General features: G+C 43.9%; 2 protein-coding genes across 5 annotated transcripts; both read right to left on the bottom strand.

Moving 5' to 3' along the window:
- Positions 1–216: 216 nt before the first annotated feature.
- SPMIP4 (sperm microtubule inner protein 4) lies at positions 217–50,336 on the bottom strand. Of its 4 annotated transcripts, none has more exons than XM_019498110.2 (10): positions 50,299–50,336; positions 45,742–45,898; positions 29,397–29,549; positions 26,761–26,832; positions 17,281–17,310; positions 13,333–13,517; positions 8,621–8,709; positions 5,811–5,985; positions 5,482–5,573; positions 217–1,092 (listed from the first exon to the last, which is right to left on the bottom strand). In XM_019498110.2, the coding sequence occupies exons 2-10, from the start codon at positions 45,873–45,875 to the stop codon at positions 274–276; spliced, it is 1,749 nt and encodes a 582-aa protein (XP_019353655.1). In that variant the 5' UTR covers positions 45,876–45,898; positions 50,299–50,336; the 3' UTR covers positions 217–273. The 4 variants fall into 4 exon arrangements, with proteins under 4 accessions (XP_019353655.1, XP_006275183.1, XP_014458560.1 ...); XM_006275121.4 differs by lacking the exon at positions 50,299–50,336 and adding an exon at positions 48,719–48,774; XM_014603074.3 differs by lacking the exon at positions 50,299–50,336 and adding an exon at positions 47,216–48,676.
- Positions 50,337–81,771: 31,435 nt separating this feature from the next.
- NPVF (neuropeptide VF precursor) lies at positions 81,772–84,283 on the bottom strand. The gene is made up of 2 exons (XM_006275122.4): positions 84,128–84,283; positions 81,772–82,158 (listed from the first exon to the last, which is right to left on the bottom strand). Exons 1-2 carry the CDS (start codon positions 84,266–84,268, stop codon positions 81,772–81,774), a joined length of 528 nt encoding a protein of 175 aa, XP_006275184.2. The 5' UTR covers positions 84,269–84,283.
- Between the last annotated feature and the right edge of the window lie 37,613 nt (positions 84,284–121,896).

The raw sequence follows: 121,896 nt of genomic DNA, 5'->3' as shown, positions 1-121,896 counted from the left end.
GCTCTTTTTCCTCCTTGGTGTTCGCCTCCCTCACATATTTATAGATAGCAATCAAATCCCCTCTGCCTTCATTCTGCTAGGCTAAACAAGTTGGCTCTTTTAGTCTCCTCTCATATGACAGGCTTCTCCATTCCCTAGATCATCTTAGTAGCTCTTCTCTGCCCCGCTACCATTTGGATGAATACATCTTGAACATGACAAAGTACAATGAGAGAGTCTGACTGCGTCCTTTTTTTATTTGCTGTGATATTTTTAAAAGGACAAAGGAACACCTCAGTTATAGAAATAAAAAGAATTGAAGCCATAGAATGTGTGCCTTTTTCCTTCCCAGCTATTCTCTCTGAGGTTCTTTGCTTCTCCTTTAATCGAATCATGAAAACGTTTGTGTGCTGCTGTTTTACAAAAAAAATCTTGAAGCTCCAGCAATGCTGTCTGAGGCCGAGGCACCCCAGAATTGGGAATCCATTCAGGCAATGCCCTGTTGGGTGAGCTTCCCTCCACACTCAATGAAGACAGGATTTCCTCTGGAGCACTGTGCTTGTGTTTAACATGACAATCTTCTCTACTATTATTCAATAAGCCAGGCTTGCTTAGGCTAACTGGGTCATGCCATACTATATAGTTGTCCAAACGGCTGGGTTTCAAATCTTCATAATAACAGGAATTCACAGAATTGGAGGGAAGTTCAGATTCAGGTCCTACTGCAAGCTGCCTTCTGTATAAAGCCTCAGTTTGCCATGTATCAGTGATTTTCTGAAACTTATTAACTGGAAACTTTTTATTCTGACTCTCTTTTCTCTGGTACCATGCCTGAGGTAGGTGATATAGCTGCACTTCAGCCCTTCTCTTGGTCTCGGTTTCTGTGTGTTTACATTGTTGACCCATAGTTGCTGCGGCTTTTTGGTTACTCAGCATCACTTCTGAGGAACGGGGTAAGAAGGCATGAGCTGTACATGCACATGGAGGTGTGTGAATGTTGAAGTAATCTTGTTCTTGTAAAACTGATTCATGGTGATGTTGTCCTTGGAGTAAACGTGCAATGCGCCCTTCCAAGGGCCTCACTTGGGAGAGACTAGGCAGAAATGCTTCTTTCTGTGGGAATTAAGAACAGAATAAGAGCTAGCAGCTAAGCTTTTGAATTTAATAAAGGAATGAGATCTTGGTTACTTTGGTAAAACGGCTCAATTGTAAGTCTTTATACACAGCTCCAGAGTGGAAGCAGTTAGGGGGTGGCTCCCTCACTGGGAGCTCTGGCAGGTATCATGCCATATTTGGGCACAGATATGAGTGTAACACGGCCACTGCTTCATTCTTTGAATGTGTATAGTATATATTCTACCCTGGAAGGGCCAGTTCTGTTAGCCAGGGGAAAAGCCAGACCATGATCCTACCCTTGTCTAAAATGCATTGGGTGGGCTACCGTCACAAAGTCTTTATGCTGTGAAGACGATGATGAATATATTGTGCTCAACACCTCTGCGCAGCACACGGGTGTATGTTTGGGGGGAGGGGGGAGCAGGGTGAAGAGGGAAGATGAGTTTCTTATGCTGTTTTCTCTTAATTTCTGTTGTCATCATCTTTCCCATCAGTGATCCTGTAACGTGCAAGGAAACACCTACATTTGTATTTTTACCTGGTTTTGACGCATCACTGAGCTATCATCATTGTAATTTGTACTGTGATAGCACTTGAAGATCCATGGAGTCTGCATACTTTCTTGCATAGTGGAGTTTCTGACATACAGCACAAGACAGGCCTGGCTAACAGGCAGCTCATGAGGGGTTTACATGCAGCCCCTAGTCTTCCATCCAGGCATCACCACCACCAGGGCTCCTCCTTCCTCCCCTGGCTTCTGCTGCCTGATTCAGCCTAGGAGGCAGCATGGTACAACCTGTGGTACCAGGGGAGCAAGGCAGGTCAGAGTGTCTGTATGACATGGTGCCACAGGGAAGCCATGGGGAGCTGAAGGTGGGGTGCTGTGCTGTGCAGGGATGCCCACCCTGTGTGTGCAGAGCAGTGGGTTGGGGAGGTGCCTATCCCCATTATGGTGCAAAGGGGTGAGCGGGCACCTGTCCCCACCATGCACTGTGTAAAGTCACGAGGGACTGCCCCCCTGTGTGTGGGGTGTAACAGGGTGGGGGCACTTGCCCATGGATGCAGTGTACAGCCTGAGGGGCCCTGCTAGTGCAGCCCCCTGATGTGCAGCCCTTGCAGGTGCGGTCCCTGGTTGTTTAGAAGTTGGACAGCTCTGACAAAATATATCCAAATAACTTATTTTTTTAGACTGTATTTTGGGGTATAATCCAAAGATTTAATTAATTCTTTTCTGCATTTTTTTAGAAAGTGCTAGGGGGATAACACTGTTGGGAAAAACTGGTGTGACTTAAAATTAGCGTTTCTCCCAATGCCAGTTCTGAGTCTATAGGACAAGTAACACTAACATGTGAATGAATGGATGTGGTTGAAAATATGAGTTCAAGCTTTTTTTGTACACCTGGAAGCAGCAAATGATAAGAACTGCCCTTTATTGGGTCAGACCATCGGTCCACCTTGCCCAGTATCCTATTGCCAGTTTGTTTGTTTTTTTCCAGGTCACTTTTAAAAGTAGACTAGACAGCTTTCTGTTTGAAACAAACAAACAAACATCCCGATTATTTTGGCTTTTAAAACCAGATTTAGGCACTTGCGTATTCCAGTTCCAATGAGTTTCTTTAAGACTTTGATTTATGGTATGGGCATACAAACAACTCACACAGGGGCCTTGAACAGGCATTCATTTCTAGCACTAGAAATTTCCACCACTAGAAATCTTTCCAGGAGAAAGAGCAGTACAAGCATAGAGCTTGCAGTGGCCCGCCCCCTCTCCATGCCCACTGAATCCCTAGTCTGGGGTATGGGTGTGGGCACATTGCCTTGTTGCTTCACCCTCTTCCTGGACCAGAGCACAAGTGAAAGTGTTTCTCTTTCAGGGGAGACCTTCTGGGTTGATACCTGGAAGATCTTTCTCAGAGTGAGGATGTTACCTTCAGGAGAAAGTGAATGCTTTCACACTTGTAGTTTGCACTGGGAAAGTGGCATTTCTTCTAGTAGGAACAGAATGTCTGTACATAGCCAGGGTTAAAAAAAAAACGGGTGAGGAACTACTGCATGTCAGTTATCTATGGCACCTATCCAGGCATGCATTTTTACCCTACTGTAAGTGGAAACTAAACCATGGCAGTTCATCCCTTTTTAGGCAGTTACTAAACCATGGCAGTTCAGTAAGGTCCCTCTTTAATTGTTGTAAGTTGTTTGTGTGCTCATACCCTTAATACTTACATGCCTCAAGCAATTTTTAAGAATAGGATTTAAAAGCCTCAGGGTATTTCTACACTGTTCCCTGACCCTCCTGAGTACACTGCTAAGAAACACAGCCCTACTCACCCACTGGCACTCTCTCTCTGCCAAACCCTGAGGCAGTGAATCTCAGATAGCACCATGCTGGAGACAGAGAGCTTGAGAGCAGTGGTAGTGGATTCAGGGAGGATTCTCTGCTTCACTTTTGAGATTGGTGCTCTTAATATGTACAAAGAGGACAGCAGGACTGTACCCGAGAGGAGTTCATTCAAGAGCACTGGAAAAAGTGGTACAGATAGGCCCTAAATAACTCAGAATGTGCGTGTATGATGCAAAGCAGCACGATTCTAAGGATGTCTGCACTACTCAATTATGGTAACACGTAGTGCCTTACTGTGATACTTTGTCAAGCTGGCTGCTTACTTCTCAAGCTGGCAGTGTAGTCACTGTAGTATGGCACTGTGCACATGCCAATAAGCTCAGCAACACTGAGGCAGCTAAACTACTTCTGGTTTGGGAGACAGGGCATACAGAGTGGGATGTCTCAGTACGGTGGAGCCAGGTGCTGTAATGCAGCAGTACTGACAGACTGTAAAATGTGCTGATGCCACACTGAAATACACAGTGCCCTCTCCACATGCACTAACTCCCAAATTGGAAAGTGTATACCTGTATTAGTGCAAGGTTGAAGTGCAGAGCAGAACGAATTGGTGTGTGTGCAGTACCACGACTACACAGCTACATTACTTAGGGTCTAGAAGTTATTATATGTGGACAGGGCATAGCTTGTCTCATCCCCCTGCATCACACAAATGTACCCTGAAATACATTTGAAACATTTACCTGTAATTCTACTCTGCAAAGTTACTTTGAGTAAATGGCACCATTCTACTCAACAGCTCTGCCTGTTGGGTGCATCTGCAATCATATCTTTTACCTACAGTGACAAATGGAGTTTGTATTGCATTCATATTGCTGCTAGCACAGCAGAGCCAGGAGACAGTGAGCTGGAATCTATTCCTTTATCTGCATTATCAACAAAGCTGTTTGCTAAGTTACAATCAGTTAAACCTCTGCAAAGCCTGGGAACACAATGGGATTGCACCGGTATCACAGAGGACACAAACTGTCCTGAACAGCTTCCATTATAGATAATGCTGCTTGAAAAGAAAGTGGTCCACTGTGATTATCATATCCCATATTGAGTTTACACAGATGGCAGATAAGAAACAGCACTGTTTATAGTTGCTTGCATACTGAGTGCACTCAACGTTGAAATTACTGAAAGATAAACATAGAACTTTCATGCCGTTTTACACTTTTCATTGTTGACCTGCATTTTTATTCTATATTAAACTTCTGTGGAACTAGATATTCCTGATGCATCTTAAAATAGAAAGGCAAGTTACTCATATGAATACAAATGGATTGGTCATGAAACAGTAATGGAATCCTGCCTAATTTTAGCTGGTGCCACTTGGTAGATCAGTGGTTTTCAACCTGTGGTTTGCAGACCCCTGGGATCCACAGACTACGTCTAAGGGGTCTGTGAAAGATTACTATGATCGATCAAAAGTATGTGAATACCCACACTTACAATTCAAAGAGTTTCACACCTATATTAAAAAATTTTAGGGGTCTGCAAATGAAAAAAGGTTGAAAACTACTGCAGTAGATGGATGATAACCTGTGATACTATCTGTCTAATGAAAATATCTAGATTTCATAGGTTATTAAAAAAAGTGTGCAATAAAGGCAATAGGCCACATTTCCATCTGGTGGTTTTAATGGAGCCACACTGCTTTAGACCAGCTGAGGATCTGACTCATTTTGTTTTAATTTCTGTGCTACCATACAGTTCACAAGAGACTGGTTTCAAGGATGCTATTAGTCATTTCTACAGGCAAATGGTACTGTGAAGTATTATCGTGTTTTGGTGGCAGCTTCAAAAGACAAGAAAACAAAATAATAAAACAAACACATTGTCAATACACTGTGTGAATTCTGTCAACAAAATACACTAACCCTGATTCAGCTTTTGATCATTTGTCTCCATGTTAGAATGAGTGTGATCATGTAAGTGCACTATAGTAACAAATGTTACATCTGGTTGCAGAATCAAATACTGGTAACTGCAGTACTTACAAGTTCCACATCTTCCCCTAATTCTCCAGTTATTCTGCCAATTAGCTTCACGTCATAATCATCCAATACAAGGGGCTGCATAGGACCTCTACCTTAATGGAAACACATTATATTATTCTTCAGTGGTTAGAAATATGAGAAAAAAATATATATAGGAAAAAAAAGAATTTACATTGTGTGAGACACTTACGATGCATCTTCTTTATAAAAATACCCAAAGTATTTTGGTATAGAACTGAAAAATGGAAGTGTGAATTCACTAGATAAGCTTCTATACGGACATTATGTTACCTTTTTCTCTAGTCATTGATATTAAAAATACCGCATACCTGTGAAATCATGGTGATAAGATGTTATCCAATGGGACCTTTCTAAATTCCGTAGCATGTTGGTTGTTCTTGCAGAGAGATTAGGTTCTAAGGGTTTAAAAGTAGTATTGGGAGCCACAGTCTTTGGAGGCTTTGGATAATACCTCTGACCACTTCCGTCAACAAATTTAGGAAGCTAAAAAATAAAACAAGTATAGAGTATATTGCTTCATCTAAGTCAGGGGTGGGCAATTATTTGGGCCTGAGGGCCACATAGTGAGTTTTGATCACCTGTCATGGGCTGGGTTAGCACCCCTCCTCTCCCCATCAACAACTCACCAAAATTCCCTGTGGGGCTGTAGGCAGCTGGGAGTAGTGTTCAGGAGTGGAGTAGGAGGGGTGGGAGAGGCTGGGATCACATGCCCCTGCCTTTGGGGGTTGGGTGGTGTGTGTGGGGAAGAGGGCTGCTTGGGCGTTAGATCCCAGGGACCTACTGTGGGGGAAGAATGGGGAGGATGCAGAAGAGCTGCCCTGAGTGGTATTGTCTGTGCTGCAGCAGTCCACGTGGGGCTGAGGACCAGCTGCACACACAGCCCGATGAGGTGCTGCTCTGTACTCCCCACCTCCAGTTCTGGGATCTGGAGCCAGAGACCCACATGTCTGCTATGAGTGGCACGGTGTGATGCGGCAGGAGGAACTGCTGCTGGCGGTGGGGGGCATGGAGCAGGAGCAGCTTCTGGTGGGCTGATCCTGGTGTTGCTGCAGTTGTCCAGGTGCTGCTCTGCACCTTCCTACCCTCTGGCAGGTACATGGGGCTCTGCCTCCAGATCCCAGCTGCCTTCCACTAGAGGGCAGCCAGGAACTGAAGCCGGAGCCTTGCATGCTGGGGTAGGAGCCACCTGGCTGAAACTGCTTGCCTGGTGTGGCGCAGCACAGCTCAGCTCAGCAGGGGCAAGTTGAAAAGCAGGAGCCGTTGTTGCAGGCATGAGGTGCAGAGCAGCACCCAGCTGCAGCTGCACTAGGAACAGCCCCAGCAGAAGCTGTGCACTGGCCAGGGCCCAGGCCGGCAGGAGCCCAGCGCAGACTGCCCCAGGCAGGGCAGGTAGAGCACTGTGGGGCCAGCCACAGGCTGGATCCAGTCACCTGGTGGGCCAGATCCAGCCCGCAGGTGGTATTTTGCCCACCCCTGATCTAAGTATGTGACTCTATAGCACTGGATGGAAATATTATCCATTAAAGGAAACTACATACATCTCAAAACTACTTCCCCTATGCTCCTGGAGGCATCAGTCTTATGCATGCTCTACCCAGCCACTCCTGCTTCACAGCCACCAAACCTAGATATAACCTAGTGAAGCTGTGTGAGGGCACCCCCTGCTGTCTGTCTCAAGCACACTGAAGACGGAGCTTGAAAGTAGCAGCATGGCTTCACTGTCTCATTTCTAGGTTTTGCATGTGCTCCAGAGTAGTTCCCCCAGGAGCCTTGGGGAAGCAGAGCAGTCATACCCATTAAGTAGTGTTGGTAGGCTGAATGTATATTTCTAAATATAGGGATCCCTAGGCACCTTTCACACTTGTGACTAATCCTTGCTTGTGCAACTCAACGTTAACCATTCTCCCCTCTGTTCCTCCACATATCTTTCATTCAATGCATCTGATGGAATTATTCATGTGAGTTGGCCTTACTTTCAGTGTCCAACTGTAATTCAAACTTGTATTTCCATCTAATTAGAATATTAAACATGATTCAACTGCAACAAGAAACTCTTGAGTAATGTTTTCACACTAAGCTACTCCTGCTTCTTGCTGGCTCTTGTATTGCAGTACTCTTATATATGGTACATAGGGTCCTGCATTCTTCCACTCAACATTTATATGAAAAGGACAGTTAAGTCAACTGGCTTTTACTTTTCAGCAAGCACATGAAACTGCACCCCCAGTTTGGTTTGTTTACCATTGTACTTCCCAACACCCTGCACAGTTCTCATCTTTCATCTAACTCTATGTTGGAACCCTTTGAGCAGAGACTTTGTCTTTCTATCCATCTGTCTACCTATCTAAAAAAACCCCAACAACTCCTAAAGCCTGAGCACTTAGGGGCCAATCTGTCTGCCTCTCCTGTGGTCACACAAGTCCATGCGCAGTGGAACCAGAGTGTTTCAAATGTGTAAGGCAGAGCTGGATTCATAGATGTGTATGTGTGGGTGTGCTTGGGGGGCATGACAATGTGTGGGCAGGGTCAGAGTAAGGCCAGGGAAGAGGATCTGCTGCAAAAGCCACTCCAGGTGTTTGGATGAGGGAGCCTCCTCTGAATAGCTCAGCAGTCACTTTGTTAAAATAATGAGAAAAAACCCTTTTCCACATCTCTCAAAATACCTTGGCTAGGCATAAGAAATTGGGTTAGCTCTTATAACCAGGAATCTTTAATTGGCTGCCAGGCTGTATAAGCTTCTGTGTTTGTGTACATGTTTCTGAGGTGGATAAAAGAACTTCCTTTACATGACTGTTTTTCATGTATCATGTGTATATGCTGTTTTTCATGTGTATATGCTGTGCTTAATTCATGTCCATGGATTTGGCACAGTACAGAACAGGGCTCCTAAACTGTGGTCTGTGGGACATATGCAGCCAATGAGCCCCTCTGATGAGGCCTGCCACCCAGGACTGCTCCTCTGAAATGGCTGTTCAAGGGCAAACATTTGGGGACCCTTGCTACAGAACACCTGTTTACAGACTATTAGAAAGACAACTCATCATCTTGATCTCTCCTGGAAGGGTTTCCTTGGTAATAAAAATGTTAAAATTTTCCTGTCGCAGTGGTGGCTACTTACGTGAAAGTACGTGTGCTGTCCTGGCCACTGTAAGGCCTCCTTCTGGGAGTCATATGGAATCCTGATGATTTCATGTCTATATGGATTACCTAAAAGGTTACGGAAAACAGTATGATACGTATTGGTTAGCACCAGAATCAGAGCAAGAGAGAAGTTCAAGTGGAGAAATTAGGCCTGAACACAAATATTTTCTGGAGTGTGTTTTATTGTAGAGACTGTAGTTTAATATAAATTGACACTAGCTTGCAAGACACTCACTGCATTTTCTGTGTGCGGTTTACAAAGAGTAAATGATGACAACAAAACCCACAGAAATATCACTAAGGCTTGGTGAATCAGGGTTGGCTGTCTCCTTAATTCTATCTCCAGAGGTGGAACTAAGTGGCAGGGGAGATGTTATGCCAATGAAAGTACCACTAATGCTGGTTAATCACGTAGACTTAACTGGAGCAACTGGGTTCCACTTAGTTAGTGGCAGAGAAACTGGGCTCTGCCACTAACCTGCTACGTGGCCTCTTTCCCTCAGTTTCATTGTATGTGGAAATGGAGGCACTTACACTTCAGGGCAGTGTTGTCAGGAATAACTATTTAGTGATTACTCGGAGCTCTGTAGAGGTAAAAATGGTATATAGTAATCATAAAAGCATTCTTTATATAAACACATGTGATAAAAGCCACCTGAGTGAAGGATGGGCTAGTCACATTAGTAGGGCTGGAAGGGACCTCCAGAGCTCATCTAGTCTAACTCCCTGCCTGAGGCAGGATCATCCCTGTCCAAACCATCTCATACAACCATAATCTAAACCATGGGTGGGCAAAATATGGCCCATGGGCCAGATTTGGCCTGCCAGGCCATTCTATCTGGTCCGTGGGGCCCCTAAAAAAATTTAGAAAATATTTATCTACTCCCTGCTGCCTGTCAAAAATGACAGAAGTTAGGGGCAGTAGGACCGAGGGGGAGCCTCAGCAGGAACACAGCAGCCCAGCCCCACCCCACCCCCAGCCATTTCCCTGCTCCTGCCACATGCATCGCTGGACAAGGGAGCACGGGGCCCGCACTGGTACCCGTGTGTGTGTGTGTGTGTGTGTGTTCATAGGGTGAGTCAAACACATACACCCCACCATACACATACACCCCCACCTTTCACTGCCTTACATGCAGACCCCCACACCCACACCCCACATATCCACACACCCCCACATGCTCCTTCACCCCACACCCACACCAATCCACCCCCATACACACCATCCACTCCCTCCCCCACATCCCACATACCCACACACCCACAGCCTCTCACAAACCTATATCCCCCATAATGTACAAGAGTAAGATCTAATTTTAAGCTATTGTTTGTTTGTTGTTTTTTTATAAATCCATGCTGGCTGCTTGTGATCAGCAGGGAACAGGGTTTTCCATTTCTCATGGAAAAACAGAGTAAACCATGGATTTTACTTTTTTACCAGAGGCAAACATGGATTTCTCATATTACTGGAGAAGCCCATGGATTTTGCAGTTTTGCAATGAGCTCCCTACAGGATGGCACAGTTCCAGCCTGCAGGGAGCTCGGAAGGAGTGGGAGGAAGGTGGTCAGGCAGGGGGGCACCATGTGCATGTATATGCACATGGCCCCAAGCAGCCTGGAGACCAGCTCCTGTAGGTAAGTGTGTGTGTGGTGGTGGGGTGGGGGGGATGGGATATTGAGCCCCTGTATGGAGGGAGGGGACAACAGGGGGGGAATTGGACAGGGCTAGGACTGCTGCCCAGCTAGGCAGAGCATGGGGCATGGGCAATGTGCGGCAGCGGGGCCCCAGCAGGGAGCAGGACGGGGCCACGTGCAGCTTGTGCAGACGGCGGGGAGGCACGGCTCGCTCCGTGGCACTGCACATAATCCCGAAGGGCAGGGAGGACCTATGCCCCCCAGATATATGTATGGGATAGGGGTAAGGGCGGGTGCAGGCTGTGGGCTCAAGCTCCCACCCTGCTTCTCTAACCCAGGGCCTCCACCACCTGGTGGGTGCAACCTGCTGCGGCAGGGAACAGCGGGGCTGTGTGGAGAAGCTGCCTGCTGCTGCAAGCTCCATGCTGCCCTGGTGACGTGTTCACTGTGTGCGGGGCAGTTTTGATTGGTGCAGTCCTGCATCACTGCCCTCACTGCAGCCACGTGTAGAGGCGCTTCACCAGGGCAGCACAGAGTATGCAGCGGCAGGCAGCTTCTCCACATGGCCCCATTGTGGGGAGTGAGGGACACCAGCAGGGCTGTGGGGGGCCTTTTATTTTAATAATGGATTTGGGGGTTTTTAAGAGAGAATTTGTGATTTTTTTTAGCAGAGAATTTGCAAATTTTTAATCAGAAAAAACAAGGATCCCTGGTGATCAGCCTTTCCTTCTCCAGATACTTGCAAGTTCTTCCTTAGGATTTGCTCCAGTAACTTCCCAGGTACCCAGGTACCAAGGTGACACTAACTGGTCTGTAGTTCCCTGGGTACTCCTACTTGCCTTTTTTAAAGAAGGGCACTACATAGGCCAGGTAACAGAGGACTGGAAAAGGGCCAATCTCCCATGACTTTGTGAAGATCATTGCCAAGGGCTCCAATATCTCCTCTGTCAGTTCTTTAGGACCCTGGGATAAAACTCATCCTGCTCTGTTGACTTGAATTAATTCAGATCAGATTAATAAAAGTTCTCTGACGGTCTCTTCTTGTTATTTTCTCCCTCAGTTTGCCCCCTTTCTTATCTAGATAATCCCTATTAGGTGTCTGGCAGCTTAATTTTTTTGCGAAAGACTGAGGCAAAGTAGCTGTTGAATAGCTCTGCCTTCTTTGTATCTTCATTTAGGAGTGATCTCTGGCTTGTTAACAGAGGATCCATAGTTTCTTTGGTTCTTCTTTTCTGGCCAACACACTTATAGAACCTCTTTTTGTTGTCCTTAACCTCCTTTGCCAGGTGCAGCTCATTCTTTATTTCTGCCTTCCTGTTTTTGTCCCTGCAGATATGTGTTATTTTCTAGTACGTGTCCTTGGTGACCTGCCCATTCTTCCATTGCCTATATGCTTTTCTTTTCATTTGAAATCTAGCGTCCTAATTTTGCTGACCTCATGCTCTCCCTGTCTCAGGATCTAGAATTCTAGCATATTGTGATCGCGTCCACCCAAGTTACCCAGGGTTATCTGCACTCTCATGAGTACAGGTTTCCGTCTCCCCAAATGATCACAAGCTGTGATGGCCTATCCGCAGACAAGGTTTGACCACAGAAAAGGAGCAATTAATGAAGTCAAATAATTTTCTAAGAGCAGACATTTGCAACTCCTGAGGCAGTAATTTCTGAACCTGATAGGCTCTTCCAGGAATTGACCATGGCCTCTAATGAGGTCTTGTGGAGCAAATGAAGGCTTTGCAAATCTACCCCCATACATTTCATTATTTTGAATGAAGAGTAGCAATAACAGGTGGAGACAAGAAGTACTTCTCATGCCACACACTTTGTGGAAAGTTTTTAATTTTGGCTGGCTAAAGGGCTCTCTGATCACATAACTCACTTAACAGTACTGTTCAACACAGTGACAGGGAGGATGGCTGATTAATGCAAATTTGCATGCCACTTATCAGTCCTTATGGTCCTGAAAAGCTTCTCATCACTCCAGCATATGCTTCTGCTCTTTTAAACAGTTACTGTCAAATCTGTTCCTGGCTCGCACTGACAAGGGGAACAGAGATGTCGGCAGATGCACCTTCTGCAACAAAAATCCTGATATTCTGAAAATGAACAGCAAGTACCTCACAATGTCCAACTTGCCTGTGGTGCCAAGAATAGAGTGCTAATTAGCACCATAATGAAATATACAGGAGAACTGCAAAACACCAGCAAACTTCAAACAAGAAACTGGACTGGAGAAATGTGTGAGATACCAGGGCAAAATCATGCATTAGGTAACCTCTTTGGAAAAAAGCAGAATCAGAATCTGGCCTTTATTCCTTTACTCGTGTGAAGGACCATAGGAATGACAAAGGGGCATTCCACAGGAATAATGATACTGGAATTGATATAAAACCAACAGTAATGTAATATGTCTCTGAATAACATTAAAAACATCTCAACATGATGTGGTAAACAAGTAAGTATCTCAGTAACTGTTTAAGTCTGGAGTGGTCATCTGCAAATGGAGAGGACATGGGCTTCTTTTCAGACAGCAAAGAGACTGTAAAAGTTTGCTGGGTGGTTTTGCACATTATGCTGCTGCTGGTGTGGGAAAGTGTTCCAAATTATGTATCACTTGTCTCTGAGTAACTCCATCAACTTCACCAGAAGTAAACAAGGGGTTTGCAAATTTGTGATCTCTTCAAATGGCTTCTTCTAGCTGCTCCAATGCCAGCTACTAAAAAGAATTATTTGCATGACTTGAGGACATCATATTCACTAATTTATCCGCTTCACCTTGGCAGGGAATTGAGGGCCATCTTTGCTTGTAACCATGAGGCCACGATTTATTTGAAGAAAATAGAGATGAGTTCAGCATCCTTGGTGCCAAGGGTGACCAGTGGAAACTGCAAGCATCAGCATGCAATCCTCCAGCTTAGGCCAAACTACTTATCTCTGCCTCTGTTGTTCCCATGCAATTGCTCCGTCAAGGAACAATTTGACAAAACCACCATCCTCTGAGAATTTAAAAAAGTAAATGTTAATAAATGAAAAACCAACTGAAGGCTACTTTACCTTTGGTCTTTCTGAAAATAATCACATCATAAGGCTTTGTAGGGATATTAGGATGAAAAGGCTGGTGACTGCTTGCTTCAATGCCCACGTCTTTATCCTCAGGTGATTTAAAGTTTGGGAACATGGCATATCTGGAGATGTGTGTCTGGTAGGGGTGGGAGACTGGAAATGGCAGGCACAGTTGCCTAGAATTAGTTTTAGATGGAGTTAAGAGCAAAATGAAACAGTCACATAACCTTAAATATAGTCTTCTATTAATATTAAAACAAATATGCTCTGTATCTTACTAAACCAAATTTATCCCTGGAACAACTTGCTGGCAGAGTCACTGGAGTTACACCTGGGAGGAATCTGATGTATTGTGTTTAAAATAGATACTGGGTCATTACTGGATAAGTATTTTTAAGCAAATGCATTAATTACCTAACTGGGGGAGGAGTTAGATGCAGTAGAGCCCTTTGTTTCTTTAATTCTCTCCTGCCCTTATCCAGTAAATAATAAAGCAAATAATCAACCTTATCTCTAATCCCTCCTTTTCTTCCTTTGTAAAAATAAAGATACATTTTCTTTATAGTTTAAGCCTTTTACTCCAGCACCTGTGCCACTGAGGTGACACCCTAGGGGGCAATAAAACATTACAGTCAGCATATCTATTATCTTTGCCCATTCTAAGTCAAAGCTTGGAGGAGGTGTGTCAGTGTCTGAGCACAGATCCAGATTAGGATTTTGGCCCTCCCATTATAAAATTCACCCTACCTACAACTGCAGATGCTGCCTTTCTTGAGGGAAGATGATTCACAGCTTCAGACTAAAAAGGAACTTTAGCTTTCCAGGCTTGTGAACATGCAACACGATTTACATTTGTTTCTCCCCTTTAGAGAGTTTCTCTTAAATCTATTGTAGCTCAAGATTGGAGGCTCTGCCAAGAGAGGTACTCACTAAAGTGGTAGTAAAAGACTGAAGAACTCATAAAAAGCATTTGCAGTGACAGAGTCCTACAGACTCAAAAACTGCTATAGGAGAAACTAAAGTGGGTGAGGGTAATGAGAGAAAGACAAAACCTGACACAAATGGTAGTAAAAGACAAACATGAGGGTGACGAGAAACAGAAGCGCAAGCAAGGAACAATGAGAAAAAAACTGAGACAATAATTATAGAATCAGTATCACCTGCCTCATGCAGAAAATGCCATCTCCAGAAAAGCAAGTTCTGGTATTAACTGAATGTAGGCAGGTGGAATCTTATTCATCTAAGGTGGAAATAACACCACTACAAGTACTGTAGACAGCTGAAAGAACAAAGCAGAGGAAGAGAAAAGAAAACGGAGGCTCCTCAGTGAACTTGTACAGCAGTAAAGCACTGCTCTGGCATGTGAGGGACCCAGTTGTATTTCTATGCTTCCAGCTCAGTGGGATGGGAGGAAGGCAGGGGAAGAGCCCTCAAATTCTGCTGGCGATTGACTCTTTTTCAGAGAATGCTATCAATTCAGTCATCCCTGGATTTTTTTTTCCCAGCAAGTACAGGCTTCAGTCTAACAAAGCTCTTAAACAGGAAAACAAGTCATGGAAGTGGCTCCTGCCCATGCTGGTCCAGTTAAACTGCTGTCCCACATCTGCTGTGGATGCACAAATCTGGGGGATACATCCCCCATGCCCCACACCCCCGCACACACTCTGGGGTTGGGGCAGTAGGTTGGGAGTGAGGGACACTGGCAGGGCCAGGGGGCTGTTTTCTACCTAAACTATTTACTGGGTTGGGACTGGCCATCAATGTTTACCAGTGGGTCCTGGTACATAAGAGGTTGAGAACCACTGCTCTACTGCACTTTGGCAATAAAAGAATCACTTATGACTTCTAAACTGAAATGTCAAATCTTTCACATGCGTGGACTTTGTATACAATTAGTCACATTTACTAATATTTATTTTTATGGGATTAACTTGGGGCAGATACTAGTTTCAGGTTTGTACAAGTCCTACTGACATTAATATGGACGAGGCTTATGAATCTAAAAGAAGAATCTGACCCAAGAGAACATTTTCTCTCAGAGGAGGGGAGTGAAATAGAGATGCACTATTGCTGAGAACAGATTTCATGGCATGTATCCCTGGAGTCTGAATATGTAGGGGGCAATTGCTGTGAGATACTGTTTCCTTGGGATTGCCATGGTGCTCACTTATACCACAGCACATGCTCCTTCCCCTCCCCTATACTCATCTACCTACCTCTAGGAAAACTGTTGTATGTTGCTGCTCCCTGTTCCTACTGCTGTAGCCACTTATTTTTCCAGCTTTTGATCATATTTTGATGGAGAAATTAAAGCACTAAACAAAAATCCTGGAAAAACTGAAGTGACAGGGATCCAGGAGACCCACCCAGGTGAAAAACAAAGGGATTCTATTCGAGTAAGAGGGAACGGCATTATTTGATGAAAACTTTCCCATGAAGATTTGCAGCATATTATAGAGAGCAGACACTTTCACCCTCCTGCCCCACCCACTGCACCCCTGGGTCTACACACTATAGAGACCAAACTTACTCCTTAACTGAGGCTGGGTTTTGTAAACCAAATTATCAACATTAAGGTGAAAAGCTTTCTTCCCAAGTGTGGCTTTTCCTTTCATCCTGAAGTTTGCTCTTCTTATAACCTAGGTCAGGGGTAGGCAACGTTTTTTGCGGGGTGCCGAAAAACACCACAATGCCTACCTCGGAAGGTGCCGGAGTGCCGGCATGGCAGAAAAACAAAATGAGGGCAAGGGGTACATGGCAGGATGCCCTGCTTGTGCCCCTTGCCCCCCACCCAAAGCTCCTGCCCTCCAGCCTACTGCCCCTTGCCCCCCACCCAAAGCCCCTGCCCTCCAGCCCTATTGCCCCTTGCCCCCCACCCAAAGCCCCTGCCCCCCAGCCCAGGCTCTGTGGCTGCCAGCAGCTACCCCAGCTCTGGGTAGCTGCTGGAGCCCAGGCTGCTCCCAGCAGGGCTTGCAGCATCCCAGCTGCCTGCTGGGAGCAGACCAGGCTCCCGGCTGGCAGCAGCTCCCCAGAGCCAAGGACGGCTGCAGCCAGGAGGCTACAAACAGTTGTGCCGGGCTCCGGCATCAGCTCCGCACCAGCGCGTGGACCCATGTGTCAGAGCAGGTGGTGAGGGAGGGGCCTGAGGCAGCGCAGCCCTGGTCTCTCCCCCAGTCCCGGCACAGAGGTGATGAGCCCGGCTCAGCTGTTTGTAGCCAGCCCAGGCTCTGGGCAGCTGCAGCAAGCAGCGGGCAGGCTACAAACAGCTGTGCCGGGCTCATCACCTCCGTGCCAGGAGCGGGGCAGAGGGCTGTGCTGCCTCAGACCCCTCCTCTACTGCCCGCTCCAAGGCGTGCCTGCTTGCGCTGGTGTGGAGCTGATGCCAGAGTCCAGCACAGCTGTCTGAATCCTCCCGGCTGCAGCCGGCCCTGGCTCTGGGGAGCTGCTGCCAGCCAGGAGCCTAGGCTGCTCCCAGCAGGCAGCTGGGATGCTGCAAGCCCTGCTGGGAGCAGCCCGGGCTCTGGCGCTGGCAGCAGCTACCCAGAGCCAGGGTGTCTGTGGCATGCCAAGCAAAATGGCCTTGCGTGCCACACTTGGCATGCGTGCCAGGGGTTGCCGACCCCTGACCTAGGTCCTCTCTCCATTTGGCAAGCACTGCTAACCCTTCTTCTAGTTGAGGCAATGAGAGTGAGCCAGCAATTCATTTAAGCTGTTGGCATCTATCTGGTAAAAGGGCAGAGTTGCTTTGGACAAACATGGTCAGTCTATTAAACTTAACATCACATGATTCATTCTGCAATAAAGTACCCTTTTCTTTTTTCCCAGTCCTAACCTTTTTTTTGCTCTCTGCCCAGGTACTATGTAATTGTGGTTATAAAATAGGGGACCTGCCTTTTCATTTCAAAAAGGAAAGATATACTATAAGTGAGATATACTTACTCAATTGAACCATCTGGTGGTTTAGGGAGCCTACATTGGAGGAAAAAAAACCAACTTATTTTAAAAGATTCATATTCTTTGAGCCTTTCCCCATTTTATCTAAATGAGCATACAGCAAACATCAGAGACCAATCAATATACAGTATGCCTAGATTATACTCTAACTGATGTCACTTTGTGTGTTAAAGTTCTCTACGTAGCTATGTGCTAAAACATAAAAATCACCATGTACTAAATGAGGTATTTTAGAAGAAACTAAAAAAAAAATTAAAATCTAATCACTCTTTTACACTTCCACCTAACCAGCCCTACATTAATAAGCCTCACTACTTAGTATTTAAAACAGAATCTTTTTCTCAGTATTTTAAAAGAGAAAAGCAGAAAATGTATCATCCTGTTGACAGTAATGGTACATAAATTATACCATAGATCTAGAGATAAATTATTTACCTCCCATCACTGAGACTTGTTTTGTGTCTTAAAGACATTTTTAAAAAGTAAGAAGAAAAGACTAACTCTAGAGACCAATAATTGTATCACTAAGACTAGCTAAGAATCTCTTGGCAATGCTGTCAGGCCAGAAAATGTCATAGATATGCTTTTAGTTTGCTTTCATGGTTATTTTTTGCAAAAAGAAAAAAGACAGTACTCAGGATTATAAATCTTATATACATTTATTTCATTCTCCTTTTTTATCTTGCAATGAAATGGATAAAAGCATAACTATCTCCTGCATTATTTTTAAACTCTTGTTTATTATACTTAAAAGTATTTTTCTTGTATCTGAAAATATCTGAGTCAGATCTGGGTATATCAAGTTGTTTAAACTGCTGGAAAAAAGACTTTTCCCTGTCTCACTGGAGGTAAGACTCAATTTGGTTAAAATGTGGAAGAAAGGACAACCCTTGGAAGTAGACAGTACTACTAAAAGTATGATCTAATTTAGAGACAACATATGGATCATCCAGAGGCTTCAAAACCCAATGTGTGAGCGATACGTTGGGCAGAATCCTTTCCAATGCTAAGATCTTCCTTTATATACTGTTTATACTACAGAACTTCTAGAGCCCACACCAGGAGGAGATGCTAGGTGCTGTACAAACCTGCCTTAAACATATCTTACAATCAGGTTCTTTTTTTTTTTTTAATCTATTATGGTTTTGATGGCATCTTTCAAATCAATTTTGTTTACATTCTGATGCAATGTGCAGGGAAATGTAAGCCCAATGACCAAATGTTCTACAACAACATATATGGGGTGTTGCAAAGTAAAACCACCGGATGTGATGTGAACACCGTGCGATGCCACATCATACCACTTTTCATGACAAAGGAAATAATACTTCCACCAAAATGAATAAAGAGAACTGCTTTTCTTTTGCATGGGTGCATCTACACAAGACGCTTACTGAGTGTAGGCTAATCTAATCTAATGTACAGTAAAGCATCACAGTCTAGACGTGTGTGGCAATTACTGAGCAGTAGATCAGTCCCATTCATGTTTTGGGGTGGGACATTTCTATAGTGCTCATCATTAGAATATCTGAACTTCAGGTAGTAACAAAACAGGAGCAAACTTGCACTTGCCAGGTTGGAATATACTTTATAGACACATTTAGGTGTAAAAAAAGGCTAATAAAAATTCAAGAGCCATGTTTTCTGAAGTGTCCAATTTATTTCTGAATCTCAAGTTGAGTAACTAAATACTGCATACTCAAAGCTAGAAGAAACCTTAAAAATATGTAGTGATTAGCCTTTAAAAGGACAGGAAAAGAAATAATGCTTGGGTCAAATTTAGCTCTTGGGTATGTCGGTATTTTACTGGAGTTACTCCAGATTTATGTTGAAGTTCACCAGTATCACATCATATTTACACTGGTATAATTGAAGCATACTTTCACTCGATTACCATATGCTACACACTATAGTTTTTCAAGCTAACCAGTTCTATCATTTAATGGACTCTACAAAAAAATGAAGTGTAAATATGTATTCATGTTCACTTGATCAATATGGAACTATCAACATCTGAATATACTACATTCATTGGAGTTCATGAAGTTTATAATCAGCTTAAAATTTCTTTGAGATAGAATCTGGCTGTATTGAAAGGAGAGATTTATTTTAGTTAATGGTTAAATAAATTATTTCTCTTTTTTATGTCACAAAGATGTAGAAACAGATCTTGTGTTTCAGATCTTACTGAATTATGTGCATGCCTTGAGACTCTTATGTGTCTCATGTGTTTGCACTGCCTTGTAGCATGGCACAGAATGTGGGGATGACTTAGCTCATACTTAAAGCTAAAAGGTGGCTTTGCACGATGGTTCTCTCCAACTTTCCTGCATGCTTTGAGCATGTTGTAAAAAGCTCGCTCTCTCTGTCTCTCACACACACACACACACACAAATCCAGGATGGATGATATATACTGCCTGGTAGCCAGTTGCAGGATATCTGAAAGCTGGTTATACTATGCGGCTATAGAGGGAGGACCAGAGAGGACTGCAGTATGGAACACTTTCACCTAAGCTAGGGACAGAGGTTACAAATAAACCAGTTTAAGTGATCAGAAACCGGTTTAAACCTGTAACAGAACAGAAATTCCATGCACATAAACTACTCTCAAAATGGCTGAAACTGGTTTAAGCCAAACCTGGTTGAATGCAGTATCAGATTTAACTGATTTAGGTCAAACCAGTTTACAGAACTTCTGTCCCAGACCTCTTCCTGGTTTAAATTAACTCACAGTCCCCCAGCATCCCAAGATGCTTTGCAGCCCTAGGCTGTGCTGGGCTGGGGGAGCGGTGCTGGCTCCACCCCTCTCCTCCCTAGCCAGAGCAAACACTGCTACAGCTGGCTAAAAAGGGGGTAGTGGTGGGATGAGTGGCAGAGTGGGGTGTGTGGCCAGACACCAGCCCCAGGCCTGAGGCAAAGTGGGGTGGGGAGGGAGGGACCGGGCTGGTGTTGTCGTGGGCAGAAGCAGAGGGGAGGCGAGCAGGGGGACACATGCTTCTGGAGGGATCCTGGCCCTACCCCCTCTGTGATGCAACAATGGGGAGAACGCGGGGCATTCAGAAACGGGTGCCACACCCAGGGGCACCCGATGACCTGCTTCTCCTCCCACTGGGCCCAGGCCCAGTGCAGGGTGGGTGTCCCTGGGAGAGGCAAAGGTGGTGGCACTGATCAGGATACAAGTGGGGATTCCCCTCCCCCAACTCCCGCTGCTGACTCTGCCCGAGTCACTCTCATACACCTCCAGGGAGCCATGGCTACCGTTGGGGAAGTTGCCAGTGCTTGCAGAGTTACTGGGTGCTGCAGTTGCCTGACCACAGTCTCCTCTTTCAGACCACCTGGTCTGGGTGGTCTAGCAGCTGGGCTCAGCATGGCCAGGAGCAGCAGCAATTACATGTCCCCCGGGAGGAGCCAGCCAGCCAGCCACCATGGCACCTAAGCCAGTCTACACCTAGCCACCCGACAACTCTGCCACCGCTACAGGGCTGCCCCAGCCAGTGCTTGGAGCAGCCATGCAGGGCCCAGAGGCAGCAGCTAGGGCATTGCAATCAGGGAAGCGACCCTGGATGGGTCAGCCCCGCAATGGTGGTGGAATTGCTGGATGGCCAGGTGCAAGCTAGCTCAGGTGCTGTGAGGGCCAGCTGGTTCTTCCTGGGGGACCTGTCGCTGCTGCTGCTCCTCACTGCACTGAGCCCCGCTGCTGCTCACAGTGACTGGCCTGGCTTCCAGGCCACCCAGGTCAGGTGGTATGAAAGAGGAGGCTGTGATCAGGCAGCTGCAGTGCCTGGTAACTCTGTGGGCGAGTGCTGGCAATTTCCCAGTGGCGGCTGAGGCTCCCCAGAAGTGGGTGAGAGCGACTTAGGTGGAGCTGGTGGTGGGGGTTGGAGGAGGGAAGTCCTGACTTGTTACCTGATTGGTGCCACTGCCATCCCCACCCCCACGGACACCCGCCCTACACCAGGTCTGGGCCTGCGCATGGCCTTGGCAGGAGGAGAAGCTGTTCAGCAGGTGCCCCTGGGCCCAGCACCCGCTTCTAAACACTGTGTTCTCCCCATTGTTGCATCACAGAGATCAGGCAGCCACTGCCCCCATGCCAGCTACCCTCAAAGAGACAGCGGCTCGGTGGCAAGGAGTCCCTGCCTCCTCCCTGTGTGTCCAGGGTGTGGGTCTGGTTCCTCTCACTCCCTCCAGCCCCTTAAAATACACAAGGGGGACTTGAGGGGAAGGGCCCCAACCCCTGCTCATGGCTCTGGGAAGCCCATGGGGAAGGGAAGGCAGACAGCAGGGGCTGTGCAGCACTGGGCTCTGCTTCACTTCTTGGGGGGAGGAGGAGGGGGGGTTGTGTGTGTGATCCTCAGCTTCGTGCAGTCCCTCACGCGTGTTCCAGTGAGGAGGTGACTGTCCTAGCTGGGAAACAGGCTCTGGGCCTTTCCTACTCTTCCTTCTATAGTAGAATGGGGGCCTGAAACACTTCGCTCTTGGAGGAGCAGCACAGGGGGTCTCTCTCTGGATCAGGTCACAGAATCCTAGAGGAGTGGGGCTGGGAGGGACTTTCAGGGGTCACATCTAGCCCAGCCTCAGCCTGAGGCAAAAGCATCCTTGTCTAGACCATCCTGTACACACCAATACAAAGCTCCCCTGCTTCAGCTGCTTGAGTTGCAAGCAGGGTGGGGAAAACCCAGGCAGATCCTGTAGGCCAGGGTAAGGGGTTAAATCCCTCCCCAGTCATACTCGGCCTACTGGAGCCTAGCCACCCTCCCCCCGCTCAACTTCTGCTTAGCCTGCTGGCCATTGCAGAATGGAAGGGAGGGCTTAGCACTCCCAGCCTCTAGCCTGAGCCACTGCAGGCATGTGCCTGCATTTCCAGAATCAGAAGTGAATGTCTATTCACTTGTTTCTCAGTTCAATCAACGCAGGTTAGACTAACCTGCAAAGATTGAATTGATTCAGACTCGGGCTTTTTGAATGTCTGTACCTAGCCCTAGTGGGCATAGGACTATTACTTTCCCAAATTATAATCTCACAAGGTCTACAGGCAATCCTTGCTTAATGCTGTTTCACTTAGCATTATTTTGCTATAATGCTCATTTGAAACCGATACCTGATTTCAATTAGCGCTCAGCAAGTTTCGTTAGAACGCCTGAGGTCGCCATCTTGGGTCATCAAATACTTTTGGTTTCACTTAACGCTCAGTTTTTTAGGAATCAATTAAGAGCGCTAAGCGGGGATTGCCTGTATTTCAATTTTTGTGGCTTCAGCCCTGCACAGTGTCCTTGATGGCTCCTTAGATTGGTAAGGTGACTATGGGCTTTTGGTGGTATATCAAAGCCCAAATTACCTTGTTTTCCTTTGAATGTTTCTAACTGGATAGGAAAACATGGCCTAGTTAATTCAATTTGAAAGGCACTTCTTCTAGAAGCAAGACAAATCATTTTCATGCAAAATGATGTAAGGATCTACAGTGTGTGGAGCTCTGACAAAGGTACAGTAATTCCATGATGGTATATGTAGTTCCTGCAAATTTGCAGTAATTCATTTTCCACAACAGTGTAATGGCACAAAGGAGCCATTGCCAGCTATAGTATCTATAAATCAAGCATTAACAACCCCCAAGAAAATACCAAGAGCAATGTTCAGTCAGTATTTTTTCAATAAAGATTTCCTAAGGTTATCACCATTTTAATTTGTTAGAGCAGTTAGACTACTGTAGGTCACACAAGATATTTTGCTTATAAAGACATTTGACTATGAACCCACAAAATCTGAAACAGGAAATAATTTAAGTGAACTGCTTCTCTACAACTGTTCAAGGATAGAATATAAGTAAATACAATTTTACAGAAAAACTACTGGAATATAAGAGATCAAATATTTAAAAGATCACATACGTTTTAAAAATAGGTTACATTTTAATTTTCAAAATAATGGACAAAATGTATAAACATGCTGTCAGTAAAATATTCAGTCTATCAATAAATTATTGGATTATGCCAATCTTAAATTGTGCATCATTTTATACTGCATGTTAAGGGCCAAATTCTTGTCGCAGTAATAAGCCCCAAGCAAATGTGTTTGGCAGGGGTACATGCAAATCTTGTGGGAAAAGGTTCATCCCTGTGACCTGGAGTCACAATCCACAACAACTGCACAGGCCAGTATCTCTAGCTTCATTAGAGATCAAGCCTAATGATCAGGGATCCTGGTTTACTCTGTTTAAAAAAAATGCTAATTCTTTCATTTAAAAAAAAGCAAATTCTCTGATTAAAACGCCTAAAATTCGCATTTTTTCATGATTAAAATGAAACACCACTATATATAAAGGTATCAGTTGAATACAATGTTTTATTGATATATTTACAATTTTAAAGCAATTTGGAAGCCTCCCAGTACCACAATTACTATAATAAAATTCTAAATACCTATACATTTTGGCATTTGATTTGGGGTTTTTTATCATGGAAAATCAGAGCTCCCTCTGCCCCCTTCGTTCACCAGGACACGGGTCCAGCTGTGACTGTCCCCTCCCTGCTGCCACTGTTTTGTGGCGCTCAACAGCCCTGATATGCCAGTACCCTGTCCATGCCATTTCCCCTCATTCCCAAGTCATGGCCCCTCAAGGCCTGCTGGTGCCCCTCACTCCCCACCCATAGCCTCCTGCCCCCCCCCCCCCACTCCAGCCCTGCCAGAGGGCCCCCCCCAGCTTCTAGGACTATGGAGCCAGAGACCCAAGTCTGCAGCCCCCTCCCCCCCAGAAGTGCCCAAGCCCTGGCTGCCACCCATGGGAGATGCCGGCTGCTGCATGCCCATGGGAGTGTGGAGCCCTTTTATCCCTAAGGGAGGCCAAGATACATTGGCTCCCCCTCCTGTGTGGGCAGCACGGCTCGAGTGGAGCACGTAAGGGGGTGGATGGAGGCTCAGGGCTCTCTGCCCTGCTGCCCTCCCCCTGGGGTCTTCACGTAGGTAGCATGCAGGTAGCCTGCATCTGCTCCTGTTCTATGCACAAATCTGGGGGGGTCATGTGCCCCCACAACCCCCAGGAGTGCACGCAGCAGTGGAGAGCCACCCCCCACCTGCCGCCCCCCAGACAAGCAGCAGTTCTGTCCCACTGGCCACCTGGGCCCTGCAGCTATGCAGTCCCAACCTGGGCCTCGAGGCCCACGTAGCATCCCAGCTGGTCAGCAGGCCTAGCCCCAGCCAGCCCTGCCCAACTCCCTCCCTCACTATGGGGACCTCAATTTCCTTCTCCCCTGCCCTGGCCCTCCCCCTCTCCCAGTTCCACCCCTGACTTTCCTGCAGGGAGCTGTTCTCATGTTGCCTGGTTGCCATGTACATTTGTGTACATGCACATGAAGCCCCCTGCCACTCTCCCTCCGCCCCTTGCAGGCTGGAACTCAGCCAGCCTACAAGGGTAAACCTACCATTTTCCATGCTTTTCTCCATAAAATGAGAAAATCTGGGTTTTTCTCCTTAAAATAAGAAAATCTGCATTTTACTGCATTTTTCCATAGTGAATGGAAATCCTGGATCCCTGCTAATGATGTAGTCAAGTAAATAGAGGCTTTGACCATTGCACTATTTTAACTAGCCCTCTCCTCTTAACATCAAATCCTTATTCCACCAAAGGCAGAACTACAGAGCAGGAGTGACTGGTGCTTCCTGAATCTGCGGGGGCACCCGCAGAAGCCGCTGACCCTGTCAGGGGGGGCACCAGCCCTATCAACAGCATCAGTGCTGGCTGTCGGGGGGGCACGTGCACCCCTACCAGTTGTCTATGCTACAGAATGCAGAGCTGCATTTTCTCCTTGAGAAGCTTCTCTGTGGCCTGTCTGCAAATCGCACAGTAGAATTATGGTGGCGTTGCTATTTTTTCCAGGCTTTGTGGACTCATGCAAAATGGGGAGGAGGATCTCATAGTTTGCAGTACTGATAGTTACTGCACATGAGGTGCTAGAAGTGAGACTAGTGTCACAAAATGTCCCCACATGGTCCTACAGATAGCAGCTGATGAAGTAAGTTGTTGTTTACAAAATCTTATGCATCTCTGATTTGTTTAGTAAGTCTATAATGGCAAGTACCCTGCCTTCTGCGTACAAAAATAACCAGCAAAAGTTAATATAAACTTATCCACACATCTCCAACATTTATGTATCTAGGCATACACAGGATGTGCAGCATGGATAAGTTAAAGTTACCATGAAAATGTTATTTTGTTTATTTCTTGACTTGAGTACTTAAATTCATAAACTTTAATGTAATCAGAACTCACAGTATAGAGGTGATCTCTTTTATTAGACCAACTAGATTTTGGCAAAAAAAAAAAAAAATTCTTTAATTGCAAACGTTTGGGCACAAGCACCCTTCTTTGGGCATAGGAGAAAAGAATGTAAACGTTCTCCCAGGTAGAAATGAAAGTTCATATTTCAAAGAAGAGTTAAAGGTGTAGTAAAATCTCCTGTTTGCACAGTTCATTTTATGCAGGTTAGGCTCAGAGAAAAGTTGGAATAGTCTGTTGATCTCAAAGCTGTTTGGTGGCAAACAGGATGTAGTCATATTTCCTTCTCTGTGAAATATGAAACACCATAACCAGAAGGAAATATGATTGCATCTTGTTTGCCACCAAACAGCTTTGACGGCAATAGACTATTCCAACTTTTCTCTGAGCCTACCTGCATAAAATGAACTGTGCCAAACAGGAGATTTTACTACACCTTTAACTCTCCTGAAATATGATCATTTCTGCCTGGGAGAACGTTTACATTCTTTTCTCCTACGCCCAAAGAAGGGTGCTTGTGCCCAAACGTTTGCAATTAAAGAAATTTTTTTTCAAAAATCTAGTTGGTCTAATAAAAGAGATCACCTCTATACTGTGAGGTCTGATTCCTTTTGCCTCTAGCCCAATACAGCTACAACTTGGATACCTAAACTTTGTTACATTAACCTCAAACTTTATTTTTGAACTACAAGTTGTAATGCTTTATTGGTGCCATCTTGTGGTAAAACTGTGTATTGCAGCTTTTAATTAAATAATATCCAAGTTCAGTTCAACTAGCTACTCTTAAATAGAAATAATGAAGTAAACAACATTCTACCTAAAAATACGATAGAAAACATTTATCGGATGCATACTTGATATCAGAATTACTTTAGTGCTATTTATTAAATCTGGACTCTGGCCAAGAGATAAGAGAATACATCTGAATGTCACAAGTTGTGACACATTGACAAATCTGTAAAACCAACTTAAGTCCATGGTTCAAGAAATAATAACCTGAGTGGGAGACTAATGCCACATTTTGAGCTTCCTTTCATATTCTCTTTGCTTCTTTAGTTCTTGGCCAAGAGCATTTTATACAAGGCATCTATTTGTATTTTGCCCTTAACATCTGTCTTTAATATCTTTAAAGGCAGAATTGCTATTCAGCTTGTCATTATTCACAAGATATGCACAAAATAAATCAGAACTTACAGATCATCATTCATGAAGACGTCACTTTTTTTCCACTGGGTTGTATCATAACTCTGCTCAATGGGAAGACCTCTGTAAAAAGAGGGAAAGAAAACCATAAACACACATATTTCAAGATGGTTGTAAAAAGTTAGGAAATACATACAGAGTATTTTTTGCGTGAAAAAGTAGCTCTTATCACAAAAAATAATAGCTACAAGAAATGGAAATATTTTACTGTCAAGCAGTAAGCAGATACTTATGAACAAAATTATCTAATAATATCAAAATGATTTTCTGAATGGCAGAATCTCTCACACTAAAATCAGTGGAAACTATGCATGTTCAGAATCTCTGATCCATACCACTAAAAGTCAAAGGAATCTCTAGAAATGACTTCAATAGATACAGGATGAAGCACTTGTAGCATGATCCTATTAGTGAGTGAATATTTCCTACAATACTGAACCCCCTCGGCTTCCTTCTGATATCAAGAGGCCAGGGAGGATCAGACCCTTACTGGGTTGAAGGATGCCATTTTCTTTAGTGGTTCTTATCACTGAACAGAAACCTCACCTTTGAGTGTGAAAACAGCATCTTATCTGTCTTCCACCTTACCTGATGGAAGAGATACATGTTGCTTAGTTATCAGCAGCTAAGACAGGGGAAGGCAGGGAAAGGGAGAGTGAGAGGGACCTGAAAGAAATAGAGGTGGAATAACTTGTTTTAACTGGTAACTTTATCTCTGGAATGAGGAACAGTCTCATAGTTCCTGACCTCTGCCTGAAGAGGCTGTGCTTATCACAGAGATTAGTTAGAGAATTTTTCAGTATCAGAAAGGTGTGGCTATAACTGCATGGTAATAGTGGAGACATGGACCGGAAGAAGAGAAAGAAAGATCTTGGGTCAGAGTGACAAGGCACATGTCTGTATACTCTGCTTGGCTCAAGGTAGCTTTTAGGGCATGTGAAGGTTCTGTAGTAGTCTGACAATGGCATTCAGCCAACTGTTTGCATACACTGTCTAAAAGCTAGTTAACTGTCTTGCCTCTTTTCATTTTTGAGCCAGTGCTGATACCATGCCTGCTTTCTCATATCCCTCTGACACCTTTTATCCCTAAGGGAGGCCAAGATACATGGTCTCCTTAGACAAAGCCAAGGGTGCTCAACCTCTCTGGCCCCACGAGCTGGATCCACCATGAGGGATTGGTCTTCAAGCCAGATCCAGCATCAGGGCAGAGTGTAGGGGGCAGTCCATGGGTGCAATCTGGTGTGAACCTGCACACTGGACCTGGCTACAGTTATGACTCCACGCATCAGATCCAGCCATGGAGTAAATGGACTGAGGAAGCATGGAGCTGCAACATCTGGACTGTGGAGATCCTCATAGGTCAGAAAAATCTGGCAGTGGGGAAGTGGTGGCAGTGTCGATTGCCATGGCTCTGGAAGCAATTAACACTGCTACTACTCCTCTGCCCCAAAATTTCCTAGACACATGGGGAGCCCTGCAGGTCAGCCCCACAGTGCCGAAGGTTCAATGCCATCCAATAAACTACCTCACAGTGAAAACTTTATGGAACGTAGATATTTGCACTGTCGTCCCACGTGACATCCTACAGGTCATCTCTGAAAACTCCAAGTTCCAGTTACTGTTCAGAAGCACAAGGGCCTCAAATATGGCTCTCAATGAGGACACCACATACTAAATATATCTGTGACGTGAATGATCTCTTCAAGTTAACAGTAAAAACATGCTGACCTGGAGGCTTTCCATTTTTGCTGTATTTACTTCTAAAAGATTATAGTTACAATAATGCAACTTTAGATAACTGGTAAGATATGGATAAGTACCGATAAAGCATTGTATTTGGAATCCGGATAGACGTTAGTCCAGTGCATCTGCATTAATACAATACTTGGAAGGCAAAAGTATTGTTGCTCCCTGTATCTACAATCACTTTTAGGTCAGTGCACAACTGAGCATCTTTAACTGAAGACTGCCCAGCACCAAGCTGATAAACAGTTGTAAATATATAGTGCACTTCTGAACAGGGGCCTTTCCAGTATTTTTAATACATACTGGCATCTGCTGGTAAAAGCTTAGTATTACTTTAGTTCTTTTTCACATAATACCAACTCTGCCAATCCCTAGTCTGATGACTTAAAATTTCCTTGTATTCCAGTTTATGTAAATTGGATGAGAGATATCCACTCAGAATGTTTGAGTCAGCAATAAGTAATACAGATAAATGCTGAAAAAAAATCTGCTTTTCTTCATAAATTTTCCACTGAGATGTTATAAAGATAGAACAATATTAAACATATTCTAACAGCAACTGGTTATAATCACAGAGTTTTGAACTGAGGTACTTGAACTATTGACTCTAACTCCACATCATCATGTCAAAAATATTTACAGAAAACATCAATACAGATGTCCTAAAATAGATGGTTCTGAAAAAATATATGTACAAAGAATATATCGAACCCTGTCCAGGACAAACATGAGATTTACTTTATTCAAGTTTAACCTCGTTTGATCTCCAATTGTCCAAACATGCTGTATTCTATTAGCCAATACTGGGTAAAACAACACTTTAAAATTCCAACATTTAATGCATGTCACCAACTAACCCTGGCCAGAGATCCCCACCATACCCATAATGTTGATGTCCTTTAGTAAACATACAAGAAGGCTCATTCTTTAGCTTGTGATCTTCTGGCAATGAAACTGGAACAATTTCTCCATATTCTCTTTCTGCTCCCCAGGGAAGCCTGCACCATTGAAATTCATTCCTGAACTTCTCATACCTGAAACAAAAAAAATCCACAACCCATTCTTAAATCACAGCAACAATTACAGTGACTTGAATATCTTTACAGATACCTTAGATTGGAATTTTTTTTTTATTCTATTGGTGGTAGGTTACTCCATTTTTTGACTGATCATAAACAAATCAATGGGAGTTCATTGATTGTTCATTGATTTCAACAGCAGCAGAATCAAATAAAGCATGCTTTAATCAACTGGAGGAAAGAAGAAGTTGAATATAGATCAAAATATGCTACTTGTTTAACTGCACTTGCATAATCTCCATTATTAAAGCAGAGATGAACACGTTGTCCTCTAGTCGATATACAAAATTGGACCATGATTTGGTTTCCCCAATTTATGGTTTCCCCTTCTCTTCACTGAACACACTAACAAAAATTACTTTTAAAACTGAGGCAGTGAGCAAGACTGGTAAGTACTAGCCCTGGAAGGGGAAGCTTCAAGATTGCTCCCAAACTCAAAAACCATAGGTTATACTGCTGTGCTCTCATTTAGTTTGTTAAGACAGAGGCAGTAAGGTCTAGCTGGGAGGATCCAGGGATTTCATCTGAGGATCCAGGGCTATTCTGTCCCCAAGACCTGTCTTTGATTCAAAAGGTCTGATTCTTCCTTCAACTTCAGTCAGGTTTATAGTGCAAACTTTTGCTGGCATAAGTAGATTGATCACAGGCAGAAGGCAGGACAGGGTGGCACCTTAGGGGCTTGGCACAGGTTACCTTAAAACCAACATAAAAGCTATTAAAAACAAGAGCAGTCATTAGTTAAAGGGTGCTAAGCTGCCATACGTTCCCTCTAAATATTTCAAAGTTAAACCTTGGCTGGCATGGCATAACTTTGATTTGTTTTGCCTAGATTCCAGGGTATTGTATGAATGGTGTAGGAAAACAAAATGCCTCACTTTGATTCCTCCAGCATCCCAGAATACATAGCTCTCAACCGCTTCCCACCCTCCAAATCTCTAATGGGGTCCCCACATGTGCCCCCTTGGCTCCAGGCTGAGAACAACTCTCTGAGTGTGTAATTGCAGAGAGACCATGGAGGGAAGGGGAAGCACGCTTCCCCCAGCCCATGTCTCAGTTAATTGAGCACTGGATACTCTGGGCTGAGCATGGAGCACCCAGACAAGGAGACCAAGCAAGCTTCCCATGGCTGTATGGTCTCCATAGGGAGATCTATAAGCTAGCCTGTCTAGGCATTTTTATTCTTCCTTCCACACCCCTACCCTTCCATGTATCTTGCATCTTATATAAGACAGTTCCTAGGCACACGAACCTAACCTCTAAAGTCACCAGTAAGAGAAACAACACAATTTAATGTTCACTTCAGAACTAGTAGTTTGAGAGCATTGGTACATACCATTCTGGCTGCTCCACTGGGTTAATTTGTGCTGCTTTAACACACATTCCAAATTTTACATTGAATTCCTCTAACAACTGCATTAAGTGGACTGGTGTGTGGATTGTTATACCACATACATCATAAAATTATCAATTCACTACAAGCAAAAATACCAGATTTGTACAAGTCCTAGCATCCACCTGCCAAAGACTCTTTTATAAAAAAAAACCTGGGGGATTGTGGGCTGGCAGAGTCCATGGTCAGGTGGGTTGGGAACTGGCTAAGAGATCGAACCCAGAGAGTGTTAGTAGATGGGTCTGTATCATCCCAGTGGGAGGTGGCCAGTTAGGTTAGGAGAAGATGTCCTGGCCAGCACAATGTCTGAAAGGGACTACAGGGTTATGGTTGATCACAGGATGAACATGAGCGGCCAACGTGATGCTGTAGTCAACAGAGCTAATAGCACACTGGGGTGCATTAGCTGATGCATCGCAAGCAAGACTAAGAAAGTGATACTTCCTTTCTACTCAGCGCTGGTGAGACCCCAGCTAGAGTACTGTGTCCAGCTCTGGGTGCCACACTTCAAAAAAAGATGTGGAGAATCTTGAAAAGGTCTAGAGAAGGGCTACAAGAATGATAGGGGCCTGGAGGACAAACCTTATGAAGAAAGACTGATCTGGGACTGGTAGACTAATCTGGATCTGGGACTGTTCAACCCGAGGAAGAGAAGAGTGAGGGGGGGACTCGGTGGCTGTCTACATAGACTAAAGGGGTGAATACTGGGAGCTGGGAGAAAAAAAAAAAAACTGTTCACTAGGGCAACAGGGGAAGACAAGGAGTAATGGCCATAACTGTTAGAGGATGACTTCAGGTTGGAAGGAAGACCTTCTTTACAGTAAGGGTGACCAGAATCTGGAATAGACTTCCCAAAGAGGTGGTCGAGTCCTCAACCTTGGAAGTCTTCAAGAGGAGACTGAACAGGCATCTTGCTGGGATAATTTGATCTCAGCAGTATTCCTGCCCAGAGCAGGGGAGTTGGACTCAATGATCTTTTGAGGTCCCTTCCAGCCCTTAATTTCTATGATTTCTAAGACACTGCAGCATTAACAGAGATCAAGGAATTTAATACTGACAGAAACACAAGCTTTAAGAGTTCCTTAAATAGTGTGATCTCTCCATATACTAAGCAATGCTAAAATCTACAGGTACAAAAAGTAAGGCTTGTTTAGATTCACCATGAGACTCTAAGCAGAAACCCATTTGAACCCTTTAATATAGGAAGAGTACATAAAAGTTAAATGTGTGCATTCTTCCTCCAAAGATGGTTAACTTACAGTTTCAATGAATTCACTGCAAAAAAAGCAGATTTCTTAAGACACGCAGCAAGCCAGGCTATTAGACCAAATGCATTAAAAAACAAAAGTTAATGCTAGCTTATGAATAAACTAATGATTTATTGAAATTAGGAGACATCTCTCTCTACCATGGCATCTAGCAAGTTATTTTATATACGAGTCTTTTGCAGCACATTTATTCTAGATTTAATTTTTTTTTTTTTTTTTTTATACAGGATCAAAAAGCACATCATATGTAGGCATCTAACCAACTTAAGGAGGTGGCTGGCCAATTCTGCAGCCAGGTCATGGGGCTGGCTGACATTTCTGAGGGCTTATTGTGGCTGCCTCCCCAACCCTGATGCCTCTGATTGGCTAAGGGGTCCTGGTGGCCCTGCTCCCCACCACTGATTGATGGAGAGGGCTGTCCATTGTATGGCCCTGCCCCTTGGAGAGGGGTGGAGCCAGAGGACATACAGCCCTCTCAGCCAATCACTGGTGAGGGGTGGGGGTGGCAGCCATCTTGTCAGATCACCCTTGTGTTGGCAGCCCTCCGTCTTCCCTTCCTCCAGGTGGGCAGCGCAGCCTGGAGGACTGTTGGCTCCCACTGGGGAGCCAGCATTTTATTTTTAATGTTTCCCCCCCCGCCCCCAACGAATTTTGCAGAGATTGCTTGATTTTGCAATTTCTGCAAAAATCCATGCAAACGCAAGTAAGTCCCTAATCACGTATAATGTTTTTTCTTAGCAGATGCAAAACTCTCCCTTCACCTCCCTCTGCCCCCACCCCTGTGGAGCAAGAGTCCCGGCTCCTGCCTTTGCCTCTGCCCATCAGCCCTCTAGTGGCAAGTCAGTCGCACAGGTCTGAAACTACATGAAGCCTTCACTTGTGACTGCTCTGAAAACACCAGAACTGTGACACCACAACATTCCACAGGTTTCTGGCATTATACCTGTGCCAAAGCCCTTAGAGGCTAACTGGTTCAGAGAGGAAATTCTTGACAACAGAGTTGCATCCATGAGCACTGCCACACTGCCTTCTAGACTGTCACACTGGCACATCCATGATTTGACTTATTTTGCTTATGGGGACTGAAGGTCAGTTTTGCTTGTATAATCTCACCTGCAGAAGTCAACAAGAATGATTAATTAGCATTTCCTCTTGGTTCAGTTTAAGGAATACCGACACCACAAGCATGCAGAACGGTTTGATGTCCAAACTCACACTCAGAACACTGCACACCCTCCACTTGTAGAGCAGATGTTACCTTATGCTAACACAGATCAGGAATAACTTTGCAGGAGTTACTTTAGTGTGAAAAAGAGCCAGAGTAGGCTCATTATTAATTGAATTTGGGCCTTTCACTTCATCTTGATGCATCTCCATTTATCTATCTGTAAAACAGCTATAATAATTCTGATCAGTCACAGGTTATTTATAGCCTTTTTTTTTTTTTTTTTAAAGGGATATAAAAATCTCTGGAAGAATCCTCTTGTTCAATTAGGAGAGACCTCAGGGTGCTGACCCCAAGCTTGGGAGATGCCATCATCATACTACAATACTATGCCATTTCTTTATGACGCTGTGTCTTGATATCATGATGCAATTTGTTTATCTAGCAGGACAAACTAGAATAATCCTGTGGGAGCCGATGAATGATGAGGCATATCTTCCTCCTCCACTATATTAAAATAACTGTATAAACTTTTAGCATCTATTTTTTTTAAAGTTCAATTTATGGCTTTTTTCCCCCTGAAGGTTGGCAGCCAGACATCAAATCATTCTGCATGCTTGTCAGTATTAATTAAACCGAACCCAGAGGAAATACTAATAAATCATTCATATTGACTTCTATCTGCAGGTTACGAAATTGCAGAACAACCCATTTGCCTTAGACAGAAAAGACAAACATTGCACACAAAGGTAATCACCCATTCTGACCAAACAAGGCTTTGTTAAGCTTCTAACATTTATGGTCTTCCTCACAAAGAGATAGTTATGGTCAGTATCAATCCAGTGGGATTATAATTTTCAAGGACATGAACAAAACACTGTCTTTGCACAGAAAATATCAAACTAAAAACCAGACTGGAAAAACTTCTCAAAAATTTACTGTAGGGAACAATCTTGTACTGGCAAGGAAATGTACTGAATAGCTTAACACAGGGCTGTCCAACTTCTAAAGCTCTGGGAACTACACCAGCGGGGGCCACAAGTTATACAGACCACATTAGGTGAGCTGTGGGCCACTGGGCTGCTTGCTGCATGGACACTTCACTCCAATGCTCCATATACCTGCACAGGCACCCCCAACTACTGCACCACCGTTCTCCCCTTTCCCCTGCTACTGGACCATATGGGCACAATTCCCTTATTCTCCTGCTGCAACACATGTCCTCATGAGTACTCCCTTCCCATTGCCCTACGCAGGTGTGCTCTCCCCTCTTCCCCCCCTGCATGGTCCTGATCGCCCCCATTATACTGTGCCACAATGACCCACCCCCCCCGTGGCAAGAGCAGTAAGTGGCAGCTGGAAGACGAGAGAAAGCCCAGAGACTCTAGCTGCTGATGCAGCAGGAGCAATGAAGGGGAGCAGTGGCTGGATGAGAGTCCAGGGCCACAACTTAAATCCTTGTGGCCCTCGGGCTACTAGCCGGACAATCTTAGTCTAAGAGGTAGTTTCCATTTCTAACTTCCATGATTCTATCATTTCAGGGGACTCTGAGGGCACTTGTACATGTGACGTTGGGTTAGTCCTCACTAAACTAAATGGTTTGGTTTTATGACCCCAGACTTGACACAGTGTGTTTTAATTTGTTCCGTCACTGTGTACAAGTGACAGCTCTTAAACCAAATAAATCTCTAATATGCTACTCACAGTAAATTACTGCATGGAAGCTGCATAACAATCCACCCCATTGATCACTCTGGTACTGAATTACAGCAGAGGCACCAGTAAACTTCTAATCCCTGCTAAAGACTGGGGATTGCTGACATGTAAAGTTGACCAAAACTGTTGCGATTTCATTAATTAAATAAATTTAAGTGTCATTTCACTAATTTCATTACTTTTTAACACATATTTTTAAACTGCTGCTATGCCGGGTAAGGACATGTCTCCCCTCCTCCTCTCCTCTTCCAGCTCAGGGGCTGCCTGGCCCGCCAGCAGCTCACTGCCCGGCTGTGGGTGTTGGCAGTCAGGCTCCACTGAAAAAAGGATCGGGCCCCTTGCCACTTCTGCCAGGATGCCCCAGGAGTCCTGCCTATTTGAGCCCCTCACTCCCGGGCTATGCTGGTGTCCCAGGAAGTGGCAACTGCCTGCACAGACACTTCCACCCCTCCAGCACGGCCCTGCCCGAGCTACCTGTCTGGCCTGTGCTACCCCTGCGCACCCCATGGGGTGCCATTATTACTAAGGGCACCATTGCCCTATAATCCACCCCATCTTAGTGAAAGGAATATAAAACTGCCTGGCTGCTTTACACATGTGGCTGGGAGCAGTTTAATTTCCCACTAAAAAGTAAACTGTGGCCATCTGCTCCCAGGACTGCAGACAGCAGGGGCCCCAGGAAGCAGCCACCACCTGCACAGACACCCCTGCCTGCCCAGCATGGCCCTACCCAGGCTGCCCACCTGGCCTGTGCTGCCCCTGGCTCCTCAAGGGATGCCTTGATTGCCAGGGGCACCATCGTCCCATAATCCACCCCTGCTTAATCCAAGGTATATTGAGGCGAATGGTTTCAGGGAATGTGGCCCACTCCCAACCCTCTTTTTGGTGCACAAACTTTGGATACCAGACTTGCTGGCAACTTTGTATCTTACAGCCATGTGTGTTCTGGATGGTGTTTTGCAAGTTTTGGCACCAAAAACATCTGCAAAGCGTAGCTAATCAACGAACCATGTACCGACATCTAGGCCCACAAGGGGTACCTACAAGGGCCCTTTTGGGGCATGGCACAACAGTGGGCTACCCACCAGTGACCCATGTGTCAAGACACCGGTTCCCGCTCACAGTTTCTTCCATGTTCTTCAGTTTCTTCAGCCGGTGAGAGAATAAATACTAACAGAACCGACCGACCCACTATTCATAAAGCAAGTATGCTTAAGACTCAAGTGGTCTCACAGAAAGCTGCTTGCCTGTTTTACGTTAAACTAGTGAGAGAAGAAATGGCATCAGGGGGAAAATTAGGCTGTGCTAAGTATAATGGCTCAAATAAGGGACTGCCTATTTGGCTGTGATTATGGCTGAAAATCCTTTGCTGCTTTAAGTGAGCTGCCAAGCACAGTTCATTTGCCATTTAAAGCAGCATGGGGTTGTCCGATTCCAGGTTCTAGCATGCAGGCACCATAATTTTTCTAGTGTGCAAGCCCCCTCACCTCCACCTGAGCTTTAGTTTTTACCAGGGCAGACACTTTTAATGATTCGTCCTACTGACTGAGGCTTCAGGGACAAGCCAGTCCCAAGGTTTGTGCCTGACCCAATGCCAGGGAAAGGGCAGGTGGTGTCCCAGGTGGTCAGTTGGGTAGGGACTACTAGGAGCAGCGTCTGGGTCACTAAATTTGGCCAACGTTCTTTTCCTCACTGCAATGCCCCAGAACTCCCTCACCAGAGGTGCCAAGCCATTCACAACACACTGCCCACTGGCTCCAGCATAACATGCACCAGTTGCATAAAGTTTATTTGAAGAGCATAGCTCTCCTCCATAATTTTCTTTTTATCAGGAAATTAAACTGATCCTGTCTGCCTGCATAAAGCAGCCAGGTGGTTTTATATTCCTGGCATCAATCAGGGGCAGACTATGGGCTGATGGTGCCGCTGGCAATCAGAGCCTCCCCTGGGGAGCCAAGGGCAGCATGGCCCAGGCAAACATCCTGGGCAGGGCCATGCTAGGCAGGTAGGGATATCCATGCAGGTAGTGGCTACTTCCTTGGGCTGCCTAGGAAGTGGGCAGCTGCGATTTGCTTTTTATATAAAAATAAAACTGCTCCCAGCTACCTGTTGGATGTCCATGCAGGTAAGCAGAAGATGGACTCATGTCAGGCTGGGTGGGCTGCTACACATGGTGTCCAAAAATAGCCACTGAATACAAATACCTGGAAATTGAAGTGACATTTGGTGGACAAAGGGGCTCACTACACAAAAACTATAGTGGCATCTGGTGGACAAAGGTGCTCATTACATGTCATTCTGTGAATTCACATGTATACATAACAGATCAATGGCTGTATCACTGAAATTTGCATTGATGCAAACTAAAATACAATCGGGACGTGGTTTATTTTGCACTGCAACAAACTCATTTAAACTGCAAAAAATCCTGTACGTGTAAAGTGTGATGCAATAAAACCTCAAAAGGGGCAATTTTCATCATGTGTACAAGCATCCAGTGAGCCAAACTGTAGAACACTAAGCATTAGAACAAAAATAACTTCCACTTCTTTGGGTTGCACACATTTGCAAATTAAGCCAACAGTTTATCATTGCAGCCTTTCATTAAATTGTACTTTTGCCTACAAAGTTGCCTCATTTTTGGTAGCTCATCTGAGTAGCACATGAATGTTTGGTTATAAGAAATGAGTTCATCGTAGCCCATAAACAAAAAGGATCTGACTTGATTCAGTACTTGAAACAGAGGCCTCTGAAGAAGACTCAAGTGCTTCAAGAAACTGAATTGGTAGAGAGAGTGTGTGTGGGGGAGGGAGAAGAAGGGGTTGGATCACGGCCTGAAGTGTAAGAATGAAAGCTGTGTAAATGGCACTGCTTTGAAACCCAGTGAGCATAATTTTCGTGTTCTGCATCTTGTCTCATTTAGGATACCAGTGTGGATCACCAAGGGAGCTTTTGCCATCCAATGTTCACAGAGGAAAAAAAACTCTGAAGAATTTGTTCTGATAGGTGTGCAAACTTAATATAACTTACACAGTGTAGGGCAGAAGTTGACTGTAAGAGGAAAGGCAAGTATGTGACAGAAAAAATCAAAGATCCTGTACCTCCGATGCCTACTACATTCCCACTGCCAGAAGCCTGAGTAATGGGATTACAAAACTATTCAGTGCATCACCTAAATTGAATGGGGCAAGGTAGCGGTATGTTACTTTCCTGCTCCCCTGATACTGGGGCTGCCTAGGAGCCCTTTTGGCCTGGGCAAAATTCTGGCTTTAGTAACCAGAAGGTAGTAACACTGCTGCAATGCTCCGTTTGGCTAGCCAGACAAGGCAGGGATGAAACCTTACTGCAAAGGGAATGTGAATTAGAGACATCTCTGCTGTCTCTGCCCCATTTGGGGGAATCATCAAGAGGTTAAGTCAGGTTCGGCCTTTTTGCTTTGCCTGAATGGCAGGAAGGGGCAACGGTGCAAACAAGAATCTGGCTACCAAGTGGTTCAAATTACACTACTCTATCATCCATGACACAATGAAGTGTACTCAAATAGCATAGTGGCAAGATCAAGTGAGCAAAAAAGTTAAGAAAAAACAGAATTAAGGTTGTCTGTCAAACTTTAATTAGGCTCCTCATGCATATGTATTCTATCTGCACGTTAAACTCATGATCATTTGCTATTTTTCTCCAGAGGCGCTCTGCATCAGATTGATAAAATTCACTTAATGAGCAGCTAATAATTATTTTGTTTTCTCTTTGTTATTCTATATATTATCCCAGGCCTTATTTACTCCACAATATTCAAGGCCTGCTCTGAAGACAATGTTATTACACTCCTCATGAGCTTTTCTGTGGTGTTCAGGGCTACAACAGAGTCTTCACTAATGTAAGTCTTTCTTCACAACTCCCCTATCGGGGGCAGGGGTGATTTTATTCCCAGTGGAAAACAGAAGTACAGTGAGATTTCCATCTAAAACATTCACTAATACTGGGTACTTAATTCAAAGCAACTAGGACCTGAATTTTCAGAATGCACAGCATGTTACAGCACTTCATATGCACAAAGCACAACTCTCACTGACTTCAGTTAAAGTTTTAAGGGCTCTGCACTTCAAATAAGGTCCCAGTGGCTCAGACTGGGCCCACAGAAACACATACTGGCCAGCTGGTTTAAGTGACATTGGGATGCTGTGACAGAGGCAAAGAAAGTGGATTACATTCATAAGCAGAGGGAGAAATTATTTGGAGGGGGCTGAGTACACACACACACACACTTCCTCCCCCAGCACATAGGTCTGTGGAGGGGAAGGAGTAGGGGGAGAAGGGTCATGGTGGGGGTGCAGATTGAGGTCCCCACAGTGAGGAAGGGAATGGGGCAGGGGCTGGGGTGGATGGGGCCTTGGGGCAGGTCTTGGGACAGTTGGAGCCTAAGCAGCTCATCCAGGAGTGCGGAGGAGCTCCCACCACTGCATGCACACCAGGGGAGGCACAGGGGGCACGTGCCCCCCAGATGTGTGTGGGGTGGAAGTGGGCTGCCTCTGCCTTGGGAACCGTGAGCCATGTGCCTGCTGCTGCTGGGTTGCGCTGGGTCCCCTTCCCATCCAGCAGACAGCGGGGCACAGAGTCTCAGCCTGCAGCAGCACCCACCTCAGCTCCACACGTGCCCCCATGTCTCCCCCAGTGTGCATGCAGCAGTGGGAGCCTGTCCCCACCCTTGCCCCTGGATGATCCACGTGGGCTCCATCCATCCCACAACCTGCCTCAGGGCCCCATTCACCCCAGCCCCTGCCGCACTCCTTCCCTCACTATGGGGAACTTGATCTGCCCCGCCCCTGCACACCCCTTCCCCTTCCCAGACTTGCCTGGTGTGGTGGGCAGTGCTCCACACACCACCAGGCTGCAATCCTGGCTGTGTAGAGGCTGCAGCTGCATGCCTGTGTGTATGTATCCCCTGCTGCTGTTGCCCAGAGCCCATGCCTGGACTGCCCTGCGGTCTTCTGCGTTGTCACCGCTGCCCCACATTTTGGGGATGGCTAAACCCCCATTAGCCTCAGCCTTCCACCACCTACGATTCCATCCACCCAGTTCTCCAAAGCAATATTAAACTTCTTCAGCCATGTGATAATCCTTTTTCCCTGGCCTCATAACATTCTGCTTCACTACTCAGCTCATATTCATTAGGACTGTATGAAATTTTGCCAGGCGTTTCGTTTCAAAGTTGTTTCAATGTGTTTCGAGCTTAAAACAGCGAGGAGTCTAGAACAGCCCCACAGCCCTCCCGGGGTGCAGGCCTCTGGATCTGCGTGCGGGATGACAGCATGCTGTCACTGCCAGTTGGGGCCAGCAGCAACACCAATCTTCCTGGTGCTCGGCATGGGCTGCGCCCAGAGCTGGTCCCAGCTGGTGGCAGCAGCCTCCTGTCATCCAGCACACAGATCGGGGGCCTGCCTGCATCCCCGGGAGGGCTGTGGGGTTGTGTCAGACTCCTCCTGGGGGTGCAGGCCCCTGATCTGCATGCTGGATGACAGGAGGCTGCTGCTGTCGCCTGGGACCAGCACTGGGTGCAGCCCGCACCCAGCACCAAGACGACTGGTGCTGCTGCTGGCCAGAGGGCTGCGCCCAGCGCCAGTCCCAGGTGGCAGCAGCAGCCTCTTGTCATCCGGCATGCAGATCAGGGGCCTGCACCCCTGGGAGGAGACTGGCACAGCTTGACAACACTCCTGGGGGTGCGAGCCCCCAGATCTACGCCCCAGATGACAGGAGGCTCAGGCTGCCTCTCCCACCAGGGACCGATCTCCCCTGCTCGCCTCTGTCCTTGGCACCAGCTCCCTAACTTGGCCCACAGCCAGCTCCAGGACCCCCTCACCCTCCCACATGCTCTCTGCCCGGCTCCAGCTGCCTTACGCAGCCCCTGCCCAGTTCCAACCCCCCCCAAGCTTACCAGCAACAGTAGCCATGCTCTTGGCCTCATGGCACAGCTTCCTGCGTGGCTGAGGCAGCGCAGCTTGGCCTCAGCTACCAGGTATCCGACCAGCCTCTGCCACAATGCGCTACTGCGGCCCAGCTTGGCGTGGGGCCACGTGCTTTAGGGCAGCTCTGGGCTGTCACCCGGGGCTGTGTACTGCTCGCAGGGACTGCCAGCCACGCCAGCTCGGGTCCTGCACGCATGAGTCCTGCACCGTCTGGCCGGGGCACTTCTGTGTATGCAGGACCAGGGCTGGCATGGCTGGTGGTCCCCATGAGTGATGCGCAGCCCCAGGTGATAGCTTGGAGCTGCCCGAAAGCACACGACCCTGCACCAGGCTATGCTGCGCCACAGCAGCATGCTGTGGCAGAGGCTGCATGGATACCTGGCGGCTGGGACCGAGCCGCACTGCCCCCCACCATACAGGAGGGCTGTGCCATGAGACCAATAGTGCAGCTGCTGTTGGTAAGCTGTGGGGGGAATGCAGCCGGCCATGGGCCAAGCAGGGGGCACCGGTCCTTGGTGGGAGAGGCAGCCTAAGCCTCCTCTCATCGGGGCACAGATCTAGGGGTTTGCACCCCTGGGAGGGCTGACAGGCTGTGTTGGACTCCTCCCAGGGGTGCGAGCCCCTGGATCTGCACCAAATGAGAGGAGGCTCAGGCTGCAGTAGCAGCAATTTTGTCCGGTGCTGGGCGCAGCTTGCGCCCAGTGCCAGTCCCAGGTGGGAAAGACAGCCTGAGCGTCCTCTCATTCAGGGCGCAGATCCGGGGGCTTGAGGAAGGCTCCTCCTGGGGGTGTGAGCCCCCAGATCTGCACGCCAGACGAGAGAATGATGCCACTGCTGGCAAGTGGAAGGACTTTTGGTTTGAACAGTTTGAGGTTCAGTTTCCCAGAAACCTCTGCACCCATCTCCTTGAAACTTGGCAGGCTTCATGCCCTCAGGAGCTACCATCCCTGCAGTTTTCATCCAAATCAGGCAAGAAGTGATAACATTTTAGGCATTTTCATGATTCCCCATTATAGCCTACGGGCTAAATGTCGAAACAGTTTCTACGAAACGAAATGGGAACGTGTTTCAAAACTAAACGAAACACTGTCCCTTCAAAACGGCGAAACGGACACTGAAACAAAACAATGGTGCTTCGTACAGCCGTACCTGGAACAGGTCCTTCAAGTATACTGAAGGAGGCAGGAAAAAATAATGTTTCACATAATTAAAGACTGCAAAATATGCACAAAACAGCCAAGGTAAGTTTCCATGGCCAACTTTAATTCTGGCATTTCCTAGCTTCCCAGAACTTAACTTTGCAACTTTCTCTCTCTTATGTAGGTTTGTACATTTGCTTTTCTAGATCTTTTCCCCTGATTCTCCTTTTACCTGTGTTCTCTCCAGTCTGTCCCTATTCCATCCCTTCTACTCTCTGTCCCAGGTTCCTCATTCTAGTGTTTCCTTGGCTCACTGTCCTTGCCCCAGTCCTAGCTTCTCAATCTCAGCTCCCCATCCATGTCTCATTTTTTTCCCCCAACTTGGTTTCCCGTATTCCTCTCCATGCTCCCCATCCTAACTCCTCCACAGTCTCATAGACTCATAGAGAAGCAGAGCTGAAAGGAACCTCCAGGTCATCTACTCCAACCCCCTGCTTGAGGTAGGATCATCCCTATCCAAACCATTCCATACAAACTGTAATCTAAACTCTACATAAGACTACAGTTGTCAAGTCTGCAGATGACACAACAAAATTTGCAGATGACACAGAACTAAGGACTCCAAATAGGTGTCCTGCGCAGGTTATTTCAGATAACTGATTTTTTACATAACCAGCAATCCCCTTACCCTGGGGATGCTGGAAATGGAGATTTTACTGTACCTGGTTAGATGGCAGCATTACAGAGAAGGATCTGGGAATACATACTCAATGAGTCTGCAGTGTGATGTAGCAGCGCAACAGGCAAGTGAGGCTTTGGGATGTATCAACAGAAGCATTAGATGCATGATGTAGGAGGTGATAGTGCCTCTCTATTTGGCACTGGTTAGGCCTTGCTTAGAGTATTAGGTGCAGTTTTGGGCTGAAGTTAGAGAAGGTCCATCGACAAAGGACAAAAATGATCGAGGGCTTGGAAGGCAAGTCATGCAAAGAGAAGTTCAAGGAAATAAGCATGTTCAGCTTGCAGAAAAGGCACTAAGAGGGGACATACAGCATCCTTCAAACACCTGAAGGATTATCAGAAAGAGAAAAGACATCTTTTCTCTTTTGCTTCAGAGAATAGAGCACAGACCAATGGCTTGAAGTTGCAGCATAGTAGGTTTAGATTTGAGATCAGGAAAAAACTTCACTATTAGAACAGTGAGGCAGTGGAACAGACTGATTACAGAAGTCATGGAGTCTCCGTCATTGTAAGTGTTCAAGAAGAACACTTCAAGAAGTTTAAGAAGTGCTCAAGAAGAGGTTGAACAGGCATCAGTCAGGGATGATCTGGGAGTAATTATGCTTATGTTCTACTACAGGCATTTCCTATATTTCTGGGCTGTGCTGGTTGCCACATGTAGCAGCAGGGGGGGGGGGGGGGAATCTTTCCTCGCCCCATGTCAGGGATTTTTTTTATGCCTTCATCAGGAGTATTTGTGTTGACTAGGGTGTGCCAACGCTTCTGCTGGGACTTAAACCCAGGAGTTGCTGGCTAGAGGGTCTTGTTCCTTTGCTCAGGGTCAGACAAATATGGTGATATTTGGGGTCAGGAAGGAATTTTACCCCATGGTCAGATTGGTATGGACATAGGATTTTTGTCTACCACTGTAGCAAGGGGAATAGCCCTCTTCCTTGGATCTCTTGAGCATATTTTACCAACCTTTGCATGAACAGAACATTAGTTGCCATGGTCCCCCTGCTTGACCTATTGCAGATTAGGGTGTTATGCCTTGTGGTTGTGTCAGGGTTGAGTGTCTAGTTTTGATAATAGGTTAGACAATAGATTTGTTCAGGATGGTTTGGATAGGGATGATCCTGCCTCAGGCAGGGGGTTGGACTAAATAACTCTGGAGGTCTGTTCCACTCGTTTTCTCTATGATTCTATGGTCTTGGACAGGAAATGATAGACTAAATGATGCTTTTGCTAAATTTTAATAAAAGCAACCAAAACAGTGTCTTAAATAGGACAATCTTGATGACTGGTAAGGTCCACATATAAAATCTGCTACATCCACTTAATATATTGAGTTTGTACATCAACACTGAATCTGCCCTATGAATAGTCCATACTGAAACTGATTATTTGATCCCAAAGGAAATACTCACTGGTTGCTAGGGGTATACAGGTTGTCCATTAGTTACAGTAAACATATTAACACAGTATCAGAGTACTCTAAAGCCCATTCATAAACATAAATATTGGTGACAAATATTGTAACCATAGAGAGCTGCACCCTGGAGTTACTTAGCACCAAAAGGTAAATACTTGACACTAGAGTCCAACAATAAGACAGTAAGAGACTAACACTAGAGTCCAACAGTACCAGTAAGAGACTACCTCTTATAACATTCATTATTTCTTGGTTATTATTGTTACTTATAATTGTTTAAAATTCTTGAAACAAGTTTTTCTAAAATAGGGTATGGTGCCCATAGAACCAGAAAAAATATATTTGCATCTTTGTAAGAAACTCCTTTCACCCAGCCAATTCCTCCAGTTGTAGGGCACTGATCCAATAACCACTGCATTCAGTGAGATTTTGAACAGGCTTTTAATTCCCCAAGCTTTAAGTACATCACCTTTATAACAATTCACATAAGACTAATACTACAATATACAAAAAACACAGAGAGTGAAATAGCTTAAATAGTTGCTTATGAAGATACTTCAATCAGGTGGCAGGCTGTACAGTTTGACAGGCAGGAGGACTATACTCATAGAGTCTAGTATTTTCATACTGAAGTCTAATTATAAGACACCATTCTTTAAACTTAAATGGAAAAAAAACTAGTGAAAATATGTAACAGAGAAAGCTAAGTGAGGTGGAAATAACAAATGTAGTTCCCTATTGCTGAAGAGAAATACTTATGTGGAAGAACATCAGACAACTATCGGTCCGTGCAAAGGACAGGAAACTTGTATCTGTAAAGGATTCCCATCTTGATCAATGCCAAGATTTCCAGAATTATAATACCAAATTTTGCCTCTTGCATATCACTGAAAGTTGGAATTCTGCCCATAACTTGTAGTTAAATACCAATCCTTGGAGCCTTTATTTCATAGACTACTATTATTGTAAAATGCAAATTTCTTATCATGTAAAATTATCTGCATCTTTTTCATAAGTTGGAAGTATAATGTATAGTTTCCTAAATTCTTTATTAAAACTTCATTTCAGGATACAGCTTTTGCACCTTGATGTAGTCTGTCAATTAGCTTTCAATGCAATCAACATCCTTTCTAAGCATCTACCAGGTTATTGTGCGAGATGAGACATTTTTATTACATTTTTATATCAAGCTACCAAAATTCAACTTGCAGAATCTAGTTTTTACAGACAAACACTTATGGCAAAGTTCTGTGACTCCATCAATACCATATGGTAAACATGGGAATAGAATTTAATTCCCTCCAATTTAAAACTTCCAAGAAAGTAAATTTTTTTTCAGGTGTTATTTTCTTACCTATCTTGTGACACAGTTGCCCGTGGAGGAATTTGAAATGGAGACAATACCTCATTAGACTCTAAGGTTTTTGATAAGGTGTCTGTTCCCTCTGTTTCTCTGCAGTAAAAGGGCAGAGCATGTAGCAGTGCCATTCTTCATATTTGAGCTGCTAGGTCTGTAGGGAAGATACACAGATAAAAGGTTAAATCCCAACAAGAATCAGTCGCTATGTCTCGAAAAAGTCTGAGAAAGCCACACAAGCAGATTCTGCTGAACTCTGATGCAGTTCAGCCTAGGAAACAGTGCCTGTTTTATTATTGTGGCTGGCCACTTGTGTCAGATTACACCATTAGACACAAACAAAAGATATTTCTTATGCAAGAATGAAACACTATGGTTTTGCTTTACTAATAAACAATAAATAGCCAGAAACAAGCTTTTAACAAACAGCAGAGAAAAATCTTTCTATGGAATTTGGATTCTGAAAACATCATTAGTTTTTTTTTTTAGTCATCCTTAAACCAAAAGGTTATGTCTACTCTGCATGGACAAAAAATGACCCCATGAAATATTTTATAACATATTCCTTATGCTGTAGGCTCAGGAATACTGGTTTTCCACTCTCTCATCCTGGAGGTATTTGCATTTCAGTGGTGGTGCAGGTACTGTAAATACTCTGGAAAGCTCTTTGGTGAAAGGATTCACGCAAGACTCTTCATTGCCTCAAAACCTGTGCAGTCATTTACACCTGTGCCATTCTGATTAATGGGAGCAGCTCAGATGCAGTGTGGAAGGCCGGGTTCAGGACTAGTGATTTCTTTCTCTAGCCAACAAAGCTTCTGTGGCCCACAGTAGCAGGAGGCTCACCAAGGTAGAGGATGAAAGAAAGCTCTTTTGCTTACATCTACCTCGTTTGACATTGCATACTACTGGAAGTGCCTTTTCTTGCAACCTTCTGATTTCTGACAGAACCATCACATTTCTCAAAAGATGCCTGCTCCCTGGATATATCTATGCATCCCCACAAGTGATATGATGGAAAAAGAGAACACATGGTAGAAGTTCAGAGGATGAGATGGGGGAAGCATTCGTTTTCCTTCCCTTCTCTACCCAGCAAACCTGTTTGAACTTTGCAGCAATAGGATTCACTTCTGACTAAAAATGGGAAGCTCATCAGATAGAGGAAGCTAAGAGGCACTTATGCACCTCTAAGCTGCTTGGGAGCACTTTCCTGACCCACACCCTTAAATTCATGGAAACATCCTCCATATTGAGCTCATGATGAGTCAGGACAGGGTCAGTTTGGGTGAGGGGGAGGAAGGAAGGAAAGGGAGGGAATTAAGAAGTAATGGGCCTCTAATGGAGACTCAGAGAGAAAAGATGGGCATTTGTTGCAGCAAAACAACGAGATGGGATCAAGTATGGCAGGCAGTACTTGGGAGCTGCTCAAAGCAGAAAAGATTTGAAGATGGGAAAGTCTTAATTTTCTTACCTTCTCAACAAATGTCCCACAGCTCAGAAGGGACTTTAATACTAATAATATCTGACCCTCCTGCAATGCTTTATCTCAGTGGATCTCAAGTTCTCAAGCTCCTTACAAAAAATAAGTCAACCGCCATTTTACAGATGGGGAAATTGGAAGCACAGGGAGGTGAAATTACTTTCCTGAGAGTCACCCATAATGTTAATGGCAGAGGTGGGACCATTCCCCATAACTAGCGTATGGTGTTGTCTTGTGGACTTCCACTGATGAATGCAGCCGAAACCAGGTATGGTATACACCTATTCTCTCATCTCAACAGTGTACTACTCCTCAAATCCCCCACTTTGCACTTTGTAGCCCACTGCTGCCCTTCCTCCAAATCCCACCTTCTCCTTCCAATCTTTTAAGATTTGCAAGACAAGCCTAAGATTCCTGGGGAAAGGGGCACCCTGGAATGCTAGAAGCTTCATCTTGGGCATTGATGCCCTGAAGCACAGCCATAGCCATGTAGGCCTCTTAGAGCCCACAGAAGATGGCCTTCTCCCCTATTTGTAACATTAGCAAGGGTGCCAAAATGCAAATTTCTAAAGTCACTACGAAGGGTGAGATGAAGAGACTTCTCAGCTTTTTCTGCTCCCCTGTCTCATGCTATCATTGCACAACACACACAACAGACATATTTTAATTCTTATTAAAGGGATACAGTCCTGAAGACCAAGTTGCTGTAGGCTTTTAGCCCACGGCAGAATCAGGCCCTACAATTCTGTAACCAATTATCTAAATGTCAGTAGACATGGAACTATCTTCCTCAAAAGTGCTATTAGAAAATCCAGAAGACAGACAAATCTAGTGCTCTAATCATCAGAAGCTTATTTGTGACCCAAAATATTAAGCATCTACCGTAAGGTCCTCATTTTTAATGCAGAACAGGCAGATGGTGAGCTGGCATCATTAATGGAGTAAGAGTCTGGATGTCTTGAGAGGAACAATTTTAACTTCATTCTGCAGGGTGTGACCCAGGATACTCACTCCACTATGAGTACCCTGTGGATGCAGTGATGTGGGGCTGGCAAACTGGCAATATCAAGAGCATAATACCACAGCACTCAAATCCTGTAATGTTCGCCTGCAATCCCACTGCACCAGCCCCACAGCAGCTGCATCCACTACACACTGGGGGGACCAACCTTTCTGACACGCATGCCCCAAATTAGCCCCAGACCTTTCCCAAGTGCCAGTCCCATTCCCTTCTTCTGCCCCAGTGCTGCCCGTCCCCTCCCTGATCTGCCACAGCCACACCATCTGTATCACGCGTGGCGCAGGCCGGGCACCCCTGCTACTCCTCCACGTCTCATAGCCCCTGTAGCACCTCCGCATCGGCTGGATGAGGCCGCCTAACACTGGCTTCCGTGCCCCAGCCCTGCAGTACTTAGCCACCCACGCACCCAACCCCTGCCTAGACTCAGACATTGCGCACACCCAGCCTCCGCGCAGAGCCATGACGTCACGTACCCACAGACCCAACCAACTCCCCCTCTCCTTGCGCTGCGCAGGCGCGTCAACCCCTTACGCCCCCTCCCAGTCAAGTGTCGTGACCTAGGCAACCAGGCCCGCCCCCCTGGAAGCTAAGTCCAATCCGCGCGCAGTCCTGGAAGGCAGCGCAGCCATTGAGCGGCGAGCGCGGAGGGTTTGCGCGTGCGCTGGACCGACTCTTGCCCCACCCCCGGGACTGGAGGGAGGGGGTGGAGTCAGAGCGGGTCATCCTTGTCCGGTCCCTCCCGCCTGCGGGGCGGGTAGTTGGTTGGGGCTGTCCCAACCCCTGTAGCAAGAAACGGCGCCTGCCCCAGAGCGGTGGCAATAGAGACGCGGGGATGCTCTCACTGAGTCTCCCCTGAGAAATACCGTGCCACCCTGTAGCTGTGAGAAGCAGCTCACCGGGGGAGAGGTACTAAATCTGGACTTCCCCTGCCTTTTTTCCTTCAATCTTTGCTAGCAGTCCTGGACCCAATGCTCACTGCACCCTGCTTTTGCTGCAGGGCGGCTCACTGACCTCACTATGCCCCTGACTTTGCATCCACCTCATTTGTGTTCCCCTAAAATTTGCATGCAGGATGTGGTGGCAAAACAGTTCTGTCGGGTTGTCACAGCAGGAGTCGGAGCCTGGCTGGACTGGGGCCGAAGGCCTGTGCCAGTCAACCCAGCTGTAAACGAGTACCTGGCCACTGCTGGGGAGAGATAGTTAGCCTTGTTCATTTGGAGTCTGGTAGACAGCCAGGCAGGCACCCTATGGTTAGTGACTCTCAACCAGGGTGCCACTGCACCCCAGGGTGCCTTGAGATCCTTTCAAGGGTGCCACGCTGTGTTAGCACTGTTAGGTGTGCAAGTGTGATTCACATGAAAAACCTGGCAATGTCAAATGGAAATCCATTCTTGCGGTCTTTCTGAGTTCTTCACAACAGAAAAACTGCTCTAGTATTTTTCTGTAGTCAGTAAGAAGAGTGACAACTAAAAGCTAGCATTTTCTGGGTGTCTGAGGTCTTTCCAGGGGTGGCTTGAGCCTAAAAACATTGAAAATCTTTTTATAGATTAGCTCAGGCTGGGGAGTCAAAAGCAGCCAGAGAAAATGCTATCCACTTCACTTCCTTATGTGCCAGCCCCATGGGCCATTAGGTGTTGGTGGACTTTCCTTGTTTTCATATTGTGCTCATCGTGACCGGCCTGGTATTTATTCACCAGTCCCATGGCGGTCCCTTTCTTGATGAGAGTAATAGTGGAATGGATAAGTAAATACAGTATGATTTCAGGTTTCCTTCTAAGGTGTTGTTACAAACAGCATAGAAGGGATATTACATTTAACATTTTGAACAATGCTGGCTGTTTACTATGAATTAAATAAAATAGACTTCATGAATGTAACATGTACTAGGGCTTTTCAGACGTTGTATTAACCTGTTCCCAAAAGAGATCTCAATCAGAGGAGACCAGTTTGATAACTATCATTCCCTGTCCTCCAAAATTTTTGTGTCTGTTAATCTGAACAATAATTTACTACTGGAAAACTAAATGGGAAAAGACGGTGAACTCAAGCCTACCTTTTGGCTCTGTGCAGTATCCTGTGACCACATTCTTGTCTGTTTTCAAACTGGTCTCTGACATCACAATGACAGGAAGTTGTACCTTTTGATGATATGAATATAGTGCAGTTAGTGATGTAGGCAGCATGTTACTAGGTTCTAGTGTTTGAAGAGGTAAGTGTGGCAGCGCAGATTTTCTGTGCGTGATAATTAGTATCTTGAGATTCTGAAGAATGGGGTGTAAGAAAGGGGTAGCTGATGTTCTTCTTCACTTCTGAGACCATGAGGGCTTACCTCTACCTCACAAGATTTTACTATATTTGAAGAGAGGAGCTCCTCAGATCTGATGAAGAATGTCTTGCTTGTCTAATTCTCATACCTAGGTGCAGGCAATTATTTGGGCCTGCAGGCCACAGGGGCAGTTCTGGGGAGCTGCTGCAAGCTGGTCAACCTCCCTCTTCCCCCCGCAACAGCCTGGAGCCCACGTGCCCTGCAGTTTTTCCCTGCTACCGCCAACAGACACAGGCACAGACCCAGCCCTAGCCTTGACCCTGGCTCACTCCGCACCTGCTCTGGACTTGCCCCAGCCAGAGAGAGCCATCTGCACATAGCCCTGCCCCATGCCTGCTCTGGATTGCTTGCCCACGCTAAGCAGCGGCAGCATCTGGGCAGAAGCTGCTGCTCGACACAAGGGAAAAGTGTCCCCTTCCCTTCACTGCTGCTGGGCCCTTCTTGCTGCAGCCACCCAGAGCCCGTGCCCGGGCTACCCTGTGGCTCCTTTCCACTGCCATCACCGCCGCCTCCGGGCTGCCCAGTAGGACAGCGGTGGCAGTGTGGAGGAGCTGGAGGGTAGCCCAGGTGCAGGCTCTGGATGTCTGCTGCAACAAGAAGGGTCCGGCAGTGGCAAAGGGGAGAGGGGCCGCTTTTCCCCTGTGCCAAGTAGCAGCTTCTGCCCAAACGCTGCTCAGCATGGGTGGGCAGTCTGGAGCAGGCACGGGGCTGCTCAGGGCTGGGGCCAGGGCTGTGTGCACAAGAAACTGAATGGGAAAAGACAGCCTGCTCTGCCAGGCCAAGTCCAGAGCGGACATGGGGCAGGTCAGGGTCGGGGCTGTGCATGCAGATCTCTGCCAGCACCACAGGGCTGGGGTCAGCAGCAGCTACAGCAGGAAGGACCTGCCGCCGCCCGGGTTGCCTATAAAGTCAGTTCAGTTGCAGAGCTACCCCAGCTCCACTGCGTGCCCAGGGGGCAGCATGGCATGTCATGGACCAGACAGCATCTGGTCCAGGCGGGACTGAGGGACCTGCCACGGGCCAGACAAAGTCCCCCTGAAGGCCAAATCCAGCCTGCAGACGGTATTTTGCTCACCCCTGCTCTAACTTGTCTAACTCCATCTAATTTGTCTAACAAGTAAGCTTGTCTAACTCTATCCCAAATATGCAGTTGGTCCAATAAAAGATAGCACACTAAGAAATGCTTGCCTCTCTCATATTCCTGGACCATCATGGCTACAACTTTGTTCCAACACCACTGTAGCTGGACACATTTGGAAAAATCAAGATAATCAACATGATACTAACCATGATGCAACTGTTGACATAGACCAAGATGAATTCACATTCTGACAAAATACTACTGGTTTTTAGCATAGTTGTGAAGAATGGATTGAATGGATATGGATGCTAACTCAGTTATTCAAAAATGTGTAAATATAGGCCAGCCATGATATGGGAAGAACTTTGATAATCAGCATCCCTTATGCCCTCCTAGAGTCAGCAGTGTTCCTTGCCTTCTGCCTACTGCAGATTTCTTACACCATTTTTTGAAACACTAGTTTCTGGCTATTGTCAGAGACAACCCTGGACTTGATGGATTGCTGATCTAATCCAGCCTGGTTCTTTCTGTTTGACAGAGCTCCTGATATTTCTGGATTTGCTTTGCTTTATTCTGCTGATTTCCTCTACCCTACACCCCACCCCCATGTGTCTTATTTGAATTGAATTGGAGTCAAAATAATTTGATGTGATTAAGAGGAAAACTTTTGTTCTGTTTCTCATTCAGTAGCTTGATAGTCATAATTGGAAGAAAAGATGGAAGAATACTGGAAGCAATTTTTTGGCAAGTGAAAGTGTACAAATAGCAACTCTGAGAACACATTAAATACTCTGTTGTGCTATCATCCAGAAGACCCAGTAATTTATTCATTATATTTTTGGAACATCTGATTACTGTTAGCATGGATCGGTGAAGTACAATTTAATGTTTACGTGGTATACTAATACCAAAGTTAAAATCTCTTTAGACATCTATCATATGCTTCCAGAGTTCACAAGCTAATTACTTTCTGCAGAATTTTTACTTTCAGTGGAAATTTTCCATGCTTCATTTTAGCATAACATTGAAGAAAGGCTGAGCAAAATCTCATTTTTAACTGTGCAATGTGGAAAAATGACACTTTTCCTACTCTAGAGACTATGAAAGTTTGTATGTTAGGTTTTAATTTGTTAAATGTTTGAACTGTATTATTTGCTTCTGAATGCTTTATTGTAAAAAATGGGCTGAGCTGTTTCCATCATCTCCTCCGTTCCACTTATAGAAGAAATCAACACACATGGATTTTGTCAATTTGTTCATAAAGGGTGGATGCACCTCTACAACATTATCCTCTCTCCATAGTTTAAGAGGGTCTTCTCTGGGGAATGACATCAGTCAGGCCTGAGGAAGGAGTAGGCAAGGCCAAGGAAATACAGTAAAAGTTCTGTTATCCAACATCTCACAAGCCGGCATGCTCCACTAACCAGCATGCCGGCTTGTAAGATAAAGTGAAACCATAAGTGTCCACCATGGCACTTCTGGTTTCTCCAAGCCCTCATTGCTCAGGGCAAAGCAGCCTGGGCTGCCGAGCCCCCACAGCCCGGGGGCATAATAGGCTGTGCGGGGCTGTGTGGAACTTGCCTCCCTGTCCTGTGGGACCTGCAGGGCACCGTGGGAGGGGCGGCGATGCTGCGGGAGGGGTGGAAGGACACCCCAGAAGCAGCGGCCGGGGCTACGCAATTAACTGGCATATTTTGTTGGGATGCCAGATAACAGAGCTTTTACTGTACATATCATTCTCAGCACCACAGAAAATTTCCTAGGAAAACAAATAATAAAATCTCAGGAACTCATAGGGTATTTTCTGGTAGTGAAGATCTACTGCAGATGTGTTGCCAGGGGATATTGGTGCTAGGGCAGAGGCTCAGAGCATTTATGTAAATAGCTATTGTAGCAGAAAGCCCCCTTTTCCTCTTGACTGCATTTGCTCTCCCCTCTTTGGATATGTTTCTCTTTTTCTACCTTTTCTTCCTTCCTCTCTCTTTCACTTTAAGATAAGGAATTGTATTTTAAAATTTGTATGTGTGCATTTTGTATCTCCCCTTGTAGTTTGGTATTTTTATCTATTTGTGTGCCATGGCATTTGTAGCTTATATTTTATACTCCTCACCTTTCAACTGAATGTGTTTAGTTTCATAAGTAAATTATACATTGTAACAATGTTAACAAGGGCAGGAATCAAACTGCCCTTCCCTGTATCAGGATGGCCCCTGAAAGAGCGAGTGAATCAGTGATTGAATGTGTAACATGATTGAATGTGTAACATAGTAGCAGACAGTAATTATCACCTGGAAGCTGCAGATCAACCAACGGAAGAACTCAATAGAAGACAATGTAACAACCGGGAAATCTCTAAACGTCACTGATCAAGGGCTAGAAGCCCTGGCCTGAGTTAATCAACGCCAGAGACCAACTTTTGGGCTGAATATCTCCAGATTGACCACTCCCAGAGCCCTATTCTAAATTCATCAATGGACTCCCAAACCTGCACGTACATGTGGACGACCCCTGGGGCTGACAGATGCCGTCCAGTAGCCACCGAGGGGGGGGGAGAAGTCCCACGAGGGTCAATGACCCCTGGATTGGGCAAACCTGAAAACTGGGGAGTCACCAAAGTCTGCCAAGGACAGATAAAAGGCAGTGAAAAGTGACCCTCAGTGGTGCCCTCTTGATCTCCAACTCGACCAGACCTGTCCAGCCAGAAGGACCAGCCAGCGACCCCCTTCTGGAGGATAACACCACACTGAAAGAAGCCTTGACTGGCCATCGACGGCAGACTCCAGCGCTTGTAGGATAGGTATACCTGACTCTGTAGCCTGCTACTGTGTGTGTGTATGTGTGTGCATGTGTGTGTGTGTGGGGACTAGCCCCAAGGTTTATGATTACAGTGTTTCAATCTGCCTAATAAACTAGAATTTTAAGGATCCCGAGTTGGACATTTGTAGCCAACACTATAGCACTCCATAGATTGCCAGGCTTCTCACTAGAACCTGTTTCATGGGAGGTGACAGGGCATGGGGCCAGTTACCCCAGTCGCTACCGGTGCCTTTACACAAATGCAGAGACTGCTCAGATGCACTTGTTGCAGTTAAAATGGGAACTTTAACGTAGTGCTTATGAGGACTGACATGCCACTTCCATCGATAATTAGCAGAAAGGCTTTATTAATTGAATAATAAGCTTATAGGAAAATGACAGGTAGGCTATTGTAACGTACAAATAAACAAGCTATAATCAAGTCCAGTATATTTTTTGCTGTGATAGTGTTTTCTCACTAACAAGGGCCAGGAAGCGGTTTTGGTCTTTACAGCTTTTCACCGAGTGTGGATCCATTGCCAAGTCTGGTCAGCCAGGCATAGGTTACGATGGGTTGACATGGTTTTTCTCTCCTTTTCTGGCAACTTCATTTCTCTCTTATACTCCTTCTTCAAAGCATATTTTCTTGATGGGAGGATGATCAGAGCCCGGACAAAGCCAACAGGGTGAAGGGTCATTGTCCTTTGGTTGTGCTGTGGTTGTTAACTGTTGGGATCCAGCCCTGGTGGTTGTCAGTGAAACTGACATGCACAAAACCCTTGATTGCTTCAGAGGTTTACTGTTTGATTATCTGCAATAGGGCTTGATTACTTGAATCAAACACCTTAGATTATAGACTGTGAGGTACTGTATGATTCATTGTTACAACAGGGCAGATCCCAAAATATTTTTAAACTGGCATAGGAGCCTAGATTGGGAAGGAATGTGGTAACAAGGGAGAGGCAATCATTTTTTAAAGGGGATACTATTCACGACTGATTTAGAGTAGTTAGACATAGGGGGTACTCAATACCAAAAGCCAGAGATGAGATCAACTGCATTGTTGTATTTCAAGTGGTCCCAATCATGAGTTTGCATTCTTGTGCAAGAGGCACTATTATTATAATTTAGTAATGTAAATTTTACACATAGGTCTGGACAAGCTCTGTGTCCAGCAGTGCTGTAATTACAGTGCATTGGAGCAGACTTGATTAATCAAGTCTGCTGGAGCACGGTATTTACCACACTCCAGTCTCATGTATCCATGTGCCCATACTTCAAAATGGTGGTGGGGGTGCTTTAACTAATCAGGGCCACTGCCATTTTGAAGTATGGAGATGCTGATACATGCGACTCTGTGGGCACACTAATTAGCCTGGCTCTTGGAGCTGGTCTAATTAAAGTGCCCTCCCCCCTCCTGCTTCTGAAGCATGTGTAAAAATTCCCTGAAGGTACAATTAGGTCATGGACAATCACATCTAGTAGTTAGGCCCAGGGTTTGGAACCTGAGTCAGGAATTGGGACATGGTCTCAGGTGGAATCTGGAGCTAATGGTCAAGCTGGAAGCTGGACAGTGAAGACATGCTCAGGAACATGCTAATATCAGAGGACCAGAGTAGTGGTCAGAAGCAATTCATAGGTAAGGAACCAGAATATGGAAGCTGCAATTCATGTCTGGGGAAGGAAGACTGAGTCACAGCAGGGTCAGGAGCTGAGAGTCATGGTTGGGAATAATCCAAAAATCAGAGACTGAACACAAATACCATGAATAGGGAGCAAGAGGACAGACTGAAATTAAGGCAAGTTGCTGGATTCAGTGTGGTATACATGCTCACCAGGACACTCCATGTACAGATAATTCACCATTTCTGCTCTGCTGTTTTTCAGACTTTGTTTATGGCAGGATCGACTTTCAGCCAGTAAGGCAGCTTATGTTAAGCTGCCAGACATCAGCTTTCCCTATTACAAAGCTAGGTCTAGGGGCAGAAGGCTTTCCTTATTTCTGGAGGTGTTTGGTCCTTACAAACAAGGAACAAACTTACTAGACAACAATTTTTAAACCCTGTGTAAGTCAGAAGCAAAGGAGGCGGGAGGCAGCGTTTGAGAAGAATGTGAAATTTTGAAAACACCTTCCAAGTTGTTCACAATATTTGAGAAAAGTTGATTTCAATCTGATACTGAAGCAACATTCAAAAGCCTTGTAACTGAACTTAACGTTACAGCACTTAACTTCAGTTATGAGGTTCCACAACATGTTGGCTATCTGTTATTTTCATTCAAACTTACTCCAGTTCCTGGGGCTCACCCAAGCAACTCTCCAGACCAAAAGTAAGGATCTTGTGCATTATGGAGGAGTTTCTCTCATCCTTCCTTTCAACAGAATTAGGGGTACACTGATAGGGATTTTTGGGGCTGATACTGATAGCCGATTTTTAAGGAGGCATATTGGCTGATACTGATCCAATTTCCAATATGCAGCCCGGCAGTTTGAAGAGCAGTGTCCGGCTGGTAAGTCTGTTGTGGTGGAAGGGGAGGGGGAAGAGAAGGTTTTGGGGGGGCAGATCAAGGCCCCTGCGGTGAGGGAGGGGCTGGAGTAGGTGCTGCCCAGCTGGGGTAGGGTGGGGTGGGTGCGGGTTGGAGCTGTGGCTCATCTGGTGGGTGGGGGGGTGGCTCCTGCCACTGCACGCACCCTGGGAAGGCATGGGGGGTATGTGCCCCTGCATCTGCATGGGGTGGACTGCTGCTGCAGGCTGGGGCCAGGGCACCACTGGGCTCTTCCCAGCAAGGGCTGGGTTGGGCTGCACTTGGGGCACATGGAAGTGGTCCTGGGAGGGGCTATGGAAGAGCTGCAGCCCCGCCTCCCAGCACCACTGTGCCCTACCCCAAGTGCAGCCTGGCCCAGCCCTTGCCAGGAAGAGCCTAACACAGCCCCAGCCCCAGCCTGCGGTGGCAGCCTGCCCTGCCCTGCGCAGATCTGGCGGGCATCCCCCATTCCCTTATGGGGTGCATGCAGTGGCAGGAGCCACACCCCTCAGTCCCCCTGGATGAGCCGTGGCTTTGTTCTGCGCTCTGCTCACCCTGCCCTGGCTGGGCAGTTCCTGCCCCAGCGCCAGCCCCACTCCCTCCCTCACCACAAGGGCTTTGATCTGCCACCCTCCACACCCCTTTCCTTCCCCTTCCCTCATTACTGACTTGCCAGCTGGATGCAGGTCTCAAGCTGGCAGGCTGTGTTCCTTGCTGCCTACATGCTGCATGCATGCATGGGGCATTTATCGGCCAAATTATTGGCCACTTCAGGCAAAAAAAGCCAATTTCCAATACAGTCAATTTTCTTTATATCAGTGTCAATCTGACATTGGACTGATGCATCAGTGCGATTTAAACAGAATCTCAATCTTTTTCCTTCCACATCTAAAAACAACTGCTAAAATGCTTCCCATATTGGTGTAGTTCAGTGGAAAGGGGGTAAAAAGCAGGGCAGAGAAATGGCAGAATTATGGCTCTGAAATTCCAGTGTGTTAGTTACCAAAACTGGTTGACTGTTCTGGGCAAGGAACAAGAAAGAGCCTTTTAAAGAGGTGTCACAAATTGCACACTTCTGAGCTTGAGGAAGCATTAGCCATTGTATCTCTTAGTGCTACCTCAGGGTACATGGGTCCTTTATACTCTTAGTACAATCTGGTGATTAACGTTAAGGTAAAACAGGCAGGGAGAAAAAAGACAGACAGAGTAGGTGGCCATCTCTGGCTAGCCATATATCAATCAAGGCACACTGGCACATATATCCTCCCAGGACATGGCCATTTCAGTCTCACAATTACTTAATGTAAAAACAAACTAATGAGACTGCAAAGAAACATGAGGTGGCAGTAGTTAAACTGTCACCTCTCCAGATTAACATGAGTAAATTTAATTTGGGATAATGTGTTTTAATCAATGGAGACAGGAAAAGAAGAGATCTTTTCTCACTGAATAAAATACTTTTTACTCTTAGAGGACTCTTAACACTACAAATTCCTATCTGAAATCTCTTGCATACCTATGTGCAGAGGCTCAGGTGCTGACCCTCTGGGCCCTTCTACACCAGTCACTTCATGCCTACTGCAGACCTGCCTCTGTCAGAGGTCTCACCTGCCATGACTTGATGGAATATGTTGACAGCAACAGTCTCACTGGCAGAACAGGCTCTGGAGTATTTGGCTCCTGTCTGGACAGGGATCTGCCCTGACTTCCCCCATCCACTGTTACTCTAGCTGTGCCTTGTAGCTCTGGGCCCATTATTCATGGCCATAGGCTTCAGGCTCAGCATAGTTTGTCCCAGGCTAGCAGCTAAACCAGACAGGGTTACTGTTTACCCAGCTCAGCAGGCACTTCCCAACTGAGCTCAGAGCCAGTCCTTAGCTCCACTGTCCTGGTCTATGTTGGTGTCTCCTGGGTGCTCTCCAGGTTTCTCTTCTTCCCCCACCTCAGTCTGATTTGGGGCGCCCATGCTCTGCTAGGGTTCACTCCACCTGATGCAGTTGCAGACCAGAGTCCCATCAAAAGTAAGAAAACAAACATAAGTCTGGGAACTTAGCTAGTTTCCCTGCATGACATCTCCCATCATCCTTATGCGGCCACCACTCCCACTCTGCTCAGAGGGAATGAATGCCCACTACCTGCTGCAGCTCCTAGGAGCCTCTTCTCTTCTGGTCCTGGCTTCTGCTTTCTCCTGTCACAGTCTGTGTTTCTGTCCTTAACAGCTCACTCCACCAGACTGCCCCTCTCTGGCCACAATTTGGGCTTATGTAGCCAGCTCTGGGTCACCTGACCTTTCACTTCTGCCTCCTGGGTCATCAGGCTCTGTTTGCCCCTGGATGTGGCAGCCATCCTGTTTCACATCTTCAGCCTGTGCACAATCTATGGCAGCACCCAGAAGCCCACTGATTCAGACCATGTGATAAGGTAAAGGGAAAAAGTGTGTATGGGTCAAGGGAGAGAGATGGAGTGAAAATGAAGAAAAAGGTGGGTGTGTGGGGGGGAAGGTAGCAGTGTCAGCAAACCCTAAACCAGTCAGTCTCCCTAATAATAGTGTAGGGCCCTGTTACAGAAGACAATGAGCTAACTGAATAAAAGGCAAATTAAACTATATCAAGAGAAACCTTGTTTTGCAAACTGAAATATAATCCCATGGTAATAAAGGAAGGTAGGTATAACAAGGTGGCTGAGAATTCCTGAAATGTCTTTACTTAACATTGAGATAATTCTAGGGTCCTTTATGTGAAAGGAATCATAGATTATCTTTATGCCAGTGTCAAAAGACAGAAGATAGCACTGCTGAACACCTGGAATATAGATAATCTTTACAAGCATTAAGTAAATTCTTTGGCATAAAAGAAGTTAAGATAGCCAGGGTCAAAATGACTTGTACAGGTACATATTTTCTTAACTGAAAAAATCTCTTTAAGCACACTTCCATCCTAATCTACAGTATGTGAAAAACATGTTTTAAAGCTATACTTCATTCCAACTGCAGTAGTCATTGGCTGGTTCAGTAAAAATTTTTAGGTTTAAAAAGAATGTTCTTTCTGCCCTCCAGTGGCCATAGACCAGATTTGCAAAAACACTGGAATTTTAATTTCAAATGAGTGATTTTATGATAAATGCCTTTAACTTTCTTTTTAGAATAGGCATAAAGAATTGTATTTACAAACCAGTTCTGACTCATAAGTTATCTTTCTGCATATCTCTTTATCTTAATACAAGCGTCTGACATTTTATATTGTGGAAAGGGAAAATTACATAGTTGCCATTATTTTAACCTTACTGTATAGACACGGAATATGAAGTTATGATATTGATATGAAAGCCCATTGGTTTCGTATATTTTTTTCTGGTTAATCAAATCATATTAGATCAAATGTCTATGCCTATATACTAGGTAATTTGCAGACAACATGGGAGCAGTTTCTTTACTATCCCCTTTAATACCTCCTCAGTGTATTTAATTTAAAATTCATGCAAAGTGTTTATGAGCTGTGCTAAATATTTCTTATTTTGAAATGGCAGACATTGGGAACTGGAGCCTGGTATTCCAAGTACTATCTTACTTATACACAAAGACAACTTCACTGATTCCAGTGGAATTGTTTAGATTCCAGTGGTTCTCAACTTTATTTGATTCAAAGCATCCCTTGTTAGATTCAAGGAATTCCTCAGAAAATGCCAGCTCAATTTTCACTTAGTTTTTGACTATAGAAAAATAATAGAATGGTTCCTTTGCCACAAAAACTGTAATGGGTCAGAATTCTTTTAACACCACTGTGGCAGGTGGAGGTCTCAGGGGTGGTCATGACGTTCCCTGGTGCCCCGTGACTGGGCCAACTCTGTCTCAAGGGTACCTACTTATTTCTCCTGCCACGCCTTGTTGGTATAATAATAATAATTAGGGAGGCTGCCTCTGAACCTTTGTATGGCTCTCAGTCCCACAAAACCTTGCTAGATTGTACTGGCCTTTGGACACCTCGCTGGGTCCCTCTCTCCCAGACAGTGCCTCACGGGACACCTCGAGTCCTATGGCTAATTGCATGGCTCCAAATCCTCCTCTTTACCATGCCCCATGCCTTGCAGATGTAATATGTATAGTTGACTCCCTTAGTCCTTTCTGGAAGCCGAACTCCGCCCCTATGCTGGGTCTTTTCCATGTCCCTGTCTGTTGCGCCCCTCTGGCGCTGGGCCCTCCAACCTGTATCTGCTGTGTATCTCCAACCCTGTATCTGCTATGCCATTCTGGCACCAGGCCCTCTGGCCCCTGTGTCTCTGTGCCCCTCTGACACCGGGCCCTCTGGCCCCTGTAGCTGTGCCATTTTGTCACTGGGCTTGACACAATAGGGTGCCTTGCCCTCTGGGCACTAGTGAGGCCTCCTCCTCCCCCTAAAGCCACATCCCAAAACCACCTGTACAATAGTAACACAGACATAGGCCCCTGGGCTACAACACAACAATACTAATGGACACTGTGTTCTGCCCCTTTTAAGAAGGTAAAACTTCTCCTTAGGACAGTGCATCTCCTAGTCCTAGTCTCCTAGTCCTGGGTATCTTGTAGGATTCTAGAACCTTTAGTCCTTATTAAAGCAGGTGACCAACTGTCTCTGTGTAGCTCTCTAAGGCAGTGCTCCTTCTCTTGGCAATCTCTAGAGAGAGTGAAGCTGCTAGCTCCAGCCCTGAGCTTATATGTCATAGTATCATAGTATCATGTCCCCGGAGGCCTGCCTCCTTCTGGTCATCTAACTGCCTGCAGGTGCTGGTCAATTATCCCATTAGGCTGTTGCACAGGCAACATGCAGCTGTGGAACTCTGCCTAGTCTGCAGGGCTCTCTGGCCAGGCAGCTTCTGCCCTTAAAAGAGCAGGCACATCTTAGTGCCCTGCTACAACCACAAATTCCTATCTGAAATCTCTCGTATACCTAACACTGCTAACATTGTGTGGCACTTGGTGGCACCCTTGAAAGGATCTCAAGGGAGCCCGGAGGGCCATAGCACCCTAATTGAGGGTTACTGTTTTAGACTAATACTAGTGTTAGAGGAAAATCAGGCCCCACAATATCAGTTTATGTTAACGAAGAACAACATACAGCCTAAAAAATATTACATAGTGGGCATGTCTACACATTCATTAATGTGCTGTAATTATGTTGCATTAAGTTTAGTGCCTATAGTGACAGGTGCTAACTTAATGCACCATAATTGGCGCTACTGAGCATTAACGCAGATGAACAGTTTTTTGTGACACTACTGTGCATTAGACTAAATCTACTCTGCATTAGCACAGGCTTTGCCTTCTGTGCTAATGCTCAGTAGAATTAGTCTTCTGCGCATTAAGTGTCTCATGTAGACATGCCCAGTGTAAATCAAACACCAAATATAGGTATGAAAAGTGCCTAATTTTTCTAGGTTTGGTGTAGCTGCCACTTCTCATCAATGGTGGGAATCAGGCCCATGGTATATATCGATAGGTAAATGCACTGAAAGCAAGAACGGACAGACTGGCTGATGGCAACATCCTGAGGGATAGCCAGCATGGGTTTGTTGTGGGTAGGTCTTGCTTGACCAGTCTTATTTCCTTTTATGACCAGGTGACCTATCACCTGGACAAGGGTAGAGGAGATTGATGTTGTATATCTTGACTTTAAAAAAGCCTTCGATCTGGTATCCCATGATCACCTCTTGGTAAAACTGGCCAACTGCGGCCTCAGGTCCATCACGATCCACTGGCTGGGGAATTGGCTCCGTGGTCGGACCCAGAGGGTGGTGGTTGACGGAAGTCAATCATCATGGTGCTCTGTGACCAGCGGGGTCCCTCAATGCTCTGTCCTTGGGCCTATATTGTTCAACATCTTCACTAATGATGTGGACACTGGAGTCAGAAGCGGACTGGCCAAGTTCGCCAATGACACCAAACTTTGGGGTAAAGCATCCACACCTGAGGACAGGAGGGCAATCCGGGCTGACCTTGACAGGCTTAGGAAATGGGCAGATGAGAACCTGATGGTGTTTAACACCAAAAAATGCAAGGTTCTCCACCTTGAAAAGAAAAACCTGCAGCATCCTTATAAGCTCGGTAGTGCTATGCTGGCTAGCATTATGGATAAAAGGGACTTGGGGGGTCATAGAATCATAGAAGAGGGTTGGAAGGGACCTTGTAGATCTTCAAGTCCTACCCCCTGCCTGGGCAGGAGGAAAACGACTCAATTGACCCCAGTCAGGTAGGCATCGAGCCCCTTCTTAAAGACCCCCAGGGTAGGAGCCAGCACCACTTCCCTTGGAAGTTGGTTCCAGATCCTAGCTGCTCTAACTGTGAAGTAGTTCTTATGGATGTCTAATCTAAACCTACTCTCCAACAACTTGTGGCCGTTATTCCTTGTTATCCTGGGGGGTGCTAGGGGAAATAAGGTCTCCCCCAAACCCTTCTGGTCCCCCCTAGTGAGTTTATAGATGTTTACCAGGTCCCCCCTCAGCCTTCTCTTGTGAAGGCTGAACAGGTTCAGGTCCTGTAGCCTCTCATTGTAGGATCTGCCCTGCTGTCCCCGGATCATGCGGGTGGCCCTCCTCTGGACCCTCTCAATGTTGTCCACATCCCTCTTGAAGTGGGGTGCCCAGAACTGGATGCAGTACTCCAGCTGTGGCCTGACCAGTGTCGCGTAGAGGGGGAGGATCACCTCCTTGGCCCTACTTGAGATGCACCTGTGGATGCACGATAAGGTCCGGTTAGCCCGGCCGACCATGACCTCGCATTGTTGGCCCATGTTCATCTTGGAGTCAGTAATGACTCCAAGATCCCTTTCTGCCTCCGTGCTCTCAAGAAGGGAGTTTCCCATCTTATAAGTGTGCTGCTGGTTACTACTGCCCAAGTGCAGCACCCTGCACTTGTCTGTATTGAAACGCATCCTGTTTTTGTTAGCCCACCCTTGCAACCTATCCAGGTCTTGCTGCAGTCTTTCCCTCCCTACTATTGTGCCCACCCCACCCCACCCCACCCCAAATTTTGGTATCATCAGCAGGTTGCTTTTCACCCCGTCGTCCAAATCGCTGATAAAGAATTTGAACAGTGTGGGCCCAAGGACCGAGCCCTGGGGGACTCCGCTGCCCACTTCCCCCCAGGTCGAATATGACCCATTGACCACCACCCTCTGAGTACAACCCTTCAGCCAATTTGCAATCCATCTAACTGTGTAGGCATCAATGCCACAGTAGCCTAGATTTTAATGAGGATGGGGTGGTCGACAGTGTCAAAGTCCTTGCTGAAGTCCAGAAAGACTACATCTACAGCAACACCTGCATCCAATGCTTTTGTGACCTGATCGTAAAAGGCAATCAGGTTGGTCTGACATGACTTGCCCCTAATGAAACTGTGCTGGTTGCCCTTGAGCATCATCCCTGATGCTGGCCCATCACAAATGTGCTCCTTGATGATTTTCTCAAAGAGTTTTCCCAGGATTGAGGTAAGTCTGACGAGCCTATGGTTACCCGGGTCCTCCCTCCTCCCTTTTTTAAAGATGGGGACCACATTGGCTATCTTCCAATCATGTGGCACCTGGCCCAAGCATCACGAGTGCTCGTAAAGCCATGCCAAGGGCCCTGCAATAACCCCCGCTAGCTCCCTCAACACCCTGGGGTGGAGAGCATCTGGACCTGCTGATTTGAACACGTCCAGCCCCTCCAGAAGCACTTTAACCTGGTCCTCCTCAACCTTTGGTCTTAAGGCATTCCCCTCGAGTCTGTCTTGAATCACGGTGGGGGAGTCCTGATCCCTGCACAAGAAAACGGAGGTGAAGAATTTGTTAAAGAGGTCTGTCTTCTCCTCTGGTGCAACCACCAGATTGCCCTGCGTATCTTGCAGGGGCCCCACATTTCCCAGCGCCTTCTTCATCCTCCCTATATATTTGAAAAAGGACTTTTTATTATCTTTGATCTTGGACGCTAGTCCTAGCTCTATGTCCGCCTTAGCTTTCCTAACAGCCTCCCTACACGCCCAAGCAGTGGAGGTATACTCCTCTTTGGAGATAGCACCCCTCTTCCACCGGGTGTACGCTGCCTTTTTGGCAACCAGGTGTTCCCGGACGTCCTTGGTGAGCCAGGGAGGCTTCTGGGCACTCTTGCCCCCCTTGCTTCTTGTTGGGATTGTCACCCCTTGGGCCCTGAGTATCATCTCCTTAAGGAACAACCACTCATCTTGGGCACTGAGTTCCCCTGCCCTCGAGAACCCCAGCACCTCTCCCACCAATTTCCTTAACTCCTTGAAGTTGGCCCTCTTGAAGTCTAGCGCTACCACCTTGCTGCAGGCCCTTGTCACCCTGCACTGGATGATGAATTCCAGCAAGCGATGATCGCTATCACCCAGGTGGTCAAGGACCTGCAGCCCCCTTACCAGATCATCGCCTGTGGCCAGGACCAGGTCCAACAGGGCATTTCCTCTGGTGGGACTGTGCACCTCCTGGGTTAAGTGGAGGTCCTGTATCTCGGCCAGGAACCTCCTGAAACGGTCCAACCTGGCAGACTGCTCCTACCAGCAGATGTCCAGGTAATTTAGATCACCCATGACAACTACATCCCTTGCCTTAAGTGCCTCTGCAAGCTGGTCCGAAAATTCCCGGTTCAGCTCCTCCCTTTGGTTGGGGGGTCTGTAGTAGACCCCACCATTAAATCCCTCTCCCCACGACCCCCTTGTATCTTGACGCAGAGCACTTCAGCTTGCCCCTCCTCTGACCCCATTTTGCTGGCAGAGGATGTGTATTGCTCTTTGACATAGAGTACCACACCCTCTCCCTTCTTTCCTTCTTTATCCCGGTCATGATTGACCACAAGATGAACATGAGCCTTCAATGTGATGCTGTGGCTAGTAACGCAAGGAAAATGCTGGCTTGCATCCATAGATGCTTCTCAAGCAAATCCCAGGACGTCATTCTCCCATTGTACTCCGCCTTGGTTAGGCCGCAGCTGGAGTACTGCATCCAGTTTTGGGCTCCACAATTCAAAAAGGATGTGGAGAAGCTTGAAAGAGTCCAGAGACGAGCCAAGTGCATGATCAGAGTTCAAGAAAACAGACCTTACAACGACAGGCTGAGAGCTATGGCACTCTTCAGCCTGGAAAAGAACAGGCTCAGGGATGATCTGATGGCCACCTATAAGTTTATAAGAGGTGTCCACCAGGATCTGGAGGAACATTTGTTCACCAGAGCGCCCCAAGGGATGACAAGGTCTAACAGTTATAAACTCCTGCAAGACTGTTTCAGGCTGGACATAAGGAAGAATGTCTTTACTGTCTGAGCCCCCAAGGTCTGGAATGGCCTGCCATCTGAGGTGGTTCAAGCACCTACTTTGAATGCCTTCAAGAGAAATTTGGATGTTCATCTTGCTGTGATCCTATGACCCCTGCTGACTTCTTACCCCTGGGGCAGGGGGCTGGACTCGATGATCTTCCGAGGTCCCAGCCCTAATGTCTACGAAATCTATGAAACTTACAGAAGCAGATGACAGCGTTCAATTGAAGCAACATAGGAAATACATTCTGACAACTGTTGTTGTTTTCTCTACCCCTTGTCTCTGTGCTACAGTGGTCTCCAAACAAAATCCAAATTTTCCATTAAGGAGTGCATGCTTGGAATAATTACTGTTTGTGCTTGTAACAGGGGATCCCTAACCCTGTTACTTGAATGGCATAGAGAGAGATGGCAGGCAGCAGAACCCCTGTTGCTTGTTAAAGAAAGAGCTAACGGAGCAAGTGTAGCTTGCAGGGAGACTAGCTACCCAAAGAAGCAGGCACAAACAACAGAGCTGAAGGAGTTCAAGGCTCCAGATTGTGGGTAGCAGGCAGGAAAAGTCTAGGCTGCTAATTCAAATAATTAGCAGTACCTGGGGCCTGTTGCAAGTGAGTCACAGGTCAGATGACTGGAAAGGGGAAGAGAAAAACACCATATAAGCCTGACTCCAGGACTAGATATCCAGTCTAGCCCAGATCCCTAGAAGAGCAGATCTGCTAGAAGAGGTGTACAAAGACATTATGCATTTTGTTTCTGCTTGAGCCTGTTTTTACTGTGAGGCTGAAGGGGGGGAAGGAGGTCATGGTGGGGTGCCAGTGAGGCACCCTGCATTTTGGAGCTGAGGGCCAAGGGCCTGGAGTAGTGAGGGAGGGCCAAGGGCCCAGAGCAGAGAGTGATAGGTAGAGTGAGGAGGCTAAGACCAGTCAGAAAAAGAAATGCTTTGCTCAAGGCAGAGAATAGGCCGGACCAAGATAGCCCAATGATAAGCAGAGCAGAGCAGAACATACCAAGACTCACTTCAGTTTCTGAGGCTAGCCTCCCAAGTTCTTACTAACATCAAGGCAAGCCAAGAAAAGGGGGTGGATAGAGTTAGTGCGGCTGTCAGGGGGCAGCATGGCCACCCTCAGAGGTGGGATCCTGTTATAATGCTTTATTTCAGGGCCCCATAAGCCAAATTCAACCTTAATATTAACAACAGTGGAGTTAACTTTACTCCTAGTGTATGCAATATATGCATCTAAGTCAAACCACTTTTCTGTCATTACTGCCAATTATAATCAGCTGTCAAGATTAGTGTGTCCACTTTTGCTGGAGATCTTCATTGTGAGAAAGCACAACAGTTTCTCTTGTGATTTGTGGTGTCTTAAATTCTAGCAATGGATCAGTAGACCTTTTTCAAACTGCAGACTTTCAGCACTTGAATTAATAGTGATCTCTAAAAGCAAGTATGCCTACACTTCTAAATGTAACCACAGTAAAAATACAGGTCAGTATCAATCACACACCTTTATCTCTTCTCTGAGGTTATTCCTTTCACTTCCTCTTTCAAAGGAAAATAGTCCCACTTCCCCTTTCAAATAAATATTTGCACATCAGCAGTATAGTGCAGCTCAGTGGTTTTAGACCAATGGATCATTGTGAACCCTCCACATTTCTCACAGACCCCTAGGTACATTTATCTAAAAAGATGTGCCAGATCCAATGTGATCTATGGGCCAACTTCAAACCACTTACTATGATCCATGGACCAAAATGTGGGAACCACTGGTGTAAGTTATTCTGTACACTTTTAAGGCCCTGAGCTGAAGATGACAGGTGTACTATCAGAAAACAAAGAGGTAATATGATATTTTGCAAAAGATCCCTCTACACTTTCTCACTAACTCCTGAATGTGAATCTAATTTAGTCCTATCTTGAGCGCAACACTAGGGACACATTTGGCCACAAGCCTCAGTTCAATACCTGCATGAATTGTAAATATTTCAATTATTACTGCAGTATTTATTTTTAAATTCCTAGGATAACTCAAATTACCTCTCATGTACTGAGAATAAAGGTGATGTACACCTACTTCTGTCATATAAGTCCTCCTACTGATCTATGGATAACTAGAAAAACTTCTGGAGCAAACCCAGTGCAAGGTTTCTAGGGAATGTCCTCCTTTTTGCTGTTTTTCGTGCAAAATGCAGTGGGCTTAAAATTACACTATTACTATACACTGGTGAGCACCTTCACTTCCTCTGTTCTATGTTTATCTCCTTCTATCTAATGAGTATTAAAGATGATTTTTCTTACCCTTAATAGTGGCTCTCTCACGTGGCCTTTTTCTCTGGGCAATTGTAACTGCATCCCTGCTCTGTTGACATATACAGATGATTTCCCCAAATCCCCTCCTCTATTCCATTCCACTGCTGCTGTCCCTGTCTTTGGACTTCGAACAAAAATGTTGCTATATAAAAACATGCAATGTGAACACATATTTTCCTCTATATTTGCAAAGTTGTACATACTGATGAAGCATGGTTATGCAGTATTTGCAGTGCAAGGTTTTGCTTTTGTTTCTAATATTTAATCCTTTAATATTTAATTAGGGAGGGGGTGATCAGGAAAAATCAAAATATATTTAAAGACCTAATGTGGAGGTTGCAGTAGAGATAACTGAAATATTTTAGATTCTGTTATAACTCTCCCTTCACTCTCACTGTAATGGATTTGAGAGGTAGACAGTTGAGGTTAGTTGACTTGGATGATGAGCCAGAGTCAGGAGCTAAAAAAGATCTGAGTCAGGGGTTGAGATTGAGGCACTAACATTAGGCCTATTTGTGATACAGTGATGGTAGGCCTAGCTCTCACCAGGGGCCACAAACCTCAATCAATGGCTAGGGGAAGACTACTCAATGCACAACAACTATGTCTGTGGAACAAATGAGAAAACAGGAACAAGAGTGCAGGGTATAGGCTAATAACCGGTGTGCCAAAGGAAGATACTGAACAAAGGACTTTGACTAGCAGCCACTTCCAAGAGCAGGGTCTAAAAGCCAGGAGACTGAGGAACTGCGGTCGGGAGACAGGTAGGAAAGGAAAGCCAGAAACCAGAGTTGTGCAGAGAATACCAACCAGGTACATGTCTTGTATAGTGTACAGCATGAGGAATTAATATTTTGAAAGGAAAAGTATACATATTGTCTGTATAATTCATCGCTATTGTTTTCTGGTCTGATTCAATGAAGAAGAACAGCGACATGCACTCCAGAAGTGTAAAATACAAGGAATTTCAAAGCATTTTGCTGGCAGAATTAAGCCTTGAAATGTCCTGCGTAACAGTGAACTTTACTTAGTATAGCTGTATTTGAGGGATGTCGTGGGTGAAGTGTATGACTAACAGCCAGGGTGGGAGCCAGACGCTGAGCTGCCTGGAGGCCTGTGGAAGCAGCAAGGGTGCTGGGGTCCAGGAAGACAGCTTGGGTCTGGGAGCTTGTACTGGAGCCCGGGAAGCCCCCAGCCTTGCTCAGGCCCTTCAGTCCTCGCCGGCAGCCCCCCAACCTTCAGTGCAACCCCCTGAGACCCTGAGGCATTTTTTCAGCTATGCTACAGTGAAGAGGTGGCTGAGATTTTATGGTTCTATGCATTATGCCCTGTTAAATTTATCCTTATACTAACCCACAATAATTTTACTCTTATAAGAATGCCCACACAGCCTTTATGTTTCACTAGCAAATGGATAGAAACTGGAAGGTTAGCATGTAGGTGCAATCAACTTGGCAATTGCTATCATTGTGAAGTCAAGTAGCCCCTTGACCATAAACAATGGTGGGATGGCAATCCCCCCCACCTCCCGAAAGAAGAAACCAGGATCAGAGTAGCAAGCAAATACATTTTATTCTTTACAGAGAGGAAAGCTTTAATTTATTTTTAATTTATTTTATATGCATACATACATACATACATATATTATTAATTACAGCTAAATTAAAGCTAAGCTATTAAAGCTAACTATTTATATTTAAATATTTAAGCTTTTAATATTAATTAATTTATTTAAGGTTTCAGAGTATTTAAATTAAAGCTAAGTAATTAAAGCTAAATTAAACTTAAATAGATTTATTTTCTGTCTAGAACAGCGCCACCCAAAGCATGAGAATTCGTAGCACCTGAATCTACTCTGTAAAAAACATCATGGTGTGTAAGCACCATCCAGTGGTGCTATGAGGTACATAACTTAACATATATGACTGAACAAAGATATATCACCCTCATCTACATAGGCTTGCATGTAAATTGGATGCAGTTGAATCCACATTCAGATAAATCACTTGGACGTGTATCAAGACCTTATAGGTCTGAGGTTATCCTCCAGCATTGGCTAACATTGAGTAGCTCTGAGATGAGGCTCAAGGAGGAGGTTTTTGCTATAGCAGAAAGCCCCCTTTTCCTCTTGCCTGCATTTGCTCTCCCCTCCTTGGATATGTTTTTCCTCTTCTACCTTTTCTTCCTTCCTCTTTCTTTCACTTTAAGATAAGGAATTGTGTTTTAAAATTTGTATGTGTGCATTTTGTATCTCCCCGTGTATTTTGGTATTTTTATCTATTTGTGTGCCATGGCATTACTTTTGTAGCTTATATTTTATACTCCTCACCTTTCAACTTTCAACTAAATGTGTTTAGTTTCAGAAGTAAGTTATACATTGTAACAACGTTAACAAGGGCAGGAGTTAAATTGCCGCTTCCCTGTATCAGGCTGGCCCCTGAAAGAGCGAGTGAATCAGTGACTGAATGCATAACACAGTAGTAGGCAGTAATTAACACTTAGGAAAACCGCAGATCAAGCAACGGAAGAAATCAATAAAAGACAATGTAGCAACCGGGAATTCTCTAAACGTCACTGTTCAAGGGCTAGAAGCCCTGGTCTGAGTTAATCAACGCCGGGGACGAACTTTTTGGGCTGAATATCTCCAGATCGACCACTCCCAGAGCCCTATTCAAAATTCATCAACGGACTCCCAAACCTGCACGTACATGCAGACGACCCCTGGGGTTGACAGATGCCATCCAGTAGCCACTGAGGGGGAAGTCCCACGAGGGGCAATGACCCCTGGGTTGGGCAAACCTGAAAACTGGGGAGTCACCAAAGTCTGCCAAGGACAGATAAAAAGCAGTGAAAAGTGACCCTCAGCGGTGCCCTCTTGATCTCCAACTTGACCAACACCCAACCTGTCCAGCCAGAAGGACCAGCCAGCGACCCCCTTCTGGAGGATAACACCACGCTGGAAGAAGCCTCGACTGGCCATCGACAGCAGACTCCAGTGCCTGTGGGATAGGTATACCTGACTCTTGTAGCTTGCTACTGTGTGTGTGTGCATGTGTGTGTGTGTGGGGGGGGGGGGACCAGCCCCAAGGTTTATGTTTTAACTTCATTACAGTGCTTCAATCCACCTAATAAACCAGAATTTTAAGGATCCCAAGTTGGACATTTGTAGCCAACATTGCCATCTACATTGGTTTCAACTCTTTTCTGTTAGTGGGTTCACAAACTAGCTTTTACTCTTCTTGCAGATTGCAGTGCTCATTTTTAGTCTGTTGCAGAATATAAATAGATGCCATTCTGTGGAGGATGTAAATGGCACTTGATAAGTAGTATAGTGGTTCACTGACTAAACATGTCACTTTTTATAAATTTTAAAGATAAAATAAATACCCTGAGCACAGAAGCTTCAAGGACATGAGGGATCCAAACTGTTTAAGTGTCACAAAGAGTAGATGAACATACTGATAAGTCAGTCAATTCCTGAAGTTGAGAGCCATTCAATTATCTTACCCTCCCAGACCACAGCTGTTCTCTTGATTCTGTTAGCAAATCCTCTACTGTAGAGACTGAACTACATATGTTCAGTTGGGGAAGAGGCTTAAACCTAGGAATGTCTTTAGAAATGGAGATAAAGGTTCCTTGGCAAAGAAACAAGCTTGTTTTAGCTCCATGTTTTCGAAGCACAAGAAACTGCGCCTGAAAATTTTAAAAGTATTTATCTTTTTCTCTGCTCAGGACCGCAATTCCTAAATCAGGTAGGTGTTGCAATGCTGACCTGATCAGTGCTTATGTACCTGTAAATAATCTAGGCCATAGTAAAATGATATTTCCTATGTATATTTCTCTTTACATGTATTTTTACTGATCTTTACATTTCTTTCTGGGTTTATAAACAATAGGGCCAACCTTTTCTGATTTATTCTTTATTGTAGTGGGTGTTTGTAGATGGGAAGGACCAGACTTCTGGAGGAAGACTAATTCAATTTTATGCCTTCTGGTTTTGTTTGCTCCCATATACTTTTCAAAAAGTAGCTAAATGGACAGTGCCATATTAAAAATAATACATTGTAAAGACCCTTGTGTTAGCAGACTAACATTTCTGATCAGTAAGAGCAAAATAATTTAAAAAAATCTAAGGCAGACAAGATTGAGTAAATGTGATATCTTTTATTAGATCAACTACTTAGACCAATTTCTTACTTCCTTAAACCAACATGGCTATATCCAACACCCCTAAAACTCTAAAACTCTTTTCATAATTTATACTATAGATTTCCTTCTTTGTATTTTTCTTATGTTGGACACAGAGAACAGACTGGGAAGTTTCATTTTTGCTTGTAATCATTTTCTGGTAAATTTCACTTTAAGGTTTCACTAAAGTTGGGTAGCAAATGGCTTACCCATCTTAAAAAGACTGTTGAGATTTCAAACATGTTTTGTGCTCTTCTTTGAGATACAGCTGAGGCATTTTAACTTTTTTAATGCAAATGAAAGCAAGACCCCCAAGAAGGCAATTGACAATATTTAGAGTACTCACTTGGGATATGGAAAACCCAGGTCAAGTCCTTATCTCCTGGGTGAGTGCCCTATCCACCTGGCTATCAAGTCAGTCTCTGTCCCAAAGGCTATTTATTTTTTTAAACAAAATTAATATACAGCTCCAACCAGACATACAATCCCCAGGTGTTAGGGCAGTCACATAAAAAATGGGAGACCAAAGTTCAAAGTCCCCCTGAGTCAGGCTGGTGTAGAACTTGGCCCTCAGTCTTCTGCATCTCAGAGAAGTACCAAAATCACCTGGCTATTCTACAGTGGGTGGTTCAGCTCTTTAAGAAATTCTATCGTAGAAAAATGTGAAATAATATTTTGTTTTAGGAAATTCACAGATAGACAGATAGATAGATAAAACTTACACATATACACTTGCCCTCTGTATATGAGATCAGAATATTTTCACAAGCTATGTCCATTTGGGGCTGAAGCTTGGGCAATTGCTGGACAGTTTGACTTAACAGTTGCAGGGATGTACTATTTTCTATACTGATTCCCACCAAGATTAACCACAGGTATGTCCAGACAGGTTTAGAGAGTCAACGTGATTAGTTTCAGATGTAAGAACTATAGTCTGGGTAAGCACAATGCCACTTAAACATCCTAGAGCTGTGATCTCCAACCTTTTTAAGTTGTAGCTCACTTTTGGAATTTAAAAGAAACTGAAGATCTACCTCCCCCACCCTGGCCAGCAGGTAAGTCTGTGGGGAGGAGCGGGGAAGGGAAAGGGCTGTTGGGGGGGGGGCAGGGCAGACTGAGGCCCTAGCCCTAGCCCCACTCCCTCCCTTACTGCTGGGGCCTTGATCTGTCCCCTCCCAATGGCGGTGAGGAGGGGCAGGTCTTACATAGCTGGGGCAGGGCAGGTGATGAAGGTGCAAGCAGCTTATCTGGGGGGTGTGGGAAGAGGGGGGCATACAGCCTGGGAGAGCACGGCAGGGGGTGTCCCCAGATCTGCATGTGGGGCGGGGCGGGATGGGGCTGAACCCACTGTGGCCCCGCTCCCAGCACTGCCGCCATAGCTGCCTGGCTTATGTGCAGCCTGGCTGGGTACAGCCTGGTGCTGCCCCAGCCCCAGCCCACCCTACTTCACCCTGCATGCAGATCCGGGGGCAAGCGCTCCCCCATGCCCTTTCGGGCTGTGTGCCCCCTCTCCCTGCACCCTCTAGACAAAGCAGTCATGGCTCCATCCCCTGCCCTGCCCCGGCTGCAGCTGCAGGCTGGGCTTTATGCCCCAAGCCCCACTGCACATGCCCCCCCCAGGCTTCTGCCCCTTTCCTCCCCCACCCACTGACTGCTGGGCTTGTGGGGGTGCATGCACATGCACATGTACTTGTGCCCTCGCTCCCTACAGCCCAGACTCGATCTGGGATCCACCAGCTGATCTGGATTGACCAGTTGGTGACCACTGTCCTAGAGCTTTGGACAATGCAATAGGTCTGCTGGTCTTTTCTGCTACTCCTGAGGGTGTAGCAGGACCCCCCCCACTAAAGACAGTTGTGGTGCTCCCTGATGGCCTCACTAAGCCTGTCTTTCACTCTGGTTCCCATCAGAGAACTATCCTGTCTTCACCTGCCACATCTTAATGGTAAATTACTTTGAATTTGGGAGGCAGCCTTCAGAATACCAGTGAGCCTTGAGATGCCTTAATAGGTTGCTGACCTCTGACTTAGCAGATAGATTTGAGTAGAAAAACTGAAATCTCCCCACAAAAAGGGCCCTAAATTATTTGATCCTAAACCAGTGTTTCTCACAAGTTGATCTGTGTTTGTGAAAAAAATGCCATTTCTCAGAGGCACAGCAAGACATTTCAGTACCAGGGCAGAGGTGGGAGGGGAAGGGCTGATCAGTGGAGAGCAGAAGGAGTTTGGAGGGAGGGGAAGAGGAATCTTTCCTGCCTCTAATTCCTGTGTTTGGGTGTCTGTGGCTCCCATGGCAAAGCCTGAAATGGGGGATGGTATTTATTCCACTTACCTCTTTCACTTTCTTCCCTCAAAGATACACTACAAGGTGTGGAGCCTGGCTCCCTATGGCTGGGCTGTGTAGGGCTGCCCTGGTTGTTGAAAAGACTCCTTGGGGGAAAGGGGCCATAGTGGCGCTCCCTTTAAGTCAGCTTCTGGGGTTGGTGGTGCCCTTGCCCTGCCTTATTCATGGGCGACTGGTGCTTCCAGTCACCCATGAGTCTGGGCACCAGTGGCTGATCGCTGACTGCAGGGGTCCCCCAGAGGCCAATTGCCGACCAGGGGAGGGGGAGGTCTCCCAGCAGCTGATCAGTGACCCTGGAAGCACCAGCGGCAAAACCGGAAGTGCTAGTGGCACCAATCTCAGGGGGAAGCACTGGCTGGCACTTCTCTTGTCTCTCCCACTCCCCAGCCAGCAAGGGCCAATCTCAGGGGGGGCACATGCACCCCCCCCCATGCTCCCCTATGCGTTGCCTAAGGCCTTATTTATGCTACTGTCCTTTCTTGCATTCTTAAAAGGGAAGTACCCAGGAACAATAGTGAATGCCTTCATGAGCCCCTGATCCCTTCTTTTCCCACTAATTCCCCAGATTATTATGGAAAGTGAAGAAAAAGCATCTTAAATGTAAACCTCTGGCATGGATGCATCTGTTCTATTATTATTCAGAAAGATCCCAATGAATGCTAGACCCATTCTTCAGACAGACTTATGGGTCCTTCCATTCAACAGGATCTAACTATACAATGTAGTTTTATCTAATTGTTGTCTGGATTTCAGTTTTTGCCTGTCTGCACTACATTCTACTAATTTATATTACGGCTACATTTTGTGTGTTGGTTCCTCTTGTGACAGTTAAAGAGCAGATTACACTGCTCTCAAGGGAGCATGAACAGTTATTTACCTTACAATAAATGAGTAACACAGTTCACTGAGATGTGACATGCATGTGGATCCCATGACCTGCCCCGCTTCATCATAGTGTGGGAACTATGCTCCAGGAAAACCCTGAACAGGGACCGACAAGGAGAAAACTGCTGGACCCTGAGAAGAAAATGGCTGGCCCAGGAAGGGCCATGGGACCTGCTCACTGACAGGAGGATGCCTTGGCAGCATCAGAAGAGTGGCGGACGAGTCTCACTGAGCCTCCAGCATGCTTTAAAAGCATGTGCTGCTGTGCATGGGGTGGGGGTGGGGGGCAGTCAGCTGCTTCTGGTTTGGCCAGAAGTGGCAGTCTGGTTTTAAAAGAAAGCCAGCAAACAGCTGGAGAGAGGGAAGCTGGGGAAGACCATCGAAGGCAGCTGAACCTGCATGCCAGGGAAAACCAGCATCCCGGGGAACCTGGGGAAGACCAGTGAAGGCAGCCAAGCCTGCACATTGGGTAAGACTGTCAGCAGAGCAGGCAAGTTGGGGAAGACTGGCAAGGGCAGCTGTGCCTGTACGCCAGGGAAGACTGGAACCAGCAGAGCCAAGCCAGGGAAGACTGGCATCAGGGCAGGCAAGCCGAGGAAGACAGGCACAAACTTGGGAGCCAAGAAGAGGAAAGCAGTTGCCTGAGGGATCAAGTTTGGCCCAGCATAGGCAGGCTACCCCAGAGAGGGGACGGACGCCAAGACTGGCCAATGGGATACCAGAGTGAGACCCAGACTATGGTGTTCCTGGAAAAGATACATGACAAGGAATAAAGATATGGTACCAGAAAACATCTAATCATGAGTTCATTAATAACACAGTTTCCTTTATAAATTATGATAAGCCTTTATTGAGTTAATTGAATGAGTATAATGAGTGACATGGAATTGACATAAAATGACTTTGAGCTTTTTATGAGGTAACATCTGGCTGGTGAACGGCCGTGGTGAAAGGGGAGGTATGAGCCCTGAGGAAACAGCCGTTAGTTTTGCCTGAAGACCTGTGGAAGCCTTCTGGACTAAATAGATAAAATCCAAGTCGTGGTAGGTGAGAATGGAGTCCTAGTATACAAGAGTAGATATCAAGATAAGCATTGGCTGTTGAACAAGGCCCCAGAGTGCAAGGACTAGATCCCAGCACACCTAGTTGCATGCCACCGAGCGAACACCAGTTACACACAGCTTGGACTTTTCTTACCTGGATTCCAGGAGGGAAAAGAAGTATATGGTGGTTGGGGCTGCTCTGTCCTTTATGCCCCCACGAGGGACAGCATAAGAGCATATGCATACTTCTCAGAGCCACCAGTGGTGAAAGCATTCCCAGTGCACCGACAGAGGGCAGGAGCGTATCATGAGGGAGATCCACATGCACAGAACATCTTGAAGAATTAAGGTTATTGAAAGATAAATAACCATTTTTTGCTTAACTTTTTTGATGAATTGGCATTTTCTGACAAGCAAACATTAGCTAAAAAATTCCTGACCATTCCTAATTCTAAAACACTAATAATATCTGGGTTGCAAACATTGCAGGGGAATATGTATTTGCTTCATTAAAGAGTTTGGTTTGGCAGTTTAAAATTTCCAGTTGGCTGGCATTTCTGATATGCTTAGTAAAAGTAGGCCAATGCTAATCTGATTGCCAATCTTTAATGAAATCTATGATGTTGCATGCCAGATTCTCAGTCAAGTAAATTGTTGGTGTTCTACTGACCAGATGGAGTTTGGTCCCCTGCATTCTGGCTCAAATAAGATGTTAGTTTCTCTATGGATGAAAAATGCTTGTAAATCTTGGCTTCTTCTCAGTGTAAAACAATGTTGTCTCTTTACATTCCACTAAATCTCACCAAACAATACATGAGAATCAAATGATGAGCTTGCTGGCCTTTAAATTAGCCAGTGGATCGTCAGCTGTCTACTTTATAAGTTTAAATCAGAATCTAAAATAAGCCTGGTGTTGTTTTTTTGCATGGAGAGTTTAATGACAAGCATAAATATTATGTGTATGGCAAGGAATGATTCGAGCTCCTGAACCCTACAAGAATTCATGCCTGTGAGTCCTGTTAGTCTATCTCTTGATTTACTTTAATCCTTTCCTTGCTTTTTCCCAATTCATGAATAATATCTGTATATGAATAATAAATAATCTGGTGAGCGATGACTGTATCTATTCTATGTTACCTCTCTAGCCCACTTCTCTTCTCTCTGCACTATCCAGTGATTGTTTTTCTGGCTCATACACACTCAAACCAGGGAGAAATTTTGCACAGCATCACATAATTTCTCCTTTATGTACTTTTCACTGGCTCCTTATCTGCTGGGGGGAAATAAATCAGCAACCATCTCTTGTATCTGTCCTGCAGAGCGTGCAGTAAGAGTGCAACCTAATTGTGTCTGTAACTGAGCCAACTTTCAGGCTACTGCTTTTCTCCCATTGCAGCCATCATTAATGCCAATCTGTGTATGGCTGATCCTTGTTGCTAGGTGATATGAACTATAAGCAGGCAGCTAGTACTGCTGCTTAGGGATTCTTGCAAATCTTATTGTACATCACGTGAACAGAAAGCAAACAAGAGTTGGAGGATCAGTACACAACTGATAGTTCTAAGAAGTTCAGGACTGATTCTGATTTGCCTATAAATCAGTAATACATTCCTTGCACTAGAGTAAGGATGAAATCCTACCAGTACTGAAAGCAATAGCAAAATTCCCACTGATTTCAATGGAGTCAAGATTTCATCCATACTGAATAATTTGCTGACCAATGTCTTTAAGCATGACCATGGGAGAAGTTTCTAGGAATGTCATTAACTCAACCATTTCAGTGCTGCGTGTCGTAACCAAACATGAACCTTACCAGGGGTTTGTACATAGATTTTAAACACAGACGAGTTCAGAATGTTATTTGTTTTGATCCTAAAATGTATCTCACATAATGCTGGTGTGGAGATCCATTTACCTCAACAGGAGCTGTTTGGTGTTGAAAACTTTACAAAAATAGGAGTCTAAAGATGGGTTTAGACTCAAGTTCTGAATCTCTTAATCTATGATGAGTGCTCTCTGCCCTCTTAAACTTCTAACTTTTATAACATTTATGGAATGTAGTTGAATTTTTATGTAATACCTACTTTTTCTCCACAACTCTTTATTTTCTTGTTGTTTAGGATCATACTCTGGCATACATTGAATAGCATGGGGACAACAGCAACTACCTTCTCATGGTGTTTCCCATGAGTAGCAGTAAAGCAAAACTAAAAGTCACTACACCAAGGTAATTGGACTTCTAATTTTTCCAGTTTCAATACACTATACTTTCCAATTTGGATATACTAACTACAGGATAAGCCAGAGCAAAGGGAAAGCTTGACTGTTTTTCAACGTAATATTGAAGTCTATACCTCACTCAATCAGTGCTGGAACGCATCACCAGGGAAATGAAATCACATGCAATCTTTCTACAGGAAACACATACAGAGCAGGTGCAGAAGATGAAGCTTACAGACTGTAGCCAGCATGATCCACGACCTTGATACCTTCATCAGAAATGATCTGCCAAGGGACATAATACATCCCAAAGTGCAATAGAATGGAGCTCTGTCTAGGTTAATGACATAATTATCATCAGCATATACAAACCACACTCTGCTGTGTTGTCAATTACATCTCTGCTTATTTACAGCCAGAAGACCTATATAGATATGTATATCTATAGGATAGCATAGTCTTCTGCAAAATTCCTTTTGATTTTGAAGGAAAACAAAGGATCTCATTGCAACTTGGGATCTGAATTCTTTTTATTTTCCATGTTCATATAATTCAAGAGTATTTAATCTGATGTCATTCAAAAATTATTCAAAATTAAATTTTGGGTTAAATGGAAGCACAGGAATTTGCTGAAGAAAAGCATGTTTTTGATAAAATTATGACATGAAAATGTTTACTTTGGAATGGAATACCTCTGTCAGCTTGTGCATTTAGTAGCTGTAATGTCATTTACTTGGCAAAGGAAGGGGATATTTACAGCTTAGATTTCTAATGACAGTAGGGAGGGAATTATCTTAAACACTGTCAAAGAAGCTTGGCAATTGGAAATGTCATCTGTTCCTCTGGTGTTCCTTTGTGGGAGTCTCAGAAACTAGTTTTTATTAGTAACTTTGCTTGTCACCTTTCAGCTTTATATCCAAATATGCTTCATAAACAACAATAGTAGTAGTTCTTTTTATGCTTTTCTTTGACTCTGTTGGCTACATGTAACACGAAGGTGGCAATAGTTCTATCATTGTTCCTGTTTCTTATTCACAACAAACAAACAAAGTAGGCTCCTTCTAGTTGCAATACACTTCTATTTATTTTGCTTAAAATGTTTCCAGTTATACAGCTATTCTTCAAAATCAGTTTTAACAACTGATAGGGTATCAACCATACAGAAATAATTAAAATGTATGTTCTACTGCCGGTGACATAAACAACAATCACTATAGTTACCATTACAAGATACCTCAAGTGTTTGTAAAACACAAAGCACTGTACAATAGTATTAATAATATAAAGGTATTTCTGTTCCACATTTCCTTCACATCACCTTGTACTTTGAATGTTGATCCCAGCACTTTTAGTTCTTTTGGCATCAGTCTTCATAATTGCATTCCTTTTTAATATAGTTGTTAGAATTCAGATTCCTAGATATGTTAGAAATACAAAACAAAATCTGCTATAATCAGGACAGACATTAACAAAGGATTGAAAATGTCAGATACTGCTACTACTGGCTGTCTCATGCTGCACAGATCTTCTCTGAATTGGAATTTGCTTCTGTTTTATTCAGGCAAACAGTGCAGTGTCAGCGTAAGCCTTGCAGCAGGCCTTGAGATTGAGGAATAGTTCAAGATCTAAAACCAGGAGGTTGTGCAAAAATAAGATATGCAGTGGAAAACTATTGTTGCAAATGCTCACCAGAGAGAGGCAGAAAATATTTTTCTCCACTAGGGTGATTTTGGGGATTTTATTTCTTCCCATTGAAATTTGGACAGAAAATTAAAAATATTTTTATAAATCTGAAAAAAAATCTCTTGTATCAAAATTTTTGTTTCTGTCAAAACTATTTTGACAATACGATTTCAAAATGTTTAATTCCAACTTTTTCTTCTCATTTTATTTTTATACTATAATTAGCTTAAATATTGAAATGAAAAAAAATTTTAAGCAAGAAATATGATTTTTTTTTTATTTAAAAAGAAGCTGGGATATTTAGCCTTTGAAAAGTTGAAGTAGGATGCTCTAGTCTGAATTTTTTCCCTAAAATTTCTCAAAATGGGTAATTTGTCAAAATCAATTGTTTCCTGCAGAGTTTCTGTTTTAATGAATTGCCATTTTCTGATGCCAAAACATTTCATAAATGATTTCTGACTACCTCTCATAATAACGCTTCTTTAATTTTACAAACTTTGGCCCTGATTCTACCATCCTTATGCAGACTAATCAAACTCTTATCAAAACACCCAATGGAGACTGGTTGAGTAATGCTGGTTGGATCTGATCCTTACAACATTCCAGCATGGTATAAACAAACCAGTGCTGCCAAATTCTTCGAAGGGTGCCCTGAGGTGTGAGAAGATAAGCATGGGCTCGGGGTCAGGTTCCTCCCTGTCTGGCTGCTCCCCCGCCTCCACTGTCAAGCCCCTCTGCAAAGAGGTAAGCAGCACTGTAATAAATTAGTTCTTGAAATAGGGTGCTGCTCAAGTTAAAAAAATTATGAAAGGATTCTCTTAGTCTAAACATGTTAAGAATCACTTGTATAAACATTTACCTGCTATTACCTTGTTCAGATACTTGGACATCTTGAGGTAGATTGACGAGCAGTGATTTTCCAAATCTTTGTGGTAAATTTGCAAGTGATTTAGCAGAACTTTTAACAAATGGAGATCTCCCAAACCTGTGTGATAAATCAGAGGCATATCTAGAAAGGCTGCCTCCAAAAGCTCTTCCAAATCTCAAAGGCAAATTGGCTATTGGCTTAATGCTTCTTACTTCCTGAAAATTTCTTCCAAACCTCAATGGTAAATTAGCAACTGAATCTGGCATCCTGTTGACAGTAGGGGTGCTCATTTTAATGATGTTTTTTGATCCCCAGTCTTTCAGTTCTTCAAAATTTAGACTTCTCTGCTTTTCTTCTAAGATGTTGTCACTGGACTGAAATTAAACATAATGATACCATCATCTTTTTTATATATATTAGTACAGTATGCTGGCTTCATACTAATTACATAAGAGTTCATTTTCAGATTGCTGTGATAGCCACTTTTCTTTGGGGAATTGCCATAAGTATTAGACAAACTTTCTCATAGCATGATTGACTGTAGGAGAGAGTACTTCTTTCCATTAGCTATTGCAGATATAACATTTCTGTGGCAACATCAGCAACTGTTTTCATGGAAAAGTCACATTAGGAAAGCATTTCTGTATTTTTAGGTGTTTTAACGTGATAATTCCTTTCAGCCAAGGGGTTAAGCACACTTTGTCCTTTGGCTTATTCTCTTAACCACTTTTGTCTATTTTGTTCCTTTGGCACTGACCCTTCCTTTTGCATATATTTGTCTATTTTCATTTTTCTCCTATTACTTCATATCTGCTTCCTTACTTCCTGGTCTGCATCTTCTATAATACAGCCTGCATTGTGCTCCAGTCTCCTGTGCTCTGCCTAACCATTGGTGAATTTCCCTGGCATAAAGTATAGCTCTGTTGGTTTAAAGCTAGGAGAGCTGCATCCCCACACCTGACTTATGGCATATACCAAGCTTATGAGAAAACTCTATGCTAAACCTCCACTAATGTATGATCACGTAGGAGGTCCTAGAGCAGGGGCGGGCAATTATTTTGGGCAGAGGGCCGCTTACTGAGTTTCGGCAAGCCATCGAGGACCGCATGACAGGCGGCCCAGAGCAGATTAATATTAATTTTCAAAATTTCTAGGGGCCCCACAGGCCGTATGGAATGGCCTGGTGGGCCACATCTGGCCTCCGGGCCGCATTTTGCCCACCTCTGTCCTGGAGTGCCTTGTCTTGTGATGGAGTCAGCCAGTGCAGAACCCCAGCCTCTGGGTCCTGTGCACCAGAAAACTGACCCCAACATTTCAACTGTCTGATGTAGTAGTTTAAAAACAATCATTGACTTAAAAATTATATTAAAAAAAGTCACTGTCTGTATTGTCTCTGCATACATAAAGTATGGACAAAATATACATTTATTGGTCTTAAAAGAAAATTAGTAAATAAGATTTTATTTATTTTAAGATAATTTTCATACTGGTCATTCTTTTGTACATTTTCTGAATTTTTACTTCCCTTAGCACTGCACTGCACTGCACTGCACTGCAAGAGTTAACACAGCTATTGGAACAGAAACTAGGTTCTATTTTAGTTCATACATCATCAATAATATTGTCAATTAAATTCTAATTGTGGGACCAACCTCTATCTCTCTATCTCTGTGGAAGCAGAGAAAGTTACTTTGAAGACAGTGGGGTTGCACAACTTTAATTATACTGATATTTTGGCTTGCACAGTCTGTATTAGGCAAGTAATTGTTTATGAGATAAAAAGAGCATAGCTTGACTCTCAGTTCCCAAGCAGTGTTTGCCTGGAAGACAGGAATTTTTTTTTTTCAGATATATAGTGTAAATTTAATTTGAAAGCTATTGAGGTACAATAAATAAGGGGTTTCATGATCAATCAGGATAGCATTTTAAATCCATTTACCACATTAGAATTATTCATTATTTTTCAATTTCTCATTATTCTTTGAATAGTACAAGTACTCCTTTTATTAATTTTGGATTAGTAACATATCTTTGATATGACATGCTTATAAAACAGGCCAGTTTTCGTTGTGGTCCCTTATATATATAACCAAAAATAATTTCAGAATAAATGTCAACCTGATCCTAAGGATATACTGCAAGAAACCATAAATTGGTTTGCCCACTGCATGTGACAGCAAATGGATTTCATTACATTTATTTCAAAAAGCTTTGATTAGACTGTTAATGCCATGGAATGTGATCCTGTGTGACTGAAGTCAGTGAAAGGTTGCCACTAACTTCAGTTGGTGCAGGATCAGACCCACATTTATTGAAATAATGTTATATCAGTACAAGTCTTACCTCAGAATATTTATCATCATAATCTTCTCTGCTCTGCAGACTGAACTTTGCTCCTTCATCTAGGCACAAGATGTTTGATGTTAAAAAGAAAAACATGGCTAATGTAAATAAAATACACCTTCTGATTGAAATTATTTCCATTTTTCTCAAATTAAGCTTAAATTGAGCTCAAAAGCTGTAAAAGAAAGGAAACTATCACCTTTTATATGATCAGAAAACAAAAAGTGGATTAACTGTGACATCAGTCCCAAATGCTTTAATTCCTAATATTAATCCGTTTTTTTTAAAAATGTATTTGAAGAACGTTGAGAATGTGTTTTGCAAATGTATTTAACAAACACTGCTTTCTATTACAAACACGCTGGCATTCCAGCTATTTCCCTTATGATGAAAGAGCTTTTAATTAGGTAAATTTGAGGGCCATGGCAATCAGAACTCACAACAACTAGTATGTTTTATTACTACAGTTCAACAAAAGCATCACAGAATCATAGAACTGGAAGGGACCTGTAAGATCATTAAGTCCCATCCCCTGCCACGGGCAGGAAGTTACTGGGCTCAGATGAACTCTATAAGGTGCCTGTCCCACCCCACCTTGAACACCTCCAAGGAGGGTGACTGCACCACCTCTGCTGGGACTGTGTTCTAGATTCAGGTGGCCCTTACAGAGAAGTTTTTCCTTATGTCCAACCTGAATTTACATCTTGTTTCTGTTCTTTATATTGACCTTCTTATGAGGATTTAGACATAAAGTATCAAGGATATGCACTCTTCTGGTCAAACTGTCATATTACGCATCTCAGAACAAGTTGTCTTCCAAAATTACAAATATAAGGTCCATTCAAATCAATGTATGTTTGTTGACTTCCCTGAGTATTGGTCAGGTCCTGGAATTGGGCATCCACAGGTCTGTCTGAAATACGTAGTCCATAGGGATGTGCCATTAAATTATGATCCTATGTCCATCAGCTGTGTTTTAAAAGAATTATTTCAAACAAAAGGAGAAAAGATATCTTGATTTAATAGAGCCTCAAGACCATTAAAAAGGAGAGTGGATCAGAATAGAAATGCCACTACTACCATTCTGGATAGAAAATCAGCTTCTCCGCTTAAGGCATATATCACAATTTTGGGAAGGCCAATTTTGGGGGGAAAGGTGCTTGTGGTATATGAATAAATACTGTAAGAAGATGGTCTGTTCTCTTCACCAACTCTTTCTGAGGTCCTCAATTTGTCACTGATGCTTACATTATAAGAGGACTGAAAGGACCAGTTTTTATTATCCTGGCTGTGGTTCTTATAATCCTCTGTGATGATTTTGGACTATGGTAGTCCTGATCCTGAGTGATTTCTTAAGGAGACTGAGTCCAAGAGAGGGACCCAGCAGACATTACCACCTTCACCATCCTCAGCTAAATCCTGAACTTCCCCAGGAATGTACAGCTTGGGTTCTTTCTGTAACTCCCACCTTCATATCTCCATCTCCTACCTTTTTTCTTCTCTTTTCTAACTGTTTAGTTGTTTCTAATGCAAACAAGAGTCCATCCTAACTGACCAAAATCACAGTTTTAAACACTTTTGTAAGCCCTTGTCCAGAAACTGGTATAAATTTGCCAGGTATGCAAGAGGTTGCAAGTAAGAACCAGCAACAGAAGCAGAATCTACATGTTTTATCTTTGCTGTTCTTCTGCCTTTCCATTTGTGTATGGTTGTATTGTTTCATCTTCAAGGAAGCTGGACTGGGCTCCAACAGCAAAAGCAACAGTAGCGCTCCAGTTCATCTCAATTAACTTATCTTTTCCCTTAAAAGCAAAGTTATTACTATCTTTAATACCATATAACAGACAAGCTCCAATCTCTAGAAAAAGGAAAACAGAATTAAGGCTCTTGTAATTTATAAAACACAAGTTTTATTTTAATATTTCAATTGTAAATTTGTCCTTTTTTCAGGATCATTTTATAAAATGTTAAAATGCCTTAAATGGTAATTAAGCAGGCAATACTCCACTTTTACTAGTACTAAGTCTGTTCTAGAAAGGAAAACTATTTTGGGAAAAGTGGATGTACTTAGAAAAGCCTATCATTAAATAATGACACTATATGTATGAGTATCTTTTTTATTGTACAGGACCTGCAGAATCTAGAGTACAGCTGGTTGGGCTTGATGACGCACAGTATATTTAAAAAATGGAGTTTTGGGGAGACAGAGTTCAGACTGAATTTGGCTAATATCAGTTCTTCTAAAATGGTGAAACTTCTAAAAATGTTTAAACATTTAAAGATTTTTAAACAAAACTTTCCATATTTTTTAATGATATTTTTCATCTACATGTTACCATAAGTTAAGGGAAAAACCTCTGAAACAAATGGGTTAAACAACCGAAAACAAAATACTATAAACTATTCTGTTTTGAGTCATATTAAATATTTTGCTGAATCACTCAACACTGTCCCTGCTTTCCCAGTGTATTGTGGTATGGCCACAAAGCAAAAAATCTGTTATTTACCCAGGGTGCAACCAAGTCCATTTTCCTAAGGTCAGTGTGGCCTGATTTGCTGTGGGTCTCCATACCTTCTCCAGCAATGGAGTACATGGCAGCTATTCAGTTAATTATAGGAAATAATGAATGTATTTCTTCTACCAATATCTAATTAACTTTTGGTGAATGTGCCATTGGATTTTCCATTCATACCACTGTTGGATTTTTGAAGGTTTTGTGAACAATCAATCAGTTACATGCTCAGAGATACTTGCTCTTTGAATTAAAAAGAGTTGGCAAGATTCAAGCTCTCCTAATCTATTTGAAGTGAGGGCCTTGTTCTATTTTCTTGAGGCAGGAAAAGGAAACTCATGCTGCTGATGTTTATGCTGTCCCAAGCTACTTCATATTCCTGTTTTCCATCATCTTGCTAGGACAAACAAGGAGTGGTTCTTGAGTGACTTACTATTCCTTTCTGGTTTACTCTTCCTTGGATACAGTTGATCTCATGGGGCCTCTGGGCATTTTAGAAAAAAATGTTAATTGAGCTCCCAACTTCTTAACCCAAGCTTGTTTCCAATTGTTTTCTCAAAATAGGCAGCACTCACAGGGTTAAAAAAAACTCAACTCTGACTAAATTCGTATTTTGGGAATTCCCCATGTACCTAAATACGCATTATGTTCTTCATAGGAGTGTCTGACCACCTGAGACCAGGCAGACTTTGGAAAACTCTGACAATAGCTTGTGGTCTGTAGGTTAACAAGGGGTAATTCTTAGCAATTTCCTAATGACAGAAGTAGTTTTTTCTTGTGCCATGCATATGGCCAGGATAAATAGTCCCTTTTTGACTTGCTCACCACAGACTAGTGCAACAATGAATAGGCTCCCTGATTGTCAACAGCATTGGTCTAGAATATAATTGGCATTAAGAATATTTAATATGTACTAAGATGTAATTAGTAGTAGTGGCATAAAATATCTTAATTCATAAGCAATACAATGGTCAATAAGTTATTTGATTCCAGTGAAGAAACAAGCTTTAATACTGTCCTTACATTTCCTATAATAATATACTGATAAATCCTTATCCATTATTAACAACATATTGTGTGAAAATTGCATGTGCTACATGACTCATGTCACCAATAAGCATCCAAGCATTCCCATAATTATAAATCTTCCTTTTGCCATTGTGTGCTACATGACCTATTTTATAGCTCATTTTGCAATAGCAAGATTTAAACATGTTTAATTTTTTTCATTGAAAAGTCTGTCTGGTAATTTTTCACTCACTTTGCATTATATGTAGTATGCTGGTCTAGTTGTACTGTGTTCTGTTTAGTCTAGGTGTACAGCACACTAGGGGTGTGTGAAGCAGGCCCTATTTGATTTGGATTCGGCCCGAATCAGGGACAGTGATTCGATTTGTTGATTCAGATCATTGTCCCTGATTCGATTTGGCTGAATCCAAATCTAAAGATTCGATACTGATTCAGAGAATCAGTGATTTGGACATAGTCACAGCTTTAAATATTTTTTCTACGAACCTTGAGGTACCAGTGCAGCTCGTGAATGCAGCGATGCTAGGGTGGATGAAGGTGTCCCACAGGAGTGCGGGGGGCCACTGCAAATGCTTGGTGGCGAATCCAGAAGTGGACTGGAATTATTTCCGGTCCAATTCCATGTCCACCGGCAAGTGTGCTTGGGACCCCCCCGTGCTCCTGTGGGACACTCCATGAGCCCCACCATCACAGCATTCATGAGCCACCTGCTACCTAGAGGTAGGTAGAAAAAATATTTAAAGTTGTGTCTATGTCCGAATCACTGAATCTTTCTGAATCTCTCTGAATAGATTTGGAGGGTTCCGATTTGATTTGGAGAGATTAAAGGGTCCTCTGATTCGACTCGGAATCAGGCTGAATCTCCGCTGAATCGAATCAGGGACCAAAGCTTCGCGCAGCCCTACAGCACACTGCTTTGGTCAGGATGCCGGCAGGTCCAAGCAGGTATCACCAATAAAATCATTAATCCAATGCTCTATGACACTAAGGGCCTCATTCTCCTTTTATACCAATATAAAGCAAGGGTAACTCTGCTGAAGTTGCATTGGTCTATAAATGGTGCAAATGAAATCAAAATCAGAAATATTATTGTCTGTAATGAGGAGCATTATTAAGTGCAATGTTACCTCTTGTTCTTAGAATCATAGAAAATTAGGTTTGGAAAATCAGAAAATAGGGTCTTCTATATGCTAGCCCAGGAAAGGAAGGCAATTTGTTAAGAGAATCAGCTTCCATGGGACTGCTGCTCTTCCTTCTGCTTTGCTGCATCAGGGTTTCAGTTTTAAAAATCAGTCCCCACATCTGCAGGTGGCTTTGAGGTTTGTTACTTGGGTAGATTTGTGAGGAGAAAAAAATGCATAGAAATACCCAGATGTGTAACTACTAATTTCAGCACCCTGGGCAAAGATGCTGGAAAGCGGGGAATAGGAGGGGATCAAGGGTGGTGAGCCCCTTCTGCCACAGCACTGGCACAGTGCCTCTTCTAAATCAGTACTGGGAGCTGGTGCCCTACTCACTCCACCCTAGTTATACTACTACAAATGCCAAGATGTAAATATAATGATTTTATATTTAACCTTATCAATCCATCTCCAGTTGAAGAGTTCTTTATTTTTTTCTTAACAGATGATTCCAGCAAATGAATATATGACAGTCACATTTGTGATTAGGTATTGGGATAGCAGAACAGCACAAGAGACTGAAAGCAATAGGGGGCCGAGTTATTATAGCTGCAGGCTAAAAATAACTTTATCCTCTTGGTAAATAAGGCGTGAATCATAATTTCAGGTTGGACAGGCTCTTTAATTATACATTAATTTTTATAATGATGTAAACATGTTTTCAATAACATTTGGACTATAAAACATTCTTCTTTTTTACCAACTACACTGCAGAATGTAATACTCTACTTACCAATCTACTACCATGTATAGTGGCTCTACCCCATTCTTGTCTATTAAAAATTAAACCATTTTATCATAAATTATTAAAAGTGCTTTAGTTGGCTGCAAATCAAGAAAGGGTTCATAAAATCTTATGAGAGAGAAAGAGGGATTTGTTTAAATCTAGGATCTAAAAAAGCAATGATAAAAAAACCCTGAGAACTAATATGCTACATTACATTTCTTCTAAAATTCTTGCAGGACTTTAAAAAAATCACTAGTGGCTTTTATTCAAACAATTAGCCAGTATTCCACAATTTATTGAAATTAAATTCTATATGCCAAAATGCATCATAATTAATGCACTTTTTATTTACAGATTGCCACCTTTGTTTTCTTCATCTTTTTTTTTCTGAGCAATCCTTATAGAAATGGACATTAGTAGACTAATTTTTTACCCCGTTAAGCCTGAGTTTATATGTGAAATATGAGTCCTTTTAATTTTCATCTGGTGCATATAAACATGGAAGGGTTTGAAAAATTATTCTATTTATAATCAGGATGGTGACAGCAGGCTTAGCAAATGATTTTCAAATTAGGTTTGTTGAGAACAAGCTTATTCAATCTGCTTTTTATGTAGATTTAGAATGGGATGGAGAGAAATGCTCTTTTCACCCAGTGCTATTCTGTGACATTAGTGTGGATACAAAGGCTGAAACAGATCATAGCATTTGTTGAACACCATTGAAATTATCGTGTCACAGGTGAAAGAGCTGATTGTCAACCTGGTAATCCATCTTGCGTCATTACCTTACCTTCATTTGAGTGCTAACAGTAAGTTCAGCAGCATTTATTTAACATAAAATTACAAGGAAGAAGTAACACACATTCTGCAATTGATTTTGGTTCCTGATTGGGTTCCATAGGGATCCTATGGACTACTTCAATAGAAATAATAATTAATAGCCATAACTTAAAAGGGGTGATACAACTCCCATTTGATTTTTCTTTTTGTCATAATTTTTTAAAGGGAAAGGGAAAACAAAATGTGAACAGAGAGAAAAAAATTCTCCTCTTATTGTTTTTGTGACTTTCTGTGATGCCCCATCACTAGAGCATTATTGAAGGGCAATTAAAGTGAGAAAAGAGAAGCAGGTGTAATGAAAAAGGGAATGGAGGGAGTAAAACATCAAAATCAGTTCCTTTAAAGTCTCCCTTGCAAGAGGAATGAACAAAGAGCAGAAGCCAACAGACATGGTAGTTGCTATGACATTTTCCCTGCTATGTCTGAAGTGCTGCTCAGGAGGAAGGTAACAAAGTGATTTAGATCAGCTCTTAATCACACATACCCAGTGTTCATTTGTGTCTACATGCATACAGAAGAAGAGAAAGGGGGTGGGGTGGGGGCCAAGGTTTACTAATTTAATGGACTATGCCACAGAGAATGGGCTTACAGTGCTCTAGTGAAATTTAATTCTGTGTTTTGGGGGGAGCTTAAGAATAATTAGTTTTGAGAGATGCCGTGTCTTATAAAAATGATTTGGTCAGAAAATTACATTTCTTTCCATGGAAAATTTTGTGAGGAAATCTTTTTGAAAGTGTCCATTGAAAACAGCATATCACAGGAAATTTAATTTCAATATTTAAAACATGCCAAAAAAAATTTGAAAAGCATTTCTTCCTCCCCCACTTTACTCTTTCACATGCTTTCTTAATTTCCAGTGGGGGAAAGGAGGCAAAAGTAAAAACAAAGGAGAACAAATGGAAAATCACTGAAAAGACAAAAACTAAAAATGGAAACCCAAACAAAATGACATTTTAATTAAAAATGTTTCTATCTAGAGCAATATGTGTAGGTTAGGTCTGCATGTCTGTCTGTTTAGTGTTTTGAAAGTGTCATAAGTCTACAAGAAAAGCCATCTGTGGTGCATAGAAAATAGCAAGCAAAAGCTAAAAATTCCAACCATAATAAACTACATTACAAAACCCCACAGTCAAAAGATTCATGTAGGGGTGTGTGGAAAACAGTAATTTTTCATGTCAAAATTATCTCCTTATATATTATTTTAAATCTGAAAATTAAAGACTGGCATTAAAAAAAAAAAAAAAAAATAGAACATTGCCCCCGTTCTCAAATTGTTTGGAGAGATCTATCCCACAAATAGGCCTACCTTTCTGAAGTGGATATTTGGTACAGAAATGAAATGCAGTATATAACAGTATATGCTAAATTCTGGCTTTTATGAGAAAACATGTTTTCTATATTGTAAAATAATAGGAGAAAAGACAGAGATAAATAGAGGAAAAGCCCTATTTTAAAATTTCTAAGCTACTAGTTAGTATCCTGCATGACTTCTGTCACATGGTCTTTAAATGAACATTTTTTTTAAATGAGATTATCTTCACTATAGTATATAAAAGCTCAATTGCCCAAGTTCTAACTTTTGTTACACCTCTCATTTCTGTCTCTGCTCTGTTTCTGCTTTCCTTTCTACTCTTAATAATCAGCAACAAAACAGACCAACAAAGGGTAGCACAGTTTTCCTCACCTAGCCTACCTGGCAAATACAGTGCTGCATAGAGATACCTGAATGAACTCTAGAACCAGAAGCAGTATAGCAACATCAACCTGGATCACTGCTTTATCATAGAATATTAGTGTGGACTTACTAATATGTTTAGATCAGCCACAGGTGTCTCTATGATGATGCATTACATCCAGTAGACTTAATCAAACCATACCCTCTGAGATACAACTGTTGTCTGGCTGTCAACAACAAATTAAAACTGAAGGCAAATGATGAAATAGATTTCCTGGATTCTCTCTGCGGCTATTTCATTTGGGAAAGAAACTGAGACCTGCAGGTAGCTTGGAAGCAGACAACCTAAAAGAAATGGAGCAGACCTCTGTGGGAGCAAGACTGTCCAGTAACTGTCTACTGCAGAATTTCCTGCTGCTCAGTGTTGGAGATAGGACATTAGAGCTAGGTGGAATATGGGTCTTGAATGGCAATTCCTATGTTTCTGTGAAAAATGACCACATTTCTTTATTCCCCTCCTTCATCTGTATCTTTATTTTTGTTCCTGTCTGTACAGCGGTAGTTAGCTGTTTTAGTTTGAAATCAAGCACAAAATAGGGCAGGGTGGCACTTTTGCACATGTCCAGACGAGCACGTACATGTGCTTTGTGGCACCTCAAATCTGTTTGAGGTGCTGCAAACTGCACGTGGTGCACATGCACCCATATGCCGCTCTGCTAATAAGCAGCGCAGCTTCTTTTTTTTTTTTTACACACGGAGATTCTGGTGTCAAAAAAAACCACCACTAAAAAAAACAGTGTGGTGCACATGGCAGCAGTGTGCGCTGCCAGAAATGGAGCCTGGCCAGCCAGAGCCATACTCTGGCTGCCAGCCAGGCTCTGAGCAGCCAACTTAGTGCTGCTGCTACCCTGGGAGGCCCCCAAGACCTCAGGTAAGGCTGCTGGGGCCAGCACAAGTGCTGGCCCCAGCCTCCCCTACCACACCTGGATCAATTTGCTGCACACTGGAGTGCATGTGCAGGTGCATGCCCTGGGACAAAAAGCAGTGGCACAAATATGTGCTACTGCTATTTGTCCCATGGGAAACGTGCACTCCTGCATGTATGTGCACATTTGGATAAACCTTTGGAGACTAACTGGTTCAGAAATGCATGAGAATTGTAGGTGAAAGCCTACTTTGTCATGAAAGGTCATGCATCTCTAAACTAGTTAGTCTCTAAGGTGCCAGCATGCCACTGATGTCTGTATGTTCTTCTGTAATGAGCAGTACAGTTCTTTGTGCATATGTGAAAATCTTAAAGTACTGGTGCATTTCTGATGGAAAGCATGCCCACGGTCCTGATACAGATGAAAAATTGAACACGTGAATGATGTTCTGTGGCTACTCCATCTTGTTTCAGCATAACCAAATCCTTTCATGAACCAAATGAACCAAATGAACCATACACATTTTTTTTTAAATGCTGAAAAAACAACCTTGCAAGTTTTGCTATTATTGATTATAATATATTTTCCATAAATGCATTCAAATCAAAGGGGTAATTGATATGCTTAAAATTATGTACATACTTAATAGTTTTTCTGGTTTGGGGCCTAGATATTCTGTAAAAATCCAAGGGGATGATTATTGTCATTCTGAATAAGCCATCCTTATACACATGGCCTATTAATTCCTGAATTTATGAGCAAAAATATTAATTGTCCTATTTTGAGGTACAAATAGGATAGAACATTTCAGGCTGTCTGCAACCTGAAATAGGCAGGGTTTATTTATCAAGGAATATCATGTTGAAGTTGCAAGGGCTGTGAGTGCACTGTGAGAGAAGTGGCAGCAACAGGAGCCTTGTGGGAAGAATGATGGGAAAAGAGGCAGAAGTGGAAGCAGCAAGAGGGGGAAATGTAGCAACAGTTAAGTGTGGAGAGTCTGTGCAGGGCATTGATGCAAAGCGCATTCATTCACTATGAAATGTCAGAAATAAGTAAATGATGAATTATGGGGCTATAATTCCATGTCTGGATTGTGGTGACTATATAAGGCCACTTGAGCTTTGCTCTTATAGTTTATGGTATCACCACAACCCCCACAATCCTGGTGGATTTATAGGCTGTAATTTACAGGAGCAGGTTGTTTATTTTTCTGTTTACTACAGCACATCACAAGAGATGCTGATAAAAGCCACCTAACTATATGGCACCATGATCCTCACCCTGTTGCATTTGTTTTTGGAAAATCAAAGTTATTGTTTTGCAGCTGGTATTCACTGAGCAGGTGTGGCAGACTTTGACTCAGTACAGGTATGTCTTTAATTTGCAACTACCTATCTAGATTCAGAAAGGTATATTGATTTCACATCCCCCCAGGGAGGGGGTTGGACTAGATGACCTCTAGAGGTCCCTTCCAGCTCTCTTTCTTGATGATTCAATGATAAATGACCTTAAGATTCTAAATTTCATTCAGTTTTTTTCTCTTTTCAGACTCAGCTCTGTATTAATTCCTCAGTTAAACCTCATCTCACCAGGCCAATATATATAGTTTGATTGCCTGAAGCAAAAGAGAAAAAGAAACTGAAGAAATATTCATGGCCACAGTCCCTATAATAGGAAAAGCCATGCAAATTAATCACAGTAGACAATTTATTCAATACATTTAGTCCCTCCCCTTTCTGTACCCAATTATTTTCAGAAACATTTTTTATATATTTGTGAATTATTTGAAATGATGAAACAGACAGCTTATGAGGATGTATTTCAGCACGTGGACAGGGGACACTTCACCATGATTTTATGACCAATGCTTTAAGTGTTCATTGTTCAAAATTTGTTTTTGTGTTACGTGATTATTCAGTTAGGTCACATGATACTGTTTGCACTCTCTGATGAGATCTCCCAGGCACTGGATATTTTTGATATAGGAAGAATGGTCTTGTGGTCAAAACATTTGACTGGGATTCTGGCTAATTAATTTAACTTCTGAGTTATGTCAGAAACTTCCTATGAGATTTTGGGCAAGTTATTTAACTTTCCTCTGTGCCTCAATTTCTCATCTATAAAATGGGATAATATTTTCTTACCTTGGAAAGCTGATGTGATAGTAAGGGCCTTGTTACATGTTACTCTGTGAGCTGCACAAATGATGATCGGTAGTTATTCTCCCTAGTGTCCCATCCCCTCCACTTAGTTGTGGCTGCCTGCGCTGTCTGTCCCAGGAGCAGGCAGGGAAGGATTAACTTGCCTGCCTGGCCACCACGGCCACCACCACAACTACTGCTAGGCTGCAGCTTTTCTCAGGTCTGAGCCTGCCCAGAGGGGAGCAGTGGTGGCAGCGTGGGGCAGGCAGATAACCCTTCCCTGCTTGCTCCCTGGGGACAGACACAACCACAAGTAAAGGGCAGGGGCAGTGAGCAGAGATCTGGGGTGCTGGAAAGAAGAGGGGCAGTAGGCCCAATCCAGGCCAGCAGAGGATTGGGGTAGGTGGAGTATTTACACTAATGTGTAGCCTAGAGTGGCTACACTGTAGTCTAACATGAGCTCGATAACACAGATCAGAGATAATCCTGCCCTGGAGTGTTGTACCTTTGAGTGCCCAATGAGTGCTTAAAACTACTTTCAGGTGTTAATGTACAGACAAACCAGGTGTTAAGAGCTCCACAAGGCCCTAAATCCACTAACTTTTATCAGTTCTTCAAATACCGTAATGATATGCAACATAAAATATAAATAAAAAAAAATAAGTCATATATGAATACATTTTTGCAACACAGACCTTCATGGACACAAGTATGTAATCACAAGGATTTAAGGCAGTGTTTCCCAAGCATTGTGGGTAGGGTGTCCTGGTTTGGCTGGGACACGCCAGGATTCTGTAGCCTGGTCCCGGCCGGTTGGTCTGAAGTCCTGGGCTGGAGTCTGGCGGGGAGGCAGAGCGGCATGGTGCAGAAGCAAGGATGTGCTATGTGTGAGTAGATTGGTGCCTGCTCCAGTCTACCCGTCTTACTCCCACCCAGAAGCAGCAGTGCCTGCCTGGCCACCTGCCTGGTGCACCATGCACCTCTGCCTCCCCACTGGACGCCAGCCTGTGATTTTTGACCAGCTGGCCAGGACCGGGACAAAATCCTGGACTGTCCCATCTAAACCAGGACACATGGCCACCCCAGTTGTGGGTTTATGCACCACTGTAACAAGGTCAGTCACTCTTGCTTCCCTGCTACTTAAGCTGCCATTGCTGCTTCTCCTGCTCACCAGTGATTCCTCAGCAGTAGTTGGCAGCAGTGATTTCCACCTGCCTCCATGATCCCCTCCTCTCCACAGGAGCTTTGCATGGGGGGTGGCAGGGGACTCTGTCCAACTTGAGGAAACACTGATTTAAGCAAACAGAATGAGTCATGAATATTAACAAAGGGAAAGTGTGTTTTGGCTCAAATTATTTCATGTGCACTGTTTACTCAATTCTGATTCTAATCCTGCATCAGGCAACATTTTACAGAGACACTGGCAAGATGCAATTTTTTTAAATGCCCAATCTGAAACAGCAGGTTATTCCTTTAATTGAATAAAAAGAAAACGAGGGTCTTTTTCTTCCTTGGTGTCTTGCTTTCTCCCAAAGGGGGCTGAAGTTAGATTTTTATTCCTGCTGCTATTAGGTATTTGCTAGTCCTTCCAGGATTGGGTAGTGAAAAAAGATTCATGAATACCACCACCCACCAGCCTCTCAATTTTCTATGTCCCAAGTAGGGAGGTGTCTTCCTTGTCTGCTCCACCTGGTTTGTGTTTGGCCTGTCTAGGTAGTTGTCTTTCAGGCACCTGGTACTTCTTAGCTGCATGGTGTGCACAGAGGAAGAAAATGCAGCTCCTCAGACTTCAGAACTCTGGCATAACAGTACTTTACTGCTGTTTCTGGTAAATACATTTTTACAGTGCCAACGGATGGCCATGCACATAAATTCTCCTTAGAGTGGACCATGAGGGTATGACCCTGTATGACCTAGAAAGTGCAATTGCCCATCAACAAACCAGGTGATACTGGTTATACATAAGTTGAAACACACTCAATGAATACATTGACATATACTATGATTATTTAATGATAATACTGAATCTCTCAATTCTTTTCAGTGTTGGTAACCTCAGATGATACTTGCACCAGTGGTATTGCAAATGCAAAGCTATATGACAGAACTATAGGCCTCAGGATAATGGTGTTTTCTTTAGAAGTTGCTGGAAACCATCAGTCATCAGTGAACATAAACCATCAGTGAACACAGCCTTTTCTCTTTCTTCATTTGAGTCATTGGTGATGCAGGTGCATGTGCACCCCCTGAGATTGGCCATCCCCCTCCTCTCCCCCCCCGGAGAGAAGTGCTGGCAGCACTTCTGGGTTTTCTGCCGGCACTTCTGCAATTGGCCATTTGGGGACCCCCCTCCCAGTCGGCAGTCAGCCGCCAGTATTAGGAGATACCAGTCGCCATTGATTTGAGTGGTATAAAACAAGAGCTAAAGTGCTTGCATTAGGTGCTCTTCCGAAGGACCAGGACAATGGACTCAGCATGGGAGATTGCTGCTCAGAGCTGACAGCAGCATGAGTAAGAGTTTGGTGATGAAATGTAGAAGGCGACTGGGAAAGAATACGGCAGACTGTCAAGCAGTGATCACTCCTTTCTGCCCATGTTTTGTAGTCCTGATATCTACCTTACCTCAGACTTCAGGTTGCTGACCGATGTGCAGAGGCCTCATTTGTGACTTTTGTTGTTCAGTCAGATTAACTGAGAATAGAGGTGGGAGGGCTTTACAATGAGAAAGAGGGAGGCTACTATACATAGCGCATTTACCAACTCCATTGCCATTCTGATGAGATGCTGTCACCATCAAGATATGCTCTGCTCCGTGTGCAATATTTTAGAAGATAATTTGCATGTAAACTCAGATGTCACTTTATAATATATTCACCATGCCAAAAGGAATAGCACAGGAGGATATATACCTATGCAAAACCTGGTAGCAATGCCTGGATTGGTGCTCAGGGGGACTGAGGGAGCCTGCATGGGAGTCTGGGATAATTGGGACTCTTAGAATTGCTGCTCTTAGTCTGCTCAGACCTGGTGAAGAATGTCTTGCATTCAAAAGCTTGTCTAACTCTATCCCAACTGTGCACTTGGCCCAATAAAAATATTACCCCAAGATAGTGGTCTTCAACCTTTTTAAGTAGATCACCTTTGGCATTTAAAAGCAACCCAAGATCTATTGTGCACCGCTGCCACTCCCCTTCCCCCCGCCCAGCTGGTAAGTTTGTGAGGAGGGAAGGTGGGGCAGATTGAGGCAGAGGGAGAAAAAATTATTTGGGGGTGCGCCTCCTCAGCAGGTAAGTCCCACCTGGCCAGGGCCCCACTCAACTTACCCCTGCTCCTGCCTCTGTGACACTGTCCCTCACTGCAGGGGCCTCGATTTAGCCCCCACTCCCTCCCTCCCTCATGGACTGACCTGCTGGGTTGGGGCACATGTGTGCATGCACATGGGCACTCAGCCCCCCATCCCAGCCTCAGATCGACTCTAAGAGGCTCTGAGATCTACCGGAGGATCGAGATCCACTGGTTGGTAACCACTGCCCTAAGAAATCCTTGCCTCTTGCTGAATTCCTGGACCATCATGGCTACAATATCATCCTAACACTACATTTCCTCACTGTACATAGACTAAGTCACAGAGAGACCAAGGACCAGATTTTTAAATTTATTTAAAGGTTTTTCTTTTAAAGCCTGTAAACATGCATATAAGCATCTAGTGAGATTTCTGAAGGTACCAAGGTGTTTTGGATCTCAGTGGGAGTTGCACAGTTTGTCATCTTTGAAAATCACTAGAGCAATACCATTAAAATCCACCATCGAGTACATGCAAAGGAGTTGGCTCACGTATCTCCAAGTGCAGTCTCATACCTTACCAATGAGCCATCCTTTCTCTTTCACTAACACCTACTGCTTTCTGTTGCTCATTTTACTGGCTATGACAGTAGATTGGTTTCTCTTCTGTGTTCTTGTTGATTTAATTGGACTTTGACAATTACAATCTCTTGAGTTTCTGAGGAAACATTCATGATTTCCCCACTAATTTGACATTCATTTTTTTTTTCATTTTAGCAATATTCATATAGGACACAGCCATGGTACTTCTACCCATTTTACCACAATGGTTTCTCTCAGGGGAAGTTCACAGTGGGGAGAGAATTCTCCAGAGGGAATCTCTAGCCTTCATAGGTTCATTTTACATGTTAGCAGCAGAAAGTGAATTTGGCAGAATGGCGAAACCAGCTGAGTGTAACTAAAGTTGCAAAGATATTTAATATCTGGCATGAAATTTCCTGCAAAAATATTGGCTGTAAAGTCCAATGCGTTGAGATCAGACACTAGGATGTAGTATATTTATTTTGTTTCAAATAGAAAACCTACTGAATGTAATAGGTTTGGAAGGGCTCTGTATTTGCTAAGAGACATATCCAGTTATGGCATCTCTAATTGGAAGTAGGTTTTGGTTTTGACCTGGCAGAGAGACTGTGATTTTGAGTGATCACAGAGCAAAAAAAAGAAAAAAAAAAAGAAAAAGAAAAAGGAATTTTAATTTACTCTGTTATACAGAGCTCTGATCTATTACAATACCGATAGGGCATTTGGTCACCTATGATTTATCATCAACAAGATACTAGCTTTGAAATATAGTAACTAACGGATAAGAATGAACAGAACAACAAAACCAAAACTTCTTTTTCAATTTGTTTGAGTAAATTGGGTTATTGATAGATGACAGGGTCATCAAAGAAAGAGAGGTCAGAGGTCTGTCCCGAACCTAGGTACCCCATTGGACTAGCATGGTTAGGATGCATTAATTTAGTCAACAGTGCACAAGGGGGTGAGGTGGCTAACATTGCATCTAACTGCTTTTGGCTCCCCCACCTTGAATACCCAGGTACTCATTTAGAGCCAGGTTAACTCAGTGCAGCTTTCAGCATAAATCTGGAGTGAGTCTTAAATTCATACCTTTGGTCCATGATGGGGTAGCCTAAGTGCTCTGTTACCACCCCTCATGAGAGGGTCATAATTTAGTATTTTTATTAGGTATCTTTTATTAAAAGTAGAATTTCAGAGAAAGGAACCAGGGATTCTAGAGTTATCTGGGTATGTGTATTCTTTGCTATCTTTTAAAACTTAATTTTATATAAATATATTTTAAAAGAAAATATCCATATTTAGCTGTTATTTAGAAAAGATATACCATTTCATTTGTGTGGAATAATGCAAACATTCTGTTTGTAAATTGAGAGAAAAGGAAACAGTTTAAAAGGATTTGTCTAACAGTCCCTCAGTTTAACCACTTGGGGGCATGAGATATTTATTTAAGAAAAAATGTAGGTACTTGATTGGAAATTATACAGTGGTAATTACTCTTACTGGTACACAAGGTTTTTAGTCACTTAGTTGCAATCAAGGATCCTTCCTGAAAAAATTTTAGAAAATAAATTAATCTGAAACAATTCTAAAATACTAGTTGTTAGACCACTGGTACAGTTTGATTTGTGAAAACTATTTAAAAAACCTACTTAAATTAATCTAGTCTCAAAATCCCAGGTTTGTATTTTTATGTCACTGCTTGAAAATAGTGTCTTTAAATCAAATCTTAAATCTTACATATGACCCTGTACATTGGCCTTTTATGTTGCAATGTTACAAATTTTAAATTCAGTGAGATATATGCAGCTGTCAGACACACAGATGTAAATCTGCAGCAAACCCACTGAATTTAGAATTACTCTGGATTATTATTGGTGTTACAGGGTGCATCTACATGTGTTATCAATGTGACACAATAAACTCTGGTGCAGTTCATGCTGGAGTTTATTGTTCCCAGGTGCTGCATTTACATGTGGTCCTGGGACTGCATCATGTTGAGCCATGTTGGAGCAGCCATGTCTGGCATGGGGCTCAGAAGGGCTGGCTGGGGCACAAAGCTCTTATACTGAAGCACTGTTATGCCACAGCCAGCCCCATCAGCATCTACACAGGCATTGTGGTACACTAAATGTCACCACAGGATAGTACTTGTGCTTACAAGTACTATCCTACAGTGGTGTTTATTAGTTTACCGCACCGTAAAAGGGGCACACTTGTAGATGCTGAGACTTTACTGTGGAGCTAATTAGTCAGCTCTGCAGTAAATGAGAGCAAAAGATGACCCCACATGACATGCCTTCCATATGCTATTATTGATTTAAAAAAGAAACTCTTCCTTTCAATGACTGTTTAGTAGCTAATTCTATCACTTATTCACAGGGAAAACTCTCATACTCTGTGCAGCGAAAATGATAATGAGTCCTTGAGTAGTCTTCTTGATGCCTCTTAAGCCTGTGCTTAAAGTTAGGTATCTGCCTAAATGCTTTTCTGGATGAAGGAATAAGGTGCCTTCTCACATGAGGAAAGTGGCAGAATCAAGTCCTTAATTAGCTTTAAAATGGAATTCAAATGCAATTCTTTGCACTTTACATTGAAAAATGCAAGTATGTAAGAATCTGTCTTGAGACAGAGGTGAATAAACCCATTTATCCACTTTGGTTTCCAAGGAGGGTGGGGGTTGATTGGTTCTGTTTGCAGTTATTTTCTCTTAAATTTGTAAATTTATTTTCCCCTCAGTCAACTGATTTGTTTAGGGCAAAAAAATGGTATCAGTATTGCAAAATCTTTTTTATTTGTCTGTGTTGTTTTTACTCCTAAGGCAAATCAGCAAATTCTATTGTTAGCAAAGGTGTTGAGAGATTTTTACTTCTGGTTCAGGCCATTTTAAATCAAAGTGAATGTTAACAACAAAAAAGTTGCTTTCATGGTAACTGAATGTTTGCTATATTTTTAAATAATCTGAAAAATAAGGTTTGGATCTAGATCCTAACATTTATAAAATTCAGAGGATCTTAAATCCAGGGTTTTGATTCAAAACATGATTAATTTTCTATTTTGGAGTTTTTTTACTTTGAAGCCTAAGGCCAATATTGGCAATAGGTTACTACACCATTAAAACTATAGGTCTAATCTATTATTACATTTCCCATACCTCTGACAGAGAAGGACTGGCTGTGCAATTCAAGACTGGATTTCAACCCAAACTTTATTTAGTTTCATCATTTCAGTTCAGACCCACTTTTACCCTGTGAAAATAGGAAGGAAATTAAACTTTTACTAGAGAAAGCAAGAATGGACTTTGGAAGAGACAGAATTGTTTCTGAACGTGTCATCAGTATAGTACAATGGAAAGTGTGGCAAGACCTGTAAATCACAGCTGCTTACTTTCTCAATGCCAAATATTAGAAATCTCTTAAATTGCCCAAATAAGTTAGCCCCAGATATCCTATCTTTCAAATACTTCTCTAGTAAGAGGCTAACTGAATGAATACTATTTTATAGATAATATATCTTTTATAGTAAATACAAAAATAATCTGAAATTTGTGACTAAGCTGCTTAACAAAGAAGCTTAAACAAATCCTCCCCTGCACTGTCAAAAAAGCCCCCCCCCCCCCCCAATCAATTAAAAGACAGAGGGGCCCATGCCTTCAATCTTAATCAGCGAACATTCCTACTGACATGAAGAGTACAAGTTCTAGCCATCTCTGGGTGCATCTACACAAGATGTTTGCTGCAGTTGCCTAATTAGCTCCACAGTAAAGTCTCTATGTTTATGCTGCAGTAAACTAATAAACTCTGTCATAGGTTAGTACTTGTCAACACAAGTACTATCCTATGGAGGCATTTAGTGCGCCTCAATGCCTGTGTAGATGCTTTTGGGGTTGGCTCGGACATGAGGGTGCTTCAGTATGGGGCCTGCCTGCTGGCTAGTCCCACACTCAAGCACCCTCTTGCCCCAGCCAGTCCCTCCGTAGCACACTGAGCCAGGTCAGAGCAGCCTTGGGCTGGCGGGCTGGCCCCCTGAGCCTCCTGCCAGCTGGACTGAACTGACCCAGCTCAATGTGCTGTGGTCCTGGGTGCACATGTAAAACACAGCACCCAGGAGCAATAAACTCTGGTGCAAACTGTGTCAGTTTGCATTCAGTCAAATTAATTTCATGTGTAGATGCGCCCACTAAGTACAGGTGAGTATACTTGGCTACATTTCTTTCACATTCTATAATATGTTTATCACTTGCATGTACATTAATACCAGGATATAAAGCCATTGTATCTTTCACACTCTTTGAGAAAGTGATGATGCAAAGAATACAGCACAGTATAGAGTTTTCCTGTAAGATTTTCTAATCCATTAATTCATCCATTAACATGTATAATATATTATGAACATCTATTACATAGATGTATATACAGGAGGGGGAGTGGGGAGGGACAGAGAGTTTAGCTATATATATATGATTCACATAACTTTTTATAGAACACTATTAAAGCAACTGGGTGATCACCACTGTAACCTTTGTTGTATGTTACAGCATCAATGAGGTCATTATTTTCAACTGTGGTTTTCTGTACCATGTGCTGCATGCCAATGCTCTAAAGTCCTTTATGATGGAAAAAAGAGAGCTTTATTTTAAAGGTTGCTTGTTCTTAAATAAAGAACTGATTAGGAAGAATGATTTAATATAATTCTATCTTAGAAGCAATGAAATCTTGGGAAAGGATCAAACATTTCTTCCAAGTTGGCTACCACCTTCCTAGCTTGATATTGTTTTTAAATGAAACATCTGACGCATTCTCCAGCTGGGACGTTATTTTGCTCCTTATAGCAAAATGATTCAAAATTCACTGGAAAACAAGCTGAATGGAAGAGGTATGTGTGTGTATGTGTTTTTCTTCATAGACATCTGGAGCTTTCTTTCAAAGCTGATGTGATCTTTCATCTGGACAAGAAAGGCTTTGATCCAAACTGTAAGATCCCCTATCTCCCAGTTAATTGGTGTTAGTGAGGTAGGTTTGACAGTCTCTGACACCAGTCTCTGGAATGCCTTACTCTATTAAGACCTGTCTGTTGTGACTCAGTCAACTCACAGACATCAGCATTCTCTTATTTGACTTCTGCCCCAGTGGGAACAGTTAAAGGTTGTACCTGCTTTCGTTATTTTTTCTTTTAAAGCCACTGAATGCCAGAGATGAAATACACTTTTAAAGTCAAGCAAAAGGCAATTACTTGGAGGCATGCATGATGAGCAATGGTTTTATTAAAAACTCCCAGCTAATAGAGAGGGAAAAATAAAATGAGAGGGAGGCAAGTCAAGATAGACTCCATGTATGTATGTATTTAGGAGCTTACATTTTTAAGAGTCACACATTTATTTCTCCTGTAATATGTTTATAAAACATAATAAGTGGAAATGGTTTTACTGGGGTATGTGCATTGGTGATTCATATTATTACATTAATCTTAAAAAAGAATAATTAATTTTTATGTATTATACTAAGATAAGATTGATTAATTTAAAGCAGTATTTTAAAGGAAATCCTGCTCTCTCATTGGATGGGCTGATTGCACTATGGGTAACAGCTAAGCTAGGATAATAACTTGCATAGGAGTCTCCCCTATCCTATGTAGGTAAGATAGGAGCAGTCAGGCAAGGATGGGAAACAGCACAAAGGGTGAAGAATCCACCCTTCATTCAAGGGTGAAGAATGCTAGTATAGACCAGAAGAAAATTACACTCTTTCTAAAAGCGCAAGGAAAGAACCAGGAAGTGGATTATGTAAAATTGGTTCCCTGCTCTGCTCCTGAGGTAGCACAGCCAACTACCACCCATTATTTGGGACAGATTACAGTGTCACATTCTAGCCCTTACTTTACAATGTGATGTAAACATGACTAACGCAATACAAAAATCTCACATTTCCAGAGACACGGAGCCTAAGGGCACAGAAAGAAGTGGCAATTTTTGCCCGATCTGGCCACAGAAAATGGTCTATAGCTGTGAGCAAACACAAATGCATGGCTGTAGACTGCTTTAAAAATGGTTGATTAGGTGAAAATATGGATTCTTACTGCATGAGGGTCCAGGTGAAGATGTTTCAAAACATAGCTCCTTCTGTAACTGTTTGCACTGCCTGCTGGTCTGTTGCTATTTTCAGAATGGCAGGGGGAAAAGGAGCAGAGGGAGTTCAGTCTGGGGTTTTTTCAGCCCCTGCTAGAGGGTGGGGCAGGTGCATTAGAACCCCCCTTCCCCTCCCCCTCGAGGTGGGGGGACTCCACCCACCCCACCCTCCAGCACTGGCTGGGGAATCCATAGGTGCTGACTTTGTTTTTTTTGCCAGTGGGTGCTTGCAGACATAATCCCTGCCCCGCCCCCCCCCGCCAAATGGCACTTTAAACTTGGCACATTCCTGCACTAAGCCCTGTGCATGCCTAGAAGAGGCAGTGCGTTACTTCAACCCGGATCTGGCACCAACATCTGTAAAGATCGTGGGTGTTAGTGGAGCTTTTTTGGTGCTTTTATCAAATAGCTGATTGAATCAGCTTTAGCTAAAAGTGCTAAAAAGCCCCTCTGACGTGCCTGATTTTTAGATGCTGCAGAGCCAGTTTGAAGTAATATGCTGCTTCTTCCAGTAAAGTGCATTTTTTTAATGTCTACAAACAGCCTACAACTGTGGTTTGTGGGTGCTGAGCACCTGTTCATTTTTTTTGGTGGGTGCTTGAGCCCGGGAGCACCCACAGAGTTGGCACTTATGGGGGAACGCCTAGAACGAGCTCCCTTTGCTTCCTTTCGTCTCTCCCATTCTGAAACCAAGGAGAAGCTGGCAGGAAGGAGGGGCTGTTGCTAGGGGAAACTGGCTGCAGGTTTGCAGCATGCCCTATCCATTTGCAGCTAGATTCCCTTCCCCCTGGAACTAACAGTGAACTTCTGTTTGGTCCGGGGACCGCTGCAACTCAGAACGCTTCCTGCATAGTGTTCTGAGTTACAGTGGGGAGCTGCACTTCTACCCTAATTTCCCAGGTGCCTTACCCTGTACATATACACTTCTCATGCACCTACATATGCACTGTTGATTAATTCTAACACCTACATGAATAGGTACCTGATTCTAGGGCTATGCAAAATGGCTATATTTCAATTCAGTTTTGGATTTGGCCGTTCTGGAGGGACAGTGTTTTGTTTGGGTGTTTCAGATCACTGTTCCATATCAATTCGGCTGAATTTGTTTTCGAGTTTTGACACTGTTTTGGTGATTCAGCCATAGGCTATAATGGGGAATCACTAAAATGCTTATAACTTTGTCAATTCTTGCCTGATTCAGATGAAAATTGCAAGGGTGGTACCCCTTCTGAGGAGATAGGTGCAGGGGTTCCTGTGAAACTGCACCTCAAACTGTTCAAAGCAAAACTTGTATCACTTGCTGGCAGTGGCAACATGCTGTCATCCTACATTCAGATCCAGGGGCCCATGCCCCCCAGGAGGCTGAGGGGCTGTGCCAGGCTCCTCTTGGGGGTCGCAGGCCTCCGGATCTGCACACAGGATGACAGCAGGCTGCTGTCCATCCCCCAGAGCACTGGGATTGGAAGGGACCTCAGGGACAGATCACAGACACTGGCCAGCTACAGATGTCAATATCAGAGCAGTCCTTCCCGCCCTCTTCCCCCTCCCTATTCTTAGCTGCTGTTTCCCTGCAAGCCCAGCTCCAAAACTCTGAAATTTTCTGAAACATTTCAGATGGTTTTGTTTAATTTTGGACACGTTTCAGAGTCTTTTGTTTCATTTCAGATTCGGGGTTGGGTGCTGAAACGGGCTAAGACACCTCTGAAACAAAATAGCTGCTGAAGTTTCACACATTCCTACCTGACTCCACCTATTGCCTATGATTTTAGGGCTCTATTCTATAAAATGATGGGTGCTATCACCACCCACTCGAACCAACAGAGGAAAGGGTGCTTTGTTTTCTTTGAGATACTACTACAGGTCATTTTTCTGAGGGTGTATAGGAGTAAAACTGATAGTTTTCTTTAACATTGTCTAGTACAGAAACAGATAAGATACAGGACACCATTTCATTTAAATACTGGAGCGTAAAGGGCAGTCAAAGGATCAGTTCAGTTACCTGTAGTCTGTTCCCAATACCAAGAAACTATTGAGTGGAATCTAATTTGCTGGATAATTCACTCAATTCCATACGTTGCCTTAATATTACAGAATTAATTCATGAAGATGATGTAGGATTTGTACAGTGCATTTATGATGTGCTAACCTGGGCAGACAGTTTTCCACAGTTCTTACATCTGACTAGAAGTGCACATTTGAGCAGACGGTTTAAAAGATCAGATAGGATGGAACCGGAGATTCCTGGTCCAGCAGAATTGAAGAATATATATAGTCAAAATCAGTATTAGCTAAGAGCTGGGAAAGTATGTACAATCATATGTTATCCTGCAGCTGTTATTGATCTAGGCAGTTAGAGTTTTAATACTGATTATGAACTGATATACCATGGACACTTACATGTCAATCTCATCCTGAAAATAGAGCTCATCGTCTTCTGTTGGGTTCACCTCTGGGGCAAAGATGTCAGAGTTCATCAAAATGCTCAATATTAGGTTTTATGGATCACAGCTTTTCTATCTACCTGAGTTAGTTGAACTAACACCAAACCCCTATTAGAATGCAATAGCTTTGCAAGGCAGCTGCAGTACATATGTGTTTATTAAATGTAAGGTCTGACAAAAGGGGTGAATCTCAAGCCACAAAAGGTGAAAAACATCCAAAGCAAGATGACAAATTATTTTTCAAGCAGAAAATATGGCTTAGCTACAGATCATAAGAAGAAGATAAGAAGGAAAGTCAGCAAGTATCTACTTGTTGACAATTGTTTTTGATGATTAATACTAAAAAAACTATTTAGCAAAACCAATCCTCTACTTAGCAACCACCAACCAGATACTTAGGGCTGTAGCCTACTAAGTCAAAGGGCCCCTCTACACATGCAGGTACAGGTAGGATGGGATCTAATGCATAATCCACATCCACATGCATGGCAGGAAGTATAACTGTGGGATCATGAATCGGATCCAATCATGTCTTATTGCTGGTGCAGGAGGAGCCTGATCCCAGGCTCCTACTATACTGGCAAGAAGCAAACTCCTGCAACTGGGAGCCTACTCACCTAATGGGGCTCCCAGACATGGGGCGGCCCATAAACCTCCGCAGGTGGGAGACTGCGGCTGCTGCAATGTCCCAGCTGTGGGGTACCCCATGTGCCCTTGCGGCTGGGAGATTGCAGCATCTGTGATCTCCCAGCTGCAGAGTGCATGGGGTGCCCCTGTGGCTGGGAGCCCTAGCATCTGGGTGCACATGGATCCCCCCTGAGCTGGGAGCTCTGATCAACTGATGGGACCCCTGGCCACATGTTCAATTAATAGCATGATAGGATGAGGTACGAAGTTATTCCACATATTGTGTAGAATAACTGTAGCTAATTCCTTTTTTTATTACGCAATTAATTGATTGGATGTGTGGCTGGATTACTACTTAAGGCATGATTAACTGGTTAATTACACCTTAATGTAAGGTATAGATGGGGCCTGTGTCTCATGGCAGTATAGTGTAAACAGACCTGGGGGAGCTTTAAACTCACTCCCTTCTTTACTAGGACTTGCCAAACTAGTACAGGGCTCAACTTGGGCCCCAACTGGTGCTCATGAAGCAGGTTAGATTAGTTTGCAGGGGTAGCTACTCACTGTTATAGCCTTGGAGCATGTATATACCACCTGTTGGTGACACCTGAGAGTGCCACTGCAAAGCTCACCCTGCCAAATGCTGACAACCAGAATAAAGCAAATCCTGGAAATGAAGCAGAGTAGCTGCCTGAGAATTGCTAGGCATGTCCTTATCAGCATGATTGTGACAGAAGCCTAAGCCACTTTAAGGTAGTTTTTACTGCTTCATTTTGGGGATTTGTCCCCTGGAAAATGAGAGCAAACGAGTGAGGCATGCTTTACAGTGGCATTCCTGGGCTTGGCATGGAGGCAGATTAGACATGGCATTGGTCTTCAGTATCTCAGTTTTGGATACAATGGGTTTGATTTAGCACTGAATTTTTTCAGTTCTACGGATGTGTGTAGATGAAACAAGAGGCATGTTTGCGCGACACTTAAAGGTGGGCTAAATGCTTTTGCACCACTTTAATGATGTTGGTGTTTGCATGCCTTGGCAGTGTATTGTGCATTAATTCCAGACACTGTAGGAAATTCGGTGGTGTATTACACCTTAAATGACTTGGGGCGTGGTAAACTAAACCTTCTTCGAGGAGTTTTAGTTTGTTGCCCCTACAGCCGCGGAGGGAAGCACCGGGCTCTATGCAGCTCCACGGCTCTGCAGGAAGCCTTGCAGACAGCCTGAAAGCAGCCCAGGAAAGCAGCTCTGCCCAAGAAAAGTGGTGACCCTGATCTCCCCCCCTAGCCCTCCTCCGGAGCCTGCTTGCCTGTCTGAGGTGTGTGGGGGCCCGGTGTTTTCCTTTGCAGCTGCAATGCCCCCCAGGACCTCTGGAGCTGGGTGCCTGCAGGTGGGTGCCACTGGGGGAGGGGTACAGTTGCTGCAGGGGGAAGCACCAACCCCCTCCCCCACCCCCACAGCCCAGGGACTGCTCCACCTGCTAGCAGCTCACCCTCCCCTCCCTGCCAGAGAGGCAGGTAATTCACAGGGGTTTAATCAGCCCTAAATTGAAGTGATGTTTTTTATTTTTATTTTTTTAATTTAGGATCTACACACACCCTCTAGAGTCTAGCAGTAGAGCTCCACTATTATGTAGTACATCACATCCAACACTACGCTAGAGCTTGAAAAAGTGAAGCAGCTTAATGGGTTCTGCAGCCATCATGGCCATATTCACACAAGAGTGGACGTTTGTTTCCCTATGGACAAGCGACACCTTGTGCCACTGCTGCTTGTCCCTGGGGAATGCCTGTACCATATGTGCTCTGGTGTGTGGCAGGTTACCCTGGGTGGGGTAGGGGAGGCTGGCCCCAGCAGTCTTACTTGGGGTCCTGAGGGCCAGAGAAGCTGCAGCTGCAGCACTCCTGCATCTGGGAACCTGACTGGCAGCCAGAGCATGGGTCCAGCTGGCTAGGCTCTGGTTTTGGGTGGCATACGCAGCCACCACATGAGCCGCCCTGGGGTTTTTTTGACCCAGGATCTCCTGGTGTTAAAACCCCAACCCCTGGTGCTGCAAGGTAGTAGTGCGTGGACTGTCTGAATGTGCAGTGTGTGGCACTACAGATGGATCTGCGGTGCCACATACTGCATGGCCCCGCTTGTCTGTATGTGGCCTACGGAGTTGTTACCAGTGACTTTTTCTTTATGCTTGTTGGTTTTTTAAACACAATTACAGTAGTAGGTTTTTTTGTATGGTGCTATTTCTTTTTCCTGATCAACAAATTCTTTAGGAAAGGCCCTCTCTCCTTTCTTGAACTACAATAAATGTTCTTACCATTCTGTGAAATAGCAGAATCAAATGCCAAGCTGTTTTCCACATCACTAAGGGAATCTGAGAAGAATGGGGTAGTTGGGTCAGTTGTTAAGTTACGTACATATGCTCAAAATGTTCTACATGAGCCCAGGCTGTTTCACATGTTTAAGCACTGAGAGCTGATTCAAAGTGACTTTGATGGAATAACCAGGCTTTATGCATTAGACTTGAAAGGCAGTTGAATAAATTCCAGCTCCATGTTTAGCTCTGGCATTTCCAAGATCTACCCCAGCTCACTTCCTTTTGAGAAAATTAGAGCCCTGATTTCCCCAGCTTTCCAAGCATTTCCAGAGAAACCCTCTGAAAAAAAAGAAATCTGGCTATAAGAACTTACATCCTTGATTATTCACAATTTCAAGCAACAAAAGTCAGGCAGCTTTTTAATTTTTTTTTTAACCCCAGGAGTGCTGTTTCTGTAAGAAAACTCACTCACATAAATGACAGGGTCTTCATTTACTCTGCTCTAACAGTATTAGATTGGCATAGATGCAATCTCATTAGTATACCCATGGAGATTTGCATGCACAGGAAAACAGCATCTATTGTTTACTTGAACTATATGTTGGGATAATCTGGGAGGGCCCTACTGGAGTTGTAACTGTGCACATGCTGATTGGAAGCATTACAGAAATTAACATAAAGCTCTATTAATGGCATAAGGGAATCTGAAGAAATAAATAAGGCCACACTGAGCAATAAATGTTACCCTGGAACTGCATGACTTTTCTTATAACTACGATAATTAATTGCTACAAAATGAATAATTTTATAATATACCACAGGCACTAGAGAAGTAGTGTTCTGTTTGAAATGCTCCCTGGGAGATACAAATTCAATGGGATTTCCATAATCGTCTTAAAGCAGGGCTGTCCAACTTTTGGTGGCCGGGGGCCATGGGCTGTAAATGCTGCGGAGGCTGCTTGCTAAGGACAGCAGCCCTCCAATCCCCCACTGTGTGCGCAGCCTCACTCTGTATCTGGCCAGTTACACTGCAGCTTCAGCTTCCCACTGTGCTGCTCATGCCCAGCTCCTTCCAAATGCATAAAGCATGGGCAGCCCCACTTTTCTGTGCATGCAACACATGTAGTTCAGCCCTTCCTCTGTCATGCGAGCAATCTGGAGACCCCGGTGCCCTCCTGCTGCGATGCCCTGGGGGAGAGCAGGAAGCAGAAGACAGGTAGGGAGAGGGAGCTCAGAGCCCTCAGTCAGAGCTGCATGGGAAACAGTGAGGGAAGCAGCAGCTGGGTAGGTTGTCCCATGGACCTGCATGTAGATCCTTTGGAATCAAGGTCTAATCATCCTAATGAAATGAACTGGAATTTTGCTATTGATTTCAACGGCAGCAGGAGTAGGTGGGTGATCTTGAAAACAGTTGACTCTGCATTAAGAATGCCACTTTTTTTTCTGAAGAGTTTGAGTTTGCACTGATATTTCTAGCCAAATAATCTCTTTTTCCTCACTTGATATTCAGTTCCCTCCTTGCTGGAGAGCATCATCCAGATAGACAGTGGTATCCTACATACATGAAATCTGTAGGATGCCTGCTTTAGGCAACCTCCTGGTGGTCTGATGCATTGGTTTCCTAATGGAACGGACCTCTCAATAAAGATAAAGCAGAGTCTTAAAGGAATCAGACTCTTATGATAAGCTAATAAAGGTGATTTTTTGTCCAGTTTCTTTGTAAATTGCTTAGGTTTGAGATGAGGAAAGTTGGCTGGGATTTCCTGTAAGCTTCTCATTTGCTGAGCAGTGTCAGTTAGTTGGAAGCAATGCACAGGACATCTGACTTCCCTAGATGGCAAAACTGGAAATCTTATGTTGAAGGGCAGAGCACTAATCATAGGGTTGCTAGTGTGGCTGGTTGATCATTTCAACCAACAGCAATCAGACGATAAAACAACCCTGCTCTTTTAGGTCTTGACTCACACCATGTTATGTGAAGACTGACTTCAGTTTTCCTCTCTGAAAATTAAGATTGGTTTACACATTTTTGGTGCCCAAATCATTCTGAATCGAATTAATCTGGGTTGATTTTGACATAAGAAATTCTATTAAATTCCCAATGTTAATGTACTTTGGTCAAGATTGTTTAAAAAAAATGGATTGCAAATTTAGTTTTCAAGTACAGAGTTAGGCATTCAAGTGGACTGATTTTCCAAAGTGCCAAGCATCCAAATTTGACTCCTAGCTCTACTTGTCTTCATTTTTAATACTTGGATTTATAGCCATATATTATTTTGTATTATGATTATTTAGTACTTGCATATGGCAGGACTTAAGAATCCCACCCATGGACATGGACCCCACAGTGCTACCAAACACAGAACAAAAAACAAAGATATATTAGCATTCTAATCACCACATATCTACATAGATATAAACCCAGCCTATGTGCAGATAAACCCAGTTATTTATAAATTCCTGCTTTTTTTACTATCATTTTAAAGACAGTTAAACAACAAAAAAGCCTTTTTTTTAGTAAAACAGGAGCATGCCTTCCCTGTTGCGGTGTCCTCTGTCCCCTCATCCTTTGATGATTCCCTTAGCCAGTGTTCTTATGCATTGCTCTCCAGCACTTGGTATAACACAGTCATTCAGCAGGAGATGAGCATCCTTTCCCAGCTCAACACTATTGGCTGTTTTGGCTAAAGTGACAGGTCCTCCTATGTTAGACAATTTCTTTTCCTTTTGTGCTCAAAAAAGAAAATGTTTACAAAGGTGCAGCCAGGGAATGAGGGAAAGGGGAAGATTAAAAGAAAAGAAATTCAATTTAGTTAGGAAACAATTTAAATGCTTAATTAGTAAGAGAAAAAAACCTGAACAGGTGGTGTATTATTCTGCCAGGGATCTTCAAATGGGAGTCAGTGCATATTGTTAGCTTGATGCAGAATGAAAAATGTGAAGACCTACAGTATATGGATACATAATGGCATGTGAGCTGCTGAGATGAGGCCATGATTATGTGAGGCAATCCAATCTGCACAGGAGAAAAACACTCCTTTTTGCCCACTGAAGGACAGATCCCAATTCTGCCTCAGAGATTTACGTGGCTTCATATTCACTGCATTAGCGGTAGCCACATTTAGCTGCCCATTCCCAAAGGAGCAGCGAAATGATGGCCCAGAAGGAAACTGCCACATTTCAAACACTCCAGCTGTGCCTTGCCACCACTGCTACATTCTTCTGCCAAATGCAGTAATTTATGGTTTTGTCTTTTTTATCTACAAAAAATGTTAATTTATAGAATGAGAAAAGCCTAGAAGAAGAACAACACAGTTACTAAAGGGATGCCAGTATTTTCTGTTAATTGCATTACAGCTTTCTTGCAATACCTTATAAATACTACAATTTTTACAGGATCATTATTGCTATGTAGAAGATGCTTTAAAATAGAAGAGTAGCAAGAGCAAACAACAGATCCGCTTCAGACAGATTGTCATCTTAAAGGAATGGTCATTCAGCAGGGATTCAGAGAGTATAGAACCACAGTGAAAAAAAAAAAATGAATTATGGATTGTAATGATTTTTACTATTTATTTAAGCGCTAGGAGTGTGATGTAAAAGAATAATTGTCATTGTCATTGCATAAGAAGATGCCGGTAGTTGTTTCATGTTCTGTGAGATGGAATTGTGTGCCTATCTGTCATTATCTGTATGTCAGAGTATGATTTATACATCTTTCTGCTAATTTAGCAGAAAGAAGGAAACTTGCTATATTCTTTCTCCTGCCAAAACAGAAGAAAAAATGTTGCAATTCTATGCCTGCAGTGCAGCATCTAATGAAGCTTTATGTTGTTTCTCTTCCCTCCATTTTGTTCTGAAAACATTCTGCCATGTTGCTGTTGGAAAACCTAATATAGTAGACTTTTGCATACTGAAAGAGTAGCTACTTGCTAATCTTGCTGTAAGCTCTGTTCACTAATTTACGTTCAGTGTGAGGGGGGCAAAGTTGTGCTTAGTGAACTTGGGGACATTATGAAGGCTCTTACAACTAAAGGTTGTCTAATAAGTTTGGCCCCTAACTCACATTTTTATACCATCTCCATCCCCATATCGAAGTGCTATGCCATGTTTTATTTTAATTTTTTTATCCCTGGCTCAGTTTAGCAAAGATGGCAGGAGAGAGAGAAGCATAGAGAATGCATAGTGTGCATGTGTGCGTGTACACCCGTGCATGTGTGCATGTGCTTGTGTGTGCCTCCTGGTACATTGTTGATGTCCTGAGAGTTAGAATCCCCCCAGCAGATCAAGAGAGTTAATGACATTTCTCTAGCTTTCTGCAGGGAGAGTTACGTAAAACTATTTCACAGTTTTTTGTGAGATCAGACTGTCATCCAATAAAATTTATGAATTTTTGTTTCATGAAATTTCTTGATAATTTCCACTGAGGCCTATCCCCTCATTCTTGATAATTTCTAGTTTTTATGAACTAACCCATGTAGCAAAATTCTCTTTTACTTTCCAAAACTTCTGCAAATGTTACAGCAGAGTGCAATGCTTTTAAAATTAGCTCTATCTGTACAGCAGCAGCTTGCTTTGCTGACAAAATGGACATGGGGCAATCACATTGTGAAAATACAGCTTGTGCCTTCAAAAATATCAAATCAGAACAACAAGAAAGCTCGTGTTCATTTTTAGTGGTAAACAAAACATTGAAGAATTGAAGAAGAAGCAAATGAATTTTTTATACAAACTCCATGTATCTTGATCCGCCTAAGACCAGTGCAGATACGTTACTGGACTAACCTTTTCAGAAGTGTCTGCATTCATATCTTTTATTATCACAAATAGCACACAAAGTCAGAGTGCTGTAAGGAGCCTGCTGAACTGCTTCAAGCTGCATATATATTCAAGCATCTAGGGCCCCCCTCTACATGTGCAGGTAAAGGTGCCATGGGATCTAACGCATGATCCACACTATTGTGCCTTCTGCCATGCCATATGTGCATGGCAGGAGGTGCAATTGTGGGATCATGCATTAGATGCCATTGAATCTTATTGCTGGTGTAGGGGTAGCCGGCAAGTCCCACAGATGACATGGATTGCAGGGCTCACAGTGGAGGCAAGGCCGGGAACTTTGCCCCCTCTGTGAGCGTCATTGGCTGTGGGGTTTACAGCAGAGGCTCACAGTGGCAGTAGTGTTCTACTGAAAATCCCACAATGGTGGCAGTGTTCCCCCTCTGTAAGCCTCACAGCCCACAAGGCTCCCAGTGGTGGCAATGTTCTCCCTCCCCACTGCAAGCCCTGCCATGATGTTAGCTAAAGCACAGCAGGGGCAGCGTTCTGGCCCTGCCGGCCCTGCCGCTGCCAATGTTACCACCACTGCAAGCCTTGTCAGCGGCAAGGCTAGTAGTGAGTGGTGTACCCCTGTGGCTGGGAGCCCCTCAGTTGATGGGGCTTCCTGCCACAGTTGAGCACCTGGCCACTCATTCAATTAATTATGCTGATTAGAATAAGCTACCAAGTTATTACACATTTTTTTGTGGAATAACTTTGTAGCTTATTGCTTGTTTTATTATGTCATTAACTGGCTGAACGTGTTGCTGGGTCACAACTTAAGATGTGATTACCTGGTTAATCATACCTTAAGTGTAATGTGTAGAGGGGGCCTCAGTAACAGATCTGCATGTACTTGGTTACTTTAAATGCAGCGTGTACTGCTAGACACATTTTGTGGCAGTTTAGAGGGAATGCTTGGGTTCTGGCAACAAGGTCCATCCTATGTTATCAGCATGGGTTAAGTCAGCATTGAGTTCTTTAGAATCTTGACTTGGAACTTGGCTAATTTTGCCTTTAAAATGCCAAGTAGTGGGGCCTTCCTGCCCTCCATCAACATACTCTTCTAACCAGTTATTGACTCCTCACTCACAATACGTTCCTAAGATTTCACCCAAGTGTTTAATTTGTTCATTTTACACTACTCCTTCTCCTTGTAACTGTATTGATTACTGAAAATAACTATAGATTCATAGATTCATAGATGCTAGGGTCGGAAGGGACCTCAATAGATCATTGAGTCCAACCCCCTGCATAGGCAGGAAAAAGTGCTGGGTTCAGATGACCCCAGCTAGAAGCTTATCTAACCTCCTCTTGAAGACCCCCAGGGTAGGGGAGAGCACCACCTCCCTTGGGAGCCCGTTCCAGACCTTGGCCACTCGAACTGTGAAGTTCTTCCTAATGTCCAGTCTAAATCTGCTCTCTGCTAGCTTGTGGCCATTATTTCTTGTAACCCCCGGGGGCGCCTTGGTGAATAAAACCTCACCAATTCCCTTCTGTGCCCCCGTGATGAACTTATAGGCAGCCACAAGGTTGCCTCTCAACCTTCTCTTGTGGAGGCTGAAAAGGTCCAGGTGCCCCAGTCTCTCCTCTTAGGGCTTGGTCTGCAGGCCCTTAACCATACGAGTGGCCCTTCTCTGGACCCTCTCCAGGTTATCCGCATCCCTCTTGAAGTGTGGCGCCCAAAACTGCACCCAGTATTCCAACTGTGGTCTGACCAGCCCCCGACAGAGGGGAAGTATCACCTCCTTGGATCTGTTCGTCATGCATCTGCTGATGCACGATAAAGTGCCATTAGCTTTTCTGATGGCTTCGTCACACTGCCGACTCATGTTCATCTTGGAGTCCACTAGGACTCCAAGATCCCTTTCCGCTTCCGTTCCACCAAGCAGGTCATTCCCTGGGCAGTAGGGAACAATCCTTGTTGAATTGCATTCTGTTGTTTTCCGCCCACATATCCAACCTGTCCAGGTCTGTTTGTAGTTGTTCCCTGCCCTCCGGCGTGTCCACTTCTCCCCACAGTTTTGTGTTATCCACAAACTTGGACAGAGTACACTTCACTCCCTCGTCCAAGTCGCTGATGAAGATATTGAAGAGTATCGGTCCAAGGACCGAGCCCTGCGGGACCCCACTGCCCACACTCTTCCAGGTCGATACCAACCCATCCACCACGACTCTCTGGGTGCGACCCTCTAGCCAATTCGCCACCCACCGGACCGTGTAGTCATCCAAGTCACCTCTTAACTTGTTTACCAGTATGGTGTGGGATACCGTTTCAAAGGCCTTCCTGAAGTCTAAGTATACGACATCAACCCCTACTCCTGTGTCCAGGCGTTTTGTAACCTGGTCATAAAAAGAGACTAGATTAGTCAGGCATGATCTACCTGCTATGAACCCGTGCTGGTTCCCCCTCAGCATAATTTGTCCTGCCGGGCTCTTGCAAATGTGAGTCTTGATAATTTTTTCGAAGACTTTGCCTAGGATGGAGGTGAGACTGACTGGCCTATAGTTGCCTGGGTCCTCCTCCCTCCCCTTCTTGAAAATGGGGACCACATTGGCCCTTTTCCAGTCCTCTGGGACCTGGCCCGTGCACCACAAGTGTTCAAATGTTACCGCCAGTGGCTGTGCAATGACGTCAGCCAGTGCCTTCAGTACCCTTGGATAGAGCTCATCCAGGCCTCAAACTATCCTTTGTCCTAATTTAATTCACCACAGCTTTCAGGCATTGTGAACAAGCTTTCCTATCACTTGTAAACCTTCATTATGCCATTACCTTCCATAGAGTTTTGCTGGATTTAGACCAGTATAACTGAGATAAACCCATGACCTGTGCTGAGTCTCCTTTGAGGTCTTTTCTCTTTGCTGTGTGAAATAATTGGTCTTAACCTTCTTAACCAGCGTAGTATAAATTATGATTCAAGAGTACTGAACTTACCACTGCCTGGGCAACAGCAACTCCCCCTCCACCACTTCTCTGCATTAGCATGGCATGGAGCAGATATGGGCAAAAACTAAGTATCATGGCAATGGTAAGTCTTGCTTTGCTTCCATTGCTCTCCCGACCTTGCCTCTTATGGGGGAAAAAGGAGCTGTATTCTACCCTCCTTTTCTATGCCCTTCAGTATGTCAAGGCCAGGATATTTAACTTTTGCCTCTAGTAACATAAAATATATGTTGTTGAATGAAGATAACATTGAGCTATGCAACACTGGCTAGCGAAGTCAGATCTTTCTTTTTTAATTTGGGAGTTCTGTTTGTAAATATTACTCTTCATACTGGAGAGAAAAGGGTAAGTTTCAGGAGACCTGCCCATTCGATCACATCCTTTTAAATGACACTCCCACTTCTTCTTGTAACTTGTTCCTAAAGTTACAGGTGAGATGAACTCACAGAGAGAGAGCTTATGTCACACATAAGATAGAAAGGATCAGTATTTCTTGTAGCTCTGAGAACTACATTTTCAAATACTGGTGTCTGCTTGCAACCCTGTCTGGCTGCTAACAAGTCATGCTCTTTCCATTTATCTTACAAGGCCAAGACAGGATTGCATATACCAAACAGCAAATCTCAAAACTTGGAGGCCCTTCAAACTGGTCTGCTGCATCACAGTAACAATCCCATTGCTGAGGTTGCTGAATGAAACAGCTGACAGATAATGGGGTTGGATGATGCAGTGCCTGTTGTACCAAAGCCATAACAGTCCAGCTAGCTGAAGATGTCACAGGATCATAGCACAGAACCAATAATCCCTTACATCGTGTCGGAGGCAATATCAGCATCCTTTTTTACCCCATTTATTTTGACATTGCCACTTCAAAAAGCATTTACCCTCCTTATAGGCTTTTAAATGTGGAAATATTGTTATAAGTCCCCCGTTCATATTTGACTGAAATTGAATATTTTCCCATTGAGGTTCAGCCCTTATTCTCTGCTGAACCATGAGAATGAGTTACCTACCTTGTAAGTGAATCACAGGTATTTATTATGCTGTGTATAAAGGTCAGGTTTTTAATGTTCTCTATGATATATGTACATGGCTCAGGATCAGGCAGTCTTGAATGATACCTCCTAAATCATGATTCAGTGGAAGGGGCAAGAAATTAGAAATCACAGCTTTTCTTAAGCATGAAAAACACTTGCATGCATGTGATCTAGTGGTGGGAACCTGCCAGCTCCTGTTGGCTTGTTAAGCTATGTTACTGCAGTTTAGAGAGGACCTGGGAGCAATCAGATACCTGGACTAATATCTAAAAAACTCCAATGAACCCTTGCAAAACTTTGATTCCAGAAAAAGAAAAAAAAATCTTCCTATTGTATGATGGATAACAGCATATTTAGATAATGAAAATGCTCAGGCTTTACTCCTGACCCAGCTCAAGAAGTACAGGGAGGCCAGAAAATTGATCTCAGTAGAATATAATCCATAGGTGGTATTAAGCCAGATTTGCCGCTTCTGCACCACTTACTTCTTCCCTACCAATCTAAGGGGCATGACAGTAGTTTAAAGAAGCAAGCCAGAGGCATGACTTAGAGGGAGTGGTAGGGCTGGAACCAACACTTTACCTGAACCTGTCAGCTTGGCATGAAGCTGCTGCCAGTAGGATTTAGAACAATTTCTGGCATCATAAGAAAGAGAAAGATGAAAAATGGTTTAAAGCCACATGTCCTTCTTCTCATTTGAACTCAGCATGAGCATAATGCAGCTGACAATTTGCCCTGGAGTCCTGATATAATGCTTTATGCATATGAAGTGCCTTAAAGAGACCAACTGGTTAACTCTCACAATTTCTCAGTGTGATAGCTAAACACTCTCATCCCCATTTTACAGATGGGGAAATGAGGAAGAGAGTTAAAGTGAGGTGTCCAAGGACCCTCTGAATCACAGGGTAAGGATTCATATTCAGAACTTCCTGAATTCCAACTGGGAACTTAGTGCTCTATATTACACTGTCTCTGGTATCATGGGGACAATAGAGAGAGAGTTCTTTAAAATTTCATTTTAAAAGATGAAAATGCACTCTTCAGAGATGAGGAAGGAATGAGGGCAGATCTCCTCTGAGCTGCAGTTGCCATCTGTATACACATACCTGAGGTAGCTTTGAACTCAAGTGAGTACTTCTAGGAGTCAGTAGGAAGGCTCAGCATGGGCTTTACGAGCCCACCTGGGAACCTGAATAAATATTTAGTGTGTGGAGCCCAAGCCAGCATAGCTGCACTACTACTGCATTTTTTGGATTGTAGCATACTGCTGGACTGGGGCCTATCTGAGTTACACTGGAATAGAACGTTAGAGTTCATGAAAACTACTTTTAGAGGACTTTACTTTTAAGTCCAGTTTTGTTACTGCAAACTGCCCTGCCCTACTAGTACAAATGAAGTTATTCTGGATTTGTGCTAGAATGGTGTTACACTCAATTTGGCAAAATAGTGGGTTTGTTTTTTTTCAAAAAGAAAGTGTCAAAATCTTGGATGCATTTGTGATTGGTTGTAGCCCCAAGCCCTGACCTTTTATTCAGAATCAGAGAAAAAAAAGTCTACTTTACTCTGACACATATATGGGAATATACATCTCTTAAATGAGAGGAAAGCATAGCAAGGATGTTTGTTACTTGAAGAATGGAATGTCAGTCTCAGAAAATGGAGGCTCCCTGCTCCTTTTATTTTCACTCATTTTTATGAATGTGACCTTTGTTTTCTATGTCATTAATTAAATTTGATTTTTAAGCAGGCTAATCGTGGGCAAAAAGCAACAACCAGGACAAAATGTTTTGCAAGTTTTTTACTTGCATGTCAATCCACTGTGCGCTGTAAATGTAGTGTAAAAATGAAATATTGTAGGATTCATTTTCCTCTCAATTGCCCTTATCTGGCAGCAAGTCAGTGTAGTTTCACTGAAGTCAGTTGAGTTATACTAATAAAAACTGGATCTTATATCACATGCATCTGTAAAAATGTGAGAGCAAATATTATGCTAAAATGATATTGACATATAAAGATGATGCACAAATAACCATCGTTCAGTCACATTTATTAAGACAAAAGGGTTAACAAAAATGTCACAGGCATGATGCAACCCTTGCTGATGTTTGAGAGTCTTTCTACTGAGTTTAATGGGATTCTGTCTTGACAGAGAGTATGTATATATTGCACACTTTATACTGGAGTGCTGTGAGTCTCAGTGAGCTAGCTTGGATACCAGAAGATGTATGGCCATAGTAACCAGACTATCCTGCTTTTGGTACCTGAACTAGCTTACTTAGAACTAACTTGGATATCTACACTACATGGAATTGAATAGAGCAGATGCAGTGGGTGAGGGATTGCTCAGCTCAAGCAGTCTTTAAAATTCAGCATAGTTCTTTATTTTCCTGGGCACACTTGCTTCACAGGAAATACAATCAAACATCCTGGGACGTCATTCTCCCCTTGTACTCAGCCTTGGTAAGGCCGCAGCTGGAGTACTGCGTCCAGTTTTGGGCCTCACAATTCAAAAAGGATGTGGAGAAGCTTGAAAGAGTCCAGAGAAGAGCCACACGCATGATCAGAGGTCAGGAAAA

The sequence above is a fragment of the Alligator mississippiensis genome, chromosome 5, assembly GCF_030867095.1.
Source record: "Alligator mississippiensis isolate rAllMis1 chromosome 5, rAllMis1, whole genome shotgun sequence".
In the NCBI taxonomy this organism is placed as follows: Eukaryota; Metazoa; Chordata; order Crocodylia; family Alligatoridae; genus Alligator; species Alligator mississippiensis.
Note: the sequence above shows the minus strand (reverse complement) of the source record. Positions and strands in the feature narration are given on the sequence as shown.

Bases quoted from the DNA above. Each gene is read 5' to 3' on its own strand.
- NPVF (XM_006275122.4), bottom strand. From the start codon at position 84,268: ATGGAAATAATTTCAATCAGAAGGTGTATTTTATTTACATTAGCCATG. The intron at 82,159-84,127 runs GTAAGACTTGTA...GTTTAATTTCAG, and splicing joins ATGATGATAAATATTCTGAG to TCCAGTGACAACATCTTAGA.
- SPMIP4 (XM_019498110.2), bottom strand. From the start codon at position 45,875: ATGGCACTGCTACATGCTCTGCCCTTTTACTGCAGAGAAACAGAGGGA. The intron at 29,550-45,741 runs GTAAGAAAATAA...TTTTTGTTTCAG, and splicing joins GCAACTGTGTCACAAGATAG to GTATGAGAAGTTCAGGAATG. The intron at 5,986-8,620 runs GTAAGTAGCCAC...TTTATTTTTTAG, and splicing joins GACAGCACACGTACTTTCAC to CTTCCTAAATTTGTTGACGG.